Source organism: Grampus griseus (assembly GCF_964374135.1).
Source record: "Grampus griseus genome assembly, chromosome: 19".
Taxonomy (NCBI): domain Eukaryota; kingdom Metazoa; phylum Chordata; class Mammalia; order Artiodactyla; family Delphinidae; genus Grampus; species Grampus griseus.
This window is the reverse complement of record NC_139013.1, coordinates 7,626,921-7,765,213: the sequence shown is the minus strand read 5'-3', so window position 1 is coordinate 7,765,213 and position 138,293 is coordinate 7,626,921. Positions and strand designations below refer to the sequence as shown.

General features: G+C 52.5%; 10 protein-coding genes across 16 annotated transcripts; 5 read left to right on the top strand and 5 right to left on the bottom strand.

The window, feature by feature from the left end:
• Positions 1-29,227: 29,227 nt before the first annotated feature.
• SULT2B1 (sulfotransferase family 2B member 1) lies at positions 29,228-37,437 on the top strand (the record flags this gene model as incomplete). The annotated part of the gene is made up of 5 exons (XM_082676676.1): positions 29,228-29,436; positions 31,710-31,836; positions 32,055-32,149; positions 34,814-34,994; positions 37,244-37,437. The coding sequence occupies exons 1-5, from the start codon at positions 29,239-29,241 to the stop codon at positions 37,435-37,437; spliced, it is 795 nt and encodes a 264-aa protein (XP_082532802.1). The 5' UTR covers positions 29,228-29,238.
• A 986-nt stretch (positions 37,438-38,423) lies between these two features.
• On the bottom strand, positions 38,424-47,108 carry FAM83E (family with sequence similarity 83 member E; the record flags this gene model as incomplete). The annotated part of the gene is made up of 5 exons (XM_082677857.1): positions 38,424-38,779; positions 40,228-40,675; positions 44,548-44,672; positions 45,024-45,191; positions 46,635-47,108. The coding sequence occupies 5 exons, from the start codon at positions 47,106-47,108 to the stop codon at positions 38,504-38,506; spliced, it is 1,491 nt and encodes a 496-aa protein (XP_082533983.1). The 3' UTR covers positions 38,424-38,503.
• On the top strand, positions 41,932-42,312 carry SPACA4 (sperm acrosome associated 4; the record flags this gene model as incomplete). The annotated part of the gene is made up of 1 exon (XM_082676609.1): positions 41,932-42,312. One exon carries the CDS (start codon positions 41,932-41,934, stop codon positions 42,310-42,312), a length of 381 nt encoding a protein of 126 aa, XP_082532735.1.
• A 2,029-nt stretch (positions 47,109-49,137) lies between the features above and the next one.
• RPL18 (ribosomal protein L18) lies at positions 49,138-53,128 on the bottom strand. The gene is made up of 7 exons (XM_082676206.1): positions 53,058-53,128; positions 51,759-51,845; positions 51,283-51,390; positions 50,656-50,754; positions 49,995-50,118; positions 49,783-49,852; positions 49,138-49,255 (listed from the first exon to the last, which is right to left on the bottom strand). Exons 1-7 carry the CDS (start codon positions 53,058-53,060, stop codon positions 49,180-49,182), a joined length of 567 nt encoding a protein of 188 aa, XP_082532332.1. The 5' UTR covers positions 53,061-53,128; the 3' UTR covers positions 49,138-49,179.
• A 113-nt stretch (positions 53,129-53,241) lies between these two features.
• SPHK2 (sphingosine kinase 2) lies at positions 53,242-61,434 on the top strand. Of its 3 annotated transcripts, none has more exons than XM_082676200.1 (7): positions 53,242-53,475; positions 54,352-54,498; positions 57,459-57,933; positions 58,788-58,937; positions 59,054-59,148; positions 59,240-59,355; positions 59,764-61,434. In XM_082676200.1, exons 2-7 carry the CDS (start codon positions 54,460-54,462, stop codon positions 60,854-60,856), a joined length of 1,968 nt encoding a protein of 655 aa, XP_082532326.1. In that variant the 5' UTR covers positions 53,242-53,475; positions 54,352-54,459; the 3' UTR covers positions 60,857-61,434. The 3 variants fall into 3 exon arrangements, with proteins under 3 accessions (XP_082532326.1, XP_082532325.1, XP_082532327.1); XM_082676199.1 differs by lacking the exon at positions 53,242-53,475 and adding an exon at positions 53,599-53,812; XM_082676201.1 differs by lacking the exons at positions 53,242-53,475; positions 54,352-54,498 and adding an exon at positions 55,915-56,069.
• Positions 61,435-61,621: 187 nt separating this feature from the next.
• On the bottom strand, positions 61,622-67,668 carry DBP (D-box binding PAR bZIP transcription factor). 3 transcript variants are annotated; one of them, XM_082676203.1, is made up of 4 exons: positions 66,844-67,668; positions 65,539-65,949; positions 63,708-63,919; positions 61,622-62,119 (listed from the first exon to the last, which is right to left on the bottom strand). In XM_082676203.1, the coding sequence occupies exons 1-4, from the start codon at positions 66,980-66,982 to the stop codon at positions 61,904-61,906; spliced, it is 978 nt and encodes a 325-aa protein (XP_082532329.1). In that variant the 5' UTR covers positions 66,983-67,668; the 3' UTR covers positions 61,622-61,903. The 3 variants fall into 3 exon arrangements, with proteins under 3 accessions (XP_082532329.1, XP_082532330.1, XP_082532331.1); XM_082676204.1 differs by lacking the exons at positions 65,539-65,949; positions 66,844-67,668 and adding an exon at positions 65,291-65,459; XM_082676205.1 differs by lacking the exons at positions 65,539-65,949; positions 66,844-67,668 and adding an exon at positions 64,441-64,478.
• Positions 67,669-67,941: 273 nt separating this feature from the next.
• Positions 67,942-73,885, bottom strand: CA11 (carbonic anhydrase 11). Its single transcript, XM_082676202.1, has 9 exons — positions 73,123-73,885; positions 72,962-73,036; positions 72,065-72,207; positions 70,112-70,297; positions 69,785-69,880; positions 69,558-69,630; positions 69,299-69,453; positions 68,876-69,041; positions 67,942-68,118 (listed from the first exon to the last, which is right to left on the bottom strand). Exons 1-9 carry the CDS (start codon positions 73,187-73,189, stop codon positions 68,093-68,095), a joined length of 987 nt encoding a protein of 328 aa, XP_082532328.1. The 5' UTR covers positions 73,190-73,885; the 3' UTR covers positions 67,942-68,092.
• A 9,663-nt stretch (positions 73,886-83,548) lies between these two features.
• On the bottom strand, positions 83,549-90,288 carry NTN5 (netrin 5; the record flags this gene model as incomplete). The annotated part of the gene is made up of 6 exons (XM_082677690.1): positions 83,549-83,913; positions 85,243-85,323; positions 85,538-85,591; positions 86,016-86,165; positions 86,529-86,717; positions 89,658-90,288. 6 exons carry the CDS (start codon positions 90,286-90,288, stop codon positions 83,549-83,551), a joined length of 1,470 nt encoding a protein of 489 aa, XP_082533816.1.
• Positions 90,289-98,009: 7,721 nt separating this feature from the next.
• On the top strand, positions 98,010-98,870 carry LOC309836676 (galactoside 2-alpha-L-fucosyltransferase SEC1-like; the record flags this gene model as incomplete). The annotated part of the gene is made up of 1 exon (XM_082676777.1): positions 98,010-98,870. One exon carries the CDS (start codon positions 98,010-98,012, stop codon positions 98,868-98,870), a length of 861 nt encoding a protein of 286 aa, XP_082532903.1.
• Positions 98,871-114,644: 15,774 nt separating this feature from the next.
• Positions 114,645-122,596, top strand: LOC309837260 (galactoside alpha-(1,2)-fucosyltransferase 2). 3 transcript variants are annotated; one of them, XM_082677692.1, is made up of 3 exons: positions 114,645-114,786; positions 117,243-117,491; positions 121,002-122,596. In XM_082677692.1, the coding sequence occupies exons 2-3, from the start codon at positions 117,455-117,457 to the stop codon at positions 122,036-122,038; spliced, it is 1,074 nt and encodes a 357-aa protein (XP_082533818.1). In that variant the 5' UTR covers positions 114,645-114,786; positions 117,243-117,454; the 3' UTR covers positions 122,039-122,596. The 3 variants fall into 3 exon arrangements, with proteins under 3 accessions (XP_082533818.1, XP_082533819.1, XP_082533817.1); XM_082677693.1 differs by having other exon boundaries at positions 114,657-114,786; positions 117,346-117,491; XM_082677691.1 differs by lacking the exon at positions 114,645-114,786 and adding an exon at positions 115,283-115,309.
• Positions 122,597-138,293: the final 15,697 nt, after the last annotated feature.

Genomic DNA, 138,293 nt, shown 5'->3' with positions numbered 1-138,293 from the left:
ACAGTTGGATGGATGGATGGGTGGATGAGTGGATTGATAGGTGGACAGCTGGATAGATGGATGGATAGATAGACAGAGGAATGGATGATTATACAATCCCTGCTCCTCCCAGAACCTACCCACCCCCGTGGCGGCTGGCACTGGGTTTCCCACTCTCTCCTTCCCAACCCTTCCAATTCTCTTCCCTGTCCCCAGATGCCTAGGTTCCCCCCGCCAGATCCGTTTCTGTGGGGTTAGTGGTCTCCATTACTGTCCCTCCCCTCCTGTCTCTGGGTAAGATGGTAAGATGCTCCTCTGGTACCTTCTGGTTCCTCTTGCCACCTCCTTAGGAGTCTGGGCCCCTCTCCATCTATAATCAGGCTTTTCATCTCCCCATGCCCACGCCCATGTTCCGAAGAGACTCAGCCAACTGCTCCATCACCGATGCAACCCGTCACTCATTCCCCATCACCTGTGACAATTCACGCATTCCGTCAGCAGTGTTTATGGAACATCTGCCACATTCCAGGAGCTCCGCCAGGCACTTCCCTTGGGATACAATGGGAGACAAACAGATAACAAGCCCTGTCTTCATGGGGTTGACAGTCTGATGAGGAGACAGTCAACAAGACCAAAGATTAAAACATCGAGAATGTCAGATGTTGATGTGCGCTCCTGGAAAAAACAAAACAGGAAAGGTGGGAGGAGAGGTTGGTGGGCAAGCTCGGAGGAGGTGAGACAGGGCAGACTTGGATAAAGGGAGACAGTGAAGCTCGCAGGTGTCTGGGGAACAGCATGTCAGACAGGGGAGCAGCAAGTGCAAAGGCCCTGGGGCGGGAGCATTGTGTATCTGGGCCCCCTTATTTTCTGGTCCCTTGCCCACTCTGGCACAGCCTCCAGGCCTGCCTTCTCCCTTAAACATCTTCCTTGAAATTCTCATTGGGTCTCCCTGGATCTCCTTGTTCCCCAGGGCTGCGCCCCCAAGTTCCCCCCACCCAGTCTCCCTCAAGGATCTAGGCATTCTGTACCCCCTAGACTCTCCCTCTCCTCTGGAACTTGAGACTTCTGGCTGGCACACGTGCTCTTCCCTTCTGGTTCTGTGGGGCCCCTGGAGACGGGGTTCAGGAGAGGTTCCCACAGGAGGGACAGGGCAAGGTTGTCACCGCCTCAGAGCTAGGAACAAAGGATCACTGAAGGCAGAACAAAGGTCAGGCAGTCCAGGACGGAAGGCCAGGCGGGATGTCTCGCTCAAACTCCCACAACCCCAACGTGGGAAACCCACTCAGCCCCAGACAGAGAGAGCTGGCACTCTTGATTTTCCCCTCTCCCTGTGAGGGAGACCTTTTCACAGATGGGAACATCAAGGCTAATTCTGTAAGTGGCTGAGGCATGGGAACTCCCTGGCGGTCCAGCGGTTAGGACTCTGCGCTTTCACTGCCAAGGGCACGGGTTCCGTACCTGGTGGAGAACTAGGATCGCACAAGTCATGCAGTGTGGCTTGCCCCCAACCCCGCCAAAAAAAGTGGACAAGGCAGAATTCGAACTCAGTTGTGGTGGTGTGAGGTAGGGGGAGGCTCCTCATATCACAACATCCTAGAGACGGGCCTTTGGGCAGATAAACTGAGGGAGCGTGACGCCCCAGGACATTTGTCTTCTGCCTGTTTTCGGAGTGAGGATGGGCAATGCTCTGTGACCTTGGGCAAGTCACTCTACGTCTCTGAGCCCCCTTCTACATTGATTACATGAGTCTGACATGCCCCACCCCCCTCACCTGCACAACATGGCAAACTGTTAATTGGTCAGTAAATAAGAGTTGTTTTTTTTTCTTTTTAAACAAACTTTTAATTTTAGAGTAGTTTTGTTTGTTTGTTTGTTTTTGTTTAAGCCCATTTATATGAAGATCAAAAGCCGGCAAAACTAATTTGTGGTTATAAAGGTCAGGATAGTATTAGCTTTGGGGAAATATTGATTAGAAGGGCATAACGGAACCTCCTAAATAGAGGTGTTTTTTTAAATTTTATTTATTGTTTATACAGCAGGTTCTTATTAGCTATCTATTTTATACATATTAGTGTACACATGTCAATCCCAATCTCCCAATTCACACCACCACCACCCCCCCCCGCCACTTCCCCTCCCTTTTGGTGTCCATACGTTTGTCCTCTACATCTGTGTCTCTACTAAATAGAGTTTTAAATGATGATATTTTTGTATTTATTTATCCAACTGAAATTTCTCTGGCACATAGTAGAAAGATGAGAAGTTTCTAGAAAGAGTCTGTCAAAACGTTGTTTATCTCTGTGGGTAGAAGGTGGGTCCCAGGTATGCTTATTTTCTTTCTGGACTTATCGGCTCAGATAATTTTTTTTTTTAAAACAAGGTACCCACATTCTTTGTCCTATAAAAAGCAGTCATGGTTGAGAGTGGTTGAGAGTCTGCCTAACGATGCAGGGGACACGGGTTCGTGCCCCAGTCCGGGAAGATCCCACATGCCGCAGAGCAGCTGGGCCCATGAGCCGTGGCCGCTGAGCCTGTGCGTCCGGAGCCTGTGCTCCGCAACGGGAGAGGCCAGAACAGTGAGAGGCCCGCGTACCGCAAAAAAAAAAAAAAGCAGTCATTTCTGGTGAGATTAGGTTTGGGGCGCAGATGCCAAGTGTCTGAAGGGTCAGGAGACCAGCAGGTGGAGAGGAGCTGGGTTTGGGTGGGGGACAGAGCAGAAGGGGACGTGGGCTTTGCGGAGCCTCCTGTGTGTCAGATTCTCCGCAAAGCATCTGAGAAACGTCTCATCCGGTCCTCACAACAGCCCGATGACGTGGGTACCATTTACGGGAGGAACTGAGGCCCGGGGGCTGATGGGACTAGTTTCAGGCCGCACAGCTGGGAGGCGCTGGAGCTGGGACTCAGACCAGGCACTGTGAGTTTCAAAGTCCCACACCAACCAGCTCTGGTCCTTATCTGTTGCATCTCTGTATCTCTTTGTGTCTCTCAATGTCTCTCACTATCTCTGACCCTCAGTGTTTCTCGCATTCCCTCAGCTTCTCCCTGTCTCTGTCGCTCTGCCTGTTTCTCTGTCTCTTCCTCGTTCTCTCTGTGTATCTTGCTGTCTCTGACCCTCTCTCAGTGGCCCCCTCTCTCCTGTTTGTGCCCCTGTGATCCTGGCTGTGTCTGTCCCCGTCTTTCAATCTGTTTTGACATGTGCCCCTTACAAGTGTCAGCCCGCCAGGGCAGTTTCTGTCGGTCTGGTTCCCAGCAGTGTTCCAACCCTTAGAACAGCGCCTGGCAGACAGGAGGCGCTCAATCAGTATTTCTTGAATGGATAAAGGCATGAATGAATGAATGAACTCTCTGAGATGAGACTAGCTCTTTGATCAGATGAGCAAACTGAGGCTCCAGATGGGCACAGACATGCCCACAGCCACCAGCACGGAATGTTCCGGTGTGGGATTGTCTCTGACCCCCTGGACTCTGTCCCCAGCCACTGGCAAGATGCCCAGGAGGTGCCCATCACCCCTCCTCTACACCCTCAGAGAAGGGTGGCTCCCTCCTGGCCTCTCCCCACTGTCGGAGGCGTGGGTAGCAGCTGGGAGAACCGGCTGGATGCTGCCCCTCCCCTTGGGCGTGGAGGTAGGCACCTGGCGGGCTCCCTGCGTGGTAGACGCCACCGCCACACACACCTGCTCCCTGTGCCATCTGCTCCCAGCGCGTCCTCCTCTCCCCACCCTTGCCCTCCTGCCATGGAAGAGCCTGCCGAGCCCGGGAACCAGGCTGCGTGGGACCCCTATGAGAAAAACATCTCGGAGATCAGGTGAGGCCCAGACCTGGGCACGTGCCGGCAGCGCCCCTGGAGGAGGTGGCCTGGGGGAAGAGCCAGGGGCCTCTGCAAAGGTGGCCCCCGGCCTCCTGGAGCCTCAGAAGCGTCTGGGCTGGGCTGGCTCGTCCACCCTGGAGTGCGGATCCTTCCTGCGAAGGGATTCGAGGACCCGGGCTGTGCTGAGTCACCAGTTGGGATTCTTGGGGTGTCTTGTCCGTCTCAGGGCCTTAGTCTCTCTGTCTGTCAAAGGGGTCCAGAAGCAGTTTGTCTGCCTGAGGTAGGACTGGATGAGAGAAGGGGCTTGGTGCGTGGCAGTTGCCCGGGAAACAGGAGGGCATTTTGTACACGCTTTCCTCACAGACACGACCAAAAGCCCTTCAGATGGGGGTGCTTGCCCTCAAGGGGCTTCTGTTCTGTTTGGGGGGGGAGGATGGGAGAACAGAGGTGGACTGGGTTTGGGATACAGCTGAGTCTCAGAGTCAGAGTCTGTGGCCCTGGAGGACTTGGGGACCCAAAGGATGGGTCTCCAAGACAGAGCTTTCCCTACCTCAGAAGTGTGACTCCTTTGTTCCTAGGAATGAGTCAGACACTTTTATTGTACCCATTTTCCAGATGGGGAAACTGAGGCTGAGAGGGAAAGTGATGGGACCATGATTACACAGCCAGAAGCAAATCTGAACCCTGTCCACCTGACCCCAAAGTCTGTGTTTTCCCCTCTCTTCAAGAGCCTCAGTGATACCCCCTCCCCACGGCTCCATTTCTCAGAGGAGAAAGTGGAGGCTCAGGGAGGGCAGGCAGCCTGCCCAAGGTCACACAGTGAGCTGTTTAGATGATCCCAGCCCTCCATATCTTGCATTCTGCCAGGCAAGTCTCTCCTGGCCTCCTGAGCTCCTCCAACCTCCCCTGACTGTACCGTTCCAGGCTCGCCACTCCCCTCCCTCACCCTCATGCCCCAGACTCCAGAGACGAGCAGTTAAATTCTGAGTGTTGTGTGACCTAGACAAGCCTCCTGGGTCTCTGGGCCTCTCAGGATGAGAGTGGCTACCAGGCTGGTCCCAGCTCTGTTTGAAGAAACTCCCAGCATTCTCTCTTCAGCATTCTTTTCTTTGGGCCTTTGGGTTCTGCCATTTCTCCCTCCTGAGATAAACTGGTTCCCTTCCTGGGTTCCCACATCTAGGAAGCCTTTTCTTCCCACCAGGCCCTGGGAGCCTCCCTCTTCTCTGCTCCTGCACAGTCAGTTGGCCATAAAATCCCCAGCCCTTGCTCAGTGTGTGACCTTGATTCAGTCATTTGGCCTCTCCCAGCCTCAGTTTCCTCATCTGAAAAATGGGAGTAAGTAACCCTCACCTATAAGACACTTCTGGACCGAAATTCTGCAGCCCCCTGGGAGGTGGCTTAAAATCTTCTTTTCCATGAGCTTCTGGAATCCCCTGGACCCAGAAGGATGCCTCTCATGAGGGCCCTTATCATCCCTTTTGGACTCTCTGCTGCAGGCCCCTCAGACACATAACGTCCCCAGCATTGTGTGGGAACTCAGTGGCTCCCCAGAATTATTCCTCCTCCCAGGTTGCCATCTCAGGGATGGCCCCATCGGTCACCAGGTCAGAACCGCCCCCCCCCAACTGTCTTTGTCCCTTCCTTCCTCTCCCTCCCACGGCCTGTCACTCCCCAACCCCACTCTCCTGACCCCTGACTCTCTCCATTCTCATGGTCTCTGCTCAGGCTTCATCTTTGCCCTTGGAGCCTCTCCCTGGCCTCCACGCCTCCAGTCTTTCCCAGAGCTGCCCCTCCCCTCCTCCCAGTCCAGAGGCCCTCCAGGCCCTGGCACCCTGGCTTCTCCAGGTCAATCCCCTCCCTCACCTGCATTCCATCTACCCCAGCACTTCAAATTCCCTGGTTATACCTCACTATTCCCTGCCCCAGTGCCTTTGCATACATGGTTTCCTCTGAAGGGATTCCCAGAGAAGTCTTTTCTAAATCTTTAAATCTATCCTTGGCCACCCCCCTGCTCAAGTCCCTTCCATGGCTCCACAGCGATGGTTTCCAAAACCTTTTTAAGATACAGTTCATTTGTCCAGGAGAAATCTTACATCCAAACAGAAATACATAATAGAGATCAAAACAGAGCTGCTCTGGCTTAAAATGGGGGAGTGGGGCTAGGGTCCTGCTGCTGGCCTTTCTCCCTCTGTGGGAGCGCCTCTCTGCCCCCCAAGCCCCCTCCCCACCTTCCTTGCTCCATGGGCCCCACCTGGCTGCTTCCGCATCCCCTCCAGCCCAGATCTCACACCTTGAAGACTTTGCACCTGGAATGACCTCTCTCCTTCACCTGGCGAACTCCTTCTCACATGATTTAAGATTCTTGGCCACCACAGGTAGGTCCCTGATCACACTTCTGGCTTCAAACCTGTGCCGTGGTACCAAAAGGCGGAACCGTTCACAGACAGGGACAGAGTCGGGACCACCTCTGCAGTCCTCTGCTCGGGGGCCCTGTGAAGGCTCTGAGAATGATGTCAAGGAATGAATGGAGGAGAGATTAGGCAAGCTTTGAGCTGGAACTTGCAGGATGAGTCAGGGCTGGAAGACAAGTGAGGAGGGGCAGGGCATGCAGAGGAGGAGACAATAGAGGAAAAGGACAGCGGCTGCTGGAAGTGACATGAATGAGTCCTAATGTCAAGGGCAAGAAGCGATTCCCAGGACACTAACTGCAGCCCGACTCCATTTTTAAGCTCCCTGCCTCCCCCAAAACAAGAAAAGCTAAGCAATATATCATTTTTAAAATACAAGCATAGGGACCTCCCTGGCAGTCCAGTGGTTAAGACTTCGCCTTCCAATGCAGGGGGTGCAGGTGAGCTAAGATCCCACACGCCTCAGGGCCAAAAAAACAAACAAAAAAATGCAATGTTGTAACAAGTTCAATAAAGACTTTAAAAATGGTCCACATCAAAAAAAAAAAATCTTTTAAAAAATTAATAAAAAAACAAACTGTCTTTTAAAAAAACAAGTGACCGACAGGGATTTAATTCGGATGGTGGGGAGGGGGAGAGGCCAGTGGGACAAGAAGGAGCTCAGAGGCACCTGAGAGACATATCACTTGGAACGTTCTAGTTCATTAGTTCATAATTTGTTACAAATTATGGTTTCGATATGTTAACTGTGTTCCATGGAGACTTGTATGTATCCAAAGGACTAAAAAGGGATCTTAAGGGCAAAACCAAAAATTTAAGAGGAAAAAGTTAGAAGCAGGAGGTAAGCAGGACCCAGGCAGTTATACTAAGTTTCAGGAGGCAGAGGTGACACAGAGACAAACCCAGAAGATGTTAATCCCTAGAGAATCTTTTTAATGCTCACCTTGCTTAGTGTCTTCCACCTATTACCTCATTTAATCCTCACAACAACTGTTCGAGATTAAGCCACAAGAATGATTAACTATTATCATTCTATTTATGACGAAAGCCACTGAGGCCCAGAGAGGTTGAGTGACTTGTCCAAAGTCACACAGCTGTCAAGTGAGCTGTAGTCAGGATGTGAACCAGGACAGCCTGACTCTATCACAGCCTGGAAAGGGTGGGCAGATGTGGAAGGAATTTGGGGATAAGCAAGATGAGGGGGTAGGAGGGTTGGGAGGGAACCCTGCGCAGACAGGAGGCTTAGTAGGTATCTTGTGCTCTGCTGCATTTCCTGGAATACCCCGTACACTGGGCTGCACCTTGACCAGCTCTTTCTGGAGAAGGTCAAGGCCAGGAGAAGCCGAGCCAGCATTTGGACCTGTGGTTGCTGCTCCTCCCCTACCTCTGATCTTGGAGAACCCCAAACAAGGTCTTTTCAAATCTCACTGTTTTTCTGGCTGAAGTCACCAACACTGGTTTTACAGCCCTGGCTCCTCCTTCCCTGGGGAGGCCAAGCTACTTGGATGATTTTATGGCTATAGTCCTTCCAGTCACAGAGCTGCTTTTCCCAAGGGGAAGGATGCCGCTAATAAAAAGGCAATAAACAAATAATTCCACCTGCGTGGAATTTGGGCAGGCAGAGAGGAAGTGGGGTTCTGGACCTCCACTAATAAATCAGGCGCCCTGGAGAGGATTAGAAAAAGATGCTCACAGCCCCACCTTCCCTTCTCCCCACCACTGGTCTCCCTGCAAGGGACCCAGGCTTGGAGAGTGAAGGGAAGGATGTGTTTCGGTTCCCTTGCTCTCTAGAGGCCGGGGAGGGGGCGGTAGGATGTGCGTCCACATCCCACTTATGCCTGCGGTCCTGCATAGGGATCAGGAAGTGGGAATATCCAGGACACACTTGGAAAGAACCAGAGCAGCCCAGTTTGCCGAAGGCAGGCTCTGGGGGATGCAGAGCGGGACCCAGTGGGCCATCAGTGGCATCGAATGCTGAGGCAAGAAGGGAGACTGGGAGGCCTGGTCTCACTGGGAGGCCTGAATCAGACACCCCAAGAGTGGCGTGGCCGGCTACTCACAGGGGGACCTGGACCAGGGACCCCGAGGTCTCTGCCACTGCAGACAAGAATGCCCGCGTCACGAGTCAAGCTACCCACAGGAAGTCAACCCTGTGTTCAAATCCCGTCCATGTCACCTGCCGGCTGGGACCCGCCGGGCAGACAGGGTCCGGCAGATAGCTGTGCATCAGTGAAATGGGTGTGGTGGGTGATGCCCCGGGACATGTCAGACTTGCCATTCTCTGCTGAGTCAGGGATCACACGGTTTTCCTTCCTCCTTCTCTAATTCCCATTCCTGAGCCAGGAACCCAGGTGCCAGGAAGGGTGGGGACAGGGTGAAAGATGGTAATAATTACAACTTTCCTGAGCGTTGGCCACACACCAGGCTTGTGCTCAGAACTTTGTGTGGCTGAACCCCTTCCGTTTCCACAACAGTCCTGTGAGGGTGATGATGTTAGGATTCCCACTTTACAGATGGGAAAGCTGAGGCCCAGAGAGGACTCGTACATCTGGGATTTGCTCCGGAGACCCCTCTCTTTACCTCCATGCTAGAGAAAGGGATCAGACAGGGGCCTGGAACTACAGGGAGGGGCTGCCCCTCTGTGGCCCCGTCACCTTCACGGGGTGGGGGTAGACGCTGGCCACCCCAGATGGGATCAATGAGTCTGTGGTCTGTCCACCCTCCAGACCAACACTGCCCCATAGATACATAACCCGAGCCCCCTAGGTAAACATTTTCTTAGTCCCATTAAACAAAAAGTAAAAGAAACGTTGAAATTAATTTTAATTAGAAGTTTTATTTAACCTGTTATATCTGAAATATTCTTTCAACCTATAATCGATAGAAAAAAATATGAATAAGATACTTTAGTCTTTTCATAGTAAGCCTCTGAACACAGTGTGCACTTTCTCAAATCAGGTGCTAACCTTACGTCAGAAAGATCTGATTTGCATTCAGTTCTCATCACCATTACAGCTGACAAAAGTCGATTCTCAGGCCTGAGCTTTTCCAAACCTGCATAAAAAAGTATTCTAATAATTGGGCTTCCCTGGTGGCGTAGTGGTTGGGAGTCCGCCTGCCTATGCAGGGGACGCGGGTTCGTGCCCCGGTCCGGGAAGATCCCACGTGCCGCGGAGCGGCTGGGCCCGTGAGCCATGGTCGCTGAGGCTGCGCGTCCGGAGTCTGTGCGCCGCAACGGGAGAGGACGCAACAGTGAGAGGCCCACGTACCACACACACACACACACACACACAAAAGTATTCTAATAATTGAATTGAGTGTCAGTGTTTCAGTTGAAATCAATAATAATTCAATAAAATTAAAAGTTGTGCCCCCCTCCGGGTTGCATGGGCCACATTTCAAGGGCTCAGTAGCTACACGAGGCCAGCGGCTGCCATGGTACAGAACAGTACGTTTCCATCGTCAGAGGAAGTTCTATTGGATGGCATGGCTCCAGGCTGCAAAGGCCTCAAGGGTGGGAGAGGTACATAGTAGGGGCTTAATAAATATACGTTGGAAGGGAGAGAGAGAGAGAGAGCATAAGGGAAGAGAGAAAAGTCGAGAAGAGCCTTCAGGCTAAAGGCACAGCACATGCAGAGTTCCAACGGTGTGGTGGAGCATGGCGTATGCAGGGAACAAGTTGAACTTGACAGTGGGAACAGAACAACACTGGCTGTGCTAGCGTGGGGATCGAGGGGAGGTGGGGCAGTGCAAGCTACCGGGCCCACAAAGAATCTGCTGGGCTTTGAGGGACAGAGCCAGGGATGCAGGACAAAGAACCCTGAGAATTTGAAGAAAGTGATTCATTTCTTTAGCTAGATTGTTCTCTATCACCATCATCATCATCATCATCAAAGTAATAAATCAAAAAATCATTTAAAAGTGTGTATAGATTTTAAATGTGCAGGAATAGCCAGGGAAGAAAAAAAAAAAAGAATGGGGAGGGAGAATTGACCCTATCAGAACTTAAAATCTATAAAGTTACTCTAATCCAAACAGTATGACATCCCACCCTATGACCCTGCAATTCCAATGCTACTTATTTGCCCGAGAGAAATGAGCATGTAGTTTCCACACGAAGACAAGTATGGTCACAGGGGGTTTATGCATATTAACGGCACCCGGAAACAGCCATGAACAGGAGAATGGGTCAGCACACCGTAATCTATTGATACAGTCGAACTCTACTCAGCCATGAAAAGGAACAAACTCTATAATGCACACACAAACATGGGTGCATGTCAAGAGTATTATGCTAAGCAAACGAAGCCAGATGCCAAGAGTACTTTCTATAAGTTGACAGCCCTAGAAGGCCCGAGACCAGCCAAGTCAATTTATGTGGAAAAACTCAGAAGAGTGGTAGCCTCAGGGTGGAGGTGTGAGCTAATTGGGAAGAAGCACCAGGAAGTGTTCTGGGGTGATCGACTATTTTATATTATGAGAGGGGTTTGGATTGCATGGAGGGATTATGCATTGGTCAAAATTCACTTAAAAGTAGGAGGCTTTGCGAGACAAAGTTCTAGCTGGCTGTCCACCCATCTCTACATCATGGTCATTTCTATGTGGGGGAATTGCAGGCGATATTCATTTTCTTCTCTATTATTTTTTGTATCTTCCAAATGTTCTATATGTAATTTTCATAAGCAGAAAAATAATGATTCCAAAACTTTAGGTGATAATAATTTCCATCTGTTATTAAAATAATTGAAAACACGAAAAAAAAAATAGGACGTTTCCTCAACAGGAAAGTAATGTTCAAGATGGAAATGGGATATCTCGCAGCTATTAAAAACATTTTTTTAATTGAATGAAAGATTCTTTAAATTCTATAGTGCTTTAAAATTTTCAAAAGTTTCACACACATGATTTCATATAATCCCATAATAATAACCCTTTTTAAAAAATCCCCTACCCCTATGTTGTTCCTCCCCCCTTCCCTCTCCCCCATGGTAACCACTGGTTTGTTCTCTATATCTGTGAGTCTGCTTCGTTTTTGTTTTATTCACTAGTTTGTTGTGTTTTGGGGATTACACATATAAGAGATATCATGCAGTATTGGTCTTTCTCTGTCTGACTTATTTCACTTAGCATAATGCCCTCCAAGTCCATCCATGTTGCTGCAAATGGAAAAATTTCCTTCCTTTTTATGACTGAGTAATATTATATTATATATATATGTATATACATATCACTTTTTTTTTTTTTAAGTTGCGGCATGCGGGATCTTTTAGTTGCAGCATGCGGACTTCTTAGTTGCGGCATGCAGGCGGGATCTAGTTCCCCGAGCAGGGATCGAACCCCAGCCCCCTGCATTGCGAGTGCAGAGTTTTACCCGCTGGACCACCACGGAAGTCCTTATCACATCTCCTTTAGCCATTCATCTGTTAATGGACACTTAGGTTTCTTCCATACCACGGCAATTGTCAATAATGCTCTGGAAGCTATTTTTAAAAACAAGGATTGTAGATCAGCTATACCCCAATAAAAATTAATTTAAAAAATAAATAAGATAAAAACAAGGAGATAGCTGCGGAGAGATAGCTGCAGATTTGAAAAGACTGCCATAGTAGAGTAACTAAAAAATAAGCAAGATGCAGAGTAAGGTCTGATATCAATATTGCTTAGAAGGAGGACGGGGACTTCCCTGGTGGTCCAGTGGGTAAGACTCCCTGCTCCCAATGCAGGGGGCCCGGGCTCCATTCCTGGTCGGGGAACTAGATCCCACATGCCTGTCACAACTAACCTGGAGCAGCCTAAATAAATAAATAATTAATAATTAAAAAAAAAAAAAGTCGGACAAGCAGGAACAGAGAAGGAAGCTGAGTGTCCACACTGTGCTCGCATGTACTTCTACAAGTGCGGTTAAGGTACGCACCAAGCTGGTGGTATGGGCATCCCCAGAGGCTGGTATGGCCGTGCTGGGGGAGACCATTAACTTGTTAACAAGCCCAGATGATAATAAATACATATAACTTATTAATAAACCCAGATGATCAATAGATACAGAGAGACAATCCAATAATTTGTGATTTTCCTTTTTTTTTTTTTTTTAATTTTTTTTTTTTTGGTCCTGCCGTGCAGCTTGTGGGATCTTAGTTCCCCAACCAGGGATTGAACCCGGGCCACGGCAGTGAAAGCACTGAGTCCTAACCACTGGACCTCCAGGGAATTCCTGTTATTTTCCTAATTAGATCTTCTAAAAAGAAGGAAAGGTACACATGTGCCGTATTAAGGCAGTCTAGCAGGTGTTAAAAACATCCCCCCACTTCTGGATCTTAAGTCGGTAGAAGTTCATTTCAAACTCACATCCCAGCCCCACGTGGGCTCTCCTGGTGATGTGATGCCAGGCCCGGCTCTGCCATCCTCCACCCGTGACTCCCAAGTCCCCGGAGAAACCTCTCTGGTCCCATCAGCAACGGAGGCAGAGGGCTAGCACGTGGCAGTCACTGCCATTGTGTTCACCATTCAGAATTCAAGATGTGCAGAAGGGCATAAAATGGAAAATTCTGGTTCTCACAAACACCCCAGACCCATCCCCAGAGTAACCACTTCTAAGGCTTGCCTGCCAAAAAATTTTTCTCTATGTGTGTATCTTGTTTTTACTTGCTTTTTTGTTTGTTTGTTTTTGTTTTTGTTTCTTGCGGTACGCGGGCCTCTCACTGTTGTGGCCTACTCCCGTTGCGGAGCACAGGCTCCGGACGCGCAGGCTCAGCGGCCATGGCCCATAGGCCCAGCCGCTCCACGGCATGTGGGATCTTCCCGGACCGGGGCACGAACCCGTGTCCCCTGCATCGGCAGGCGGACTCTCAACCGCTGCGCCGCCAGGGAAGCCCTACTTACTTATTTTTTAAGCATAAGTAAGATATTACTTTATATCTGGCTCTGCCCCTTGTCTTTTCACTCTCTGTAATATCTCAGACATCTTCCCAAATAAATGCTACCTCCTTACCCCTCCGATCTTTTGGAATTTTCATAATGAAAATTCCAAGACATAGAAAAACGTTGGAGGAATTATTCAGCACGCACCCTCTCTATACCCACTACTCCTAAAATTTTATTATACTTGTTTTATCATATATCTGTACATCTTTCTATCCATCCAGCAATCTGTACTGGTGATGCATTTCAAAGGAGTGATTTGCAACCATCAGAACATTTCACCTTAAACATTCCAGGCTGCATATTATGAAATAGACTTCAATACTTGTTTATGGGCTTTTTTTTTTAATAGATGATGTTTATGTACAGGGCACTGCACAAACTTATGAAGTGTGCCATTTTGAGAAATACATGTGTAACCCCAATCCCTATCAAAACATAAATGCCTCCTTTTGAATGGCTGGATTCCAAGGTTTGCAGGCGGTGATTTATTCATCCAGTCCTGATTTATTTATCCAGTTCTCTGTTGTTCAGGTCCCTCTTACAATGTTGCAATTAGCTTGGTGGTCCATATATCACCGGGCACTTCCTCAAGGTCACCCATCCCATAAATTTCTGGAGGTCACGTTCATTTGTGCATCCAACAGATATAATGGAGCGCTGCCTGCCTGTCTGATGCTGGTTCTTGGAGGTGGGACATGGGAGAAGCAGAATTTCTGTTCCCTTGTAGCTACTACTAGTGGGGAAGATTGATTTCAAGAAGTCAATAGACAAAGAAAATAGTTACTAAGTATTAAAAGGGCTATGAAAGAAAAGAACAGAGTGCTGAGAGGGGTAAAAATGCGCATGGACCGGGTGTGCTCTGCTTGAGTGGAGGTGGCCTGTATAACTTAAAATGTTGCCAAGTGATCTCCCAAAGAGGTTATTCTAATGTCTCCTCAGCGGCCGCAGATGAGAGCAGGAGAGTGAAAGAGCCCGGTTCTCTGCGCTCTGGCCAAGGCGTGAGTCATTCCACTGAGGTGGAGGTGGCCAGAGGAGATGGGGACGCTTGAGGAGATGGGGACGCTCGCCCAGATGGGCTCCAGGCAGCGGAATTTCGGGGGGTGAGGGAAGGCACTCCTGCAGGCGAGAGCAGCTCAGGCAAAGGAGGGCGGCCGCCACTGCACAAGGTGCCCTGGGAATAAGGCGCACTGAACCCAGCTCAGGCTTGAGGAGCCTTGAAAACGCTCTCCCGAGAAAGGCAGGCCAGTTGACCACAGGCACCTGCTGTGAGTCAGCAGGACAGCGGGGCTGCGGAAAACCTCCTCATGCGGCCGGATCGCATGCATGGACGGGCGGGGCCCTCTCAGAGGAGTGGGGGTCAGTTTCAGTCCCACAAGACCCCTGAATGCCAGCAGCCTGCCCTCTCCCCGCCTTTGTCCACACTATTCCCTCTGGTACACACACTCACAGCTCTTCCCTCACCTCCTTCGGGTCTGCTCAAATGTCACCTCCTCGGAGGGCCCTCCCCTGATTCCATCGATCTCAAATTGCAAACCCTCCCAACCCCAGACGCTTCCTGTCCCCCACCAGCTTCATTTTTTCCATCACCATCCGATACACTACATTTTGAACATTCTGTGTTCATTTTATTGTTCATTCAAACATAAACTGCAATAGGGATTTTTGTTTTGTTCTGATGTTTTTTGGTTTTGTTGTGTGTTTTGTCAGTTGTACTCACTTTCCTATCCCCCAGGGCCTGGCACATAGTAGGTGCTCAATAAATATCTGTGGGCCAAATGAATGAATTTGCCCCATCTTAGGCAAGATGGCCTAAAGCTCCTGGATGGGGAGCTCTCTTTGAACATCAGACTGGGAGGTCCCTGGAAAAGAGGTCCCTGGTCCCTGCCCACCCATCACTGCTCGTTCATCAAATGAGACCAGAGAGGTTTTGAGAGTGACCTCGGGTTACACGGCAAATCGAAGGCAGGTCTGTAATACAGGCAAGGGTTGCTTCTCTGCACAACCCTGGGTAGCCAAGAGGGACGCTGGCCAACAGGATGTCTTGTTATAATAATGGTTAATGGGTGTTAAGTATTGACATTTATATGAACGAGGTTTTTTTTAAAAAAAAATCAATCAGTAAAATTGATTTGTGTGTGGGGGTGTGTGTATAGCTTTATGAATTCTAACACATGTATAGATTTGTGTAACCATCACCACAATCAGAATACAAAACTGCACCATCAGCCCTTTGTAGTCACACCCTCCCCCATCCCTAGCTGCCCTCTCCCCTCCCACCCCTCATCCCCACAGCTACTGATCTATTCCCCGTCCATATACTTTTGTCTTTTGTCAGAAATGACATATTAGTTTCCTATTGCTGCTGCAGTAAATGACCACAAATGCAATACAAATCTGTGCTCATACATTTCTGGAGGTCAGAAGTCTGAAATCAGCGTTGCTGGGCTAAAATCAAAGTGTTATCAGGGTGGCACTCCTCCCGTTCCCTTCTGTGCCTTTTCCAGCTCCTAGAGGCCCTGCATCCTTTGGCCCGTGGCCCCTTCCTCTGCCTCTTCAAAGCCAGCTGCGTAGCCTCTTCCGATCTCTCTCCTCTCTGACGTCTGCTTCCATTATTATATCTTCTCTCTCTGATTCTAACCCTCCTGTCTCCCTTTTACAAGGACCCTTGTGATTACATTTAGGGCCCACTGAATTCTCTCCCCATCTCAAAACCTGAACATAATCACAGCAGGAAAATCCCTTTCCTGGTGCAATGGATCATGTTCGCAGTTTCTGGAGACTGAGACATGGACCTCTTTGGGGGGTGGTCATCATTCCACCCACCACAGACATTAAATGGAATTGTACAGATGGCGATCTCCTGAGTCTGTTTTCCTTCACTCCACCCAATGCCTTTGGGACCCATCTGTGCGGTGGTGAGTATCAAAGGTTTGCTTCTTGTCCTTGCTGAGTAGTACTGTGTGGTGTACATGTACCACTGTTTATCCACTCACCTGCTGACGGACGTTTGCGCTGCTCCCAGTTTCTGGCGATTATGAATAGGGCAGCTATAAACATGCGAGTACAGACGTTGGTGTGAAAAAGAGTTTTTGTTTCTCTTGGGTGAACTCCCAGGAGAAGGAGAAACTCTGCTTTAAAATCTGTGCTTATCTTAAGAGATTTCATTGGGGGCTATTGATATACAATATCGAATATAATACAATATAATGATAATAATTATAACATACACCTAGGAGTTAAATATTCCTGTGACCAAGGGGAAGGAGGTGGACACTGAGACTCAGAGAGGTCATGTAAGCTGCCTGAGGTCAAACCTAGGTCTTCCTGACCGCCCCCCACCCCCAAGACCCCAGAGCCCCTGCCCAGAATGAGCACACCTGAGGACAACTGTATGACGATTGGCGAGGCGCTACCCCATGGCACTGGGTGGGTTCAAAGCCCAGCTCTGCCGTCTGCCGCTGTGTGATGTTAGCCAAGTTACTTTGCCTCTCTGTGCCTCTACTTCCTCATTTGTAACGCGGGGATAGAAATACTATAGCGGGTAGCCTCCTAGAGTTGTTGAGGAAATAAACGAACTAAGGCACATAATGTAGTGAGGAGTGTCGGGCCAGGGGGCACTGTGAGTGTTATTTGTATCTCTTCATAAATATTGAGGGAGGCCCTCCGTGTTTTGATATGTTGGCAATCCAGACAGAACGGCCCCCCGCCCAGGCTACGGAGGGCCTTGAGCTCTGGGCCACGTGGGGAATGAACAGGAAGGAGAAACTGGAGGCCAAGAGACTCTGGAGGAGGCTGCGTTGAGGGTCCAGGGGGGCGAGGAGGAGACCTGAGCTGGACAGGGGTAGTGGGGACAGAGGAGAAGAGCTAAGGCCTGGTGGACTGGGGGGCGGGGGGATGGGAGGAAGGAGGATCGCCAGGTTGGGCCATTCTTAGCGTTTCATGTCCTGGGGTCTCCCTAGCAGAGCAGGCCAGGCCCCTTCGAGGAGGCTAAGTACGTCCTTGGCCCATTGCCCGTCATGTGGGCTGTAGCTCTGTCCGCTGTTCCTCCTGCGGCTGGTCTCTGCCCCAGCCCAGCTGTCACCTTCATTCCTCGGCTCCAGCCAAGCAATAGCTGCATGCCAGGCCCTGGACCTGGCATGGGAAAAGAATGGGCTCGGAGCCCAAGGAGAGGAAAGGTCACCCCAGGGCCAGACTTAATTTACAAGGTGGGGAGAGAAGACACACAGCACCTGTTTGGGGACACACCGTGAGATTCAGCCCAGCAGGAATGCAGGTGGGGTCCCCCCTCTCCAGCCTCCTGGCAGGAGGAACAGCTGATGCAAGGCCAGAGGCTGGAATAGTGCTCGGTGCACTGGGGGGCTTTGACTGGAGTAGGGGGATGTGGGGAAGGAGGGCCTGGAACAGAACTGTCTATGGGGCTGAGGTTCAAATCTCAGCTCTGCTCGGTACTTGCCGCATGGCCTTGGCCAAATCGCTTCCCCTCCCTCAACCTCCATTTTCTCACCTGTCGCCTCAGAACATGCAGGGAGATCCCAGCTCTCCCCCAGTCACGTCTTGATTATTTATTAAACGTTGATGCTCAGTCATTTACTGAGCAATAGTTGTTCTCGGCCCAGAGGGCGCATGGTAAGGTCTGGACACTGTTGACCTGGAATGAGGCCAGGCTTTGGAAGTTTCTGAAGTCCCCAGAGGGGATTCTAAAATGCCCAGAGCTGAGAACCACAGAGGCAGGTGTTTGGAGGTAACAAGTGCTCTTTGAGTTTCCTTAACTTTTTTCCTGGTAAGCCCCTTCATTCATTCACCCATTTATTCATTCAAACGTTCATTCATCACACATTCATTTATTCACACATTCGTTCAATCACACATTCATTCATTCGCACATTCATTCAACCACACATTCATTCATTCACACGTTCATTCATTCAGTCAAATACTGGTTGGACACCAACAATGTGCCGGCACTGTGGATTCCACCCTGGCCTCCACCCTGGCCCCGCAATTTGGAGATTGTAAGTGCTGAGGGGGATGGCGGGACACCCTCATATTTATTCATGTATGCATTCAGTGACTATTTCAAGGACTCCTGAAGGGCACAGTATCTTCTCCTGGTTGGCAACCCCATTTTCCTTTCCGGTAAGCTGGGGAGAACACTTCTCCTTCAAGGAGCTGTTGGTGAGATCAAAGACAAAAATAGCGCTGCACGCTAAAGGGCGCTTCAGTGTCCTGAGCATTTATTAGGAGCCAGGGGCTTAATGTATATTATCCCTTTTAATCTTTAGGTAGGATTAAAACCTTGAGGTTGAGATTACTGTTATCTTCATGTGTCAGAAGAGGAAACTGAGGCTCAGAGAGGTGAGATCTGCTGCCCAGGGCACAGAGAGAGCACATGTGACCCACCAGAGCCAAGACCCAGGCACTTAGCAGCTAATCTGCCTAGTGACGGATGGCCTCACAGCCCCGCCCACTGGCCTAAATCCGCCTGGCAACTAGTGACATCACTAATTCTGCTGCCTGCGCTCAACCTGTGACATCACTGAACCATAAAGTAATTACAATAAGCTGAGGGCCTACTGTGTGCCAAAGGCGGTGCCAAGCAGCCCCTCCTCTGGGCTCACACGATGCCCGGTGTTGCCTCTATTACTAAGTATAATCATAACGATAATTTTAGCCTGGATTTATCGAATGCAGACCACAAGCCAGGCTCTATTTTAATCATTTTTATTTCTTTGGGTGCATTAAACCCTCCCACTATCTCTATTTTTTAAAAATTAATAAACATTTATATAGTGTATATTCCTATGTCAGGCCCCGTTCTAAGCACTTTTTACATGCTCACGACCATCCTATGAGGTAATGTTTACTTATTATCCCCATTTTATGGATGGAAGGACTGAAGCGCAGAGAGGATGAATGACTTGCCCACAGCCACATGACTGGAGAGAGGTAGGATTCAGACTCAGGTATTCCGGCTCCAGGGTTTATGCCGTTAACCAAGACACCATGCTACTTCTCCTATCTCCTATTTTACAGTTGAGGAAACTGAGGCCTAGGGAGATTAAGCCCCAGGCCTCAGCTCTGCTAGAGAGTGCCAAAGCCAGACTCTGAGCCTGCAATGTCCAGCTCCAGAAACACAATATTTCTCACATCTGTCTTACTTAGGTTACTTAGAAACAGGGCCTGCAAAGCCCCTGCCACCGCCCCTCTGAGGTGACCAGCGCTTCCTTCCTGGTCCCCTGGGGAACATCCCCCAGCCAGGAACAAAGCCTTTTCCAACAGACCCTAGACCACATGCCAGCTTCCTCCGTAGCCTCCCCACGGCCCCGCCTTGGGACACTGCCCTTTGGAAACTCTGGCTGGGCTGAGCCTTACCTGGGCTCCCCAGAGCCCTCCTTTGACCCCAGGCAGAGGAAACAATTCTCTAGCTTTTGTCCTTCTCCTGCAAGCCTGAGCCTGGTGCCAAGCCTTGGAGAAATTCCCCATCCCTCAAATCTCTGAAGCTGGTGGAGGCCTTCAGGAAAGACACTGGGAGATCCCTGGGCAAGTCACAGCCTTCAATGGGCCTCAGTTTCCTCATCTGTCAACTGGGCGCACAAGGGAAAACTAACAGAAAAGGCCTGTGCAAGACAGCTGGGGTTTCACCTTCACTGGGCCCAGCACCTCGTCTCCATTTTTTTTTTCCCTTGCCTCATTTTTATTAAAAACAGTTGTTTTAGTGGGAAGCATAATTTTTTCCCTTTAATGTTTTATTCATTCATTGCAAGTTTTTTTTTTAACATCTTTCCTGGAGTATAATTGCTTTACAATGGTGTTTTAGTTTATGCTTTATAACAAAGTGAATCAGCTATACATATACATATATCCCCATATCTCTTCCCTCTTGCGTCTCTCTCCCTCCCACCCTCCCTATCCCACCCCTCTAGGTGGTCACAAAGCACTGAGCCGATCTCCCTGTGCTATGCGGCTGCTTCCCACTAGCTATCTATTTTACGTTTGGTAGTGTATATATGTCCATGCCACTCTCTCACTTTGTCCCAGCTTACCCTTCCCCCTCCCTGTGTCCTCAAGTCCATTCTCTAGTAGGTCTGCGTCTTTATTCCCTTCCTGCCCCTAGGTTCTTCATGACCTTTTTTTCTTTTTTTTTTTTAGATTCCATATATATGTGTTAGCATACAGTATTTGTTTTTCTCTTTCTGACTTACTTCACTCTGTATGACAGACTCTAGGTCCATCCACCTCACTACAAATAACTCAATTTCGTTTCTTTTTATGGCTGAGTAATATTCCATTGTATATATGTGCCACATCTTCTTTATCCATTCATCTGTCGATGGACACTTAGGTTGCTTCCATATCCTGGCTATTGTAAATAGAGCTGCAGTGAACACTGTGGTACATGACTCTTTTTGAATTATGGTTTTCTCAGGGTGTATGCCCAGTAGTGGGATTGCTGGGACCTATGGTAGTTCTATTTTTAGTTTTTTAAGGAACCTCCATACTGTTCTCCATAATGGCTGTATCAATTTACATTCCCACCAACAGTGCAAGAGTGTTCCCTTTTCTCCACACCCTCTCCAGCATTTATTGTTTGTAGATTTTTTGATGATGGCCATTCTGACTGGTGTGAGGTGATACCTCATTGTAGTTTTGATTTGCATTTCTCTAACGATTAATGATGTTGAGCATCCTTTCATGTGTTTGTTGGCAGTCTGTATGTCTTCTCTGGAGAAATGTCTATTTAGGTCTTCTGCCCATCTTTGGATTGGGTTGTTTGTTTTTCTGATATTAAGCTGCATGAGCTGCTTGTAAATTTTGGAGATTAATCCTTCGTCAGTTGCTTCATTTGCAAATATTTTCTCCCATTCTGAGGGCTGTCTTTTCGTCTTGTTTCTGGTTTCCTTTGCTGTGCAAAAGCTTTGAAGTTTCATTAGGTGCCATTTGTTTATTTTTGTTTTTATTTCCATTCCTCTAGGAGGAGGGTCAAAAAGAATCTCGCTGTGATTTATGTCATAGAGTGTTCTTCCTATGTTTTCCTCTAAGAGCTTTATAGTGTCCAGTCTTACATTTAGGTCTCTAATCCATTTAGAGTTTATTTTTGTGTATGGTGTTAGGGAGTGTTCTAATTTCATTCTTTTACGTGTAGCTAGCTGTCCAGTTTTCCCAGCAAGACTTATTGAAGAGGCTGTCTTTTCTCCATTGTATATTCTTGCCTCCTTTGTCAAAGATAAGGTGACCATAGGTGCCTTGCAAGTTTTATTAAAGTAAAACACAAGTGCTGTGAACAGAGCTTCAGTCAATTGCCCAAGGAATTTTGCAGAGGGCGCGCCTTGTAACCAGCTCCGCCCCCATCTGCCCCCACTTCCCAGGGGTAAGCATCTTCCTGCCTTCTAACATCTTAGGTGATTTGTCCCTGTGTTTGAACTTCCCCTAATTCGAATCATATCATCTAGACTCTCTTGTGTCCTTCATCCCCCGTTCAACATTTTGTTTCTGAGTTTTACCTGTGTGGTCGGACCCTAGCCCTCTTTATAGATCCTCACAATATCTATAAATCCTCTTCACTACCCCGAAATGAAATCCACAGACAGTATAATCCACTTACACGCATAATTTTTCCCCCAGTTCGATGTATTGTCCTAAGTGTACCAGAAAGGACCGCAAATGGAAATTAGCACCGAGTAACGGCTAAGAATGGGCAAATCCGTGTTTCATGGGGCCTGAAGCTTATACTGTTTTGAGGGGATTCCCCTTAAGAAAAAGAATCAGGGGCATTCCTTGGCGGTCCAGTGGTTAGGACTCTGCGCTTCCACTGCAGGGGGCCCGTGTTCAATCCCTGGTCTGGGAAATAGGATTCCACAAGCCACCTGGCGCGGCCAGAAAAATAAATAAATAATTTTTTTCAAAAAAGAAAGAAAGAATCAGTACGTGTGACTGCAACATTAGGAAGAAGGAATGTTTGTTTAGAACGAGCAAAGAAATTACAGTGACTTGTCTCATTCTGAAAGCTGGCAAACACTCCAAATATTCCAGAAAAATAACACACCGGCTTCTGGCTTCAAACCTGAGTCTCCTCCTCCACCCCATACTTTTGGTGCCAAGCGCCCCTGGGCATGTGATAGCGTGATCCGACTTCCGTGTCCCCAGCCTTCCTGTCATTACTTGCGCCCAACTAGTGTCCCGGAAGCAAATCCTGCACCCAGCCAGCTCGCCATCCCATAACTACACACAGACATGACCGCAAACCTTGTAAATATCCCAGGAAAGTCCAATGAAATGTATCCCCAACTCAGCTTTACCTTAGCCAGGTCCCCAAAACACCTATCGCTCTCCCACGCCAGGGTCAGGAGATCTCGAGGGAGGCTGCAAAGGCAAGAGTGATCGAATTAAACGGATTGTTCTCAATACATCTCACTTTGGAAAACTGTACTTCCTTGTATGGTTATATGAACACATTGCAGGGTTTTGGGAAAAGCAGCTTGAGTGAGGGGTTTGACGCTTAAGACTGCCCCAGCTTCCCAGGGACTCCACATCTGGTTTTCGCAGGTGGCCCTGCCGCTCTGTGGCCGCTTAGGAATGGGCAGGGCACCTGACTCTTTGGCCTATGTTTGTAAAATGGGGGGTGCTGCCTTTCTGGAGGGTTGGGGTGAAGAGTAAACATGTGGAAAGCGCTTAGTCCCACTTTGCAGAGGTGAAGCGCTGCTTGTCCCGCCAGCTGTGTGGCTTTGGGCAAGTCACTCAACCTCTCTGTGCCTCGCTTCCTTCATCCAGAAAATGGGGATAATAATCATTGTCACCTCATAGGATTGTTATGGGGTGTTAGTAAACCATCCTCACTTTGCAGATGAGGAAAAGGGCGCAGAGAAAATTCCTTGCCAGTGTTCCACCAGCGAGCGGGGTGCACCTCGCCCATCTCCTTGCTTGCCCTTCGTCACCTGCCCCGAGATCCCTCCGCCACTTTCCGCCGCCATCTGTCCTGGAGGCCTCAGCTGTAAAGCTGGACCCTTGTGTAGGCTCCTGGGACCTCGAAGGACACTCAAATGCAGGCCCCGTGGGACTTCCCTGGCGGTCCAGTGGTTAAGACTCCGCGCTTCCACTGCAGGAGGCACGGGATCGATCCCTGGTCGGAGAACTAAGATCCCGCCTGCAGCCGACCTTAAAAAAAAAAAAAAAGCAGGCCCCTGGCCCCCCACTCTCCCAGGGGTGACACCTGTCCTCACCTCCTTCCCGGTCCTTACGGTGTCTCTCCCCCACCCTCCTACAGCCAGAATTTGTCAGGCGAATACTTCAGGTATAAAGGCATCCTCTTCCCCGTCGGCATCTACTCACCTGAGAGCATTAGCATCGCAGAGAACTCGGAAGTGCAGGACGATGACATCTTCATCATCACCTACCCCAAGTCAGGTACCCGCTGGGCCGGGGCAGGGGTGCTACGGAGAGTGCTGTGGGTGATGAGAAGGGTACACTAAGGAGAATGGAAGAGGAAAGAGGGAGGGGGTGGGGCGGATGGGGGACGCCTTGGTCCGTTCAGAACCGAGGTGAGCTTGGCCTTTGCACTGGCAGGTCCCTCCGCCAGGGGGCACCCTTCCCACCAGATCCCTGTGTGCCTCGCTCCCTCCCTTCCACCGGGCTGGCTCTCACACCCACTGGGAGGCCTTCCCGGACCTCCCTGGCTAAAATAGCGTCCCCATCCTGTCCCTCTCTATCCCTTAACGCCCCTCATATTTTTCTTCACTGACGGCCACTATATCGTATTTTCATTTGTTGATTTAGTCTGGCTTCCTCACTAGAACACGGCTCAGTGAGTACAGATATTCCGGTTTGTCTTGATCGCGGCTGTGTTCTTTGAACCTAAAACAGTGCCTGGAACTTATTCAATAAATATTTCAGGAAGGAAGGAAGGAAGGAGGGAAGGAAGGAAGGATAGAAAGATCTTAATTTTCTCCATTCGGTTACTGAAATGCTACTTACTGTTTGTCTACCACGTGCAGAGACACAGCTCTGAACAAAGGAGACATTTGTTGGGAGATACAGGCTTCATTGAAACATGCAGTCGCCTATATTACTATCTAATTAGGGTTAGGGTGGGTCCCCTCCCCCCCAAGTAAAGGTGAAGAGAGCATTAAGTGTAGGTAATAAGAAGGTCTGCGGGATAAGGGCAGGCTTCCTGGGGAGAAGATGTTCATGCAGAGAGTTGGAATCTGCAGAGCAGTTTGAGTGGGAAAGGGTATCCTAGACAGAGGGACAGCATGTGCAAAGGCCCTGAGGTGGGAGGTGGCTCGGTGGGTTTGAGGAAGCAAGAGAAGGTCAGTGGGACTGCGGTGGAGGGAGTGACAGGAGAGGCCCCGTGGCAGGGGGTGGGGGAGTTCTTCTCTAAAATGTTGGAGCTGCCTTCTTAATGTTTTTCAAAATATTTTTGAAATTTTTCAAAATATTATATTCACCCTTTCCAGCATAGAGTTCGATGAGGCTTTTTTTGCTTTTTGGTAACATTAAAAAAAATAATTCACATACCATACAATTCACCCATTTGAAAGTGTAAAAATCTATGGCTATAGTATATTTACCAAGTTGTGCAACCATCACTACAGTCAACTTTAGAACATTTTCATCACCCCTAACAAGAAACTCCGTACCCATTAGCCATCACCTCCCAATCCCCACATCCACATCCCTAAGCCTTAGGTATCTGCTTTCTCACTATACGGATCTGCCCGTTCTGGACGTTTCAGGTAAATGGAATGATACAATATACGGTCTTCTGTGTCTGGTATCTTTCACTTAGAGTAATGTTTTTGAGGTTCTTCCAAGTTGTTGTCAGTGCTTCCTTCCTTTTTATGGCCGAATAATATTCCATGATATGGTTATACTCTATCCTGCTTATTCATTTATCAGTTGATAAACAATCAGTTGGTTTGTATTCACTCTTTGACTCTTAAGAATAATGCTTGTGGGAACATTGATATACAAATCTGTCTGTGGATGTGTTTTCATTCCTCTTGGAGTTCTATGAGTTTTGAGAGACATATACAAGATACACCACAATCAAGACATAGAGCAGTTCAGGGACTTCCCTGGCGGTCCAGTGGTTAGGACTTGGCACTTCCACTTCAGGAGGCCTGGGTTCAATTCCTGGTGGGGGAACTAGGATCCTCCAAGCCATGTGGCATGGCCAAAAAAAAAAGATATAGAACATTTCCATCACCCACCTAAAACAAACAAAAAAACCCTTCACAGCCTTTTGTGGTCAGCTCCTTCCTCAACCCAGCCCCGGGCAACCATTGAACTGTTTGCGGCCCCAATAGTTTTGGCTTTTCCAAAATGTCATATACATGGAATTGTACCCTATGTAGCTTTTGAGACTGACTTCTTTCACTCAGCATAATGCATTTTAGATCCATCCAAGTTGTATTTTTTTGTTGCTGAGGAGTATTCCATCAGCTGGATGGACCACGGTGGGTTTATCTATTCATCTGTTGAAGGACACTTGGGTATTTTTCCAGTTTGGGTGAGTATGAATACAGCTGCTATGAAGCTTTGTGTACAAGTCTCTGCATGGAAATACGTTTTCGTTTATCTTGGGTAAATACTTAGAAGTGGGATTGCTGAGTTTATGGGAATTATGTATGCTTAACTTTATGAGAAACTGTCAACTGCACTTTTTGGCAAGCTGGTTTACCATCTTGCATTCTCTCCAGCAACATAGGTGGGCTCCAGATGCTCTGCTTCCTTGTCAGCACTTGATATTGTCAAGTTTTTAAAAAAGTCATTCTAACAGATGTGTTCTAGTATCTCATTGTGGTTCGAATTTGCATGTCTCTAGTGGCTAATGATGTTGAGCATCTTTTCAGGGGCTTACTAGCCATCATTATCTTTCTTGGTAATGTGTCTGTTCCACTTTTTTTTTTTTTTTTTTGCTCTTTTTAACTGGGTTGTTTGTTTTCTAATTATTGAGTTTTGAGAGTTCTTTATATAATCTGAGTACACATCCTTTATCAGATATGCCTTTTGCAAATATTTTCTCTGAGTCTGTGGCTTGTCTTTTCATTTTCTTTTCAGTGTCTTCTCAGAGCAGAAGTTTAAATTTTGATGAGCTCCAACTGTCAATTTTTTCTTTAATGGATCAGACTTTTGATGTCACAGCTATGAAATCTTTTCCTAAACCAAAGGCATAAAGGTGGCCTTTATATTTTCTTCTAGAAGCTTTACAGTTTTAGATTTTACACTAAAGTCTATGATCTATTTTAAGATAATTTTTATGTGTGTTATGAGGTATAGATCAAGGTTCTTTGTTTGCATATGGTTGTCCAGTTATTCTAGCTATTTTTTAAAGTTTAAAATGTCTTAAATTTCTCTCTTAGAAAGTAATGCATTCATAGTTCAAAATTCAAGAGGTACAAAAAGGTTTACACTGTAATATCTCTCTTCTCCCACAGTCACCAGTAGTCTCTGTGTATCTTTCCAGAATTTGCATGTACAAAAAAAAGTGTACATAATTTTTTTTAACTTTTTTCCCACAAAAGTTAACACGATACACGCCATTTTGCCTCATGTTTTTGTTTCGTTTTGTTTTGTTTTATGGTTGTGCCTTCTTTTTCCTTGTATTTTGATATCATCCTATCTTAGAACCGTAAACAAAGAGCTTCCTGGTTTTTGTTTTTTCTTACAGTTCCATAGTATTGCATAACATTAGATGTACAAGAATTCTTGTTTAATTAGTTCCTTACTGATTAGCTTTTCCTGGTTTCCAATCTTTTGCATTTATTTATTTTTTTAAATTTATTTATTTATTTTTGGCTGCGTTGGGGTCTTCCTTGCTGCAGGTGGGCTGGGCTTTCTCTAGTTGGGGTGAGCGGGGGCTACTCTTCACTGCAGTGCACGTGCTTCTCATTGTGGTGGCTTCTCTTGTTGCAGAGCAGGGGCTCTAGGCACACGGGTTTCAGTAGCTGTGGGGGCTTAGTCGCTCCGCGGCATGTGGGATCTTCCCGGACCAGGGCTCGAACTCATGTCCCCTGCATTGGCACGCGGATTCTTAACCACTGCACTACCAGGGAAGTCCCCAGTCTTTTGCATTTATACACCATATAAACTTTACACACAATGCCACATCTTGTGCAAGTGTCATTTGCACACGTATGCGTTTATCTGTAGAACAAATTCCTAGATATGGATTGCTTGGTCAGAGCCTCTGTGCGTTTGCAATTTTGATGAATATAGCCAAATTTCCCTCCACAGAAGTTGTGGAAATCTGTTCCCCAAACAGCAGGCTTTGTTTGAAATAGCTTTGGTGATAGACGGTAGTAGTGATGTTTGCACAACAATGTGAATGTACTTAATGCCTCAGAACCGTACTCTTAAAAATGGTTAAATTGGTAAATTTCATGTTAGGTATCTTTTGCCACATACCCACAAAAAAAGAATTATTAAGTGGTAACAGGGGATTAAAACACCAAGGGGTAAAGAGAACCCTAAACAATACAGGAAGAGCCAATACGGGGCGAAGCCCCTCCCTCTAGGACTGAAGCAGAGAGCACCCAAGGAAATTTGCTTTGGGATGCGGGGCGGGGTGAGGGGGAGTAAGTGTCACTGGGGTCTACTGCACTGCTGGCCGCTGTCCATCACAAGAGCTGGCTGGGGGAAGCCCAGGAGAACCAGGAGGAGAAATCCCATCCTTCTGCAGGGCTCCTCTGCGCCCTCTACTGACACAGCTTCACATTGTGCTAGGTGGCAAAGGAGATCCGTTTACACAGCTCCAAGGGCACAAAGCAGGGCAACCAAGAGTGGATTTGGAGCTGAGAGGCGATACACTGGGAACTGGCACGGGGTAGTTCTTAGAATCCAGGACAATATAATACTAATGCCAGGTGATTGTTCACATTACGATGATTTCTCATCTGACCTACCTGTAATCTCCTGGAATCCAGACCTGTGAACTGGGTCATGGATGAGATCCCTTCCTACTATGTGACGTTTATGGCTCCCTCAAGAAATCAAGGGCTTACCCCCATGAAAGGGCAGTGAAAAGAGCTGAGATTTCAAGTCCAGCCACCTGAATTCAGTTCCAGCTTCCTCTATGTATTAATGGAGTGCTTCAGAATCTCAGAAGCTGGACCCAATAGCAATTTATTTCTTGGGAATTCCCTGGCAGTCCAGTGGTTAGGACTCCGTGCTTTCACTGCCGAGGGCCCGGGCTCAATACCTGGTCGGGGAATTAAGATCCCACAAGCTGCGTGGCGCCGCCAAAAAAAAAAAAAGAAATTTATTTCTCATTCCTGTAAATTCCAGCTAGTGCTGGATAGATGGGGGGAAGTGGGGGGGAAATCCATGCAGTGTCCAGCATCCTGGCTCCTTCCATCTTCTGGCTCTGCCATCCCCAGGAGCCCCAGTTTCCACTGGCATCTCTGCACTCAGCCAGCAGGGGGCGGGGGTGGGGGTGGGGGTGGAGAGGAGGGGTCACGTGGCCGGTGTTTATGGGCCGAGTCTGGAAATGGCTGCACGTGGCTGCCACTGCACTTCCTTGGCCAGAACTCAGTCCCACGGTCCCACATGTAGCTTCAGGGGAGGCTGGAAAAATGTCGTCCTGTTATATTCCCGGTAGAGAAACGAAATGGGGTTGGGTGGACAGTTGCCACTTCCAAGCTTTGCCGCCTTAGTTAGCAACTTTGTTTCTTTGAGCTTCAATTTCCTGCTTTGGAAATAAAGATAACCAATCCTAAGCGGGAAGAGGGAGGGATAAATTAGGAGTTTGGGATTAACAGATACACACTACTATATATAAAAGAGATAAACAACAAGGATCTACTATATAGCACAGGGAACTATATTCAATATCTTGTAATAACCTACAATGGAAAATAATCTGAAAAAGATATATATATATATATATATAATATCTGAATCACTTTGTTGTACACCTGAAACTAACACAAGATTGTAAATCAACTATACTTCAACTTTAAAAAAACATAACCAATCCTAACTTCTGTGCTGTGTGAGGAATCCATGCATTAAACATATGTAGCAAATTGTACAATAATGCAGCCATTATGAATTTGATTGTATCCCCCCTTCACCCCTCCCCACCTCTGATTAATTTGCCCAATTCTTCCAACAGGCACAAACTGGATGATTGAGATCCTCAGCTTAATCCTAAAGGACGGGGACCCCTCCTGGATCCGCTCAGTGCCCATTTGGAAGCGGTCGCCCTGGTGTGAGGCCATCATGGGTGCCTTCAGCCTCCCCGACCAGCCCAGCCCTCGCCTCATGAGTTCTCACCTCCCCATCCAGCTCTTCACCAAGGCCTTCTTCAACTCCAAGGCCAAGGTGTGGGAGGATGGAGGGGAGTGTGTGTTGGTGGGGCAAAGTATAACTAACTGATGAACTCAACACCTATTTATTGAGGACCTACTGTGTGCCCGGCCCTGATCTAGAACAGCAGCAAATACACACACAAGGAACACCTGCCTTATGAGCCCACATTCTAAAGGGGACAGACAAAGAATAGATGGAGTAAATAAGGAAAAGATTGAATACATCCAAGGTGATCAGTTCACATCGAGAAGGAGGGGAACATGGGGGTTAGAGTTAGGGGTACGGGTTGCAATTATAAATAGGGTGGTCAAAGGAGGCCTCAGTAAGAAGGCGTGGTTTGAGTAAAGACCTGGGAGGTGAGGGAAGGAAGCCAAAGGGGGTGTCTGGGGGAAGAACATTCCCGGCAGAGGCACGAACAGGTGCAAAGGCCCTGGGGTCTATGTGGCATGCCTGAGGTCCAGCAAGGAGGACTGTGTTGTTGCATCTAAGTGAGCAAGGGAGAGAGGAAGAGAGATGAGGTCAGAGAGGTAACAGGGACCAAAATGTGCAGGGCTGTGTGGACTTCGGTGGGGAGTTTTCTTGTCGCTGATTGAGACAGGAGCCAGGGGAGGGCTCAGAGCCAAGGAGAAACAGGATCCAACTTAGGTTTTCACAGGCGCCCTCTGGCTGCAAGTCAGGGAACAGACCATCAGGGTGAGGGCAGAAGCCAGGTGCCAGGGAGGAGGTGACAATGGAGGCAAACAGGATGGTGGCCACAGGGAGGTGAAGAAAAGGGGCTGGGTTTGGAGTGTATTTGGAAGATGGAACCAGGAAGAGTGGCTGGCAGGTTGGATGTGGGTGTGAGAGAAACAGATGAGTCAAGGGTGACTGCAGGGGGTTTGGTTTAAGCAGCTGGGAGGATGGAGCTGCCATGAACTGAGACAGAGAGGTTGTGGAGGAGAGGTTTGGGAGGAAGATGGTTCTGCTGTGACCCATCGACACCCAGGTGGAGGATGCCAATGGGCAGTGAGATAGACAAATCTGGATTTGACAGGAGAGATGTGGGCTGGACACATCTATTTGCAACCTATTGAGATGTGTATATATATATATATGGAGAGAGACAGAGACAGAGAGAAACAGAGACAGACAGAGAGACAGAGACAGAGAAATTAAAGCCAGGAGACTGGTGGGATCACCAAGGAAGGAAGTGAGTATAGACAGAGAAGAGATCAGATTGCAATCTAGGGGTCCCCAAGACCACCTTCAGTCTCAGTGATTCACTAGAAGGACTCCAGAACTCAGCAAAGCTGTTATACTCACGATTATAGCTTATCACGGAGGAAGGATAGAGATTAAGGTCAATGAAAGGAAGAGGTGGGAATTCCCTGGCGGTCCAGTGGTTAGGACTTTGTGCTCACACTGCCGAGGGCCCGGGTTCAATCCCCAGTCCAGGAACTAAAGTCCCACAAGCCGTGTGGCGAGGCAAAAAAAAAAAAAAAAAAGATGAAGGGAAGAGGTGCCTGGGGGAGGGTGAGACCAGCCACCAGCTTCAAGTTATCTCTCTCCCAGTGGAGCTGCATGGACAGTGCTCAGTCCTCCAGCAATGACATGTGACAACATACACGGAGTATCACCAAGGAAGCTCACCCGAACCTCGGCATGCAGGGTTTTTGTTGGAGGTTGGCCACATAGCCATGGCTGACCACCTGGGTGGCTGACCTTGGTCCTGGGGAAGGACAGATCTGATGCGGCTGGAGTGGGGTTAGTTGTGGACTATCAAGCCGGTAAACAGATTGGAACCAGGTGATCAGGGCCTTGAATGCCAGACCCAGGGTCTGGGACTCCACTCTGGGGCGCTGGAGAGCCGAGGAGGGCACGGTCAGCTCTGGGTACAGAAAGACCTTCTGGGGCTGTGTGGAGGCTGGGAGGCAGGGGAGGAGGCTGGGGCCTCCTCTGCAGGAATGGGAAGGAAGGGTGGCTGTCCTTCTCTTGGTCAACACCCCTCACCATGATCTCCCCTACCCTGAACCCCAGGTCTTCCTCTTCCACTCTTTATTTCCTGAAGCCAAATTGTCCCTCCACCTGGTCTTGAAACAGTCCCTCTCTTTTCCTAGAATGTGGTTGGAGGGAGCTCTCCCCTCCTGTGGATTGAGGTGAACTGATCTGAACTCCCATTAGCTAGGAAGTCCCTGGAGAAGTCTACCCTGAGTCCGTCCTGCTGCAGGATCAGAAGAGAGAGGTCTCGAGGGCACGAAACCTCGGGGTCTGACATCTTCTCCCCTCTTCCCAACACCCACACACAGGTGATCTACATGGGCCGGAACCCCCGGGACGTGGTGGTCTCGCTCTATCACTACTCCAAGATCGCCAGGCAGTTAAAGGACCCTGGCACGCCTGACCAGTTCCTGAAGAACTTCCTCAAAGGCGAAGGTGAGGACTGGGGCAGAGTGAGGTGGGGGGAGCCCCTAGTGGACAGAGGAGGGATAAGAAGGAGCTGGGGAGAGGCAGGGATGGGGAGCTTGGAGGGAGGCCTCCAGCTCTAAAGGGCCAAAGCCTGGGGCCATGTGGGGCTAGTTGGGCCCCTCTGAGCCCCAGCGGGGGGTGGCCCAGCTGCCCATCCCTCACCCTGCTTGTCTCTCTGCCCTCAGTGCAGTTCGGCTCCTGGTTCGACCACATTAAGGGCTGGATTCGGATGCAGGGCAAAGAGAACTTCTTGTTTATCACCTACGAGGAGCTGCAGCAGGTGATTCCCCCTCCCGCACCTCTACCCAGCGCCCCCTCACTCCTCCCTTCTTCACGCCCTCCAGCTCCCCTTCCCAGATGGCAGAGAGCTAAGGAGAAAAGGCAAGTGGGGAAGGAGGATTCGGAATGTGTGTGGGCATGATTTTCAGAACGGTGGTCAGGGGAGAGCCATGGAGCTATCTGGGGGAAAATGTTTCGGGCAGAGGGAAGAGCCAGTGCAAAGGCCCTGAGGTGAGAGTGTGATTGATGTGTTCCAAGGAGAGCAAAGAGGCTGGAGTGGCCAGAGCTCAGAGGGGGTAGGGTGGGAAATGAAGGCACAGAGGGGATGGGACCCACAGTGAGGATTTTGGCTTTTCTCTGAGTAGGTGGGAGCTACAGGTGGCCTCTGAGCAGGGGACGTGATAGGTTAAATGAGACGATACAAAACTGTGACCCATGGGAAGTGATGATGGTTTCACTATGGTTGTGACCTGAAAGGCAGAGGGAAGCAGTGGAAGGAGACAGCTTTTGGAGGCAGACGGGGAGCCTGTCTGGACCCCGTCAAACATCCCTGGGGCAGGCACCTGGGAGAGAGAGAGGCCTTCTGGCTGGGGCAATCAGGAGGTGCTGCCTGGAAGAAGGGACCATGCAGAATGACTACGACTTTGCCCGGCTGTAAGGAGGACGCTGGGCTTCCAGATGGACCAATCCACAGTGAACGTGTCCAACTCTTCTGTGTTCTTAACAAAGATCTGTTCTGAGAGGCTGGGAATCTAAGCGGTTCCCAATACAGGTTCCTTCACCAACGGCCCCAGACACGTTCTCTTCCTGTGTGTGCGTTTCATGTATTTTTCGTATCCTCCTTTTTGTTGGTACTTTGTGTAGCAGAAAGAGCCTGGATTTTGGTGTTCAAACAGCCGTTAAAACCCTCTTTAAAATCTCAGAGCCTCAGAGGTCTCATCCTTAAAATGGGTGGAAAATGCTGGCTCAGAGGGTTGTTAAGGACCACAGTACCTGGCTTTGGTATATTGTAACCGTCTGACAAGGTACAGCGAAGTGTGAGTATAGTGTGGCAAAGTAAGAGTAATTAGGTTCTGAGCAAGGGCCTATCTGATTAATAATAACCATAATAGCCAATGTTTCTGCCTCTCAAACTGCAAAATATGGTAATTTTCAAATGGTTCACCCCAATATTATTATCGCCCCCATTTTATAGAGGAGGAAAGTGGGGGCTTATAACCTCGAGAGAGTTGAGAAGCTGCCTGAGGCGCACAGCTCTTCACTGCAGACCCCATGGGTTTGGTTTTTTTTTTTTTCCACCCTGGTAAATCTCTTTTGATGGAAAGATCTAGAAAAGATTTCGGCATCACCCCTCCCCTCTGTTTTCCATCAAGCTTTGTTCTCTGAACCAAAAACTGGGCCACGCAGCCTGACTGAGCTTCTGGGCTGCCCCTGAGTGTGAGGAGCTGCCAACATGTTAGAATTTCTGGGACACGTCAGTGGTTCAAGAGGATAAAGGGATGGAGGCTTATGAAACCAAGAATGACCTGGAAAATCTGGGCCGTGGGGTTGGTGGAACTGACCAGAAGGCTGACTGTGCCGGGCGCTGCGTATCAGGGAAGTCAGGGAGATAGAAGAGAGGATTGTGGGCTTTGGAGACTCAAATCTGAGCTCCTCCTTGGCTGTGTGACCCTGGAAAGTGTCTTCCCCTCTCTGGGCCTCCAGTTACTGATGGGGGTAATGACAGCCCTCTGCCAGGCTATTGGGAGGATTGGCAAAATACACATGAGGGGCTTGGACTAGAGATCGGTACACAGTAGGTGCTTAATCCACAGTGACTGGAACCATCAGTCATGAGGGAGGTGATACTTGAGCTGCATCTGGATGGGTAAGTTCGTCAGGTGGAGAAGGGTGGTGCAGGGCATTCCTGGCAGCCCCATGCCAAGGCCTGCAGGGAGGAAAGCACAGGGAAGGAGAGGAAAGACCAGGCCATGCCTGTCCTTAAAAGCGAGGCCTGGGGACTGGGGCCCTGGGAAGCCACAGGAGGGCTGGGAACAGGGGAGGGGCAGGGTGAGCTCTGGGTGTGAGGGACTGGAGGCAGGGAGGCCGGGGAGGAGGGTGAGGCAAGGGTCCAGAGGGAGAGGACAAGGCCTGGACAGTGCTAGGGGCTGTGGGGACACAGAGCAGGGGATATGGCAGAGAGCTGAAGCAGGAGAGACCGGGCTGTTGACTGACAGGGGCAAGAGGGGGAGGGGGCAAGGGGAGGTGAGGCCAGGCCAGGAGTCTGGCTCTGGGTGAATGACGGGCTGTTCTGGGATGGGGACCTGGGGTGGGGGGCAGTTTGGGGCACAGACCAGTTGACACCCGTTTCAAACCTGAAAGAGGGTGACTCTCCATAAGATGCTGGACTGACCTCTGCCCCCTGCTGTGACCTCTGACCCAGGCCCACCCCTTCCCTCCCACCCACAGAACCCTCCAAAACCCCACACTGTCAAAAACCTTCAGAGGCCATAGCCCAACCCTTCGGCTTGGAGGTGAGGAAACTGAGGCAAAGAGGCAAAATCACCCAGATTCCAGGTCTGGGTTGGGAGTCAGGCAAATGAACTCTGGGACTGATGCTCCTTCCTGGTCTGGGCTCCCCTCACCTCCGCTGACTCATCCCCTGACCCCTCTCTCCTGCCCCCAGGATCTCCACAGTTCCGTGCAGCGCATCTGTCAGTTCCTGGGCCGGCCGCTGGGCGAGGAAGCGCTGGAGTCCGTCGTGGCGCACTCGGCCTTCAAAGCCATGAAAGCCAACACCATGTCCAACTTCTCCCTGCTGCCCCCCAGCCTGCTGGACCAGAGCCACGGTGCCTTCCTCCGGAAAGGTGAGGGGACTCTGGGGTTCCAAGCCCCATTAGGCCACTGCCCGGCTGTGTGTCTTGGGCCAGTTATTTAACCTCTCTGGGCCTGTTTCCCCAGCTGTTACATGGGGATGCTCCAACAGGGCTGCCTTCATGGGGTCACTGTGGACCCATGAATCCACACAGAGGGCTTAGCACGGGGCCTGGCACACAGCTGGTGCTGCGGATGTGCCTGCCGTCTCAGACCCACCACTCCCAGAGAGCTCCCCGTGGGAAGAAGACGCATCAGGGCGTTGCCATAGCCAGCTCTGAACGCTGTGAGGCTATCTGGAGTCCTTGGGAATCCTTCTTAGCGTTAAAGTTCCCCCCAGAAATATTCAAGTGTTGGATTACAGGCTGAGGGTGGGAGTGTATTAGTTTTCTATTCCTGCTGGAACCAAATACCACAAACTTTGTGCCTTAAAAAACCACACACGGGGGCTTCCCTGGTGGCGCAGTGGTTGAGAGTCTGCCTGCCGATGCAGGGGACATGGGTTCGTGCCCCGGTCCGGGAGGATCCCACATGCCGCGGAGCGGCCAGGCCCGTAAGCCATGGCCGCTGAGCCTGCGCGTTTGGAGCCTGTGCTCCGCAACGGGAGAGGCCACAACAGTGAGAGGCCCGCATACCGCAAAAAAAAAAAAAAAAAAAAAAAAAAACACACACATTCAGGGCATTTCCTGGCAGTCCAGTGGTTAGGACTCACTGCCGTGGCCCTGGGGTTGGGGAACTAAGATCTCACACGGTGCAGCCAAAAAAAGAAAAAAAAAAAAAGAAAAGATTAAAAAGAAAACCACACACACACACACATTCACTCCCTTACCATTCTGGATGTCAGAGGTCCAAAATCAGCCTCACTGGGCTAAAATTAAAGTGTCAGTACCGTGTTCTTTCTGGAGACTCTAGGGGAGAATTGGTTCCCGGCCTTTACAGTTTCCAGACCCGCCTGCATCCCTTGGCTCGTGGCCCCTTCCTCCACCTTCAGAAACATCTTCTACTCTCTGACGCTGACCCTCCTGCATCCTCTTATAAGGATGTTTGCCATTAAGCGTCAAGATCTTTAACTTAATCACATCTGCGAAGTCCCTTTTGCCGTGTCAGGTCACATATTCATAGGTTCTAAGGGTTAGGTCGTGGACATCTTGGTGGGAGCTCATTATTCAGCCCACCACAGGGAGCCCCCCAGACCTCACTAGGGGTGTCATGTAATGTGGTATATTTGTTAAAATTCAAAATACTGTGATCCACAGGGAGGGGGAAGGGTAAGCTGGGATGAAGTGAGAGAGTGGCATGGACATATATACACTACCAAATGTAAAATAGCTAGTGGGAAGCAGCTGTGTCGCACAGGGAGATCAGTTCCCTGCTTAGTGACCACCTAGAGGGGTGGGATAGGGAGGGTGAGAGGGAGGGGATATGGGGATACATGTATACATATAGCTGATTCACTTTGTTATACAGCAGAAACCAACACAACATTGTAAAGCATTTATACTCCAATAAAGATGTTAAAAAAAAAAATACTGTGATCCAAATGACTTTGGCCCCAGGATTCCAGGTAAAGGCTAGTGGCCCTGGTTATCCCATGCGATGAGAAACTTGAGGGATCTGAGTGCTCACCTCGGGGCACAGAGAACTAGCAAAGTCATGCCCCTTACCTTCTCGGTTGCTGTGAGGGGCTAAGGAGTGAATCCTGGCAAAGGGTCGGCATGCACTTTCCCCACTAAGTGCAGGGAAAGCACTGGTTCCCAGTGTCAGAGCAATACTGAAGGTAGTGGAGGCGTTGGAACACTGGAGCGAGGAAGCCCTGTTCTAGCAAGGGAGGTGAGGGACAGGGCACAGGGGAGGTGATACAGGGGCTGGGAAGGATGTGCAGGAATGCTAGGTGAGGAGGCGGATGTTCTGGGTAGAGATTTAAGAGGTCGGTGGAGGAAGGTAGGAGGTCTGCTGGAGGGAGGAGTAGGGCAGGAGGAAGCTGAGGGAGGGAGGGGGCAAGAATGGCGCCCAGGGGTCTGGCCAGGCGACTGGTTGCCAGTGTAAGTAAGTGTCAGCCATCATCGCAGGAGGGAAAGGGGCAAACATGGAGATGGAGGGGGCCGGGGGAAGGCCAGCGCTTCTTGCAAAGGGAACGCCATAGGCAAAGGCCAGGAGGTGGGAAAGAAGGTGCTGGGATCTTGGGGGCGGGGGACGATGCTCTGGATACCCCTCACCTCGGCCGTCCCTCCCTTCCCTCCAGGGATCTGCGGTGACTGGAAGAACCACTTCACGGTGGCGCAGAGCGAAGCCTTCGACCGAGTCTACCGCGAGCGGATGCGGGGGCTGCCGACCTTCCCCTGGGACGTGGACCCCGAGGACGCCGGTCCGGACCCCGACCCCAGTCCCGACCCGAGTCCCAGCCCAGACCAGGCCTCCGAGCCACCCCACCCGTGACCCTGAGAATAAACGCATCGCTACTGCCCCGGCTCCTCGATGCGCCTTGGAGGTGGCGTGCCGCAGGCGGGCGGCAGGGGCGCGCGAGGGCGGACGGGGCGCCTCTGCCGGCCACCGAGGCCGGGGTGGGGACCCGAGCAGGGCACCCAAGGCCTGGGGAGGGCGAGGTCCGCTAACCCACCTGGCACGCCAGTGGGGTCGGTGATTCAGAAGCCTCTCCCAGAGGCAAAGGTGGGGGAAGGGAGGCCAGCACTGGGCACCTGACCCCCCTAGGGTCAGGGTGCTGCAGCCCAGACCCCTGGATCCTTGGGAAGCAGAGTGATGCCGACCAGGGCCCCTGGCTCCTTGGGGAGGAGGGTGTTGGGGCCCCGGACTCCTGGGTCTGAGGGAGTAGGGGGGTCAGGTCTGGACTCCTGGGTCTCCCATGAGACTGTGGAAATGCAAGTTTCTGGCACGAAGCAGCTTTATTCTGAGCAGGGGTAAAAGGCAGCCCTAACAGCTCCCCCCTTAGCGCCCACAAAACAGTTCCAGCACCTGCTGGGTCCCTCTCCATGGCCCTGACCTGTTCCCCAACAGGCATGTCCTCACCAATTTCCGGTCCCTCATGATTCAGCTCGGCTCCCCTGGTCGGGTTCTCTCCTCTCCTCGGCCAAGCTCAGTTTACCCACAGCTCCCGAGCATGGCAGGCGCAGGAAGCCCCCCCTCAGCCCCAGGGACGCCCCATCTTCACTCCACACAATTCCAGCATGGGGGCCACTCAGCCAGGCCTCTCCTCAGAGAAGTTCTGACCCGGCCGGAACACGATGTGTGCTGTTCTAGGATGCCAGCTAGTGGAGACCTTATGCCCATTTTCTAGGCTGTGACAATGAGGTCTAGAGTGAGCACCGGGCTTGCCCAAGTTCTAGAACAAGTGAAAAGAAAAGAAAAGAAAAAAAAATCCCTTCCACTTCCCAGACACTGAGGTCAGAAGCCTTGTTCAAGGTACAACAGTGAGGCAGGGGGGCTTTGAGCAACAGTTGTCCGACTGTCCTGGGACGGGGCCAGCCCCATTTGGCTTCGGCTCCTGTCAGCGCCGCCCCCTGAGTCCTGGCTGGGCGGCCCGGTCTGGCTGCCGGATGCCTCTGGGTTCTGGGAGTTTGGAGGCAGCATCTTCACCAAACCGCCTTCGGGTCGGGGACGGATAGTGGAGGCGGCGGGCAGGGATGAGAGGCAAGGGGCCACCCCAGGGCTGGGACGGGGCCAGGGGACCGGAGTCCGCCTCACCACCGGGGGCCCCTCCAGCGCCCCGCTGCCTCATCAGAGCCTTGGCTGGGGTGTCCTTGGAGCCCCAGAACTTCTTGAGCTGTGGAGGGAAAGAGAGGGAGGTGAGAGGAGGCACTTGGGGGCCCAGAGGAGGAAGGAGGTGAGACCGGAGGGAGGTGATGACGGAGGGGAGGGTGTGAAACTCCGAGGGGTCTCCAGAACCAGGAAGGAAGTGAGTGGGGAGGCCAGGGACGCCCAGACCTACAGAAGGGGCAAGGAGCTGCATCCCCACGCGCAGCTTTGCAGTGGGGAGGAACAGGAAGCAGCCGGTAGCTTCATGGGGGGAGCAAATATTTGCCAAGGGAGTTGATGCTGGGTGAGGGCGGCTCAGGACGGGGGAGAAGTGAGGACCTGGCCCTTGCCCATCCCTCTTCTCCCCTTGACCCGGGTGGAGGGAGATGATTCCTGGGACTTTCTCCCTCACTCTCCAGAGAGTCCTTGAGCTCCCACTTAGCAGATGGGGAAACTGAGGCTCAGAGGGGGCACAGCTCACAGAGGAACTGACCCCAGGTCTGTCTGGATCCAAGGAGAATCCACCGGTTTCTCCCACGTGGCTCTGCTCTTACCCTCTCCATAGCCCACTTCACAGCTGAGGACACTGAGGGCCTGCCCAGGGTTCCCCAGAGAACTGGGGCAGGCTCTGCCGGAACCCCAGTGTCTAAGCAGCTGGGGGAAGGGAGGGGAGACCCCCCTGACCTTCCCTAATCCCCTCCCCAATACCCCTAGCACACTCGAATCTAGGAAGCCAGCAAGCAGAGCATTTAAAAGTCTTGCCTGGGAGGCAACCAGGGCTAAGGTCCAATTCCTCCCTGGTGCCTCAGTTTCCCCATCTGTGAAATGGGTGGGTGGAGAGCTGTAATCACATCCACCTCATAGGGTTACATTTAACCACCTCTGCGAAAGCGCTTGGCACGGGGCCTGGCACGTGGCAAGGTGCCCGCAAAAGATCGTTGCTTTGACTTGGGCAAGTTAAACACAACCTCTCTGAGCCTCAGCTTTCCCATCCATAAAAGTGAGTGTAATAAGAGTATCGCTTCATTGCCCTGGGAAGATATCAGGAAATCAAAATAAATTCCACTTTGGGAATTTATTGTAATGATGGTGATTATTCTATTTCTTTCGATTTCATTGACTCCTCCTCCCAAGCAAACTGAGGATGGGGACACTAGCTCAGCCCATTTCCTTGATGAGAACACTGAGGTTCAGAGAAGGCATTTCTTCCCCTCCCACGCCCGGAGCTCTCACAGTTGGTGTACCTTGCCAGGTTTCACACCCAGGGCTCTCGGGGTCTCTGCCCAGTGTTACCAGGCACTCCCCTGCCCAGCACACAGTAGGGATACAGGAAGTGGACGATGCGATTATGAACGCAGGGGAGCAGTTTTGTTTTTCCCCGCCCCACCCCACCCCCAGGGCCAGGCACATCGCAGGCGCTCACATGCCTCTATCCTCTTCCAGCTATTCTCTCTCAGGCCAGCCACCAGGTCTCACCTCATTGTCACCGTCACTAGAGCCTGACAGCTGGGACAGGCGGCTCAGGTCCCATAGGGAGCGGCTGTGCTGGGCCAGGGGGCCACTGGGGGTCCGGGCTCGCTGTACACTCCTCAGGATGTCGCTAAGAGCTGGCCCTGGCTTGGCCAGGGTCTCCTGCCTGTCCCCCTCGAAGACTCGGCAGGCGGCCAGGCGTTGGGCCAGCGAGCCATCAGGCAGTGGTGGCGGCGACAGGGGGGCCACGGAGCAGCGGCGGACCACGTGATGCGGGCTGTAGGCCAGCTGCAACCCCCCCAGGGCTCTGACAAAGGGACCTGGGGTGGGCGCGGGCGGGAGCGGCCAGGAGGCCGCATAGAGTGTCCGGAACTCTCGGCTGAAGGCATCGGCGATCTCACCGGTCAGCAGGGTCACCAGACCACGGTGCAGGCGTGAGTCACTCCATGTGAAGCTGGGGGGCACAGAGGTGGGGGTCAGGATCTCCAAGCATCCCCAGAAGCCTGGTCTGGCCCCCATCACCAGGCCCCAACCTGGTCCCAGGGCGGGCTCTGTGACCTCCGCCAAGTCCTGCCATCCCTCTGGCCTCAACATGCACCTCTGTAGAATGGGAACAATGAAGTACCTACCCCAGAGGGTTGATGTGAAGACAACATCAGTTAACATACTTAAATGATCATCTGGAATCAGACTCGAGTTTAAACCTGGCCTCTGCCTTGTCCCCATGGAGGGATGCCTCAGTTTCCCCCTCTGGAGAGAGATGGGATTCTGACACCCTCAGGGACTGAAGACTCAGCTGCTTCCTACAGTGATTGCCATTTATTAAGTGCTTGCTGTGTGCCAGGCTCTAGGTGTGCCTGCTCCCTGCCTCAGTTTGTTCATCTGTAATATGGAGCTAAAACGTAGGAAGATTAGAATCAGAGAGCATGGGTCAGGCCTCCGGCCCGGGGCCTGGTAGGTGCCCAGCATTAAAAGCCTGCGAGCCGTGGTGAGCTGTGCCCTTACTATCGCTGTGACCACAGTGGCTGTGATTTAAAGCATTGAGCACAGGGCTTGGTACACAGCAGGTGCTCAGTAAATGCTCTCTTGAATTAAGTGAACCTGGACTCTTGTCCTGGCTCAGGGGACCTTGGACGTATCAGTTTTCCTTCCTGAGCTTCATTGGTTTGCCCATCGGAAAAACAGGCTCGCCCCGGGCTGTGTATCTTGCACGTGGTGGGACAGCACCCAGCGCCCAGCAGAGCGGATGAGTTCGCAGCCGAGATGATGAAAGTTGGTCTGAGCTCCCTTACCTAGGTGGAGCGGCAGTGTCCTTGCTCCCGGGCAGGTCGGCCGGCCAGCCTGCCCCTCAGATTGTGACACCCCTCCCCCACCTATGACCTCACCCCCAGAGCAGTCAGTGGGAACCCTGGGTGGGGTCTGTGAGGTCACCCCATTCCGCTGCACAAAGTCTCTTGTCAGGCAGCGGCCACTGGCTCATCTCCATCCCGGTGGAGTTTCTGAGACCCAAGGACCGGAGAGCCGTGGTCACAACAGAGCTTCCGAGAGGGATGCGGAGCATTGGGAACCGAGGACACGCCAGGTGCTGATCCTGGGAGACCAGAACCAGGGGTACAAGCCTTGCGGGCGTGAGGAGTGCCATTCAGCAGTTCCGGGAGGCCCAGGAAGCCTACTGCCTGGCTTGGGCACCGTCACCGCCGCCAGGCCACCATGGTCCTCGGCTGGCTGCTGCTTCTGGTGATGGCTCTGCCCCCAGGCATGATGGGCACCAAGGACTGCGTCTTCTGTGAGCTGACCGACTCCACGATCTGTCCTGGCATGCACATGCGCTGTGGCGATGACGAGGACTGCTTCACGGGCCATGGGGTGGCCCCCGGCGTCAGCCCCATCACCAACAAAGGCTGCGTGCCAGCCACCTCGTGTGGCCGCGAGGAGCCCGTCAGCTACATGGGCGTCACCTACAGCCTCACCACCAACTGCTGCACCGGCCACCTGTGTAACGGGGTGCCCCACCCCACAGGCGGCCGGATGGCAGGGGCCACCACCAGCCTGGCGCTGGGCGCGCTGCAATTGCTCCGACATTTGCTGTGACCAACCTGGAGGGCAGGGCCCAGGACTGGTCTCCCGCCTGCGCTGCCCCCCCCATGCCCCCTGCCTCCATCCCCTTCCCCTGTCAAATGGCCAGAGACCCTGGACAACCCCTTGTGGCCCTGGCCTCATCGTTCTAGGGCTGTCACCAGAGCCCAGCGCCCGACGAAGCATCAGGCCTGATTTAGTGGTGGGGAACCAGGCCTTATGGGTTTGACTGTGCTGTTGTATTTCATTGGTTCTAAGACGCGTATCATTTCACATTCTGATCAGGATGTTTCTTTGCTTTGGTGGTACCTTACAGTCTATGAAATATGGTAAAAAATAAATAATAAACGACAGCTGATGTTTATGGAGCACTTCTTATGTTCCGTGCCAGGCATCGTTATCTCATTGAATCCCCAAGTGAAGCTGGGAACGTGGGTTCTCTTCAAAACCTCCCAGTCTCGGGAATTCCCTGGCGGTCCAGCGGTTGGGGCTCTGCGCTTTCATTGCCAAGGGCCCGGGGTTCAATCCCTGGTTGGGGAACTAAGATCCCGCAAGCTGCGTGTTGCAGACAAAAAAAAAGAAAAAAAGGGCTTCCCTGGTGGCGCACTGGTTGAGAATCTGCCTGCTGATGCAGGGGACACGGGTTCGAGCCCTGGTCTGGGAAGGTCCCACATGCCGCGGAGCAACTAGGCCCGTGAGCCACAACTACTGAGCCTGCGCGTCTGGAGCCTGTGCTCCGCAACAAGAGAGGCCGCGATGAAGAGGGGCCCCCACTCGCCGCAACTAGAGAAAGCCCTCGCACAGCAACGAAGACCCAACACAGCCAAAAATAAATAAATAAATAGATAGATAGATAGATAAAAGAGCCAAGCATTTGAAGCCCTTAAAAAAAAAAAAAAAAACAACCCCCCAGTCTCGATGCTAGCGGTTCTCAAAGTGTGGTCCCTGGACTAGCAGCATCAGTATCATCGACCGGGAACTTGCTAGAAATGCCAATTCTCGGGCCCCATCCCAGCCCGGCTGAAAAGGAGCAGGGCTCAGAAATCTGTTTGCTTTTTTTTTTTAACAAGTCGTCCAGGTGATTCTGATGCCTGCTCAAGGTTCAAAGCCAGCAGCCTAGAGCAAAGGTCATCAAGTGGGCACTTCCGCCCCTCAGGGGGCACCGGGCAAAGTCTGGAGACGGTTTGCGTAGTTGTACTTGGGGAAGGGGGAACGCTACCAGCATCTCCTGGGTAGAGGGCAGTTCAGCCCAGGAAAGCCCCCCCACAGCACAGAGTCCTCCGGTTCCGAATGTGAGTAGTGCCTCAGTTGAGAAACCTTGCTGTAGACGCACTCACTGAACCATCCCATTGTCTAGAGGGCGAAACTGGGGCACAAAGAGCGGAAGTCAGTTATGCAAAGTCACACAGCCAGTAACTGTCCGAGCTAGGATTTGACCCCAGGCCATCTGACCCGGAGTCCACGTGCCCCCTGACATGCTGTTCCCAGGAAGTAAATGCTGCTATTTTCACACTTTCCAGATGGGAAAACTGAGGTTCAGAGTGGGGAAGGCCCAATGTCACAGAACTAAGAAGTCACGGAGCCAGGTTCCAGGGTCAATCAGACCCCAAAGGGAGCAGAGGAGGGACATGAGATGGTCTGAGGGCTGGGCCATTTGCATACCAGCTCTGATTTTTTTTTTTTTTTTTGAGGTATGCGGGCCTCTCACTGTCGTGGCCTCTCCCGTCGCGGAGCACAGGCTCCGGACGTGCAGGCTCAGCGGCCATGGCTCACGGGCCCAGCCGCTCCGCGGCATGTGGGATCTTCCCGGACCGGGGCACAAACCTGTGTCCCCTGCATTGGCAGGCGGACGCTCAACCACTGCACCACCAGGGAAGCCCCAGCTCTGATTTTTGTACAGATGCTCAGAGAGGTGGAGTTACTCACCCAAGGCAGAGCTCAGACTTCAATCCAGGTCCCCCTGGCTTGGAAACTCCCACACACCAAGTGAGAGCCCAGTTTTCCAGATGAGGAAACACAGGGGTCACAGAGATGAAGACTTACCCCCAAGCCACTAAACAGCCCAGCAGCAGGGCCAGTGCCAGCCTATTCTGCTACAGGACGCCTCCTCTCCCGAGCAGGGGGTTAGACCCATTTTACAGATGAGGAAAGAGAGTCTGGGAAAGGGGCTGCCAACTGCTGTCTGAAACCACTGAGGGACAGTTGGGGACAGGAGACCGGGCAGTGTGGTGGTGGTGGGGGTAGCCGCACCTGTAGGATCCTGAGATGACCCTCTCGCCGTCCAGCAGCACAAACTTTTCCCGGACGTTGCCGCTCACCTGCCGACACCAACGGCTCTGGAAACTGCAGCCCCGCACGACTCGGATGTCCAGGTTCTGGGGTGGGGGAGGCACGCCTTTGCTCAGGCTGACCCCCCAGACCTCCACCCAGTGCCGAGGGCTCAGGATCCCTACAGGCTGGTCTTAGCTAAGTGGCCCATGACTCTCTGGAAGGTTCTGTCCCAGCTTCCCCAGGGCCTCAGGGGTCTGTTGCAGATATTCCTGACTCAGAGGGACCCCATGAGAAGGCTGACCCCAGTTTCACCCCTGTCATGGGCATCACATCTCAGGGGACCCTCTCAGCTGGCATCCACCTCGATGACCCAGGGTCCCATGGAAGGGTCTTCGTCTGATGCTCCCAGTGCCAGGGCACTGGGGACTCAGGGGTCCCTCCTGCCAGGCCCCTACCTCAGTGGTCCAGGGGTTCACCCCCAGTTGCTGGGCCAGAATCAGGAAGGCAGGCAGCTGCTGGTGGTCTAGGAGCAGGTAGACGGGCACCCAGCGGCGTGTGGCAGCATCCACCAGGTCCGAAAGCAGGTCTGGGTCAGTGAAGACATCCATGACCACGGCCACCAGCTGAGGGTGGGGAGAGGGGCTGTGGGTGGAGCCTAGGGCTTAGGGGGACATGCAGAGGGTGACGTGCTCTGGAGGGTTTAAGGGCCCAGTCTCCATGGGATGTTCAGGGAGCCTGAGGGGGAGGCCCCCCAGACATGCACTATGTTCATGCAGTGCCTACGTGTGAATGAGAAGAAAACAGCCCTTCCTCGAGACCCACACCTCTAACTGCTTGAAAACTGTTATCATAAATCACACGTCTGCAACCGTATCCCTTGAGCTGTGACACTAATACATGGCTGCCCTGCTCCAGAGGTCAGTGGGCTGGAGGCCCTCGCAGGGCACTGTGGGCAGTTGCCCACCTGGGTCCTTGGGAGGGATGACCTGCCAGGCCACCACGGCGAGCTCTGGGGACTGGGGGGTGCTGAAGGCCTGGATCTTGCAGGCGGAAAAAGGTAGTGGTGATGAACCCTGACTCACGGGCCAGACAGCCTTGGTTCAGATCCCCACTCGGCCACGTACAGGCAAGAGACAATCTGCCGTGCCTCAGTTTCCCTATCTCCTCAATGGGCACATTAAGTCTCAACCTCACAGGGTCCTCCTGAGGATTAGGCAGGTTAACTCATATAAAGCACTTAGCATGGGAGCAGTAACAGGAAAATTGTTAAAGAATCGGGGGGACTTCCCTGGTGGCGCAGTGGTTAAGAATCGCCTGCCAATGCAGGGGACATGGGTTCGAGCCCCGGTCTGGGAAGAGCCCACATGCCGCAGAACAACTAAGCCCGTGCACCACAACTACTGAGCCTGTGCTCTAGAGCCCGCGAGCCACAACTGCTGAGCTCACGTGCTGCAACTACTGAAGCCCGCGCGCCTAGAGCCCGTGCGCCACAACAAGAGAAGCCACCGCAATGAGAAGCCCGCGCACCACAACAAAGAGAAGCCCCTGCTCACTGCAACTAGAGAAAGCCCGCGCGCAGCAACGAAGACCCAACGCAGTTGAAAATAAAATTAAATAAATAAATAAAATATGTAACTAAATAAACTGTTAAAAAAAAAAGTGCTGTCCAGGGGGTGCTGCAGGGGAGACATCTGGGCCCTCCCCGAAAGGAGGATGGAGACCTCCACCCTGGTGGTGGAAGTGGTAGAGGAGATGACTGAGACCAGGGGGGTCATAAGTAGGTCCAAGGGCCATGGATGCCTAAGGCACCCAGGTCCTGGGGAGAAGATGGGACCCCCCCATATGTAAGAGGGAGAGGATGAGATCTGGGGGGTGTGGATGCCCAAGTCCTGGGGGCTGGGAGGTGTGGATTCCTGGGTTCCAGGGATGTGGACACACAAGTTCCAGGAGGGCACAGCTCAGAATGCCTGGCTCCCAAGTGATGTGTACTCACTCCCACATCTGGGGGCTGGCATGTGAGGATGACCAGGTCTGAGGAAGGGACACTAGGCCCTTGAGGCCCCCACCTTGTGGGCGGCCTGGATTTCCTGGTGCACCAGCTCCTTGAGGGACGGTTGGCCCTCGCCAGGTGGCTGCGTGTACAGCTGTGCCCGGGTGATACCCTTCCAGGCTGAGTCCTCCGGCCAGCCCAGCCGCAGCATGGGCACCGGCTCCTCTGACTGTCCAGGCCAGTAGGTCAGGCTGCCCAAGTCCCCATCGGTGGCGGTGGCTCCCTCTGCTGCCCTGCTAGGCTCCTGCTTCGCTGCCGTCCAGTCCTCAGCCGTCGCCACCAGGCCCCGGAGCTCATCTCCACTCAGGAAGGGCCGCAGCCCCTCGCGCTGCACACAGGCCTCAAACGCCTCCGCACCCTGGCTCAGCAGAGCCTCCAGCGCCAGCCTCTGGCCCTCAGAATACAGGAAGCTGGGAGTGGCCTCGGTCAGGGGCAGCTGCCCGGCCCCTGACTCTATTCCTCCCAGTGCTGCCAGCTGGGAGGCTGCCATCAGGCTGTTCAGGTGGGAGGACGGAGAGGCTGGATGTCCAAGGGCTTGGCCGTCTCTGGGCACTGAGCATCTGGGGGTCTCCCGACAGGGTCTGTGTGGCCGTGCAAGGCAGGACAGCCCTAAGTCCAAATGGCTCCCTGCACTGTCCCTGGCTTGCCGTCCTGATAATCAGACTGCCCAAGTGACTAACCACCGGGTGCGTGGCTCTGCTCAGACCAACAGCCCACCGGCCATCTGAGCTTCCTGCCAGCCTCTGATGGTCTGGCTGAGCCTATGACTGGCCCTGCGTGTTGGTCAGGCTGACCACCTGACACTGTCTCCAACTGTGCGATCCATCAGCTGCCCATCTCTGCTCCGCGACACACCAGCCACCTCCAGCCCGCTGGCTACATGATGCCCCAACTGACCCTTCGGCTGGCTCAGGCTGACTTCCCCATCTTCAGGCAACAGGCTGTCTGCCCGTCTCTGAGCACCCAAATGTCCCTAACTAAAGGCAGGGCGAGATGCCTGTTTCTCCCTGGCAGTCAGCACATCTAACCGACCCTCTCTGGCTGTCTCTGTCTGGAAGACACCGATTGCTTCCAACTGACACTCTCAGTATCTGACCGCCGAGTGGGGCACCCAGCTGGCTCCGTTAGAACCGGTTTCTCCCGACAACCAGCTGGCTGGCTCACCAGCGCTCACGGGCTGACCATCCCGGAAGACTTCTCTTTGAATCTCCCCTCTCAGCCTCGGAAGAATGCACTGCAGCCCTAAACCTCGGTATCACCTTCCCCAGCTGGGGAACTAGGTCTGTCTCCTCTGCCGGTTGAGGACTCTGCTCCCTGAGCGTTCACACCCACTCAGGCTGCTGCAGTGGCGGATGCCCTCTACAGGGGGTTTGATTATCATGGAACCAGCCCATCTAGATTGAGGGGCCGACTAACTAGCCACAGTTCCTCAGACGGCTGCCCCTGCCTGTCTCCTGGGCCACCGGGTTGTTTCTGGCTGTCCTCTAATCAATGCTGACTCCAGCCTGGATTTCTGCCTTAATCCCACTATCTCCTGCTATCGGACCATCCACTTATTCCTAAACAAGGAACACCCTGCGTCTCTCCCTCCCAAGACGCCCCTTTGAGGATCCTGACCCTGCCTCTGGTGGGTGGACCCCTGATCCCTGCCAACAAGCAGCCCTCCTTCCAATCCCAGCACCCAGTCTGCTCCCTTCCTCCAGACCGCAGCGACCAGCCCTGCAAAGAGAAGGAAGGGGAATAAAGCCAGGCCACTCCCTCTCCCTCCTGCCCTCCCCAGACGCCCCCATTGCGTCCAGGTCTCCAACCCCTACCCCTCCTTCTCTTGCCTTTTCAGAGAACAGTCCGATCAAGGGCCTGGAGACCTCCTTTCATTTCTGCGGCTCTTCCGGCCGCCTCGCCTTATTCACCGGGTTTCTTCCCGGAATCCGGGGACCACGGCCCCTTGTGCAAACACAGGGGTAGGGCTGACACAGGCCCCTGGAGACAGAGGACAGTAAGGTCCCAGCTCCAGGAACACACTCAACAGGCTTCGCCCAGAGACTGACGGCCCGCCTGACTCAAGCTTCGGGGGAGGGGGAGCGCATCACCTATTCTTACGTGCCCCCTCCGCCACGGCGGCCCGCCCCATTTATACTTCCTGGTCCAAGCCCCGCCAGCCATCCCGAGCAGAGATCCGGGAGAGGAGTGCGGTTCCTTTAAGAGTAGGCGCGGCTAACTGGAGAAAACAGCAGGTGCTTCACCACACACCTGGGAAAGAGGTGGGGCTTCGGCCTTAGATGGCTGCCAGGTCCCAACGGTGCAGCGAGGTCCAAGGGAGCCAACAGGCTTAGGGCAGTGACCACACACACCTGGGACGGTAGGCTCCGTCCCCCAGCACAGCGGAAGGGGTTCACCCCAAAGGCTGGTCTCCCCAGAAAGGGGCGTGGCAATCATTCCCCCAAACAAAGGCGTTCTCACCGCCGGTTCTGATCCTCTCCCTCCCCCAACCCCGTTCCCCAATAATACACAAAAGGCCATTAGCATCCAAAATCTTTTTAATAACAAGGTAGGATCTGGGGTTAGTTCTTGTAGCCACGGCTGGCCCGTCGGCCTCTGGCGCGCTCGAACTTCCGGCCCTTGGAGCGTACATAGGGTCTGCAGAGAGAGAAGGGAGGGTGAGAAGAGGCACACGTTACAGACAAGTGAGGGACGCCCCCGCCACCTGTCTGGCTGGGAGCTCAGAAGAGAGCTGCTTGCTCTAACAAAGAAGCACAGGGACACCAGAAGGGGGCTTCGCTCAACCCAAGCAGCGTCAGTGGTGACACCAAGTCCGCTGCTGGAAGAGCCTGGCAGCGCAGGAAGCAAAACTGGCAGGAGTGGCTGCTGAAGCGCCTGCACTAGGCCCTGGGGCCATCCACCTGGGCGCCCCAGCGCTGGACAGAATGCAGGCCCCACCACAAAGACGGGGACAGGCCCTGGGAAGCCTGCATCTGTGATGCTGGCTGTGCAGGGAGCTCAACACCCGAGGAACAGAACTTTAGGCAGTCTTGAAGGAAAAGCGGGTAAGAGGGTGGGGGAATTTTAGAGAGACCTGAGGCTGGACTAGTGGGAGAAACAGAAGCAGCTGGAAGCATGGCAACGCCTAGACCTGCAGGCTGGGGTCCAGGACTAGGTATACTCACTTGGTGTGGCTATGCGGGGTTCCTGGGGCTTTGCCGAAATGCCGGTACACCTCTCGGCCCTTGCGAGGACCTGGGGAAGGGAAGGAAGCGGTGGCTCAGGCTGATCTGGGGGGGGTGGGAGTGTCACTGACCGCCCAGGCCTGGCAAGGTAAAGGCTGCTAGCAGTCCCACAGCTCTTTACAGACCCCCTCAAGCCACTAAGCAGCACTCACCAGACAGGAGGACAGTGCCACAGCCCTTGGGCGAGTCCAGCGCCAACTGGTCGAAGGTGAGGATCTTGCCTCCCGCCTTGAGGATGCGGCTCCGGGCGCGGCTGCTCACTCGAAGAGCACACACCTGGGGACACAGAGGACAGGTGTGGCCAGAGCCCCCTGGAGGGTGACCCAGGGGCTGCTGGGACTTCCTGTCCACTGCCCAGGCCCAGCAGGAGTCCCAGCTGCTTCCTCGGCCCAATCACCACACCACCAACTACTGGAGGCAGCTTCCTGAGCTCACGACAGCCATTCTTACCACTTTACTCCTAGAAACCCCTTTAACACCGCAACCTGAAGCTATTATGTATAAGGAAACTGAGGCACAAAGAAATCCAGGACTTTGTCCAGAGATTACAAAGTGGCAGAGAAATCCAGGTCTGAACTCTGGCTGTCTGGGTCCAGAGCGAGTACCATCAGCTGGGCCCCAGAAGGGGCTTGTCCAGGGATACCTGCTATCAACAATGTGAGGGACAACCCCCCCCCCACCCTTCAACCCAGGCACGACGCCTGCCTTACCCAGAGGTGAGATGAGCCTGCCGGCGGCACGAGAAATTGAGCCGGGTCCACAGGAGCTCACCGTGACCCACCCAACACGCTCCTGAGCCCCCTCCCCGCTCACCTTCAGTTTGGGCACCTCCTGGACACGCACGTCGTCCGTTATAGTCCCCACCACCACAGCCGTTTTGCCTTCCCGGCCAGGAAGCTTCATCTTCCGAATCTGGGGCGGTGGGGATGAAATGCACATTAAACAAGTCCCTTGTGGTGGTTAAATCCAATCCCACCCATTCAGGCATCCCAAGGACCAACAGTTGTGTCCCGTTTGGGCTAAACCTACCCATGCCACACCTCTCAAGCTAGCACAAGCCTAATCTCAGGTCCAGTCTGGGAAAATCTCCAAAGAAAATACAAACAGATTCCTCCACAGTTCTCTCCTACAGAAAGCTTCTGACTTGAAACTCTGTAACTTGAAACCTCAGGAAGATCTCATAAAGCCACTGTAACCCACCCCCAGACACACACAATGAGAAGGAAAATGAGACCAAGAGGCCAAGCCAGTCCCATGCCCCCACTATTCAGCTACAATCAGAGGGTCAGAGCTCTGCACCCACCACTGGATGAGGTTAAGCCAGCTGATAGCCAAGCCGCTACCAGAGAGCTCCAAGCCCGCCCTTCCACCCGAAGTCCAGCTCCAGACACGATCCAGTCGCTCCCCAGGCTGGCTATGCCCTCCGCCTCAGCCCCTCACCATCCGGGAAAGGGACAGAGGTGGCCGGTTGCTGCGACTCATGAACAACCTCTTCAGCACAACTTGATTGAAGGTGGAGTTGGTTCGCCTGGCCAGAAACCTGTACAGCTGGAGGAGAAGGAAAACGAGCATTAAACCCGGGGCAGCCCACCCGCCCCCCTCCCTCCCTCTCAGCTTTCTAACGAAGGGGCAAAGAAGTGACTTAGGGCTTTGCCCCATCCCGTTAAGCCCACGGGAAAGAGCTGGCCTAGGTCCCTCCTGGCCAGGGACCCAGAAAATCCCCCTCCCCACTGGTAAACCAGCCCAGAGGCTGAAAACACTGGAATCTCCAGAAGCTAAGGGAAAGCAGCAGAGACCTGAGCCTGCCCTGAAGGCCCCTGCAAGGAGCCCGGGACCAATACCTGCACGGAGGCTCTAGAACTTGTATTGATATCTCCAGGGTGGCCTTGCCTAGAGGGCTTAGGCCCCAACCTCACCTTGACCAACAGCCTCAAGTAGATGTCCTGGCTCTTGGGCTCCTTGCGTCGAACCTTTCGGTCCTTGTTGTGGCGGATGTCAACTCCCTGCAGGGGTGAAGGGAAGACCATGAACCCAACTCTGATCCAGCAGATTCCTCACCCCATCAACAGTTATTCCTCACCTCTAAGAAACAGCTAAAGCCCCAGTCTCTGGAGACAACAAATCCCAGATCACCACTGGGAGCCCTCTGGGAAAATACTTAAAACTCCCGGGCCTCAAGTGACTTTGTTTAAAAAAAAAAGGAGGGGGACGCCTAATTCTACACAAAAAGCCTTCAACACACGGCACACAGCACCGTGAAAGACCTTAACACAGCAGCCGCGTTAACCAAGTTTTCACTTCTTTAGAAACTATATTTTTCAACAATGTAAGTATTATTTAAGCTCCCAAACCTTGCTCCCATGCGTGGAGCGTTATCAAAAACATTTAAACCAAGGGCAGACTCCAAGTTCTTATAAAGGAAACGACCCTTTTTTCTAGAACTTACTCTGCATAGACCAACCCTAGAACGACCTCCTTGTGAAGTATCGTTTCCCACAGTAGTGCTAAAACTGAAGGGAGCCCACGATTTCCACTACACCCCCTGCCTGCTTTCCTCCAAGTTTTTCAGGCTGTGTCATGAGTTATAAAGAACTACCTAATCATTAATTGTTCTCATTTATCCAGCACTTAATGTATGCAGGGACCCGTGGTGAGCACTTCCTTTGACTTATTTCTTCTCAAACTCACATCTTTGAGGCATAATTACTGGGTCTCCAATTAACAGATGCTTTCTGCGCACAGGAATGATGATACGGTGGGTAGGGAACTGAGACTCGAATGGAAGCCTGCCTGGCCCCCACACTAGGGCACCGGACGCTTGACACCCCCCCACCCCGCCCCAGAACCCAGCTTTTCAGGCTGGGGAGTGACGGATCCAGGGACAGCACAGGCAAGAGTGGCTGTGGGAGCAGCGCCTGGGTCCGAATCCTGGCTCCGCCACTTACTGGCACTGTGACCCCGGTCATATTACTTAACCTCCTTGCCCCTCGATTTGATCATCTATTCGATAGGACTTATAATACAGAATTATGGGAGGGGCGGGAGGTTGAGAACGCCCATTCCTGGTCTTCGGGCTCCCAAAATAGCTCCCCACAGCGGGAGTCGCCTCCTTCGAACACCCCGGAACCCCTGCCTCACTCTGGAACGTCCCCAGCGCGAGACCGCGGCGGATGGCAGCGGATGATCAAGCCCCGAACGCCGCAAAACGCGCTCACCATGATGGCGCCTCCTCCTTAGCCAGGTCCGGAAAGAGAGAACAGAACTAGGATGGGCGGGGAAAGCCTTCAGCGAGTGGCGCCTACGTGACGTCACACGGGCGCGACGCGGCGCTCTACCTTGACTCATGTCTCTCTATGGTGAATCGGAGGACCAGCTAGATGGGCGATTCCGGAATTGGGTGGAGGAACATCTAAAGGGGAACAAGCGCTACGCCAAGGAGGGAAGGGCCAGCACGTCGGAGGCCTCTCTGGCCCTATCCAGTCCCTGTTCTTGATAGTCTTCCGGCAGAAGGGGATCTCGGAGCCAGAGAGATGTCGCGCGGAGCTAGGAAGACGTGTCGTGCGGTGACGCTCTGGCCCGACGCCGAAGGCCTCTCTGTGGCTCCCGGAGGACCTAGAGGGCCGAGTATTGGAGGTGAGGAGGCGGGGCTGGCGGGGCTAGTCGGGACCTCGGGAAACCTCTGACCTCAGGCTTTGGGCGTTTCCTTATCAGGCTCACATCTGCCTTATCTCGTGCTGCGCTTCCCAGCTTCGGCCGCAGCTCTGGAAGTCTTACTTGAGGTCTAATCCGAGATCTTCTTGCTGCAGCCCAGTCTATGGCATTCTGTATTTCCACCTTTTAGGTTCAGCTTCTCCCTCTGCCCCCAGATGGCCCTTCCCTGAACCCTACTCAGCCCCTGCTACCTGGAGGCTGCTTTTCCCAGCCGAGAGATTCAAGTGGCCCAGCGGGTTCGGTTTGAGGGACGTGCAAGGTACTGGAGCACAGAGGAGGCAAACTGAGGCCCCCGGGGCTTGGGGGATGGGGTGGAGAGAGGGATGAGTAAAAAACTCCTGAAAGAGAGGGGAGGAGAGACTCAGAGGGAGACAGAGATTCAAAGAGGAGGAGGAATGGAGACCCAGAAGGGGAGTGGAAAGAGACCAAGGGTGGCGAAATGGTGACCCGGGGAGTTAGAAGACCTAGAAAGAGAGGGAAGGTAGAGATCCAAGGAGGAGAAGAGACAGAAAGATGGTGATACCATCTGTAACCGAATTCAATTCTTGGCTTTGCTACTTACTAATGGTGTGACCTTGGGCAACCTCTCTGTGATTTGGGGCAAGTCGTGTAACTTCTCTGTGCCTTACTTTCCTTATCTGCAAAAAGGGGCGTCTATTGCTGTTATTAGCCTTTACTGGATGGGACCAGATGGACTGGTTGGGGCAGTGATGAAGCTGACTTGTCCACTTGTTCTCGTGGAAGCCCTGCAGCACTGCTAGCTTGGCCTCCTTTCCTCTGCCCTTCATGCTCCTACAGGCCAGGCCTGCACCATGAGACCTGACTCCTTGTCCATACCACCTTCCCATGGCCTCCGACCCAGGGCCAGGGTCTTACTGATGTGATAACACAGCAGAGGGCCTGCAGATGAATGGACACCTTGAAGCAGAGGAGCAGCAGGACCAGGTAAGTGTCCATCTGAAAGTCCAGATCACCATACAATGGAACACAGTTTCCTTCTCTCCTCCTTGACCCTGTTCCTTGGTCTTTGAGTCCCGGCCTCTTTGATTACTGTATCTGTCTTTCTTTCCCCTGGAGCCCTAAGCACACGCACTGTGTTTCCCTGTCTCTCCATCTTTCTGGGTTTCTGTCCCTCTCTCCGGGTTACTTTTTGGCACATGTTATCTGGTGCTGTTGTTGTTCTCAGTTGAACACTAGGTACATTGATTGGTCACCTGATATTATTCTTGCCATGATTTCTTTCAATTTCATCGTGTCTTTGCCTCTCTGTATCTCTGTCAACATCTTTGCTTTCTGTCTCTTGGCTTCAGTTCCTCTCAGCCTCTAATATTCTCTCTGTCCTTCACCCCTGACCTAGAGGTCTCTCTCAGATACTCCCAGTCTCTCTCCTGAGTCTCCGTCTTACCGTGTAACTGGGTCATTCACTGGGCAGATATTTATGTCATGCTGCCCCCACGCTAGCTTGTGCCCAAGGTAAATAGTTTGTGAATTAATGAGCCTCTCTTCCCTGGTTTTCATTCTGAAAGTGTCTGTCCCCATGTCTCGCTGTGTCCATCATTTTCTGGGTTTTCTTATGTCCTTACCTTGCACATTTTTTAAAATCTATTATTTATTTTATTTATTTATTATTTTTGGCTGCGTTGGGTCTTCGTTCCGTGGGCTTTCTCTAGTTGCCGCGAGGCATGTAGAACCCATGGCTCGAACCCATGTCCCCTGCATTGGCAGGCGGATTCTTAACCACTGCGCCACCAGGGAAGCCCACCTTGCACATTCTTAATTCCATTGTCTTTGTCTCTTTGTTTGTATCTCTGCTTTTCTTTATGTCTATCTCTCTGACTCTCTGTAACTGTCTGAAAAAGAGACAACACTCTCTCTTCAAGTCTCTTATTGCCTCTGACTCTGGTTCACTGTTCCCTTTTACTGTTTTTGCATATCTCTGGGTCTTTGTTAACTGTGTTAGGGTCATTCTCTATCTGCAGTTAAAGACCTTCTCCCCCTTGCCCCTTCTCTTTATAAAGTCAAAGGATGGGAGAGGCCCACTTGCCCTCAAGAAAGATGGCGACAGGGGCTCTGGCCATGCTTCCGTGAAGCCGCCTCTGCTGCGCGTATGCCCTCACCTACAATGACGGCTGATCTCGCGAAGCGCGCTACCCCGCCCAGTTCTCCCGCTCTCCCGCGGCAGGCCCCTGCGCCAAGCTCGCGAGTCTGCTGGCCCCGCCCCCGCACGCTCTTATTGGTGCAACTTAGGCCGGCCGCGCGGCCATTGGCTGAGCGGATGCACACCCTCCCCCCCACCCCTGGGTCTGATGGGGGGCAGTTGGTGCTGACTTGAGTGGCCGCCTGGAGGAGGATCCGGCGTGTGAGGAGGGTCTGGGGTGTCGGGACAGGGACCCGAGTCAGGACGACTGAGGGAGCAAGAGGAACAGATACGCAGGCCCGGGACTTGGGTACTAGGGGTGTGGGATGGAGATGGAGAGCCAGAACCAGGACTGAGGGATCCAGGAATGAAAACCCAGGTCTGGAACTGGGGTGGGGATGGAGGGCCGGGACCCGGGGAACCGGAGACAGAGACTCAGGCTTATGGATTGGGGGGACCTATGGATGGAGACCCAGGCCCTGGTCTGGGGTACATGGAGGGTGGAGAGAATGGAGACCAGGCCAGAGACCTGGGGACCTAGGGACCAAGGCGCAGGCCCCAGAACTGGGGGAGATCTAGGGCTCTAAGTGGGGGGGGGAGTCAATGCAAGTTTAGGGGTGGGGCTTGAAGAGCTGCCCAGGGTAGGGGGCAGAGGTGGCTCCTGAGAGTGAGTCCACAGATGGGGGTGTGTCTGGGGCAGTTCTGCGCCTGGGGAAGGTGAGGGGCAGAACTGATAGGTGACTGGGTGGGCGGGGCAGTGGGGAACAAAGGTGAGCTGGAAGGAGGAGGCAGAAACTGGGCAGAGGGCAGGGGGAGGGGACCTCAGGCCCAGCTCCCACTCTCTCCCTGGAGAGCAGGCGGCCAGACACCCAGGTCAGTGCTTGAGGTCCAGCTCTTGGCTCCTGTCCCTTGCAGGTGCCTGCGTGTGGCTCCTCTACCTCTCTGACCCCTTAGTTGCTCCATGTCACACCCCTTTCTCAGTTTCTCCAGCTACTACATCCCCTACCTCTTGCCTCTCCTGTCTGCTCTTTCTCTCCTAACTCTGTTGTCTGACTCTCAGAGGGCCTCTGGAGCCCCTAAACTCTCACTCTGCTCCCTAAGTATCTTTCATTATATTAGGTTTCATCTCACTGAAGCTGTTTGTCTCCTCTCAGTGTTTCTCTGGCTCTCAGATCTTTTTCTTTGTGTCTCAGTGCCTCTTCCTTGTTACTTTCTCCATCTGGAGTTGACTGTGTGTAGGTGTGTGGGGGTGTTTGTGTGTGTGTGTGTTCTGTTGTGTTTTTCTCTACCTTTGTATGTCTATTTATATGTCTCCACCATCCTGATCTCTCTCCTTTGCATTATTTTTCTCCAAAGTCCTTAATTGTCATCCAACACGATATGTATTTTATGTCTATCTTGTTTTCCTGTCTTCCGATTGGAATATAAACTCCACGAAGGCAGGGATTTTTGTCTGTTTTATTCCCTGCTGTGTTTGCTGGGCCTGGCACCATGATTGGCACATACTACTGAATAAATATTTGGGGAATAAAGGAATGAATATTTGCATGCCTGGGTGTGGACCCTCCAGGATGCTGGCCTTCCTGGCCAGCTGACCTCTGCCCTGCGTCCTCAGTCTTCCCACACTTTGTCTGGGCCTGTCTGGTGCTCCCATCTTGCCTGTCAGCACCCCTCATTGTCTCCTCTTATCCACAGGCCCTGCCCCTGCTTCCCTCTGCCCACCATGGGGGTCCTGGACTCTGACTCCTACCCTCCTTCCTCCCCACAGAGGCCAGAGCAGGAGCTGACCTGGAGCTGGGGCCACAGGCCTAGGAGCGCCCTGGACAGGGTCAAGGCCATGGCCCCCCCACCGCCACTGCCATTGACCCCCAGCACCCCACTCCTGCATGGCGAGTTTGGCTCCTACCCAGCCCGAGGCCCACGCTTCGCCCTCACTCTCACACCACAAGCCCTGCACATACAACGGCTGCGGCCAAAGCCTGAAGCCCGGCCCCGGGGTGGCCTGGTCCTGCTGGCTGAGGTCTCAGGCTGCTGCACCCTGCGGAGCCGAAGCCCCTCGGACTCAGCAGCCTACTTCTGCATCTACACCTACCCGAGGGGCCGGCGGGGGGGCCGGCGCAGAGCTGCACGCACCTTCCGGGCCGACGGGGCGGCCACCTACGAGGAGAACCGTGCTGAGGCCCAGCGCTGGGCCACTGCCCTCACGTGTCTGCTCCGCGGACTGCCACTACCTGGGGACGGGGGTGAGGCACTGGGCGGCCTCTCTGTCCTAAGGCCACCTTGGTGTCTCCGCAGATTTCCCTCTGCGGCATCTCTGTGGGCATCTCTGTCTCTACTTTTCTGTGTGTCTGTCTGTGTGATGTGTCTCTCTGGGTTCATACTGAAAGAGTGATGCACAGACAGGGATGGGCACAGAAGGCAAAATCCCAGGCAGAGAAGGATTTGGGTCTGCTGCTCTCATGAGATTTCTGTCTCTGTCCCCTCCCCCCTTTCATGGGTCCTGACCACAGATGAGTCAGAGGCTCCCGGGCTGGTGAGAGCAGCCAAGTGAGATATGCTCAGTCACCACCCTGGATGACAGGCACTCGCAGAGGTCCCCTGGGGCGTCTCAGGAGCCCAGAGGTGGCATCTAATCCAGCTGTGGGGATTCAGAGGAGGCTTTCAGGCAGAGGCCCCCACCTAGGGTACTCAGTTGGCACAGGAAGGTAAAGGTTCCAGGGTCCCCAGCCGGCGGGCCTTCCTTGGTCCTGGCTGGCTGGGGGTGAGGCCCTCACAGTGGAGTAACCTGTTCCTGGGTTCCAGGTGTTTGGGGGTGTGGAAGGTGGAAACCACAGCTCCCCCCCCACCCCCCCCCGTGAGTCCAAAGGGCTCTGGGATTAGACACCGGATCCCTGCCTTTGTCTCAGCACCTGGGAGGGGGGCGGGCTGTACACCTGGGCCTGAGCTGGTGAGGCCGGGGAGAAAATAACTTTCAACTCCCAGCAGGTTTTGATGCCAGCCCTCCACCACCTCCACTGGAGGCTATTTGCAGTTACTGGTTCTGAGGTGAGGGGCTTGGTGCCCTGACCTCTGTAGACTCCTTCTCCTCTCTCTGCAGAAATCACCCCCGACCTTCTGCCAAGGCCTCCCCGATTGCTCCTATTGGTCAATCCCTTTGGGGGGCGGGGCCTGGCCTGGCAGTGGTGTAAGAACCATGTGCTGCCCATGATCTCTGAAGCGGGGCTGTCCTTCAACCTCATCCAGACAGGTAAGGGCCGTGTCATGATAGAGGCGGGAGCTGGGGGCTAGGACTCCTGAGTCCTGGGGAGTGGTGGTTGGTCAGGGGTGGAACAGCCTGCCTCACTTCCTGGTTCCCCACCTTAGAACGACATAACCATGCCCGGGAGCTGGTCCAGGGGTTGAGCCTGAGCGAGTGGGATGGCATCGTCACCGTCTCCGGAGATGGGCTGCTGTATGAGGTAGGGTAGGACCACCCTGCCCCAAGCCTGAGCCCTGCGGGACTGCGGAGGCCAGGGCCAACACGCAGGTGTCTGGTCTCCCACCCTCCAGGTACTGAATGGACTCCTAGAACGCCCCGACTGGGAAGAGGCCGTGAAGACCCCCGTGGGCATCCTCCCCTGTGGCTCGGGCAACGCACTGGCAGGAGCCGTGAACCAGCATGGGGGGTAGGTGGGAGGAGCCCTCCTGGGATAACAGGGACCTGGTACATCTGCACCACATCTTCCCCTCAGCCAGGTCAGTCTGGCTGAGGGATGCTCCCCACACCCCCCAGACATTTTTGCCTGTCTTGTTCTTAGCTGTCTCCCTAGTGCCTAGAACTGTGCCTGGCACACAGGAGGCACTCAGTGAATGCTTATGGAATGAAAGAACTGACAGGGAACCTGGCTCAGTAAGAAGAGTCCGTCTGGAGGTGGCCAAATGGCTGCGGGCAGGCCCCAGGACATGCCCGGCCTCCTCTCCCCATTGTCTGCTGCCCCACCCGTCTGTGTGTTTCTCCTCCCCGCCTGGCACTGTGTATCTCACCCAGCCTGTTTGCTCTTTCCCACCGTATCCGTCCATGTCTGACTGTGAAGGTTTGAGCCGGCCCTGGGCATTGACCTGCTGCTCAACTGCTCCTTGCTGCTCTGCCGGGGTGGCAGCCACCCGCTGGACCTGCTCTCCATCACTCTGGCCTCCGGCTCCCGCTGTTTCTCCTTCCTGTCTGTGGCCTGGGGCTTTGTGTCAGATGTGGACATCCAGAGCGAGCGTTTCAGGGCCCTGGGCAGTGCTCGCTTCACGCTGGGCACAGTCCTGGGCCTCGCCACACTGCACACCTACCGCGGCCGCCTCTCCTACCTCCCTGCCACGGTGGAGCCCGCCTCACCCGCCCCTGCCCATGGCCTGCCACGTGCCAAGTCAGAGCTGACCCTAGCCCCCGGCCCAGCTCCACCCGTGGCCCACTCACCCCTGCACCGCTCAGTGTCTGACCTGCCCCTGCCCCTGCCTCAGCCTGCCCTGACCTCCCCTGGCTCACCTGAACCCCTGCCCATCCTGTCCCTCAACGGTGGGGGCCCAGAGCTGGCTGGGGACTGGGGTGGGGCCGGGGATGCTCCACTGTCCCCAGACCCACTGCTGCCCTCGCCGCCTGGCTCCCCCAAGGCAGCTCAACTCTCACCCATCACCGAGGGGGCCTCAGAAATGCCAGCATCCTCTGGGCTCCCACCTCCCACCCCTGATGCCCGGGTAGCCATCTCTGCTGGGGGCCCACCTGACCACCTGCTCCCTCCTCTAGGCGCTCCACTACCCCCAGGCTGGGTGACAATGGAGGGGGACTTTGTGCTTATTTTGGCCATCTCACCCAGTCACCTGGGGGCTGACCTAGTGGCAGCGCCCCACGCGCGCTTTGACGACGGCCTGGTGCACCTGTGCTGGGTGCGCGGTGGCATCTCACGGGCGGCGCTCCTGCGCCTGTTTCTGGCCATGGAGCGCGGTAGCCACTTCAGCCTGGGCTGTCCGCAGCTGGGCTACGCTGCGGCTCGTGCCTTCCGCCTTGAGCCGCTCACGCCCCGCGGCGTGCTCACGGTGGACGGGGAGCAGGTGGAGTATGGGCCATTGCAGGCGCAGGTGCATCCCGGCCTCGGTACTCTGCTCACGGGTCCTTCAGGCTGCCCTGGGCGGAAGCCTTAACTCCAACCAAGCTTGGAACTCGCCCGGAGCGGGGCTTACATTCCTGAGGGGGCGGAGCCTGAGCTAGGGGTCGTGGTGTGGCTGCTAGAGTCAGGGCGGAGGCTACAGTGGTCCTGCCTGGTCTCAGGATTGCGCCCTACCCTAGGGGACCAGAGGTGATGTTGGAGGATGTCCCGAATTCCGGGGGTTGGGGTCCTGACGGTCACGGAGAAATGGGCTCGCCCCAAGGGTAGTGCCTGATCAACGAGGGTGGGTTCTCCAGACCCTCGAGAACGGCTCGTAGAAAGCCAGGTCGGCTGAGGGCGGAGCCTGTCTTAACGCGTAGTCCAGTGACGTGACCTGGAATGTACGGGCTGGGGAGGCCTTAGATAACCGGCCCCGTCTACTCCGGTGTCTCCACCAAGCTGGCCAATCAGCCCAGGAGGGGCAAGTTCCCCGGGCGGCGCTCCGATTTGCACTAATGTCCCTCCCCCCGTGGGTGGGGGCGGGGAAGTTCGTTTCCTCCGTCTTCTGTGCGTCCCCCAGCCCCAATCTTCAAAGCAATTGAAAAGGTCTATGCAATAAAGGTAGTGGCTTCATTCCTCTCAGGCCCTCGCCCCTTCCTCCATCCAGCAACCCGTGGGAGGGAACAGACTCTAGGCACTTCCAGCAGCTCCTGCCTTTTATGGACCGAAGCCCAGACCTGCCCATGGACTGCGGCCAGCGTGACCCGCTGGCCTTGAACTGGGGCCAGGGAGCTGCCTCCTCCCCCACGACAGCTGGCTCTGGGGTTCTCAAGATTTATTCAGGATCGTGTTAACGGAGGCGGTGGGAGGATGGGGTCCCCGACGTGCCGGGGGGCACACACTGAGGACCTTCCCCGCCCCCGCGAGGGAGCGGGGAGGCTCACTTTTTCTTAAAAATATAAATGTATTTATCTGCATCATCACATCCCTGGGGCACCCAGCTGGCCGGCCCGTGGGCCACAGGGCGGGGAGGGAAGAGGGCGTCAGGGCGCAAGTCTGAGTGAGGCGGAGGAGAGCTCCACCTGTTGGGGTGGGGGCGGCCTCACAGGGCTCCGTGCTGGGCCTGGTAGCGGGACAGCACGGCGCGGTAGTGGGACAGCTCCTGGCGCACGGCCACCACCTCCTGCCGTAGCAGGGCGTTCTCCTTCTCCAGGAAGGCCGCCCGCACCGATATCTGGTTCTCCTTGAGCCTCCGGGCGTCGCGGGACCGCTTGGCTGCCTCGTTATTCTTGTACCGCCGGCTCCAATACTTCTCATCCTGGATGGGTGGGAAAGCACTGAGGTCCAGAGGGGCCCCGGCCCAGCGAGAGAAGGGAGGAGCAGCTTTGCTTCTGACTTCAAGGACCAGAGTGCACCTAAGAAACCTACCCCCCACCCCCACCCTGGGCTGCTGCTCACCCAGCAGTGGGGCCTAGAGGATACCCGATCTCCCCTGAATGGGTACCCAAGATCTGGCCTTCTAGGGCCCCGGCTGCTATGGACAGCAGGCCCCTAGCAACAGCTAAGGCGTGAGATAGCCTCCCACCCCAAGCAACTGAGCTTCAAGTCTCCACTGTGCCGAGGAGGCCCAGCTCTTCTCACTTGACAAAAGGCCTGCAGTTAGCTCCTGGTTTGCTAAGGATTCTTGTTCCCTAGCAATAAGACCTTCAGGGTCTGAAGACTTCTCCCATTGAAAAGCACTGCCCTATACATCACCTTTCCAGATCCTGGTTGCTAAGGAAAGCCTAGGTTCCCTAGTGATGGGGTTTGGTGTCCCATAAAATCCTCTCAGAGCTGGGCCCTTCTGACCTTGCTGCCAAGGCAACCTCACCCCTCATTAGCAAACAAAAGTGAGGTGTAAGTGGTCCCAGTGACCACAGCCAGTCTCTGACCCACTGGCTTTGAATAGAGGCCAGGGAGCTGCCTCCTCCCCAACAGTCCCTGGTTGCAAATGGGCCTATCCTGAGACCTCCTCCCCACACCATTATGTTTAGAGTTCTCCAGTCCTGGAATTGGGCTGTGGAGGAGGACCACTCCTTAGTACAAGGACGACCCAGAGCTCTGAAAGATGCCCCTCCATCCCCATTTCATTAAAGCCTAGTCCCTGCTAGCTAGGGTAAACCCACTCCCTAGCAACAAGGCCTCATGGCAAGAGAAACCACTGGTCTAGATTTGGTTTACAGGCCAGTACTCACTGCTTCAAGTAGTTGTGTCTTACACAAGGACACGCCAAAGTCTGTGAGACAAGCCCAAGTACTTCTTGTTAGGGAAGAACCCAGGACTGACAAAGACAGAATGCTAGAGAGATGCAGTCACTGCCCAAAGCACCCCAAATCAGAATGTGGCCCTGGCCACTAATGAGAACCTGAGGCCTCTTAACAGTGAGTCCAGAAAACAAGGCCTAGAGGGGCTGGCAAAGCTTCATCCTAGGCAGATGCAGTTGCCCTGAAGGATGCCCCAGCTCAGAGATTCAAGGACCAACCCCTGCCTAGCTGGCTGCTCAGAAGAAACAAGCTGATATCACATTCCTAAAGGATGCTATCCTTAGCAACTGGGCCTGGTAGAGCCCGAAGCCTGCCCCAATGAGGGTGTTGGGTCCAACCGACAGGAGAAGCTCCAAGCCTGTAAAACTGTCCCAGCAGTGCTGGCTGAGTCCGAATCCCACAACGATACGGTTTGCACAAATCTCAAGCCCAAACCTCTGTCCCTGTGCAGCCCCTGGCCAAGGAGGACTGGTCCTTAGCTGTAGGTTAGGAGAATGTGAGCTAATCCCAAGTGAGAAACCCAGGTCTGACTAAAGAAAGGGCCACCGCTGGCTCTGGAGCCAGCACCCACGAAGCCTGCGTCCTACACCCAGCAATGCTCACCTTCTGCTCCTCTGGCACCTGGATCTTCCGTGCCTTCTTCATGATTGGCTGGGGCTTAAGTTCCTCCTCTGAGAAGCGATGTCTCCGAGGGTCAAAGGTCTCATGGCCGGGAATACTTGACAGGGCTAAATCAGCTGGGTCAGGTTCAAAGGTCATCAGCACCTCCACCGTGTCTGGGTCCACAGGGCTGGGTGTGTCCCGAGAGGTCAGGCCTTGGGGAAATAGAATGTGCCACCTGAGTGTGTATTTATTTTGGGGAGGGGGTTCCCAGAGGCTACCCCCTGCTCAGGTATCATATCCACCACAAGGAAGGCCCTTATGGGGTTTAACATAAAGCCTGCCAGGGATCAACCTCCCTAATATAAAATATGAAGGTTCCTTAAGCCACAAAGATGCTTAGAAATCATGAAACCAGCTCCACTTTTACACACAGGAACACTGAGGCCCAATCATATGTGACTTGCCCTAAGTAACACAGGAACCTCAATTATTGCTTCTAAAACCTCAGGACTTCAGAGTTACAGCGTTAGCTTCCTTCCCTATAGTCCTACCCTTCTTAACTGAATCCCCAAACAAAGCCTAGACCCCCCGCTGTTCAGAGAAAAGGAATTTAATGCACCGAAAAGACCTCAGGTTAGCTCTTTAAAGAGCTGCTAAGTCCAAAGAGTTAGGGACAAGAAGCATAAAGGGCTCTGAGGTTCCAGGTTGGTTCAAGCGTAAGAGAGGCCTGTACCTTTAAGAGAGAGCCAGCTGGGGCCAACCGAGGACACAGGTTCAGGGCCGAGTCACGTGCTGGCGCCTGCTTTCCCGCCCCGCCCCCCTGCCGCCACGGGCGCCCTCCTGTTCCCCAGTCCCGCCCCCTCCCGCGTGACCGCGCGTGCGCGAAGCACGAAGCACGGAGGAGGGAGGAGAGGACTCACGTGGCGCGGGAATGTGCGACTGGGAAGGGGAGGGCCCTGGTCCTGCCCGGAGGTCGGACCAGGAGCAGGTGTGTCCAGGAATCCCCAACCTGCAGTCCGCCCCTGGCTACCCCAAGGTGCCAGATGGAGCACACCTTTCCTCTTGCTCCCTGGGGTCTCCCAGCTCGAACCTTTCAACCGCCAAGGATCCAGACCCCTCTGCTCTCTAGGGAACACTCGAGAACCGACCCCCTCGATATTCTCAGGCCCCAAACGTCCTCGCCACTAGGATATACACGATTCTGGGACCCCAAGCCCCTACCCCAGGAATATAGAAAGCTCGGTCCTTGCCCCAATGGAAGACCCAGGATGAAGGTCCCTTCTGAAGGACTCCGGGACCCGGGGCGCCAGCCCCTCTCCACTGGGATGGGGGGGCCGAGGAGGCAGGGCTGTCAGTCCCTTTTGTCCTGGGGAAACAGAAGTCTGTGTCCGGCCCTCGTCTTCCTCCCTCGTAGAGGCCTAGGATTTCCGGTCCTACCCCAGTTCCACCGCTTCCGGGTCCAGATTCTGGGGTGCAGTCCACTCCCCAGTAAATAACTCCATTGTCCTGGGACCCCAATTCCTACTCCTCGAGTATCCAGAGCCTTTGTCCTCATGTCCCACGTAAAATTCACACGACCTCACCACTGGGCAGGCTTCCTGGAACTTGGGGTCCCAAGTCCCTCATCTCCTATAGGTCCAGGATACGCAGTTCCTGATCCATTAGGGGACACAGAATCCGGACTCCTCTCCCGACATCTCCCAATTAGGGGACGCGGAATTCGGGCATGCAGCCCCAGTCCCACCTTCCTGACCCCCAGATTCTCACACCCCCGCCCTCTGGAGTCCAAGCCCCGCCCAACCAGGGCCCTGCCCCGCCCTAGCCGTTGCACCTGCGCGGTGGCCGCCGGCGGCCCCGAGGGCAGCCCGGGCGGGGGCGTGCCCGGGCGAGGAGCGAGGGGAAGCCGAGCCGCAGGAGCCGGGCCCTGGGGAGGGTGCAGGTGTGCGCACGGGCGAGGGCGCTGGCGACGGGCCGCCGGGGGGCGGCGGGCTGGGAGGGAGCCCATGCTCCAGCAGGAAGGCGTCCAGGTCCACGTACTCCACGTCGCCGAACGGCAGCGTCCGCTCCCACAGTAGCGGCGCCAACAGACCCGGGCCGGGCGCAGCCCCAGGGCGTCCCCGTGGGGACCCGCCGCCCACTACCGCCCCAGCTGAGGCATCCGCAGGTCCCGCTGGCTCCAGGCCCGGCCCGGGGACCGTGGCTGCCGGCGGGGCCGCTTTGCGCTCCTTTTCCTTCAGCAGACCTGCGGGCCAGGGAAAGCGGGCAGGGTGGGGAGGAGGAGAAAGACGGAGATGAAGAAGCGACTCCGAGAGGAGAGAGACACGAGGAACGAGGAGATGGAGCCCCACACCGCAGAGATCCAGAGAGAGGGGGGGGGCAGGAGGGAAGTGGGGGAGAGACCCGGGAGGGAGGGCAAAGACCCAGAGAGAGGAGGGGACAGAGGCTCAGAGAGGGAGAGAGACCCAGAGAGAAAAGACAAGAGACGGGGGTGGCGGACCGAGAAAGGGATAGAGAGGAAGGGAGACTCAAAAAGAGGGGAGGACAGGGACGCAAAGAGAGAGATGGGGACAGAGACCCAGGAAGGGACAGACACACAGAAGGGGGATGGAAGTTCAGACAGAGGTAGGTGGAGGGTTGGGCAGGAGAGATTTTAAAAATGACAGCTCTGTTAATTCCTCTGTAATCTACAACCCCCCCACTCTCTGCGCACTGTACCCCCTCTTCCCTGCCCCCACACTCTAAGGGGCAGGAAGGGGCTCTATTCCTGGGGCACATTCCTCATCCCTAGACTCCATGTGACCCCAGGAGGCCCCGCCCAAGCCCGTGTAACAACCGTGTGAGCATCCGACACACCCCCCTCCCTTCTCCCTGGACCCCAGGGGTCCAGACTCTCGGAACCAAAAGGAAGAGAGGGCTGGGGCCTAGAGTCTTGAATCCTGGGAGTGGACAGGCATGAGAACCGGTACTTTTGGGTCCTGGGTGCTGAGGGATCTAGGGGCCTAAACACCTAAGTATAATATTTGGGTAGATAACGGTTGGGAGGATGGACTCTTGGCACGTAGGAGGTAGCTGTGGACCCTCCCGGCACTAAGGGAGTAGGGTGTCTGAGTTGGGCGAGATGGGGGCTAGAACTCACAGCTGGCTGGCTCTTTGGGCTTGCTGGTCCCCTGCAGAAGGCTCCGCAGCCCAAGCAGCGCTCCCCCGCCAGGGGGGGCCCCGGTCGGGCTGCCCAGCAGCAGGGGGGCCGGAGTCCTGTCGCTCACGGGCCGCGCCATCGCCCGGCACCTGCCCGCAGGCTCACGGGTTCATGGAGAGGCGAACAGCTGGCTTGCCAGTCAGCAGCACACTCCTGTGGTTCGGGCGAGTGTCTGCCCAGGGGCGGGCGAGCGTAGCTTGCAAGCCTCCAGTATCCAGAACACTGCAAATCCTAGGAGCGACGGGGATTTGCAGTCCTCGGTGCAGAAACGTGCAACTCAAGAGGGTCCCAGGAGACCATACAGTCTGGGTGAGGGGCTGATCAAATCAGGCGGCCGGCTCTTTGCAACCGAGGGTTCAAGGGGACACAAGGCGCTCCTTCTACAAGGTGGGTGAGCCTGGCTCTTGCAAAATCTGCAGCCCTCTCCTAGGAAGGAGGTTTGCAATCTGCACCAAGAGGTGTGCGCGGAGGGCCGGGGAGAGGGCAGGAGGAGGCGGCTGCCTTGAGGCGTGGCCAAAGCAAACTTCTTTCGCGGAAAAAAAAAAAAAAAAAGCCAAACCAAAACACCCGACGCCACAGAGCGCACCCCTCCTCTCGGCCCCCGCCAGACTCCGGCCTTGCACCCCAGCCGCGTGCCTCCCTCCGGCTGAAAGCGCGGGCCAATGGCGTCTTGACCCCTCTAGACGCACAGCCAATGGGACCCCTGGATCCGCCAAGTCCTGGGAGTGCGAGAGAGGGTCTCAGTGCGTGAAGTTACCTTGCCTTTTGGAGGGAGGCGGGACCCTGACCTACATTCACCCAATGGGAGACGGCGTTGGGGGCGGGACCGTGACCCAGTTTGGGCCAATGAGGCAGACGGGAGGGGGAAGCACATGGCTTTGCGCGTGCTGCCTGACGGGGAGGGTGGGTAAAGGGGTGGGAGGGGAGAAGAGCCGCTTAAAGGAGCCGCGAATCCAAATGACGGGAAACGGGAAGCCAAAAAACCGAGTAGTGGGGTTTAGGAAGACGGAGATTGGTTTCTGGAAGAAGGCTGCTATTCTTTAATACCCAAATATTTCCCCGCCGCCCCTAGAATCAGACCACTGAGATACAGGAAGTATTCTGTCCCTTTAATAGCTTTGTTTTGGGGGTGACTCCCCCCCTTGTGGGGAGGCTTGGGAAAGGCAGGCGCAATCCTCGATGGGGAGTCTCAGCGACCATGGGGGGTACCATCCACTGTAAGATGACACGGGTGGGGGGCGTTAGTTTAGGGCACGATAGGATGGACCCTGAAGGGAGCATGCAGGGGGCGGGGATGGGGGTGGGTGGGTGGGCCGCCCGGGGCTCTACCACAGGGAGGGCTGCGAAGGGGGAACCGGAATGTACCAGGTTGAGAAGCTGGGGGAAATGGTTATACTGCACTGGGCTGAACCATAGGGAGGCAGCAGGAGGGTGGAATAGGGACATCCGGTTTCAGCATTAGTGGAACTACGTGAAGGTATTCATGGGTGGGGGGTATGGGCTGTACCATGTTGAGAAGCCAGAGAGGTAGACGTTAGATCACTGGGCTGAACCACGAGGAAGCAGTGGGGGGGGAAGGGGATTGTACCATGCTGTTTCTCAGTAAGGGAGGTGGGTTGTACCACATGAAAACAGGGAAAAGGATTCGGGCTGTACCATTTCGGAAAGCCATAGTAATAGGCACCACGGACCAGTACTTGATCGTACCATAAGGAAACCAGGGGGCTCGGGTTATACCCCAAGTTGCAAGCAGCGAAGAAGACAAATCATGGACCAGCAATGGTCTATGACCGGGAGGTGGGTTGTACCACTTTGACACAAAGGGGGAAGGGAGAAAGAGCGAGTGAGAGCTCAAGAGGCTGGATCATACAGAGCAGCAGAGGGGGGTAGGACTGTATCATATTGAGACACCAAGGGGAGACACATAGGCGGGTTAGACCAAGACGTGGAGGGGGTGCAGACTGGATCATACCATGCAGACGGTAGTTGGGGCCTCGGCAGCGCCTCTCGGGGTGCCGGGGGTCCCTGTTGCCCCTCAAGGCCCTGTGGGCCAAGGGCTGCAGGGGCCGGCCGTTACCGCTGAGGCTCTGGAAGATCTGGGACGGAGGATTCTGGCTCAGGAGTCTCAGGGAGTGCATCTGCCGTGGAAGCGGGGTGGGAAACTGGGAGTGAATAATGAATGGTTCTGGTGACGTCACGCAGGAAGCCCTGCCCCCGAGAGCGGGTGGGCGGGGTCTTGCGCAGCCCCCACCAGATGCTCCAGGGTTGTCAGACTCTCGAATCCCCTCCAGTTCCCTCTCAACCGGGGGTAGGAGGGTAGGTGAGGCAAGGGGACACCCAGGCCAAGGAACGGGTTGGGGGTGGCAGGGAGGGCGCAATGGGCTGCCAGGGTCACCTGGAGGGAGGTGATATTTAGGGCCCTGTCAATGAGGATCCAGGTAACAGTCTCCGAGCAGGGTGGGGTGCTGAGAGAGCCCTGATAGGTGATGAAGCCAAAGGATTCGGGGAACAGGAGCTCCAGGCTCAGGTCTTGAAGAAAGTAGGCATCATCTGCGGGAATATCAGGTCAGAGTGAAGAGGGGTGCCCCTGCTGAACTCCCCTTTGTGCACACCCCAGCCCCACCCTCTCCACCCTCCAATGCCCAGGGACTTACTCTTGTAGGAGATGCGGGTGATGGTGTCCCGGTTAAGGAGGCGGCTAAGGAATGGGTTTGAGCTACCAGCCACCTGTGGGGAAGTATGAGGTGAGGAGATAGGAACCCGGAAGTCCAAGCCCCCAACTCCTTCCTCCCCTAGGACCCCGGAGTCTGGGGCCTTCCAGCCTCCCTCTTCTCAGACCCCAGGTTCCAGCCCCTCCCTCCCGAATCTTGCCTGGGCTTACATTGACAAAGAGGCTGAGAATGGCCAGGCCATTGGGGCCCCGGGAGGCGGCGCTGAGGTTCCCGTAGAGTTCTTGGTTGAAGTGGATGAGCTGCACCTGCGAGGGGAGCACAGAGAGTGGGGTCCCCTGGCAGACAGGGGGGACAGAATGGGCAATGGGTGCAGCTCTGGGCCTTTGGGGTCCCAAGTCAGGTTAAGGATTAGTGTTCAGGGTTGCGGGGGTAGTTCTGTGGAGGAGGATGGGATGAGGCATTAAGAGGAGGGTGAGGTGGGAGGAATTGGGTCGACTCAGGGTGAAGGTCGAGGGTCAGAGGTTATCAGGCATCACCTCAGCAGAGAAACCCTGGTGGTTGATCTGGTGTTCAGAGCCAGCTCCATCACGCGCTCCAAATAGCAGCCGCAGTTCACTGAGTCGGTGGCTATAAAGGAGGGGCCCCCCAGACACATTGACCACAGGCCGGGGTGCAGGCAGGAAGGAGACATGGCGACCGGTGTTGTACAGGGTTCCCCGGAGCTGTGGGAGAGGTGGAGGCCTTCACAGGGATGCAGAGAGAAGACCTTTTCCCTACTGTTTTCCATTCGTACATTTCCCTCTGCCAACAAACATTTAATCATTCAGCATAGTCTGAACACTAATGTCTTTCCAGACTCTGGGCTGGTCCATGGTAGGTGCTCAATACTGGTGAATTTAATTAACAAATATTTATTGAGCTGCTACTATGTGCCATGGATGCCAGGAAGAGAGCAATGAGCAAGTAGACAAAAATTCTGGGCCTCATGGAGCTTCTGCTCCAGTGGAGGAGAGACAGACAATAAATTCTGAATCATATAAGTAAATGCTTAGTTAATTACATCCTATGCTCACACTGGGGAGAACTGGGAGTTCTGATAAAGTATAATAGGACACCCAGGGAATTCCTTGGCAGTCTAGTGGTTAGGACTCTGCGCTTTCACTGCCAGGGTTTGGGTTCAATCCCTGCTCGGGGAACTGAGATCCTGTAAGCAGCACAGCCAAAAAAAGGGGGGGACGACCCATAGATTGGGATGGGGGTGGGGTGTCAAGAAAGGCTTCCATGAGGAAGTGACATTTGAATGGAGACCTGAAGGATAAGGAGGGGTTAGTTGCAAGGAGCAGGGAGAAGGGCATTCCAGAAGGGAGAACAGTCAGTGCAAAGCCCTGAGATGGCCTATTTTAGTGACAGTGAAGAAGCCAGTGGGACCAGAGCCCAGTGAGCAAAGGAGAGAGTGGTGATGGGAGCCAGATGGTGCACAGCCTTGTGGGCAATGATGGGGTATTTTGTATTTTTATTTAAATAATTGAATGTATGTAACACACTTGGCACAGTGCCAGGCACATGCTACGTACTGTGTAAGTGTGTGCTGTTATTACTTGTCCTAATAGAAGGATTTTGAGTAGGAGAGAGTGGTATGATCTGGTTTGTGTTTTTAAACATCTCTCTAGCTGTGGGATGGAGAATGGATTGCAGGAGGCAGAGAAGCAGGCCAGCAAGGAGGCAATGGCACCAGTCCAGGTGCAAGATGATGGTGGGAGCAGTGGAGGGACAAGAAGTGAAATGCTGTTTAGCAAGAAGTCTAGAAAGGACATGGATGGGAAATGGGAGTGAGGGAGGAAATGAGATGGGGAATAGCTCTGAGACTTTTGGCTGAGTGAACGGTAGTGCCACCTCTTATGAGAAATGGTATTGCGGGACTTCCCTGGTGGTCCAGTGGTTAAGACTCTGCGCTTCCAGTGCAGGGGGTGCAGGTTCGATCCCTGGTGGGGGAAGCAAGATCCCACATGCCGCGGGGCGCGGCCAAAAAAAACCACCACAAATGGTATTGCAAAGCGGGCAAACGCATGGATTCTGGGACCACACTGCCTAGCTTTGAATCCCAGCCCTGGCACTCTCTAGGTGTTTGACCTCGGGTAAGTAACTTAACCTCTCTATGCCTCAGTTTCTGCATCCATAAAATAAGGATAATAATTGTACCTATTTCATGGGGTTGTTGTGAAAATTAGAGGATTTATCAAGTTTGAAAACAGCGCCTGGCACACTGAGTTTGTTTTACCACTGATTCTAAGAGATGGGAAGACTAGGAGCCATGTTTGAGGAGGGAACAATTGGTGGTCCGCTGTGGAGTGTAAGTAGCCTCCTCTCCACCCCTTGTGTTGTAGGCCTCCTTCCCCAAGGCTAGCCTCCCAACTGAAAGCCCTGCCCCCCCACCTCCACTCAGGCCCAGCCCCAGTGGATTCGGTAACCCCGCCCTCCAGGCCCCTTACCTTCTCTCCCCCTGTGCTGAGTCTCAGCGGGGGCAGAAAGGGGTCATAAAGGACCCTCTTCAGCTCCACATCCACGGGGCTCTGTCGCTTCCCCACAGCACACAGACTCCAGGCTGCGTTCACCAGGCCCCAGAAGGGAGGCCCTGGGAGCAGGTGTGGGGCAGGGAGGAAAGGGAGTCAGAAATATGGACTGGATCCCAAGGCTGGGATCTGCTGGGAAGGCTGTGGTCTGGACTCCTTGGATCCCAGGAGACGAAGGGCTGGGAATCTGGACTCCTGGCTTTGAGGGAGGAGGGGGCTGGGATCCAGAATCCTAGGTCCTAGAAGAATCTTGGAGGAGTTTCCTAAGGACCGCCCCGCCCCCCCCAACACCTCCAAGTCTCTTTGATCAAACCTATCTTAAATTGTCATTGGGGAAGGAACTACAACTCCCAGCAGCCCCTAGACTGCCAGCCTACCCATCCAGTGCCTGCCTGCCCCAGAGCCCATGGGAGTTGTAGTTCTTTTCATCTCACTTGTACCACAGCCGGATAATGAATGTAGTGGGGAGAAGGAATTGCAAGAGAGGGCTGGACGAGGTGGGCAACGGGGCCACTGAACCTCTGGTTCTCAGTAGGAGCCAGGACCTACCTGCCTCTTTCCCAGGAAACACACACACACTTTTCCAGCCCCACACTCCCTTACCTTCCACTCCCTCCCACTCACTACTTGAAATGCTAATGTATAATGTCCCATGCTGAGCCCCTCGGGTTCAGAAGCTGGGCCTCCTGAGGGAGGAAGGAAGGGGATGGGACTCCTGCGTCCTGCGGGGGTCGGGGGCGGGAAGGAGAGAACTCCTGGGTCTCAGGAAGAAAGCGCCCGGCAGCCCAGACTCCTGGGTCCCCGCCCTGGCTGCACCTGGCACGAAGTTTCCCTGGAGATTATCCTTGTAGCTCCACCAGTCCTCGGGGTCAGGTGCGGGTCCGATGTGAGCTGGGGAGAGAGCAGCCTGAACCCCTCTCCTTGGCACCCTTCCCCCACCCCAGTCAGGGGCTCCTGCCCCAACCCCCAGGCCTTACCTGCCGCCCCCAGTGCGGCCCAGAGTAGCAGCGCTCGAGGGGCGTTCAGACGAGCTGCACACCCCATCCCCGGGAGGCCTCGGGGCGACCCCTTCCCAATGCCCTGGCCCGCCCTCTCTCAGCTTCTTCCTCTCTTTGTGGAACCCCGACCCCTCCGGACTTCCAGCCTTCCTCTCCTACCCACAGGGAGTCCCAGTTCCCCAGTTACTGAGGCAGCCGGGGACTGAGACGCCCCCACGCCCCTACTCCGCTCTCCTCTCCTCCCTCTCTATGCTTCCCCTTCCTCTCCTCTTTTCCCGAACCCTCCTTCTCCCTCTACCTCCCGATCTTCCTACTCTCTCTGCCTTATGCTTCTCCCTCGGGTTACCTCTGGGTCTCTAATCCACACCTCCCTCTTCGTTCTCTTTTCATTACGCTCTCGCAAGCCACCTAACTCCATACCTCCATCCCGCTTCTCTCCCCTTCTCCTCCTCCTCCCTCGCTCCCGCTCGGCCTCCAGCTCCTCTCCCTCTCCCCACCTCCTCCTCTCCTGCCTCCTCGGTTTCTCCGTCTCTCTCTTCTCTCTCCTCCCTTCCTCCCTCTTCCCCCTCCCTCTCTTTTCTCTCTTGCTGTTATTTAATTTTTCTATCGTTGTTTGGGGGTGGGGGGAGCTCTCACAGCAGAAAACCCTCCTCCTTGGGCTGGCGTGGGTGTGTGTGTGGGATGCCCCAGGGGCAGGATGGAGGGGTCGTTGGGGGGATGGTCCCCAGCTCCCAGCCGCGCTGGGGCCATGGGGGCGGGGGTGGCCCGGACACCTGGGGCCCAAGAGCTGGCAGTTTCCATCCTCCGCAGAAGGGGGAAGGGGGGCGCTTAAGGTGGAGCTGGAAGAGTCCTCGGATGTCTTCCCTCTCAGGGCCGCTGGCCCCGGAGGATCCGGCGTCTCCCAGCTCGCGGGGACCCAGGTTGGAGCCTGCATCAGTGCCTGCAGCCCCCCCGCCCAATGCATCACTCGGGCCTCCGCCAGGGGCTCCCTTAACCCGGCGGCGGGATCCCCTGGGAGACTGGCGCGCGATGTGGGCGGCTGACCAGGAGGGGGAGGCAGAGACTTGGAGAGGGAGAGAGAGAGGCTGGAGGAGCCGGGAAGGCAGAGAAGAGAGAGCAGAGGTGAGGTCAGGGAACAGTGGAGGCTTGGGAAGGGAAGGGGAGCCTGAGATGGATACGGAGAGCCGTGGTGGAGGGAGATGCAGGGTAGAGATGAGAGGGCAGGCTGGGGCGGTTGGGGGGCTGCTGGGGGAGGTGGTGGCGGCAGGAGAGAGAGAGACAGAGAGACTTACATACATTGAATGAAGGAGATACAGAAACAAATACACACCGAGAAGAGAGAGAGATACAGAGAGAGGGAGACACCCCAGGATGACAGGGAAAAAATACAAAAGGAGACAGATGCAGATGGAGGCAGAGAAAGAGATACAGAGACCCACAGAGAGACAGATGTAGACACAAAAACTTGGAGATAGAAGCAGAGAGACCTAGACAGAGAGAGAGAGAGGAGAGAGAGAGTCCCACATACCAGGTTAAAGATGGAAGAGCAAGATGCCAGGCAGGAGGTGTGTGGGGAGAGACAGAAACAGAAAAAGAGATCTAAAGACAGAGCGACAGAGAAACACTCACCCAGAGCAAGGGGCAGAGAGAGCAGGAGACAGAGAACGAGGCAGACACACGTGCACATCTATAAAGAGACGCACTCATGCAGAGAAAGAGGTATGAACAGAGACCAACAGATGGACAGAGACAGAGAGACCCAGATAGGGGGAGAGAGTCCCAGAAACAGGTCAGCTGACATGAAGGATGAGACTAAAGAGAATTCAGAAACACAGAGTGATTCAGGGATAGAGAATTGGAGATGGACATTCGAGGACCTGTGATGGAGGGAGATGGAGACACCCAGGAGAGTCAGAAATGGAGAGACAGAGAAAACACGAGAAAGAAAGGTATATTCATTATCCCTTGTCACATAACAAATTATCTTAAAACTCAGTGGCTTAAAGCTACAAATATTTATTATGTCATGGTTTCTGAGGGGTAGGAATTTTGGAGCAGTTTAGTTGGGTGGCTCTGGCTCAGATAACAACAGAGAACTCAGAGTCTCTCATGAAGGTGCAGTAAGCTGTTGGCCAGGGCTGCAGTCATCTGAAGGCTTGACTGGGGCTGGAAGGTTACTTCCAAGCTCACCTACATGGTGCTTGGCAAGAGGCCTCAGCTGCTCACTAGGTGAGCCCCTCCATAGGGCTGCTTGAGTGTCCTCACAACATGGCCGCTGACTTCCCCCTCAGAGCGAGTGATTGGAGAGAGAGAGAGAGGGAGGGAAAGAGAGAGAGAGAGAGAGAGAGAGAGAGAGCAGTATCTTATATGACCTCTGTCCAAAGTCACACATCATCCCCTTTTTTTTTTTTGGCTGCATTGCATAGCCTGCAGGATCCCAGTTCCCTGACCAGGGATTGAACCCAGGCCCCAGCAGAAAGCACCGAGTCCTAACCACTGGACCGCCAGGGAATTCCTGACACCACCACTTCTTTATTCTATTCATTGGAGGTGAAACAGTAAGTCTAGCCCACATTCAAAGGGAAAGAGATTAAGCTCCTCCTCTTGAACAGAGGGGTATCAAAGAATGTGGGCTTATTTTAAAACCATCACAGGTGGGGAGAGGAAGAGAGAGAGGAATGGAGACGGACTCTTAAAGGCCCGTGAGGCTTAGAGGTTGGTGAGACACTTATTCAGAAAGGCAGGAATGTGTCAAGAGAGACTCTTGAAGACAGAGGGAGCTGCGGAGACAGGGAAAAGAGTCAAGACAAAGGAAACCAAAGCAGTAGTAGTAATAATAATAATTACAGTAATAGCAGCCAGGACATGAAGTACCTACTACATACCAGGCAAAGTTCTGAGCACTTTCTATGAACTGACTCATGTAATCATCACAGCCTCTCTATGAAAGAGAAGATGTTATTATCCCATTTTACAGATGAGTAAGCCAAGTCTCAAAGGGCTTGCCCAGAGTTATACAGGAAGGAAGCAAAGAAGGATGGAGAAAATATGATGGAGACATATGTGCAGAGACTACGGGGAAGTGGCAGGAAAAGACTGGCAGAAGAACCCAGCTCTGACAGACACATAAATCAATAAGAAATGGAAGCCAGGGACTTCCCTGGTGGTGCAGCGGTTAAGACTCGCGCTCCCAATACAGGGGGCCTGGGTTCAATCCCTGGTCAGGGAACTAGATCCACATGCATGCCACAACTAAAGAGCCTGCGAGCTGCAACTAAGGAGCCTGCCTGCCGCAACTAAGACCCGGTGCAACCAAATAAATAAATGGAAGCCACTCTGATTGAGAGTTTTCTAGACACTGGGGCTGTACCACGCACTCTTTAGGTTTTGTTAACCCTCAAAGTTGCCCCATCTGGTGGGGGTTAGTATTAGCCCCATTATACAGATAGAACCCCGAGGCTCAGAGAAGGAAGTAACTCACTACATGTCATGGGTTGACTGATGCCTCCCTCCCCCCAAAAAGAGACATGCCCACTCAGAACCTGTCAATAGGACCTTATTTGGCAAAAGGGTCTTTGGAGATGTAATTAAGATAATGATCTTGACATCAGATCATCCCACATTGTCTGGGTGAACCCTAAATCCAGTGATAAGTTCTTATAAAATAAAGGCATAGATAAACAACGGGGATTTACTGTATAGCACAGGGAACTACATTCAATATCTTCTAATAAACTGTAATGAAAAAGAATCAGGAGAAAAGAATATAGACATATATCTACGTAGATATATACATATGTATATATATAACCGAATCATTTTGTGCACATCTGAAACTAACAGAATATTGTAAATCAACTATACTTCAACTTAAAAAAAAGAAAAAGGGAAAAGAAAGGCGGGGGAGATTTGAGACAGAGGAGAAGGTGATGTGAAGACAGAGCAGAGATTGGGGTGATGCAACCACAAGCCAAGGAACACGAGGAGCCACCAGAAGCTGGAAGAGGCAAGGATGGATCCTCCCCTAGAGCCTTCGGAGGGACTGTGGCCCTGCCCACACCTTGATGTCAGACTTCTGGCCTCCAGAACCGTGGGAGAATAAATTTCTCTTATTTTTAGCTGTGCAGTTTGTGTAATTTTTTATAGCCGCCTACCCCAGGGGTTGGGAGACATCATGAGAAAGACATGGAACTCATCACAGGGAGAGCCAATGAAGGAACCAGAGATACACGGAGGGAGAGAAGACAGACTGACATGACAGGAAGAGTAGGCTCTCCCCACACTTTGACTCTCCTCCTCCAGGAAGCCCTCCCTGACCTTCAGGCTAGGTCTGTGTCTTCTGTGGACCTTCTCAATGTCCTGGGTACCTCCATTAGAGCACAGATCTCATTAGGAGAGGGACTGTGTCCCTGTGTGCCCTTCCTCCAGGGCCCAGGCCTGACCCATCTCTGGGTCCCCGGCATCACCCTACATAAAGGACATGGGCGTCCTCAGGAGAGAAGTCGGGCGTGATTGAATGAGACGATGCTCCTGATGTCTCTCCCTAGAGATTCTCACCCCTCCTATCAGCCTGGGAGACACTTGGGTTTCCTTCAAGGCCCAGGGAGGGCCTCACCTCCTCCAAGAAGTCTTCCCTGACCTCTCAGCCTGGGCCCTGTGCTGCCCCCATTATTACACATCACACCAATGTGACTGTACCCAGGTCTCTCTCCTACCTCACCCTCCCAGACTGGGAGCTCCTCCAGGGCAAATCCGGGGACTGACTCAGGTCCTGGTCCCAGCATTTCCCAGGGAGAATTTGGGAGAATATGTTGAATGAATGAATAAGTGAGTGAATGAAATGAAATATAGGAACTGTGGCATTGCATTCAGAAATGGCTAAGAAAAAGATTTTCTTACATGGGGGTAAGAGGAAGTCTTCCAGTGTAGGTAACATTTTCCTGACCCTCTTTCTGTCCCCATAACATCCCAGCCCTGGCTCAGAACTCATCTTCTCCCACCAGGATCCTCCCTCCAGCCCCTCCCCCACCGCAGTCTCCCTCCCCCTCCAGTCTACCCTCCAGGGACCCCGGAGGGGTCTTCTACATTCAGAGTTGACCTCACTTCTCCCCTAGTTATAGCCTTCCCATAGCTCCCCAGCACCTCTGGACAAAGTCCCCACCTCTCCTCTTCTTGTCATGTCCAAATCCTTCCTCTGTCCTTCAAGACCTACCTCAGACGTCACATCCTCTGAGAGTAGTTTCCTGACTTGCAGGCTGTATTCAAGGCCTTCTTGGGGCTGGCCCAGTGAACGGAGCCACCTCTGTGATGGTCCATATCACGTTTGTTTCTCATACAGGGCTGATCCTCTGGTCATAGACCACCTAGGGTTCCCCAGAGGCACTGGGGAAAAACTCAGGCCCTCAGCCTGGTCTTAGAGGCCCCACATGCCCTGACTACCCCCTATCCCCAGCCTCATTTCTCCTCTCTTACCACACCGGGCCCTCTGGCCTCTGGACCTTTGCACAAACTGTAACTTCTAACTTGGCCTTTCTTTCTGCCTCCTCTGCTGGGCAAATTCGTGCTCAGCTCATATGCATTTCAGGAGTCTGCTCTTTCAGGAAGCCATCAGTGATGCTGCGGTGGGCAGGGGCCTCTTCTGAATTCTGGAAGCCACCTGTGCTGCTTCCATTATAGCAGCAAGACAGACTGGGCTCAATGCCCAGAGGCGGGAGGGAATGGCCAGGCCGGAGGTGGGTCCCAGATGTGAATTTCACGCCTATTCGTCTCAGGCACTGGGAACAAAGTTTGGGTCAAAAAGAACATATGCGGCTTGCCCCGCTCCTCACTTTTGTCTCCTATGTCCCCAACCCCTGCGTAGGAGGCAGCAAGGCCAGGACTCTCCGGGCCCGGGTGGTTCCCACAGCCCCGCTTGGCCTCCTCGCCCCTCCTTCCCTGCTCTTAACTCTCTGGGGGAGCCTGGGAAAAATCCTCCCGATCTGTGTTCTCACCTCCTGGGTTCGCCTCTCCTGGGGGATGTGTGGCCACCAGTGTTTAAATAATAAAAACAAACTCCAATGGCTCTTACTCTGTGCCAGACACTGTTCTAAGCCCATTACCTACACATGTTAATTCATTTAATCCTCATAATATGCCCTGTGGGTTACTTCCCATTATCATCATCATCACCACCCCCATTTCACAGATGAGAAAACTGAGGAATAGAGAGGGATTTGAACCCAGGCGGTCTGGCTCCAGAGGCCACACACTTCATGAAAATCGTCTCTAGAGCAGTGCCGTCCAATAGAAGTTTCTGCGATGATGGAAATATTCTTTATCTGCTCTGTCGGATATGTTATCCACCCACCACCAATGTGGCAGTGGCTACTGATTGGATAAGCTCAGCTCTGGAGAACTAAGTTTGAAGGCCGGCTACTTGCCAGCTACTTGTGTGATGGATGCTAAGTCTCCTTGCCTCTATCCTTGCTTCTTTCTTTCTTTCTTTCTTTTTTTTTTAAGATTTAGATTTGTGGGCTTCCCTGGTGGCGCAGTGGTTGAGAGTCCGCCTGCCGATGCAGGGGACACAGGTTCGTGCCCCAGTCCGGAAAGATCCCACGTGCCGAGGAGCGGCTGGGCCCGTGAGCCATGGCCGCTGAGCCTGCGTGTCCGGAGCCTGTGCTCCGCAGCAGGAGAGGCCACAACAGTGAGAGGCCCGCGTACCGCAAAACAATAAAAAATAAAAAAAGAGAGGAAAAAGAAGGAGGAAGAGGAGGAGGAGAAAGAGAAGAAAAGGCAGGAGAAATCTTAAGTGTGAAAGGGACTCGACTTACCATTATTGGCTTTGAAGATAGAGGAAGGGGCCATGAGCCAACGAATGCAGGTGGCATCTAGGCGCAGGGAATGGAAAGGAAACATTCTTCCCTAGAGGTTCCAGAAGGAATGCAGCTTTGTTGACACCTTGATTTCAGCCCAGTAAAATCCATGTTGGGCTTTGGACCTCTAGAACTGTCAGAGAATAACTCTGTGTTGTTTTAGCAGCTGAATTTGTGTTACTTTGTTATGGCAGCAATAGAAAACTAATACACTGGTTCTTCTCTCTTTCTGGGCACATAGGAGAATTCTGCTTTCCTGCCTTTGTGCAACTGTAATCCTGACTAATGAGCTGTGAGTAGAAGGGCTAGAGTTGTTCCTGGGCTAAAGCATCTATTTCTTTTTAATTTTTTTAATTAATTAATTTATTTATTTATTTTTGGCTGTGTTGGGTCTTCGTTTCTGTGCGAGGGCTTTCTCTAGTTGCGGCGAGCGGGGGCCACTCTTCATCACGGTGTGCGGGCCTCTCACTGTTGCGGCCTCTCTTGTTGCGGAGCACAGGCTCCAGACGCGCAGGCTCAGTAATTGTGGCTCACGGGCCCAGTTGCTCCGCGGCATGTGGGATCTTCCCAGACCAGGGCTCGAACCCGTGTCCCCCACATTGTCAGGCAGATTCTCAACCACTGCGCTACCAGGGAAGCCCAAAAGCATCTATTTCTTGTGTGGGACCATTCAATACCCTCTGTCTGTCTGTCTATCTCTCTCTCCCCCCTCCTCAGTGATCAAGGATACCATGGGTTGCAGCTGGTGCAGTGACAAGACGGTGGATGCCTCTCAGCCTGGGTGCTTCAATGATTCTGTGGAAAATCGCCCCTTGCTGACTTGCATGGGACAGGTACATGAGAAAGAAATCAACTCTCGTTGTGTCAAGCCAACAGGGCTAGCCTAACCTGACTAATGGAAGTCCTTAATGAAGTACGGGAACTAGCTTGCTGCTATACAAGGCAGTGTGTTCCAGGAAGAGAGAAGGGCAAGTGCAAAGGCCCTGAAGCAGAGTGTTCTTGGTTTTTAAAGGAACAGGAAGGAGACCAGTGTAGCTGCAGAGGGGTGAGTGAGGGAAAGTTGTAAGAGGTGAGGTCAGGTATGGGGTGGGAGTGGACCAAGTAAGGTTTTGTAGAGCAGGGCAAGGACTTTGGATCTTATTCTGAGAAAGATGGGAAGACAAGAGTTTTGAGCATAGTAACAGCACGGTCCACTGGGGCCTAGGTCAGGGGTCTGACTTAGGTTTTAAATCATTATCCTAGCTTCTGTGTGAAGAAGACTCTAAGAGGGTAGTGGGGAGACCAGTATGGGGACTACCTGTAATCCAGGCAAAGAGTGGTGATGGCTTGGATCAAGGTGGTAGCAGTGGACATGATAAAAAAAAAAGAAAAAAGGCTGAATTATGAACATATTTACTATGTGTAACTGAAGAAACCTCAGGTAGAGTTGGAGTTGGGACAGGCCTGTAGGGGGCGCTCTCAGATCCCACCAGGAGACCTCAATTAACAGGAGAGAAGTAAACCTACATCTGTGATAGGAAGGTACCTCTAGGTTACTATCAGAAGGAAGAAGAAAACTTCTCTCCATCCAGGGCAGCTCAGCCAGTCAGGCTGTAGCAGGCCAACCAATGTGAAGCCTCCATACTTTGGACTCCCAGTTTCCTCCAATGGACTCTTTGGTTATTACAGCCCCTCCCAACTCTCCTCTTTTCCCTATAAAAGCATGCTCCCCTTGCTTGTTCTCTGTATTTGCTTATGGTCACCCATTTTTGCATATCGCTGATTGTGATTTCTCTGCTAGTCCCTAATAAACTCAGTTTTGTTGGTAAAATAGCTGGCCAATATATTTTTTAAATTTTATTTATTTATTTTTGGCAGCATTGGGTCTTCATCGTGTGCAGGCTTTCTCTAGTTGCAGCGAGAGGGGGCTACTCTTCGTTGCGGTGCGTGTGCTTCTCATTGCGTTGGCTTCTCTTGTTGCAGAGCACAGGCTCTGGGCACGCGTGGGCTTCAGTAGTTGTGGCACGAGGGCTCAGTAGTTGTGGCTCACGGGCTCTAGAGCACAGGCTCAGTAGTTGTGGCGCACGGGCTCTGCGGCATGTGGGATCTTCCCGGACCAGGGCTCGAACCCTTGTCCCCTGCATTGGCAGGCGAATTCTTAACCACTGCACCACCAGGGAAGTCCCTGGCCAATATATTATTAAAGTTGTAAGTAGATGTGAGGGTTAAGTAGTGGGGTAGGTGCCCGACTGAACTGATTTTGAGAAAGGATGGAAAGAGCAAGATAAAGAAATCTAGAACTTTTCTGAAACACAGAACTCTTCTTAGAAAAACCCTTAAAGACTCCTAACTCCTGCTTCAGATATGCCCGCACCCAGGGCCCAGTTGGAAGCCAAAGGCAAGCCTCCCTATATATAGGATAGTATTGGTAGCTTGGGGGTCAGCCACCTCCTGAAGGCTATTTCCTGCCTTTCTTAGTCTCCTCAGGAGCATACCCAGAACATTGGCGGGAGGGTCTGTTCTCTCTGCCTAGCACCCAATGACATCATGGCCCAGCCTGACTCCCCATTGGCTAAGAGGCCTGCTTTTCTCTCAGGGAAAGAATAGGTTGCTCTCTAGGCACCAGTGGACCTTAAGTCATATCACTTTGTCTGAGATTCCTTCAAAGTACTAGCTCACTTTCTCTCCTACCAAGGTCACCCAAATTTGAAATTTTTTTTGTTGATTGTGGGGGCAGAGGCCAGGGTGACAAGGAAGATCATAGGCCCTGACGGCCTTCCATTCCATAGTACTTAAGCTTCCTGCCTTTTTAACCCCATCCCTCTGGCCTGTAGGTACCCAGCTGTTGGGTGGAATCGAATTCTGCTTAGCACCAAGTGACGTCACACCACTCTGTGGCTCCCAAATGGCTATTCCCTCAGGAAAGGGTTTAGGCTGTGCTTCAAGACCAGGTGAACCCAAGAGAACCCTCTTCAGATAGTCACTCAAAGTTCCATTATTCTTTTCTCAGAGACCATCCTGGGGCCATCAGAAACCAAGTGTTTCACAATCTGGAACTTTCTGGAAATCTGACACTGCTGTGCTTTCCTCAGGTGTATTTCCCGCCTTTTCTAGCCACCCTCCCCTCCCACCAGCTTTAACTAATCGTCAGGCAATATAAATCTGACTAGCACCCAGTGACGTCATACCAGCTTTTTCATTGGATTGGCTATTCTGTCAGAGAGCTGTAGCCATATTCGGCTCCACAGATTTCCTCGTGGCCTTCTTCATTTGCCCCTCAGATACCCTCCCAGCACAGGTCAGGGGTCTGTAGCCGACTTTCCCCAAGAGTTGAGACTTTATTGAGGGGACTAGCTGCGTAGGTCACAGGTCGAGTGTCCTAGCCAGAGACCAAGAGGTTTGCCGCCTTTATTTAAAAGTCCCTCATGCCTCCTCGGTGCTGGCACATGCAAGTGACGTCAGGGGCTCTGCGGCGTCTGATTGGCTTGCTGGGGGACGCACCGTCGAGGTAGAAGACTCCTCTGGCGGTTGCTTCCAGTCCCTCCCTTGGAGTTTGAGGCCGCCTGGCTCCGGCTCTAGATCCTGGGTTCGGGGCTCGGGGTCGAAGGCCGCAGGCCGTGGCAGCCCCCAGCGTGCTCCTCCTGCTGCAGCCGCCGCAGCGGCCGGGCCCAGCGCGGCCTCCAGGGCAGCGCGAGGCCATGGCGGTCGAGGACGAGGCGCGCGGGGTCGGGGCCGGCGGCCGCGCTGCCCAGCAGCAGGTAGTGGGTGGCGGGCCGCAGGCGCAAGCAGCCACAGGCCAGGTCGGCGCGGGGCACCCAGGCGTCCTGGCCGCCGCGGCGCACAGGCCACGCCGGCTGCTTGTATACAGCCAGGACGCGCACGGCCAGCCGCTGCCACGCCGGGCCCGCCGCCTCGGACGCCAGCACCTGCGCACGGAGCACTGCGGGGAGGGGAGATGTCAGGCCTGGGCGGTGGGGAGGCTCCGGGTCCCGTGGGGTCAGTCCTGGTGGGGAGGGGCCCGGGGCCCGGGACCCGAGAGTGGGCTTCCGGGATCGCATCAGTAGGGAGAGACCTTGAACCTTTGAGGGTGAGAGGTCTGGGGGTCTGGCTGTGTGCTGTGAGGAGTGAGATCTTTCTGGGGAGATGGGTCAAAGCAAGGAGAGTGGGGCTTATGGAGCGATAGGTTGGGTCACAGGATTGTGATTGGGAAGGCGGGGGAGGTGGGGGTTACTCTGGAGAGGGAGGCCAGACAGGGCGAGGAACCCAGGGGCCTACCAGGAATATGCCAGATGGGGTGCTTTGGGGGTCATATTAGAAGCAGTGGGTACAGGGATTACTTAAAGGGTTAGAGGTCCCAGGAGGACCCTGCAGTGGGTGGGGCTGGGAACAAGGCCCAAGAGGCAAGTCCAGATCTCTAATGCCAAGGGGTCAGAAGGTATTAGGAGCAGACAGAGCCCTTGGAAAACAGGGGTATTGCCATGGGAGGGATCTGCATTTAGGATTAATTTGGGGGCCAGAAGGAGATCAGTCCTTGGAAGCTGAGGGTCGAGGTCATACTAGTGGTGATTCAGAGACGTGTCCTCTCTGAGGGGGTGAGGTGAGACGTGTTGGGAGCAGGACTCTGGCAGACAAGCTGGGTCTTTGGGGCAGAAGATCCCTGTGGGAGGTGGGGGGAGAAGCCTCCACCTTTGAAGTTCAAGGACACTAGTGGGCAGATGCTGAGCCTCAGGGAGGAGAGGTCTGGGATCCTATACCATTGAGGGAAGTAACTGGGACTGGGCTGAACTCATTGTCCAAGAGAGCCTGCAGCCACAGGCCCTGGGGTCGGGGGCTGGTGTGGACTGGTGGATTAGGGAACTGTGGGGTGAGTCTGTGGGAGTGGGGCTCCGATATCTCAGACCCTGATAGGAGGCAGGGGGTCTGAGACAGACAAGACGGTGCAAGGATCCCTTCCATTCAACCAGTTGCCCTTTCTCCTTCCATCCTCAGGAGGCCACCTCCCTCCCTCAGAGACGTCAGGCTGAAGGAGATCGTGAAACTCTGCAAGGCCAATAACATGGGGAGAGAGGAGACCTAGGACGGTAGGGAGCGCCCCTCCCCACCGCCCCTTCTGCCCATTGTCTGCTGTCCTGTTAGGTTCTAGATCAGGAAGGGCCCTGTAGAGTCCAACACCCCTTCCCATTTAAGCTGAGGAAACTGAAGGCCAGAGAAGGGGGCGGCTTGCAGCAGATCAGAGCCCCTGCTGGCCCTTTTCCTCCCCAGCACTCACCGTACTCCTGCTGGCAGTACCTCCGAAGGCTCATGTGTACCCTGGTGTCCGAGATATTGCAGTAGTTTTGACACTGAGGGTCTGGGGAGGGTCAGGCTGCAGTGGGCTCCTGAGGCCTGGACTACAGCGTTCTGCCCCTGCCCATCCCCTGCATTTCATCTTGACGGACAGCTGGGGTGCCTGAACCCTTGGGGACTGGGCTCGGTGGAACACCCCTGGATCCCCACCTGGAGGCCCAGTCAGCCCATCCCTGATCCCTCTTGCTGCCAGGGGTTTCTAGGCCAGCCAGTCTTACCCGAGCTGTAAGCATGAGGGGTTGTAGCAAGGGTGGTGGTTGCCTCTGGAATTCCTGTGAAAGAGCAGAGGAGAGACAGGGCCTTAGTGCCTCCCATGCGCAGCCCGCTCCCCCCGAGGAAGTAGGCTTCCAGACCCCAAATGTCTATTCCTCTGAGGCCCAAGAGTGGAAGCACACTTCGCCTTTCTCCCCCAGGACCTGGAGTCCTGGTCCCTGGCCACTTTCTTAAGACTCAGAAGCCCAGGTCCCCAGCCCCTTCCTCCCTCAGACCCAGGTATCCAGGCTCCCACCCTCTTCGTCCCCAAGATGGAGGAGACTGGACTTTCAGTCTTCACCTCCCTAAGGACTCAGAGTCCGGCCTCCACTCTCTAGCTTCCGTCTCCTACGAAGCAGGTCCTCACAACACCTGCCCCCTGGAGATCTGGGATGTCTCCTTCCCACCCCCCTTCAGACTTGGGCCCTGTCCCTCAGGACTCACGCTGGCAGGGCATCCTTGGGGAGCGGCTCTGCTGGTAGCCAGGACCGCAGCGGCTGCATGTCAGGCCAGTGACCCCTAACTTGCAGGAGCACTGCCCACTGGTCTGGTTGCAGGTACCACCTGTCGCCCCGATAGGATGGCACTGGCAGGCTACATGAGGAGAGGAGCTGGGGATGTGCAGTGCAGGCTCCCAGCCTCTTCCTCCCCAAGGACTGAGGAGACTGGAATTCCCTGGCCACTCCTCCTCAGACCCAGGATCCAGGCCCCCAGCCCCTCCCCCCTCAGACCCAGGATCCAGGCCCCCGGCCCCTCCCCCCTCAGACCCAGGATCCAGGCCCCCGGCCCCTCCCCCCCCCAGACCCAGGATCCAGGCCCCTGGCCCCTCCCCCCCAGACCCAGGATCCAGGCCCCCGGCCCCTCCCCCCTCAGACCCAGGATCCAGGCCCCCGGCCCCTCCCCCCTCAGACCTGCCTGCCTCCTTTCCCTCTAGGCTGGGCTTCAGGCTGCACTCACCCCTGCAGGCCTTGCGGCTGTTGATAGGCTGGCTAGGGTCCCTCCAGAACCCCGGCTGGCAGTAGTGGCAGTGCCGCCCGGCTGTGTGGTGGCGGCACCGCTCACAAACACCCCCACTCCGGCCGCCCGACAGCCTGAACAGCTCAGAGTTGAACCTACAGCGTCGGGCGTGCTGGTTGCAGGAACAGGCTAGGAACAGGATGGAGTAAGGGCACATCAGGCCCGGCTCTCTGTTCCCCTTTCCCAGCTTTCTCCCCACTGCCCTCAGGAAAGAGACTGCCTGGGGGTCCCTAGGTAAGTGTGGGTCCTAGATGCTCTTCGTTGTCATCCTTAAAATGGGTGCACTGGACTGGAGCTGCATGAGCCCGAGAGGAGTGGTGAATGTGCTGGATGTCTGTGTAAAACCAGGGGGTGTAAAGAAGAGTGGCGGCTCTGGGCCTAGGCTGTGGAATCAGACCCCCGCGTGTAAGTGTCTCACTGTTTCCGTGGGCAAGTGACGACTCCTTTCTGTAGCTCAGTCTCCTTTGCTGTAAAATGGCATTTATAGTGTCTACTTCATGATCTTGAAATGCAACCACCTACGTAAACGGTGCTTACTTAACTCCGTACCCGACACAGAGCATGCCCTTGCCCGTTTAGCACATCCACGTGCCAGGCACCATGTGCTGAGTGCTTGGCATGTTTCCTTCTCACAGCAGCTCTGTGAGACTGGGGCTGTCATCATCCCTATTTTATGGATGTGAGCACTGAGGCAGAGAGGCGAGGTCATCTGCCCAAAGAAACTCAGCTGAGGGGTGGTCAGAGGCAGGATTGCAACCCAGGCGCCCTCCAGTGCTTCTCATACAGCTCACATGAGGCCCACTTACCATGTACATCTTGCTGGGGAGTGTTGATCGGATTTTCAAAAGCAGTGGCTCTCAAACCTTACCGCTTATCCAGATTACGGGGGAAATGTTTCAAAAGAGCAACACAGATGCCAGGGCCCATCCCAGGGCTTCTGTGGGTCCAGGGGCCTGTATGTCTAGCAAGCATCCCAAAGTGAGATGCCGATGCAGGGAGTTCATGGACCACTCTTTGGAGAGATGAAAGGAGTTTTTGACTCCAAGAGGTTTGAGAGGCCTGTGAGATGCCGATGCGGGGAGTTCATGGACCACTCTTTGGAGATATGTAAGGAGTTTTTGACCCCAAGAGGTTTGAGAGGCCTGGACTGGCAGGGCCCCAAGGAGTAGCGGGAAGGTCAGGGAGCTGGGACAGCTGTGTGTTCTTGGGAAAATGACTCCCCCTCTCTGAGCCTCAGTGTCCTCCCATCCAGTGGGGATCTCAGTTCCTCTCTCAAGGGATTTTGTAGGCATTAGGGATGGCAGCACTCTTGAGATTATCAATCAGTAGAGTTGGGCTTTGGATTCTATAAAGCCCACAGCTCCGCCACAGGAGTTAGTCTCATCCTGTCTGCCCAGACCCTTCTCCATCACAACACTGTTGGTCTGTTACCCAGGTTCGGAGGGTCGGCTGCCCAGCTCAGCCTGAGGGGATGTGGTGATCCACAGAGGGACAGCCTCCCCAGCTCCCAGGCCCTGTCCTCCCCCAGGATGGACCCCACCCCACCCTTAGGCCACGTGATTCTCCCCTCCCTCACTCCCCTGTAGGGGCATCAGATCTTACTGATAGGAATGGGCCAACTGGACAGAGGCCTGGGATGATGAGAACAGCGGGTCAAAGGGGACCCAAGTGTGATGAGAACAGAGTGGGGAGCAGAGGATAGCTGGGATGGTCTGTAAGTTAGTCCACTCGACATTGCAGGAAGACGTAGAGGGGGAGAGGGGCAAAGGATGTGTGAGGTGGAGAGAGAGGGAGGTCCAGGAGCGAGAGAATGGAGGGTGTGTGTGTGTGTGTGTGTGTGTGTGTGTGTGTGTGTGGTGTGTATCTATCCATGGAGTGGAGTTAGCAAGGCCATGTAACACACTCAGACTCTAGCAAGGCTGCAGGCTGGAGGTGGGATGAGGAGGGCTGTCTCTGAGGAGAGCCGCTGGAGGGATGGGGAAGGGCCCAGACTCAGGCCCAGTCTGGAAGCCCTGAGGATGGGGGAGGGCATTGAGTGGGGCCTGGGGAGCTCTGGTCCAGCTGGAAGGCTGGTGGATGGCCCAGCCTCTCGGAAGACTTCTCTGAGTCCAGTCCCAGCACTGCCCCTTGCTGACAGTGAGACGTAGAGCAAGTGACACGTCCCCTTGGGCCTCACCCTCCTCGTCTGGGCAATGGTAACATTGGCGGAATCAGATAACTCTTCCTCCGTGCCAGGTCCTGTATCAGGCTTTATTCTAAGGACTTTATTTTAATGTATTGAATTTTCACTACAGCCTGTAAAGGAAGGGCTGTTACTATCCTCACATTACAGGTGAGCCAATGGAGGCAAAGAGAGGTTTGGTCATTTGTTGGGGGTCACACAGCCAGGAAGCAGAGAAGCTGGGATTTGAGCCCAGGCAGTCTGGCTGGCTGCTGAGGCCATGCCCGTGTCTGCTGCCCGAGAACATCTAGTGTGACAGCACATAAAGGTGGCTGGCAAGGACAAGCTAAGACCCTTGGGCTTCTGCTCCTGAGCTCAGATCCCAGCCATGTCATTGCGCAAGGGACTTCCCAGCTCTAGCCTCAGTCTCCTCATCTGTAAAATGGGCCTGATGCAATACCTGCCCTGCACATAGTAGTTGCTGGATAAATATGTGTCTAATGAATAAATCCTTACCCCCTGTGGTTGATTTGATGATTCCGAAAATGTCCAGTTGCCCTGTTTTCCTACAGCCACTCAGTAAATACCACCTGAGCACCTGCGCCAAGCCAGGCCCTGGGCTGGGAGCTCAGGAAATGTTATCCATATCACCATCACCGTGATCAAGTGTCGGGGAGACGCTGGAGCCCCCTAATGGGCATGTAAGCAGCTGGAAGTCTGGGGACAGCACAGGTGGTGGAGAGGGAGTGGGCGGAAGCGAAGAGGGGGACTGGCTGGAGGACAGTATGGGGAGAAGCAAGGGGCATGCAGCTCTGGGGAGGGGGAGAACATCCTGCCCCTCAGGGAGAAGGGCCCAGCTGCTGGAGCCCTGTGGCCAGCTGGCGGGTCAGGGTGGGCCCAGGACTCACGCAGGCAAGGGTGAGGGTGCCGGGGCGTGGCAGGCCGCCAGGGCCAGTCGCGGTGGGATGGGCGGCAGCTCTCACACCCTGGGCCGGTGGTGTGGTGGCGGCAGCGGCAGCGGGGCGGCCGGTCACGGGCAGCACAGCGGGCTGCGTGGCCATGGCACTGGCAGCGGCCTCTCACTCCTGCTGCTGCCAGCCCTGCCTGGCCCCCGAGCTCCACACGGAGGTGACTGGCCACCACCCTGGCCTTAGGGCCCAGTGGGGCTTGGAAGGTCACCATCTCGGGGCCTCCCAAGGCCCCCGGCCAGGCGGGTCTGCGCCACAGTGATCTCCAGGGCCCTCCGGTGGCCCAGGCGGCAGACAGGACCAGGGCTGGGGGTCCTGGGGTGCAGAAGCGCAGGCTGACGGACGTCAGGAGGAAGGGGCCACCCAAAGCCAGGGTCAGACTGCCATTGCAGGTGGCCCGGGGGCCGAGATCCGCCCCCGGGGAGGGGATGCAAGCCTGGGGACAGGAGGCAGCCATGCTGGCCAGCTGGGTCACTGGTGGGAGACAGAAGCGGGGGCGGCCCCCTGGATGGTAGCATGGGTCTGCGCTGGCCTGGCTCAGGAGGAGCAAGAGGGCAAAGGTCACTGGCATGGTTCTGGCGGAGGCAAGTACCTGGAGAGGAGACGAGTGTCTGGGCAGGGGGCCTCAGGCCGCCCTCGGGGGTCAGCCTCCAGCCCGCTCCCCAGGCTCCCTGAGGAACCCCAGCATTCCACCCCTAGCCCTGCCCCAGACCCCTCCCGGCTGCTTCTGAGCGAGGAAAATAGTTCCATCTGGGGAGAATTACTGTTTACATAACCCAAAGGGGAAAGAACGCAAGCAAAATCGAGAATTTTGCCTGAACTAATCCGTAGCTTAACACCCCAGAGCTATCCGTCAGTGTCGAGGGGCAGGGGGCCCTGGGGAGAGGGCAGGGAGGGGGGACAGATGGGGAAACCCAAAGAGGGGGCAAGGGGGAGAAAGGAGGAGCCGGGTGGGCAGGGGAGGGGGAGTTAGAGAAAGATGAAGACTTAGTGGCAAAGAAATGGAGAAAGGGGCCGACAGAGGCACAGACGGCAAAGACAGAGTCGCGGGGGCAGAGGTGAGTGAAGGGCAAGGGCCAGGCAGGGAGAAGGAACTGCGAGGAGAGAGGACGGACACAAGGGGAGACCAGGAGGCAACCAGAGTCCACAGGGTGGGGGGCAACGGGTCCCAGGGAGCCTGGGGGCTGAGACAGACAGGTGGGCAGGGGGCTCAGAGACACCTGTGAAGCAGGAGGAGCACAGGCAGGCCCGCAGGCCTGACCGGGGAGGCGGAAGGGGGCGGGGAGCAGAAGCAGGAGGCCAGGCCCATGGGGATTGGGATCAGAGTGGAGGCCCTTTCCCACGTGGGGCCCTAACCGTGTTCTCCACGCCCAGGGCACGGAGGGGGATTATCACCAAACAACCCAAACAACCAGGCCTCCCTGCCACCCAGCCCTAGCCTCCACCGCTCTTAACCCTTTCTCACCCAGGTTCAAAGCCCCAAGAGCTGTGCTGAGGGACCCGATGGGGACGGGGATGCCTGGGGGCTGGAAGCCTGGGCTGGGAGGGCAGACCCCTGGTTTCCCCTTGGGGCTCGCGATGGGAGGACCCTGTGCTTGCATTTCTGATAACCTCTGCCCTCCCCACCCTCCACTGCCATCCTAGGCCTCAGGGTCCGGCAATCAGAGCCCCCGCATTCCCCTCCAGTCCTAAGGTCCCCAGAGCAGAAGGGGGAACAGATGTCGGGGGTGGCGGGTACTAAAGGAGGAGAGGAGACAGGGCAGGGCCAGATGCTAGGGCGTCCGCAGGGACCAGCAGTCCAGAGCCGGGGGTGGCAGGATCGAGGATGGACCCGGCGCGGAAATGCGCGCCCACCCACCCCACCGCCCCCCCCCCCGGGCTGGCAGCCCCTGATGAGGAGCCCACTCGGGTCTGGGGGCCTTGGAGCCCTTCTGGGCCCCACTGTCCAGGCCCCTGGCTCTGAATCTGGACCCGGGTTTGTGCCCCAGCTGGGAGTCGAAGAGGTAGCAGTGGGTGCGGGTGGGTCCCGTTCTCCCAGCCTGATTTCACAGCCCGCAGCGTTCCCACCGCAGTCGCCTGGTGCGGAGGCCGCCTCCCCCGCCCCAGACGACGGGCGCGGCCCTCCGCACCTCCCGAGGAGGAGCCTGGCGCCATTTTGAGCTCTTGTGGCGGGCATTTGCCCCCGATCCCCGGCACCGGCCTTGTTAAGGGGCTCGCCCCATCTCCCACCTCCTCTCTTGCCTGGGCGGTTCACGGGGTACCGCTTTCTGGCCCCTAGTACCCCGGGCAACCGGCTGCGTCCCACGGTGTTCCTGGGGGATCCAGACGCCACCGCCTGCCACTGGGGAGCCCAGATGTCCGGCCCCCAGTCCCTGCCCCTCTGGAGACTGTAGCCCACCCTGGCCCCCACTTTAAGGGGCAGAATCTAGCCGTGTACCCACCAGGTCCAGGGTCAGGCCTCTTGCCTGGGCAGTGTGGGGTTCCACCTGGGACCCAGGCCCTTTCCCCGGCTTCTTTTGCACACACCCCACCCTTCACCCCTGTCGTTGTCCAAACCTGTGCCCTGGAAGAGACTGTCCTCTGCAGTCAGCCGCTCACGGCCCTTCCCTCCCGCAGGAGCTTGGCGGCCAGCGTGGGCTCTCGGGAGTGAGTGCAGAGTGGCTGTTCTCAGCCCCCGGGCTAGTAGGGGTTCTGGGCGGGAGCTCAGAGCAGAGCCTAAGAATCCAACACCACCCCGCCCCAGTCCCCTCGCCAAGGCAGCCACGCTCTCCCCGCAGGGACCCCGGGCAGCCACGCCACCCAGCGCTGTGTGGGACATGAGCGCCGTTGTCCCCCAGAGGCCCGCAGCTGGACAGCCCCGAGCAGGCTGGCCCAGAGGGCTCAAGGCAGGTAGGAGGGGACGGCGGCCAGAGGCCTTCCGGGGCCTGGGGTGCGTGCTCCCCGCACACCCCGCCCCTGCCCCGCGGCTCCTGACTCCTCGGTGCAGGCAGGCTGGGGCTCAGCCCCAGCACGTGGCGGCTGTGATCAGGAAGGGGCTGGCCTGCTGGGGAGCGCGCTGCCGTCAGGGCCGCTGACGCTGAGGCGGGACGTGGGCCTCTGGCTGTGTGACCCCAAGCCAGCCCCTCCTGCCCTCTGGAACCTTCTGTCCGCTGTGGGTCAACTGAGCATGAAGGTCAGTCGCTTTCAAGCCTTAAAAAGTCAGTGCTCTTTGAAGGGTCGCACCACTCACCTGGAAACCCAAAGACTTGGGCTGCTTTCTAAGGTGGTGGGGAAGGAGGAGGGGGAGATATGAATGCCTGGGACCTTGGTGGTTCTAGCGGCTGGAGGGAGAAGTCAGGGACCCCCGGGGGGGACTGAGCTCAAAGCGGATCCCTCCATGGCCAGTTTACTGTGAGGCCTCAACACTTCACTCATGACCCTTTCATGCAAATGTTGCCCTCAACTCCATTACATATCCGAATGGTGTTTTTTTTTTTTTTTTATCCGAATGGTTTTGACTAGAAAAATAACATTTTTCTTCACTTCCCCCTGAGGAAAGCAAGGGCCTCAGGAGGATGGGGCGCCACATTAGCTGCTGTGGCCTAGAGTGCATTGATTGTGGCATAGCGTGGGCCCGACCCCGACAGGGATTTGGGGACCCAGTGTCTGGGGCGGGAGGGCACAGCCAAGGCTCCCCTTGATTCTGGTTCTGGGTGACCCTCACAGCCGGCAGTGGAGAGGCAGCCCCGGGGGCAGGAGGCAGGGTGGGGACATGGGTAAGCCTCGGCGAGGAGGAGGAGTTAGCTGCAGGAGAAGGAGACGCCACCAAGTCAGAGGGGGACATGTGAGATCGCGGGCGGGCGGCCTGATGGACAGAGTAACTAGTGCAGTACTCGCCGCGCTGATCCATTCAGCTGGTGCTCACTGACTTCCTACTGTGTGTCTGACGCTCTGCTGACCGCACGAACACGCGCAGCAGCCCGTCCTTGCCAGACTCACAGTCCAGAAAGCAAGATTGCGACAAAAAAGTAGGAAGTCATTATGTTCTAGAGAAAGATGGAAGGTGACAAATGCTTTGGAGCAAAAGCAAGTAGGGAAGTAGTTTGGGGGGCGGGGGTCAGGGGGACATTTGGGCTGAGACCTGGAGGAGGTGAGGGCAAGATGCCCACGTGGGCATCAGGGCAGGAGGACCCAGGCACAGGGAGTGGCCAGTGCAAAGGCTAATTTTGCTGTCAGAGAAAACTCAGGAAGAAGGTTTAGGTCTCACTTTATCCACCACCATCCCCTCCCCCCCGCCCCAGGGACTAGAAGTTTCTTAAGCTAATATTCCCTGGAGGGAAGCTTGCTGTCTCACTTTTGCTTTTAATAGTCTGAGCTGCCTGAGGCGATTATCACCCCTGAAGGGGCCTGGGGTGGGGGGTAGAAGCAGAGAGCAGAGAGGAAACAACTCCCCGAGTTGGGGAGGAGACTTTGGGGGGAAGGGGCAGTTCCTCAAGTATGGGGCACCTTTACCCTCACAGCGCCCCAGAGGCAGAACCTCCCAGGGCCACAGCTCTGAGGTGGGCTCAGCAGGGCGGGACCCACACCTCTGGGCTTCCAGAGACATCTTTCATCCCTATCTCGGTGACTGGTGACGCAGCAATCACAGAGGCCCCAGGAGGCAGGGCATGTCAGAGCCCCTGAATAACTGCACTGGGAGTGTGCAGCTGAGTATCCCTTCCTCAGGACATAGTGGAAAAATCCAGGATCGTAATTATGAGCACAGATTCCCGAACCACACCGGTTTCAAATCCAGACTCCACGTCTTTCCTAGCTGCGTGACCCAAACCAAGTTTCTTAACCTGTCTGTGTCATAGTTTCCTCTTCTGTTAAATTGGCATAAAAAAGTACCTTCCTCATGGGAGATCACAAAGACCAAATGAGTGAAGATAGGCCTACAGTCTAATATCTGAAACTCTGTGGACCAGACATGCCGCAGAACCGGTGTTTTGACACCATCATGGGGCGCACAGGTTACATTTTATATTTTACAGCTCCCCCGGCGGGGTCTGGGCAGCATCCCATAATCAAACATTATTGTTTCTGCAAGCAGAACACATGGGTGTTTGCTCCAAAATAAATGAAGTCTATGAATAGCGGCACGTCGGTTCAGATTTTGTCCCCGAGTGAATTCAACTCAGGTTGGGGTTTGCCAGCAATCTTCATGAAAATGGTCAGTAAGGAATCGTGGACCAGGATATAAGCGCTGAAACCAGTGCCTGGCTTGAGTCGGGAACCACAGAAGCACCAGCTTTGGTTCATTACTTCCTGTGGCTTTTCAGTTGTGTAGGCTCATGAGAGGCCAGGAGAGGGAGCTCTTGAGGCTGGAGGACAGAGGTGGCAGCCAGACTGGGCTACCTGATGTGCAGAGCCCAGTGCAAAATGAAAACCCGGGCTGCGTTGCTCTCGCTTATGGAGACTTTCTAGACGGCTAGAGCAGAGCAGGGACCCTGTGCAACTGCACGAGTCGCACACCGTGGAGGTGACCCTGGGTGGGTACCTCTGTCCTCAGCTGGTTTCTCCTCCCCAGTAGCCCTGGCTCCAATCCCTGCTCAGCTTGCCTGCGGGCTTTGAGAGCGGCCTGGGGCTCTGGCTGAGCTGACCAGAGGCGGAAGCTTGAGTCCTCCTCTGCGCCGGACCCCAGGCAGGGCCTGAGCTGGACAGGCTGTGTGATAAGGATTGGCTCAGAGTTGTCACCAGCCCAGCGAGAAGAGGGGCTCAGGGGCAGATTTAGTTTGCTTTTTAGAGACTAAAGCAGCGAGCAAGGCATTTCTTGTACATCTCAGGGGAGGGAGCGTAATATATGCTTCATGTGGTAAGAGTCAGCTGACCTCACTGGGAACCCACGTTGAATGTGAGACCTTTGAGGAGGGCCCAAGAGTGTTCAGATTTCCCACAGGGGTCAGATTAATAAAGTGAGGAGCCCTGGAACATAGGAGGAAGAGGAGGTGGAGAGTGGAGGTGAGGCCCACAGAGCCCTGACATTTAAGGGGGCCAGTGGAGGGAGAGATGGGGAGCCTGAGGGGGTGAGATGGAAGCCAGATGAGGAAGAGCGGGGGCCACACAATCCAGGGCTTCTGTAGGGGCCTTGGGGGTCTCCTGAGCTGCAGGCATTGGGACAGCCACAGGGAAACCACAGCTGCCTGGTCAGGGGAACAGAGGAGGGGAGAGGACACAGCGGGTCAGGACACACTGGAGACCCAGCGTGAAAAGACCATTTCTGGGAGCCCAGGGGAGAGCTGGAGGAGAGATGGACTGAAAAAGAAGCAACCCCTGAAGAAGGGATTCTCCACCCCATTACAAGGATGGGGAAACTGAGGTTCATGGAGCCCAGGCAGAGGCAGGAGCTGGAGGGAGTCTGGGTAGGTTCAAAAGTGTAGGCTTCACTGAGCTAGTATGGCACGCCCACTGCGATCAACAAGACAGACAGTAGTGAGTGTTGGCGAGGATGTGGAGAAATCAGAGCCCTCATACGCTGCTGGTGGGAATGGAAAATGAGGCAGCTGCTTGGCAGCCAGTCTGCAGTTCCTGAAAGTGTTAAACACAGTTAGTTATCACATGACGCAGCTATTCCACTCCTAGGTAAGTACCAGAAGGAAATGAAAACTTAGGTCCACACAGGGATTTGGACATGCGTGTTCACAGCAGCATGATTCATAATTCCCCAAAGTGGAAACAACCCAAATGTCTAACAACTGATGAACTGATAAATAAAACGAGGGCTATCCCTGCCGTGGAATATTAGTCGGCGGTAAAAAGAAATCAGTGACGTACTAACACACGCTGCAACGTGGATGAGCCTTGAAGATATGACACTGAGTGAAAGAAGCCAGTCACAAAGCTACTTACTATGTGATTCATTTATATGCAGCACGCAGAGTAGGTAAATCCACTGAGACAGAAAGTAGGTTAGCTGGAGGGAGGTGGCGGGGAGAATGGGAAGACTGGGGGTGGGGATGGCTAAGGGGCGCAGGGTTTCTTCTGGGGGTGATAAAACTTTTCTAAAATTAATTGTGATGGTTGCCCAACTCTGTGAATATACGAAAAGCTGTCGTACACTTTAAATGGGAGAATTGTATGCTATTTGAATATTATCTCAATAAAGTGGTTACCAACAAGAAAGAAGAAGAAGGGCTCATCGGAGACCTAACTATAAAAAAAGCTAAATCTAGGCAGCTAGAGGTGGCAACGCAGAGAGCATGTTACAGAGGCAGGAGGTGGGAACTGGCGGACCCTTAAGTCCTGGTCCGGGAAATGGCACAGTGTCACTTCTGCCATATGTGATTGGCCAAGGCAGTCACAGGCCCACCCAGAGTCAGGGAAGGAGCGTCAAAGACTCTGCAGCAGCTTGAATCCACCACATCCACTGACGGTAGCGGGAGGCACTTAGCGCTTGCCATGGCAGGGGCCCTTCCGGGAGCCCGGCATGCAGGGGCTATGGTTAGCCCCATTTTCTGGAGAAGACTGAGCCCCAGGGAGTTAACTAACGTGCTCCGGATTGGCCAGCAGGAGGCAGAGTCTGCACGTGAACCTGGGCTTGTCTAGCCTCACAGTCTAGGTTCTGAACCTGTGTATATGCAGCCTTAATAGATTCGTGAGCTCCCAGGGATGCGTGTAGTAAACACTCTAGAAGTCTTTATTTTCCAAGGCTTACACAGAGTGCCTCCTGTATGCTAGGCACTGTTCTAAAAATGTTACAGATGAGCTAGTTCTGTTAGGTTGGACCATATGAAACGGCTGTTTGTGTAGGAAAAAATATGGTTGAATATTGGCACTCTCAAATGGTTCAACTCTGTCATCGCTTTTTTTTTCTTTTGCGGTACGCGGGCCTCTCACTGTTGTGGCCTCTCCCGTTGCAGAGCACAGGCTCCGGACGTGCAGGCTCAGTGGCTATGGCTCACCGGCCCAGCCGCTCTACAGCATATGGGATCTTCCCGGACCGGGGCACGAACCCGTGTCCCCTGCATCGGCAGGAGGACTCTCAACCACTGCGCCACCAGGGAAGCCCTCAGTCATTGTTTTTTAATGGGCAAGGAAACTGCGATTCAGGAGTAACTTGACTAAAGTCACACAGCTGGTAAGGGGTGGAGCTGGGATTTAAACCCGGGCCAGAGGGGTCCAGGGTCTGTGCTCTAAGACCTCCACGGTGGAGGCCATTAGACACGCCTGGATGGGCTGAGTGAGCCAATGAACAAGTGGTTTGGGGTGGGGTGAGCGAATGAACTCACGCCCCATCCCTCCTGAATCAAGTCATCTCTCCTCCCCGCAGCCACCATGAGATTCTGGGCTACTTGCCCTTCCTTGTCCACCATCTACTTCCTCTTTGTCATCTTTGCCGGGTCCACCATTTTCCACTGCCTCCAGCGCCTGGCCCGGGTGCCCACCCCCAGGCCTTACCGGGGTCACGTGGTCCTGTTCCCCAGACACCTGCCCTGGGGGGCCATGTCCACCATCAACTCCAAAGGCCGTCTGGGGAACCAGATGGGGGAGTACGCTACCCTATTTGCCCTGGCCAAGATGAATGGGCGGCCGGCCTTCATCCCGCCCCAGATGCACAGCACGCTGGCCCCCATCTTCAGAATCACCCTCCCCGTCCTGCACGACACCACGGCCAGCAGGATCCCCTGGCAGAACTACCCCCTGAACAACTGGATGGAAGAGCGGTACCGACACATCCCGGGAGAGTACGTGCGCCTCACCGGCTACCCCTGCTCGTGGACCTTCTACCACCACCTCCGCGCCGAGATCCTCCAGGAGTTCACCCTGCACGACCACGTGCGTGAGGAGGCCCAGAATTTTCTGCGGGGTCTGCAGGTGAATGGGAGCCGGCCAAGCACCTACGTAGGGGTCCACGTGCGCTGGGGGGACTACGTCCACGTTATGCCCAACGTGTGGAAGGGCGTGGTGGCCGACCGGGGCTACCTGCAGCAGGCCATGGACTGGTTCCGGGCTCGCTACCGCAGCCCACTCTTCGTGGGCACCTCTGGGCTCTGGGCCACCTGCCTCACGGGTGGGAACACCGTCTACCTGCCCAACTCCCCCTTCCACGTGGTCTTTAAGCGCCAGGTGGCCTTCCTGCCGAAGTGGGTAGGTACCGCAGCCAACCTGGGGCAGGCTAGAGAGAATGGCCCCTAGCCCTGCTGTCCCCGCCTCACCCTTGGGCCCAACAGCAGTGTGTGGGGTGCAGCGCATGGGCTTTCACGCCTGAGTTTAAATCCAGGCTGCTCTGCTTCCTAGCTGGGTGACTTTGGATAAGTGACTTAACCTCTCTGTGCCTTAGTGTGCCACCTGAAAAAACGGACATAATGCAGCTCCTCGTGAGAATGCAACGAATTCATGTAGTGTCTTGGAAACAGGTGGTAAGTGTGGACCACTAACATTTATGTGGTTGGCATGCCCTGGACATTTGGACTGCTTTGAAATGGAAACGTATTTTTGCCCTCTGCTTCTTTATAGATCCGGGAGCATGGAGTCCAAATACTTGGTACTTGCCTCCTTGGAGGGTTTGGCGATGAAACTCTTCTTGCCTTCAAGTAAAGAGGAGCTGGGTATTTTTGGCAGCTAAGAATTCAGGCTTGGGTTTCCCTGGTGGCGCAGTGGCTGAGAGTCCGCCTGCCGATGCAGGGGACGCGGGTTCGTGCCCCGGTCCGGGAAGATCCCACATGCTGCGGAGCGGCTGGGCCCGTGAGCCATGGCCGCTGAGCCTGCGTGTTCGGAGCCTGTGCTCCAAAACGGAAGAGGCCACAACAGTGAGAGGCCCGCGTACCGCAAAAACAACAACAACAAAAAAAAAGAATTCAGGCTTTGGGTTTAATGGGGCCTTATCATGAAAGAATGTGAGGGAAAAGAGGACTTGAGAGCATGAATCTCAGGGAGATACTTTGGCGGGGAGGGGGCGTCCCCAGAACTGAGGATGGGGCATGGGAGGGCCTCACAGTGAGGGCAGGACTCCGCACCGGGCCTTGGTCCGCAGCAGCAAAGATGCCCAGAGCCCACATGTCATCGAAGCAGCAGGCTGACCACAGAGGGGCAGGGGCCTCAGAGACCGTGCCGTGGCCATGTCAGCAGTCACGCGTGTGGACAGGTGCCCTCAGGACCCAATGCCGCTGTGAGAAACCCCAATATGGAGAAAAGATTAAGTGATTACAATACTCGTTTTCTTGTGTTTGGTATATTTTAAAGTATGGAGGTAACCAATATTTTTATTGACATACTACTCCTTTTTGTAAATTAAAAAAATTTTTAACACACAATTATTTATGTTCATTTAAATTTTACACCAAACATAGGTGCACTGGTTTAGAAAACATTTCAGTCACATCTCTTTCCTGTTTGCAAACCCTCTCCAAGTATCTTGTTTATTTGAATTCCCATTTCTTGGCATACTTGTGAGGTTGAACACCTTTCCTTTCACATGTTAGTAATATTGTACCTCCCCAGAGCCATTTTGGGCCCCAGTTTACTTCTTAAGTCCTTGATGGTGTCATCATGGTGTGGGGTTAAGGGTAGGGGGATGTTAAAGCAGGAGATTGGGACTTCCTTGGTGGTCCAGTGGTTAAGACTCCGCACTCCCAATGCAGGGGGCCCGGGGCCGATCCCCGGTCAGGGAACTAGATCCCACATGCATGCCGCAACTAAGAGTTCACATGCCACAACTAAAAGATCCTGCATGCCACAATGAAGATCCCGCACACAGCAACAAAGATCCTGTGTGCCACAGCTAAGACCTGGTGCAACCAGATAAAATAAATATAAATAAATATTAGAAATAAATATTATAATAAAATAATAAATTATAAAATATTATAATTAAATAAATATTAGAAAAATAAAATAGAATGAAAAAACAAAGAAACCAAGCAGGAGCAGGGTCTGAAGGGGAGGGGAGCTGGGGAGGGAGGTTCTGTGTTAGCTGTCTATTGCTGTGAAACAAATTACCCCAAAACTTATTAGCTTAAAGCAACAACAGGAATTTATCATCACGTAGAGTTTCTGTGGGTTAGGAATTCAGGAGTGGCTTACCTGAGTGGTTCTGTTTGGGATCTCCAGTGAGGTTGCTGTCAGGTGTCGGGTGAGGCCACAGTCGTCTGAAAGCTTTACTAGGGCTGGGGAGCCACTTCCACGGCTGGCAAATTGTTGCTGGCTCTTGACTCTTGGTCACATCCTCTTGATGTGGATCTCTTTGGGGCTGCTTGAGTGTCCTTACAGCATGGCGGCTGGACTCCTCCAGAGAGAGAAACCCAAGAGACCAAGGTAGAAACTGCAATGCCCTTTACAACGGAGCCTTACCTTGTCACACAATGTCGCTTCTGTCATATCCTGTCCATCACACAGAGCAGCTTGATTGAATGTGGGAGGGGACTACACAAGGGTATGATACCAGGAGGTGAAGATTATTTCAGGCCGTGTTGGAAGCTGCCGTATTAGTTTGCTAGAGCTGCTGTAGCAAAGTGCCACAGATGGGGTGGCTTAAACCACAGACATTTATTATCTCATAGTTCTAGAGGCTTGAAGTTTGAGATCAAGGTGTCGGCAGGGCTGGTTCCTTCTGAGTACTCTTAGGGGATGATCTGCTCCGAGCCTCTCTCCTTGGCTTGCAGATGACCACTTCTCTCTATGACTTTACGTCCTCCCTCTGTACGTGTATGTGTCCAGAATTCCTCTTCTTGTAAGGACACGAGTCATAATGAATTAGGGCCCACCTAATGATCTCATTTTAATTTAATTACATCTGTAAACATCCTGTCTCCAAATACAATCACATTCTGAGGTTCTGGGGGTTAGGACCTCAACATAGGAATTTTTGTGGAGACACAGTTCAGCCCATAACAGCTCCCAGCCTCCATTCCCAGCCCTACCCCCTAGAGTCAGACAGGTTTTACTCCCTTTCCCTTTTTTCCTCCATTCTCTCAGGACCAGCCCCTTCTCAGGATAATTTACCTTAGCCAAGATCTTTTCGCAAATTAACTCTTTGGGAGAGATTCAAGCCAGAAGGATAGAGGAACCTCAGACCTGACCCCTGGCTGTCTGTCGAGTGTAACAACACCATCCGGGACTTCCTTGGTGGTCCAGTGGTTAAGACTCTGCGCTTCCAATGCAGCAGGTGCATTGGAACCAGGTTCAATCCCTGGTTGGGGAACTAAGATACCACATGCCACAGAGCATGGCCAAAAAAAAAAAAAAGAAAAAGTGTAACAACATCAGAGTATAGAAGTGGATGGCAACTGTATCTGACATTTCAATAAAATACTCATGTGCTAGGTCTCTTCCTGTTGCCCCTCCAAATCTCATCTCCAATGTTCTCCCCCTGTTCTGTGCCCTGGGAGGCTGTCTGATGTTATCTGCTGTGGCCTGAATATTTGTGTCCCCCACAAATTCATATGTTGAAGCCTTAATCTTCAATGTGTTGGTATTTGGAGGTGGGGCCTTTGGGAGGGATTAGGTTGTAACAGTGGGGCCTTAGTAAATGGGATTGGTGCCCTTATAAGAGACATGAAAGAGATGTCTTCTCTCTGCCAACGTTTTATTTTTACAAAGGCAAATGTGCAAGTTGACCAGCCACCAAAATAAATTGCACTAATTCATTTAACAAATATTTATTGATCTGCAAACCAGGAAGTGGGTTCTCATCAGGAACTGAATCAGCAGGTCTTGGGCTTCTCAGCCTTCAGAACTGGGAGGAAGAAATTTCTGTTGTTTAAGCCACCCAGGTGGGGGTATTTTTGTTACGGCAGCCACTCTGACCAACACAGTATCTGTGAGCTCCCCTGCCCTATGCCTTCCTGTTGGCTTGGGTCAGTGGGATCACAGACCAGAAATCGGAAGAGGAAGGAGAGTGAAGCTGGGACATTTATTGTCCCAGATCCATCCCGGCTGATCTAGAGGTGGTAACAGCTCCCCACAGTTGCTAGCCCCTGGGAGCTGTATTGTCTCTCATTGTTTTCCCTACACCCTACCCACATCTTGGTAAATTATCCTATCTAACTCCTCTCATGTCACCTCTTGTGAGTGTTCCATCTCCTGCTGGGAGTCTGAGGGAGTCCAGGATTTTGGTACTACACACAGAAATTCCCACGTTGAATCTGAAATGTCCACATTGCTCTGACGTTGAAACCACTAGCTGAATTTCTGGCCAGCTTAGTGGAATGAGGACTTGTTCTCAGTCAAAATCAAACTGACTCACAGAAAATAAGGAAGAGAGGTGACATTTCTCACAGACCTGACTTGGAGGATGAAGATGAAATCTGTGGAGCTGTCACAGCACCCACGGGTGGGAAGCTGGGCGCTAGTTTCTTGCACATCTTTTCGTGCACATCCTGGGGACCTTTAGGTGCTGGGGGAAGATTCAGAAGACCCGTGCTCACAGCCACCCTCTCTTGTTACCTCCCAGGAGGTCTGCACCCAGAAAGGGCCCTGCCGGTGGGCAGAACAGGCGCCAGCTGCCTCCAGGAGCTGAATGGAGTAGCTCAATATACTCTATTGAGCTCTGTTTAATATAGAAGCTTGGGTGACCCAGCTCTGTTCCCTGTGTTTGAAGAGCCTTGGTGGACAAGGAAGTTTATATCTTTTATTTTATCAGGGCCAAAGCAGGAACTGGCCAGCCGCCAACAATAAATTACACTAATTCATTCAAGAAATATTTACTAAGCTCCTTCCTGGATTTGCAAGCCCAAACCAGAAGGTAGCAAGCCCTTTGACACCTTCCCCTTGTTCCTCACCAGAGGGGATACAAGGACGCCCAGAAGGACAGGGACTACTTAAGGTCTCTGAAGACAGAGCTCTCATGGCCCAGCGCTCCAGAGAGCATCAGCACATTGTGTGTGTTTGTTATGAGTTGAATTGTGAATTGTGTCCCCCTAAAAGAGATGTTGAAATCCTAATTCCCAGTACCTCAGGATGTGACATCTGGGAAAAGGGTCTTTACAGATGTAATTAGTTAAGATGAGGTCGCACTGGAATAGGGTGGGCCCTACTCCAGCACGACAGGTGGCACACAGAATGCCCATGATGACTGAGGCAGAGATTGGCGTCGGGCCTCCAGGAAGGTGAGAGAATAATCTCCTATTGTTTGAAGCCACCCAGTTTGCGGTACGTGGTTGTAGCAGCCCCACAAAACGAATACAGCGTTTAATGTGTACTTACTCAACGGACTGAACAATCTCCGGGTCAGTGCTTCTGGCTTAGCACGCAAACAGGTTACAGCCAGCGTGGGCACAGATGCCTTGGCCCAGGATTTGTGTTCCTGGTCCGAGCCTGGAACCCAGGGGCCATTAAGAGGACAGTGGGGCTGAGTCAAGCAGGGTGGGGCCTGGTTGAACCTGGGAAGCTGGCAGAAGCTACACAGATTTGGCACAGGAGTGACCTTACAGCGACATCCTTGCTTTGAATTTATAAGTCCCTGAAACGCTCAGAGCCCATTAAGATCGCATGAGCGTAATCTTTGCAGAAGAGACTCAGGCTTGTCCAACTATACGCCTGGACTGAACCAACCCAGATGGGGCTGGGTCCCTTGGGTCGCCTCCATGTGTTTATTTCAGCCCAGCCAGAAATAGACGCCTGGATGGGACAACCCTCTCGGGCCGGGGAGGCTGGGTTTGCTAAGTAAGGTTCATTTCGCAGCTCAGCTAGAGCGCAGGAGATCCACAGTTTTATTGCTCACAGGCTCCAGATAAGGCCCCTTCCTCATGGCCACTGAAAGAAAAGCCTCCGCATTCCCTCTTAAGTGCCGCAGCCCTTGGCAACCGCCAATCTGCTTTCTGTCTCTATGGACTTGCCTTTTCTGGACATTTCCTACAATATGTGGTTCTCTGGCCAGGCGTTGTTTTAACCCTCAGAGAGGTGAAGTCACTTGCCCAGGATCACACAGCTACTGAGTGTGGGAAGCTGACATCAGCAGCCCGTGGCCAGAGGGTGTGTGCACTTACCCACAGAGTCATGTGTCCTCTGAGTCAGCGCGTGAAGTACATTCCACCCAGGGCTGAGTGAATGGAGACCTTCTTTGCAGTGATCGCTTAACTGGGTGATGAACATGTTCTAAAATGAAAGTAGGGATGGGTGCAGAGCTCTGAATCCATTCCGATTTGGAAGTCACTGATCTCCAAGCCATTCAAAACCATTGAGCTGTGTACTTGATTTATTTTTCTTCCAGTTTTATTGGGAGATAATTGACCTACAGCCCTGTATAAATTGTAGATGTACACCAGAGTGATTGGATTTACATATATCATGAAGTGATTGTCACGATAAGCTTAGTGAACATCCAGCATCTCATAGGGATACAAAATTAAAGAAATAGAAAAAAAAATTTCTTTTTCCTATGATGAGAACTCTTAGGATTTACTCTCTTTGAACTGTATACTTTAAATGGGTGAATTTTATAGGATGCGAATTATAGCTCAGTAAAGCTGTTTTTAAAAAACCTAGCTCCTGGCACACATACACATGTAGTGAGTATTAGCCATCATCACACACAAAGCAAAAGGTGCTGGGAATTCCCTGGCGGTCCAGAGGTTAGCACTCTGAGCTTCCACTGCAGGGGACACGGGTTCAATCCCTGGTCGGGGAACTAAGATCCTGCGTGCCACGTGGTGTGTCCAAAAAAAAAAAAAAAAACCCAAAGCAAAGGGTGCTGTTATGTGTGGGCTCTGGGGCACAGACCAGTGGATTTTCACTTTTACATGAGGGTGTGTTGGTCGTGGTTCAAAGAAAAAACACAGCTTGAAGACTCTCCAGGAAATTATAATTTAGGCTGGGTATTATGTGATATTCGGAGATTACTGTTAATATTTAGATCTAGTAACAGCATGGGGTTTGTTATATATTTTTAAATATTCTCACCGGTCAGAGGAGCACCATGAAATGTTTACAGATTGAATGAGGAAGCCTGGGTGAGGTATAGATGCCCAAGACTGGTAGAGCATTGAAAACAACAATGGGTATGTGGGCCTTTATTGTACTAATCTGTCTACTTTTCTGCATGTTGTTAAATTTAAATTCCATAATACAGTTTTTAAAAATTTACCAAGGCTCCTTTTTTTGTGCCAGGGGACCAGCTTAAGAGTGGCCCAGCCTCAGTCCCCACCCCATAGGGCTCTCAGTCTGATGGCAGAGGCCACAGGTAACCTTGGTGATAGAGGCTGGAAGGATGTTGGAAGTGGTCCTTTAGTTTACGCTGAGTATCTCCTGCCCAATGCAGAGCCCGTGGATGGCGGGGCGTCCAGGGAGCTTCCAGCATTTCACCCTCAACTCTGGATACCCATGCACCTTCCCTGTGGTCACAAGGGAGCATCCTGTCCACATACCAATATGCAGCCTTGGGCTCCACGTGCAACCTCCAACTCCACGGTTAATAAGCAAAACGTGTCCTGGGCTCAGCTACCTATAAACAAGTTTTACAGCTACGTGCGTGTCTGGCAAAATGTTCAAAAGTCATGGGGCTGCGGGACAATCCTCCATCAAGAAACTTCTGGCATCCCAGGCCCCGGTTATGTAATGAGATAGTAGTATCTACAGGCAGACCTCGTTTTATTGTGCTTTGCTTTCTTGCGCTTCAGCAGTTACTGCGATTTTTGCACGTGTGGCAACTCTGCATCCAGCAAGTCCATCAGGGCCATTTTTCCAATCGCCTTTGCTCGCTTCATGTCTCTGTGTCACATTTTGGTAGTTCGCGCCACATTTCAAACTTTTTCATTATTATTATGTTTGTTATGGTGATCTGTGATCGCTGATCTTTGATGTTATTATTACAAAAAGATTATAACTCGCTGAAGGCTCAGATGATGGTTAACATCGTTTAGCGCTAACGTTTTTTCTTTCTTAATATTTATTTTATTTATTTATTTTGACTGCGCCAGGTCTCAGTTGCGGCACGCGGGATCTTCTTTGCGGCATGCGGGACCTTTTTTAGCTGCAGCATATGGATTTCTTAGTTGCAGCATGTGGACTCTTAGTTGCGGCATGCATGCGGGATCTAGTTCCCTGACCACAGATCAAACCTGGGCCCCCTGCATTAGGAGCATGGAGTCTTGCCCACTGGACCACCAGGAAAGCCCCAGCACTAAAGTATTTTTAATTGAGCTAGGTACATTTTTTAAGACATAATGCTATTGCACACTTAATAAATAGACTATACTATAGTATAGTGTAAACACGATTTTACATGCACTTGGAAACCAAAAAACTTGTGTGGCTCGACTTATTGCAATATTCGCTTTACTTCAGTGGTCTCGAACCAAACCCTCCATATTTCCGAGGGGTGTCTGTATACATATGTACAGCCGCCACCTAAACACACGCTATAGATACATACATAGAGGCTGGTGGGTAGTTGCTGGCTTCCCTTACATTTCATGGACATCAGTCCAGCTCCTTTCCTTCCTCCCTCCCTCCCTCCCTTCCTTCAACAAATGTGTATAGGGCACCTACTATCTACCAAGAAATGTCCTTGGCAGTGAGGACACAGTAGGGGGCAAAACAGACATGCTTCCACCTCTCAGGGAACTGCCACCTTAATGCTGTGTAACAAACCACCCTGAAACAGAATGGCTTCAACTGCAGAATGTATTGTTTCTAAGTTATGGGGATTGACTGGGTGGTCCTTCTCTCCATGAGAGGTCATTTGAGGTCTCTCATGCAGCTGCCTTCAATGGGGAGCTTGGTTGGGACACTTGGGTCCCCTCCCTGTGGCCTCTCTCCTGAAGGATAGGTGGGCTTCCTCACAGCATGGCAGCTGCATTTCAAGAGAACACGGATCAGTGTTTGAGGAAGTGCAGAAGGTGTCTGTGCAGGACCCTCTTTAGGGTCAGTACCATTGCAGAGGGGGTTAGACTCACAGTCACTGCTTACTAGTAATGGTCCACCCGCTGTAACCTCTCCCATGGGGCCTCACTGCTTATCCACAGCAATCTTCTGAAGCAGGTGCCAGGCTATTTTACAGGCCAGGGAAAGTTCGTCTCTCACCCAGAGTCCCCGAGCTTACATGTGGCACAGTCAGGATTCCAACCTGGGCCCGTGACACCCAGTGTGCCCCTCTTCTGTACTGCTTCCCACTTCTGTGCAGCTAGCCCCACGCAGGTGACGGCCACTTTCAGGTTTGTTAAGTAGGGGTTGGGCTGAAGGATGGCAAGGAGCCAGGGTCCCCGAACATCACGTCCTGGGTTCCAATCCCCCTCTGCCCACCTCAGCTGTGGGCTCCCAGGAAGGGCATGAATTCTCTACCTCGGTTTCTCCATCTCTAAGGGCAAGAGGTTCACAAGAGTACTTGCTGTGTAGGCGTTGGGCACCCCTGTATTTATTCAACACAAACTTTGTTTTTTGAGTTTTATTTTATTTTATTTTTTCACATCTTTATTGGAGTATAATTGCTTTACAATGTTGTGTTAGTTTCTACTGTATAACAAAGTGAATCAGCTATACATAAACATATATCCCCAGCAATAGGGCTCCTGCGTTCAGGGGCCTACAGCCACTGTAGATATTATGATTCCATTATTATTGTTTCATTATCATTCAAGGTGCAGTATGAATATAAAACAGAGGGTTATGGAGGTTCTTGATGGCTCAAGAAGTCAGACTAAGCATTTTTTAAAAATTTTTATTTATTTTTGGCTGTGTTCAGTCTTCTTTGCTGTGCACGGGCTTTCTCTAGTTGTAGCGAGCAGGGGCTACTCTTCGTTGTGGTGCGCGATGAGAACATGGCTTCTCTTACTGCAGAGCATGGGCTGTAGCGTGCGGGCTTCAGTAGTTGCAGCACGCGGGCTCAGTAGTCGTGGCGCACGGACTTAGTTGCTCCGTGGCATGTGGGATCTTCCCGGAGCAGGGCTTGAACCCATGTCCCCTGCATTGGCAGGCGGATTCTTAACCATTGCGCCACCAGGGAAGTCCCTTTCTTTGGCTTTTATTTGGCTTATTGTCTATCTCCCCAGTAGAATGTAAACTACATGAGAGCAGATTCCTGTCTGTTTTGTTCACTACTGTGTCTTCAACACCTAGAACAGCACCTGGCACTTAGTAGGCACTCAACAAATATTTGTTGAATGAATGACTATCACCAGACAACTACATCCTTTCTTGAGCTCATGAGGAACTTTACAGAGCTCTATTCAGAGGACCCCACCTGACCTGCAATTCTCCATAATCAAGTTTCTTAGGGCAAAGGAATCCATGGAGTCAAGATAATAAGATCATCCGGTTGGACCTGTCTCTGGTGAGTTCCCATGAAAGACTAAGGAAAGCCAGCTCCGGCAGCCAACGCACACTAAGCCACTGTACTACCATGAAACAGCCAAAATTTTGAGGTGTGTAAATCAGACAGAATTCAGCTTCCAAAAGGCAGCTCAGGGTGATATTGAGAGCTGAACAAACGGACTGATTGAAAGTCAAATGTAATAAAACTATAGAACATGTAGTAGACAGAAAAATGCCCCTCACCCTCCTGCCCAGACGTCCACATCCAAATCCCTGGAACTTGTGAATATGTCACTTAAAGTGGCAAAAAGGACTGTATCTGTGTGTTTATGAACTGTGTCACAATGAGTTGTGGTCCTAAAAACTGAAAAGAACACAGGCCTAGAAAAGTCACATTGTTGAGGTGTGTGGGCTTTTTTTTTTTTAAATAAATTTATTTATTTTATTTATTTTTGGCTGCATTGGGTCTTCGTTGCTGCACGCGGGCTTTCTCTAGATGCAGAGAGCGGGGTCTCCTCTTGTTGTGGAGCATGGGCTCTAAGCGCACGGGCTTCAGTAGTTGCAGCATGCAGGCTCAGTAGTTGTGGTTCGCGGGCTCTAGAGCGCAGGCTCAGTAGTTTTAGTGCACGGACTTAGTTGCTCTGCGGCATGTGGGAATCTTCCCAGACCTGGGCTCGAACCCGTGTCCCCTGCATTGGCAGGCAGATTCTCAACCACTGCACCACCAGGGAAGCCCCAAGAAGTCAGACTAACCTTGATACCCAAATTGCAAAGGCACTGGCCAGGCAAGGGCAAGTGAGGATTTGGGTATGAGTGACTTGGATTGAAACCTGCCTCTGTGTCACCTTCTCTGTGTGACCTTGGGCTTTCTCCTTGGCATTCTGAGCTGGGGTGTCTGAAAAGAGCAAAGCAGAAGTCGAAGCAAGACACCTGGCTGCTGAGGCTTGGGGAAGTGTGCGAGGAACTTACATCGAGGCCAGGCTGGGCAGAGGAGGGTTAGGGCCAGTGAGATTGATGCCGAAAACTCAGCTTCTGTGCACGGAATCGAATCAAATCTCAGAGACAGAGTTTTGGGTGAAGTATTAGAAAAGAATAGCTTTACTGCTTTGCCAGGCAAAGGGGGACACAGTGGGCTTGTGCATCTCAAAACGGTGTGTCCCAACCCGGGGGATTCGGGTGAGCAGTTTTATAGCAATGGTTCAAGGGCAGCGTTGTTGAGAAGGATTAGGGTGTGTGAAGGGCCTGCACTCCTTTGATCTGGTCTCAGGTGGTCTTCTCTGGAATGAAGAATGCTAACATCTTCCATTTTGGGTGGGTTTTAGTTCTGTAAACAGCTCAAAGATATTGTTATGTGTATCCCTTGAGGGGGAACCAGGACCCTGCCCCAAGGCTGCACTATTGTTTCTAGACTATTCCTCCCTTGTCTCTGCATCCCCTCCCTTCCCTGATTAGCATCTGTTTGAACCTGCCCTTTGGAACGGCAGGGAAGGGAACACAGAAAGGCTTTTGTGCCCAGGAGCCCCACAGGGTCCTGCTTGGTTTCAACATCACAACTGGTAATGGCCATAATCAATTTGCCACTTTAAAGTATATGATACAGTGATTTTTAGCACACTCATAGTCTTGTACAAGCATCAGCACTATCAAATTCCAGAACATTCCCATTCCCTCAAAAAGAAACCGGTGGGCTTCCCTGGTGGCGCAGTGGTTGAGAGTCCGCCTGCTGAAGCAGGGGACGCGGGTTCGTGCCCCGGTCCGGGAAGATTCCACATGCCGCGGAGCGGCTGTGCCCGTGAGCCATGGCCGCTGAGCCTGCGCGTCCGGAGCCGCAGTCATTCCCTATTCCCTGCCTTCCCCAGCCCCTGACAACCACTGACCTACTTTCTATCCCTCTTGATTTGCCCATTCTGGACATTTCATATAGATATTCATACACTATGAAGCCATTGGTCATGGTGGGAGCTGTTACACTGTGGAAATTGACAGTTGCTACCAAGAAGGGTTTTCTTCTGCAGAGAGCTGGTGCTGCTAAGACAGGAGAGCAGAAGGGTTAAAGACAACAGTTCTCAAATGAGGAGTACTGTCCCCCAGGGGGAATTTTGGGAATCCATGAGGACATTTTTTAGTTGTTACAATGGTTTTCCGACACTAGCACAGCACTTAGTGACTGAGGGCCAGGACTACTGAAAGTTACAAGGGGAAGAATCAACCTGCGTCCCCATGACTTTTGAACAACTGTTAGACATTCGTACAGCTGAAAAATCCGTTTACACGTTTCTGAGCCCTGAATCCGCTTTGCATGTATTATAGGTAATTCCACCCACCCCTGCTTCTTTTTTCCACGTCACTGAATCGTTGGGGAAACCGGGTCATTTGTCTTGTAGACTGTGTCCCACTTTCTGGACTTGGTCAATTCCATCCTCGTGGTGTTGATTCACTGGCAACTTTATCCTCCTTCCTCCTATTTTCTGAAAACTGGCCATTACAGTGAGAGGCTTGATAGGATTCAGGTTTTGTTTTGTTTTGGCAAGGGAAGGCTGAGGGGGGCATTTGTAGATGGTGCAGGGACCTCCTGTCACTTCACGGGGTAGAGGCGCTGCTTGTTCCTCTTTCAGTGTTAGGACTGCTGGGGGCTCTGCTGATGCCTGCCCCACCCCTCCCCAGTAAAATTCTTCATCCGTCTTGCGCCTGAGTGTGGCAGAAGCATTGCCTGGACCCATGATACACCATTAATGTTATCGAGTGAATCGGGTCCCGCTGCTCGCCACTTACAAAATCAATACAAACGTTGACAGCAAAGGAAAGGTGCCTTTAATCAGAGTGCTGGTAATCTGGGGAGATGGTGGACTCAGTGTCCCCCCGAAAACCACCTCTGAAGATTCTGCCATGAAACTTGTAAGGGAAAGAGGGAAGTAGTCCCAGTTAATCATTGAGATGGGGGTCAGAGTCATCACCATCATCCAGCTGTGTGCAGGCTTGTGGACTCTCGTAATCTTCCTCTAGATGTTATCTTGTTCACACAGTTTGGTCACACAGTTTGTTCAGGAGATTACTGAAGGGGAAGCTAGGGGAGAGATCTGGTCATCTGTTAATTCTTCATTTCTACTTCTTTGATCCACGGAAAGAACCAACAAGTTAGGCAGAGTATTATGCGATTAAAAGATGTGAAAGGTGTACTTGGGCTGGAGGTGAGTTGAGCATGAGGATGCCTGAGTTTAAAAATTAATTATAATATAGCTTTGCTAAAGTGACAGGGAAGGGCTTCGCTGGTGGCGCAGTGGTTAAGAATCCGCCTGCCAATGCAGGGGTCATGGGTTCGAGCCCTGGCCGGGGAAGATCCCACATGCCGCGGGGCTACTAAGCCCGTGTGCCACAACTACTGAGCCTGTGCTCTAGAACCCGCGAGCCACAACTACTGAAGCCCGTGCGCCACAATTAGAGAAGCCCGCGCGCCTAGAGCTGGTGCTCTGCAACAAGGGAAGCCACCACAATGAGAAGGCTTCGCACCGCAACGAAGAGTAGCCCCATGCTCGCTGCAAATAGAGAAAGCCCGCGCACAGCAACGAAGACCCAACACCACCAAAAATAAATAAATAAAATAGATAAATTAAAATAAATAAGTAAAGTGAGAGGGAAAGGGGCTGAGGGTAGTTTCCTGCAAAATGCTTGCTCACACCTGGACCCATAACATACCATTAAGAGATGCAAAACGGTCATTTCCTAAGGGAATCTTTGTTGAAATAAGGGAAACTGAGAAGCGTTGCTACTTGCCAAGTGTTTTCCAAGATTCCGTCCTGCCTGGTTTCATATTCCAGCGTCTCCAACTCTCTAGCCATGTGGCCTTGGGCAAGTTACTTCGCCTCTCTGTGTCTCGGTTTTCCTCTCTGTACCATGAGAGGGTGCCCCTCTCAAGGAATTGTGAAGATGGGATGAGTTTGGTTGGCCAGGTAAGTGCTAACAGCTGTTGGCCAAGCTAAATAAATGTAGGACGCTGAGACGACTGAGCTGGGAAGAGCCGGGCCCAGCAGAACTCTGTTTCCCCTCCTCCAGGCAGCCTTCTGGGCCAGCGTCCTGGCAGCGCCCAGGGAAGAGGGAGGGGCTCCGGGCTCACCTGGCTCCAGCTCCCGCCTCCCTCGGGCTCTGGGTAGATCCTGGGCGGGTTTCGGCCACAGGTGCTGGGAGGTTCGGGAGATTCTGAATGAGAAGTCAACCCGAGGGAACAGAATGCACTGAGCTGCTCGCGGAGCCACTTTGTCGTCCAGCCAGAACCAGGTGAGAGATGGCGACTGGGAGTTCTCCCTGCACCTGCAGCACACTTGTGTTCACACACACACACACACACACACACACACACACACACACACACACCACAGAGAGCTGAGAAGAGACTTGATCCCAGGGATTCAGCGGCAAGTGGAGACTCAGTTCGCCGGGGCGTCTCCGGAAGCAGAGGGTCCATCCCTCCCAGCCCAGGCGCCCACCGCCTCTGCCCCCCAGCACACTGGCCACCTGACCTCTCCGTCAGCCCCCAAGCCAGCCGCCCTCCTCGGCTCCCATCACCTTCCTTCCTGGCAAATCTATTACTTGACCTCACCCCCATCCCCTCTGTCACCACCCCTCTCCCCTGCCCCACCGAAGGCCACCAGCTCCCTCCCTCCCTCCCGTCACCCGGTTCCCCGGAACCGAGGCAAACTGAGAACGAAAGGCCAGGATGGGGCCCGCAGTAACTGGAATGTGCTGGTCCCACACGGTAGGCTGCTCGCCGACCCCCGAGAGACGGACGGCAGGACCCTGGTCAGAGAGTGCGGGCTGCAGGCTCCAGCCCCAGGCAAGCCCCCCGCCGGGGAGGTGAGCGGATCCCTGACTCCCTGGATTCTATCCTAAGTCACCGTTTCCTTTCTAGGCCGAGCAGAACGCTGGGGATTTCAAAGTGGTAGCCTCACGTTGTTGTCTTAAGCTCTTCCTCAGCGTTGTGATTATAGGGTGAATTTCGGTGACAGGAATGGACAGGGCAAAGCTGCCTGTGCCCGGCGGCGTGGGTGTGGAGGGGATCCTGCAGCTGGGCAGGGACTGAGCTCAAGGAATCGGACACGCAAATTACAGGGTGTGATGGGACTGGGTTTCAGGTTGGGGAGAGTCGGGGTTTTGAGCAGAGGAGCCGGTAGGGTGAGCTCTCACGTGGGGACAGATGGCGGGGGGGAGGGGAGGCACGGAGGCTCCGGCCAGACTCCAAGAGGGGAGGGGATGAGGCCAGGCCTGGGACAGAGGGAAGTGGACGAGAATGAGAAAGTCTAAAAGAAGCTATCAGCAGATTTGGGTGGCCCCACTTTTCTGAGGGACTTGGAGGCAGAATCCCCCTGCCAAGTTAGGGCAACCCCTCACGGGATGACTCCCAGGGGACCGGGATGGGGGAGGGGGGAGCGAGGGACCTTGACTCCTCCTCTCACCCCTCCCTGAAGGGTGTGATGCAGCTGGAAGGACTGAGGGCAGGTAAGGAGATGGACTTCCTGACCTCAGAGGACTGAAGGGAAAGGCAGACTCCTCCCCTTTGTCAGAAGCTGTGCAGCCTTAAATTCTGACTGCAGCTGTCGGCTTTCCCCAAGAGCTCACCTCCAATGACCCCGACGATGTCAGGAGGTGCCGATTTCCAGGTCTCCTCCCCCCCACCCCCCGCAGCCCTGGCCTTTCCCCAAACCTGCCACTCACCCGCTCTCTGACGGGTCTCTGAGCCCCAGTTTCCTTAGCTTTTAAATTGGTGTGTTTACGATCGCAAGATTGTTGTTAAAATTCATCAAGATAACTGAACTAGGAGGAAGGGGAGTACGACGACAGCAGACAGGACGTTTGGTTCGAGCCCGACATAAATGTGAGTTTGGGGTATTAACCCCGCTCCAGATGAAAGGAACAGCCCGTGTGGTCCAGCATTCACTCCACAGCCCTGCAGAGAGGTGCTGTTATTATTATCCCCACTTTTTGGATGACGACACTGAGAGGCCCTTGGTCAAGGTCACACAGCTAATCAGAGACTCTTGCCACACCCCACAGAGCTTCTCTCCAAACCTAAATCTTTCAAAACCTCGCAGCGTGGCCCCCTACTCCCAGACACTGGGTTTCACCCTGTGAGGCTCTCCCCACCTCTTCCTCTTCTCCCCGAAGCCTCGGCCAAGGTCATGGGGTCGAGTTCTGGAGGCCAGTGAGGCTCCTCAGCAGTGGCCAATCCCCCTTCCTGGGTGGGGAGGGGAGAAGCAACCAGGTAGACTGAGAGACATTGTTCTAGAACATTCTGCATTTCCTTTTACCTGGTCTTTCTGTCTGCTGTAAACAAATTTCGAAGGAACATTCAGGGGCACCCGCTGCCGGTCCAGAATTGAAGAGGTTTGATTGTGAAGGTCTGTGCTTTTAATATTCATTTTTTTTAACCTACTAGGTGCTGGGAAATGGAGACCAAAAAAAACAAGGGGGGGATATAGGAAAATGAATGAGGCAGGGAGATGCTGGCAGAGACTCACTGAGGAGGGAGAAAAAAAAAATTGGGCCAGACAGGGACTGCATTCTTACCGCGTGTATTTCCTGCTATGAGCTGAGCCCAGCTTCCGAGGGCTGTAGGGGACACACAGGGGACAAGATGGACACTGTCCCTTCCTTCACAGGAGGAAGTGTGTAATAAAGACACTGAGACTGAGAGATCTCAAAAGGGACTGACCTAGAGAGAGAGAGAGAGTTGGGGCAGAGCAGGGGCTGGAGGTGGGACCCCGTCGAGGAAGATCCATCCTGCCCGGTGGCCTTTTTCTCTCTCCCTCTCTGCCTCTCCCTCTGTCTCTTCTGTTGTCATTCTATTCCTGTCTCTGTTTCTTTCTGTGTTTCTCTTTCCCTGCCTCCATCTTTCTCTGTCTCAGTCTCTTTTTGTCTCTCTCTGTCTCTCTCTCTCTGTCCCTGTCTTTTTCTCCATTTCTTTCTACTTCCCTTTCTCTTTTCCTGTCTTTTCCCATCTCTCTCTCTCCCTTCCTTCCTTCTCTCTCTCCCTTCCTTCCCTCCATCCTTCTGCCTTCCTACAAGCATCCCCCTTGACCCCCGTTGTTCCATGTCCCGAGCTCGGCAAATCTGGAGCCAGACAGAGGCTCCAAGTCTTCTCCTTGCCCTTCAAGCTGGAGGAAGGAAGAGAAAACCGTGGTGGGGAGAAGGCAGAGGCCACTCTACAAGGAGCTTTCCTCCTCCTCCCTCGATGCTCTCTCTTCCTTCCTCCAGCTTTCCGGTCCTCAGAGGGTTCCTCTCCCCCGTCAGGGGCAGAGTCTGAGGAATCCTGTGGGGATCTGGACCCGCATGAAAGTGCTGTCCTCTCCAAGTCCCCGAGTCAAGTACATGCCACGCAGGGCTGAGTGAGTGGGGGCTTCACTTTCAGTGGCCTTGAGAAAGCGGCCTTACCTGGAGCTTGTGCTCAATAAGGCTGAGACTTTCGTGAGCCAAAACCGAGCTTTGAAATAAACCTTATTCACCAAACCCAGCCTCCCTGGCTCCTTCCTTTCAATGCGGAAGGGGCTAGAGGAGGTTGGACCACCCGGAAGTCTATTTCTGGTTGTGTCCAACACCTGGGGGCACCCAAAGGTCCCACACCCCCAGCTGAGTTGGTTCAATTCAAATCCAGGCATCTAGTTGTCAAGGCTGAGTCTCTTCTGGAAAGAGAACCCTCCTGTGATCTTAATGGACTCGGAGGGTTTCGGAGGCTTATAGATCAGAAGCAGCTACCTTAGGTCTCGTGCTAACTTTTCTCAACCATAATGAACCCTAAAGGACCACACCGGCATAGCTTCTGGAAGCTTCCCAGCTTCAATCAGGTCACAGCTAGCTTGATGTAGCCCCAGGGTTCCCTTCTTAATGGCCATTTGGTTCAACAGTTTGACCAGGAACACAAACTCTAGACCAAATCAAACAGAAACCTTTATCTCTAACCTACTTTGGTGCAGAGCTTCCAGGATATGCTGCGATTAAAGCCTGCTCAGGAGGAAGGGATTTTTTTTTAACCTGGGTGGGAACCTCATATTCACAGAGAAGGAGGAGGGAAGTCTTTGGAAGAGCTGAGAGAACAGAAAGCCATCTTTCCTGGGACTCCTCCCAGATATCGGCATTCCCATTCACTCAGAGTCCAAGCTTGCTGAGTCAGTGGCCAGACCTGGACTCTCCCTGCGGCGACATGTGTCGGTCCAGCCTAGACTGCAGAAGGACAAAGCCCCGCAATCATTTCTAGATGGGGTCTTGGCAACAGTAAGGTGTTAACTGTGATGACGTTAAGTAAGGATTCTTCTGCTTTTCCTTGCTGCCTTCTAGCCACGTAATGGGGAGTCAGAACCAATTCATTTCCTGCTTTTCGTTACTTGTGCTCTGCAACCTCATCCTTTCGGGGCCTTTGATTTGTTCTAAGCAATCTCAGCCAATAGCTTCATTAACTGCTTCACTCTACAAACCACCGCGTCAAGATTTATGACCCAAGATGGGGAATCCTCAATGCCCTGGACCTCCTATAATGATGTCGCAGGAGAATGTGGTGTGAGGGGACTGTCATGTCCCAGGTCTCGGGTGAGTCTCTGGGACGGGCCACCAAGTGAGGGTCCTTGGCCTTGCACAGGAAAGAATTCAAGAGCAGGCCATAGTAAAGTGAAAGCAAGTTTATTTAGAGAGACACACATTCCATAGGCAGGATGCAGACCATCTCAGAAGGTGAGAGTGGCCCCAAGATACGGGGTGGTTAGTTTTTATGGGCTGGGAAATTTCACAGGCTAAGAAGTGGGAGGATTATTCCACCTATTTTGGAGAAGGGACAGAGATTTCTAGGAACTGGACCATCGCCCTTTTTGGGCTTTTATGGTCAGCCTCGGAACTGTCGTGGCCCCTGTGGGTGTGTCATTTAGCATATGCTAATGTATTACAATGAGCATAGAATGAGGCTCAGGGTCTACTGGAAGTTGAATCTTCCGCCATCTTGGACCTAACTGGTTCTAACCAGTTTTTTTTTGGTTTTTTTTGCCATACGCGGGCCTCTCACTGCTGTGGCCTCTCCCGTTGCGGAGCACAGGTTCCAGACGCACAGGCTCAGCGATCACAGCTCACGGGCCCAGCCACTCCGCAGCATGTGGGATCTTCCCGGACCGGGGCACGAACCCGTGTCCCCTGCATCGGCAGGCGGACTCTCAACCACTGCGCCACCAGGGAAGCCCCTAACCAGTTTTTGTCACACCCTGTTTTTCTCAATGGCTGTGTCATTCTTTAAGGGTGTGCCCTGCCCCCTTCCCTCCTGTCTCAATACCATAGTGAGTCCCCTGTGTTTTCAGGAGGCCTGTTCTATGCAACCACCCTAACTCCTGGAACTAGCTTCTGTTGTAACCAGAGTTGAAAGGAACAGGTTGTATTGTTCAAATATAAGCAGATTTTCTGGGACTTCTTGATCAGTAGTTGAAGTTCCTTTGAGGTGTCTGCACATCTCTTCAGGTATCTTCTGGTTACTGGCTTCCTCTGCTTCAGCCTGCACTGATATGTCCCAGCCACACCTACCCCTACTCTCCCTTTCAAGATTACCTGCTGTGGTGTCACAGAATGATCTTTGGTCTTTGTCCCCAGTTCCTGGCACATAACACCTAATATCCTTGGCATGTTCTCATTGATAAGTGATAGGACTTGATGAGGCAACTGTTGCCAGGCCTCTAGATGGCTTCAGGATGGCAGCTGGTCAGCAGAAAGACCAAGCCTTCATTAGAGGATTGGCCCTTTTCAGCTCTGAGGAGGGGAGACGGACCAGAGATTGAGCAAATCACCAGTGGCCAAATGATTTAATCAATCGCACCTACATAATGATACCTCCACAAAACCCCTAAACAGTGGGTTTCAGGAAGCCTCTGAGTTAGCAAACGTGAGCTAGGAGGGTGTTCTACCCCAAATCCAAGGGGACAGAAGCCCTGTGCTCAGACCCTCTGGACCTCCTGTGGGCCTCTTCTGACTACTCATTTGTCTCCCTTATAATTAACTAGTAAACATAAGTAAAGTGTCTTCCTGAGTTCTGTGAGCCATTCTAGCAAATTATCAAGCCTGGTAGTTTCCTGGTCATGGGAATCCCCGATCTATGACTGGTCAGTCAGAGTATGAATGGCCCTGGACTTGTGACTGGTGTCTGAGGTTGGAGGCAGTCTTCTGGAGCTGAACTGTTTCACTTGTGGGATCTGATACCAAAGTCCAGGAAGACAGTGTCAGATTTGACTTGAATTGTTGGACACCCGAATGGCCTCAGGAGGAAAAAACTCTCACCTACCAACTGCCTTCTGAGCCTTTTAATAAAAGAGTGAATTGGCCAACTCGTAGGCTGTAGAGCCAGCCTACCAACCCGTAGGCTGTAGAGCCAGCCTACACTTGTCAAGACCTTAACCAAGGAAAGGAGAAGCCACTGTGGAGCCAGGCATCTATCTCAAGTTCAGTCATCTCTGGCCGGGAGGGTGGACAGGTCAAGCTCTTGATGAGCAGGGCAATTTCCCATCAAAGGGGATATAGATAGGCAGGGCATGCAGAGATGGACATCTCTAGAAACTGGATCCCGGGCTTCCCTGGTGGCGCAGTGGTGGAGAATCCGCCTGCCAATGCAGGGGACACGGGTTCAATCCCTGGTCTGGGAAGAGCCCATATGCCACAGAGCAACTAAGCCGGAGCGCCACAACTACTGAGCCCGTGTGCCACAACTACTGAAGCCCGCGAGCCTAGAGCCCGTGCTCCACAACAAGAGAAGCCACCGCAATGAGAAGCCCGCGCACCGCAAAGAGTAGCCCCCGCTCGCTGCAACTAGGGAAAGCCTGTGCACGGCAACGAAGACCCAACACAGCCAAAAAAATAAAAACAAATAAATAAATTTATAAAAAAAAAAGAAACTGGATCCCCAGTAAATAGTAGGTTCGTACACTTGAACTCATTATATATAGACAGCCACACATGTATACTTACAGTCTATAAACACCCACATTTCAACATACAATGTGTATACACGTAATGTATGCATAGCGTCACATATACACACATGCTATTTGTGCATCGTCACCTGCACACCATATATGTAGTACACACCCCTATATGTACACAATACAATTATCACTCAGAGATATTTTGAGTTTGGTTTCAGACCACCACAATACAGCGAATATTACAACAAAGTCACACAATTTTTTTTGGTTTCCCAGTGCATATAAAAGTTGTGTTTACCCTGTACTGTAGTCTATTAAATGTGCAATAGCTTTATATCTAAAAAAATCCAATGTACATACTTTAATTAAAAACACCTGATTTAAAAAAAAAGACCTGGTGAATGAAAAATAAATACTGTATTAGAGTTAAAAAAACAAAAACAACAACAAAATACCTGGATGCAGGACTTCCCTGATGGTCCAGTGGTTAAGACTGTGCTGCCACTGCAGGGGGCGCAGGTTCCATCCGTGGTGGGGGAAGTAAGATCCCACATGCCACGCGCTGTGGCCAAAAGAGAAAAAAAAAAAAAAAGAAGAAAAAAACTTCATCAGTCTAGACACTTAAGATCTGCATACTTTATGTGTGAAATAAAAATTTTAAAAAACGCCTGATTGCTAAAAAATGCTAACCATCATCTGAAAATGCAGGCTTCCCACAAACCTTCAATTTGTAAAGAATGCAGTATCTGCGAAGTGCAATAGAATCAGGTGTGCCTGTATATACACAACCGTGCAATACAATGTACACATGTCCATTCACCTGCACACAATTCCACACCTACATACGTACACAGCATATAAATACCCATATCTACTCATACAACGCACATGCCATGGGTGTCTATATACACATGTAAACATGCACATATGAGTCCAGTGGAGACACAGCCACATAACACACACTCCAGAGCTGTACCTGCATACATGTAACCCGAGTATTCACACTCATTTCCATGCACATGCAAAGCAGACCCACACGTACATACGTCCACGCAATGTCTGCCCGGACAACTGCGCCGCCAGCTTCATGCACTAGCCCAGGGCCTCCGTCCCCTGAGCTAACCGTTTCCTGCTCTCCCTCTCCTAACAGCCATGCTCAGCACACAGGCACCTTTCTTCTTCCCCACGGCCCCCTTCATCCTCTTTGTCTTCACGGCTTCCACCGTATTTCACCTTCAGCAGAGGCTAGTGAAGATTCAGCCCACGTGGGAGTTACAGACGCTGGAGCCAGCAACCGAGGAATCTCCCTCGAGCCCCCAGCGGAGCCCCCGGCCAAAGGGCATGTGGACGATCAATGCCATAGGCCGCCTGGGGAACCAGATGGGGGAGTACGCCACCCTGTACGCCCTGGCCAAGATGAATGGGCGGCCGGCCTTCATCCCGCCCCAGATGCACAGCACGCTGGCCCCCATCTTCAGAATCACCCTCCCCGTCCTGCACGACACCACGGCCAGCAGGATCCCCTGGCAGAACTACCCCCTGAACGACTGGATGGAAGAGCGGTACCGACACATCCCGGGAGAGTACGTGCGCCTCACCGGCTACCCCTGCTCGTGGACCTTCTACCACCACCTCCGCGCCGAGATCCTCCAGGAGTTCACCCTGCACGACCACGTGCGTGAGGAGGCCCAGAATTTTCTGCGGGGTCTGCAGGTGAATGGGAGCCGGCCGAGCACCTACGTAGGGGTCCACGTGCGCCGGGGGGACTACGTCCACGTTATGCCCAATGTGTGGAAGGGCGTGGTGGCCGACCGGGGCTACCTGCAGCAGGCCCTGGACTGGTTCCGGACTCGCTACCGCTCCCCCATCTTCGTGGTCACCAGCAACGGCATGGCCTGGTGTCGGGAAAACATTGAGGCCTCCCGTGGGGATGTGGTCTTTGCCGGCAATGGCATTGAGGGCTCACCCGCCAAGGACTTTGCATTGCTCACGCAATGTAATCACACCATCATGACCATTGGGACGTTCGGGATCTGGGCCGCCTACCTCGCAGGTGGAGAGACCATCTACCTGGCCAATTATACCCTCCCAGACTCTCCCTTCCTCAAAGTCTTTAAGCCAGAGGCAGCCTTCCTGCCAGATTGGATTGGGATCGCGGCAGACCTGTCCCCACTCCTCAAGCACTGATGTTAGCTGGTCCTCAGCACTCCATTCCCCTCTTCTGGATCCCCCAAGATCTGTTCCAAGGTATGAGAAGCACATTATTACATGTTCCAGAACACTGCCCTCTTGTACCATAATGCTTCAGGCTGCAAGTAACAGAAGTCCCAACTAACTTGTTTAAATAACATGTTCATGTGTCTCACACAACAGGACCAGAGGTGGCACATCTCCAGGGTTAATTTAGCAGCTCAACCAGACCCCAGTTCTGGGACTTCCCTGGTGGCGCAGTGGTTAGGGGTCTGCCTACCAATGCAGGGGACATGGGTTCGAGCCCTGGTCCAGGAAAATCCCACATGCTCCTGGAGCAGCTAAGCCAGTGCACCACAACTACTGAGCTTGTGCTCTAGAGCCCGCGAGCCACAACTACTGAGCCTGTGCACCACAACTACTGAAGCCTGCGCGCCTAGAGTCCGTGCTCCGCAACGAGAAGCCACCGCAATGAGAAGCCGACGCATGACAGCAAAGAGTAGCCCCTGCTCACCGCAACCACAGAAAGCCCGTGCACAGCAACGAAGACCTAAAGCAGCCAAAAATAAATAAATAAAATAAATATTTTTTTAAATAAAAATAAGTCAAAAAAAAAAAAAGACCCCAGTTCTATCCATCTTGTTGAGCTGCCATAATCTCTTAAATCAGCTCCCACGTGCTCCCCGTGGTCCCAAGAAAGCTGCCACCTACTCAGGTGTCACACAGCTATCCTTTTCCCAAGGCAGCAAAAAGAGGTTTGTTCTTATCTTAGGTCCCTTCTGAAGAGTGTGGGAAACCTTCCAAATCCTCCAGCAACTGGCCCCATGTCTCATTGACCAGAACTGTGTCACATGCCCCCTGACCCCTTGTAAGGCATGGTGAATGAGAGCCTGGGATTGACTTAGCTTCAGATCAATAAATCTTTGCCTCCTGCAGCTGGGGAGTTGATCAGCTTCCTCTGAAGGACATGGTGGCTTGCAGTAAGAAAATTGGGGTGCTCTTACCAAGGAAGAAGGGAGGAATGTCTGTAGGGTGCAAAACAGGGAAGCCCTGGATTATTGTGCAAGTTGGTCACTACACAAAGGTCCCTAGACAAGGAGGCAAGTGGGGCTTAACTAGAGCCTACAGTCTGCTCTCCAAGCCATGTGTCCCTGGGACTGTGTCCACCCAGAGGGCTCACTTTTTTCTAATTAGTCCATCCAGAGTGGGGACCTTTTGCCCAGTTTTTACAAGAGAGCCATATTGGCTAGTAGTTGGTGTGAATCCAAGACCTTGTGCCCCACCTCTGCAACCCTGGCTTCTGGGGACCACGACGATTATTGTTGAGAACTCAGAGACCAGCATGGCTCAATGAACTTGACGAGAGTCTATTCATTCTTTTAGTAAATACCTGTAGTGATGAACCTAACACGATCCCTGCTCTCAGGGACTGCGTTAACAAAACATAGTGGCTTCAAGTGACAGCAATTCATTCTTTCCCACCAGTCTGTGGACTGCTGGGTGATCCTCTGCTCCAGTGCAACGCTGGCTGGGTGCTGTTACGCAGCTGCACTTAGTGGCGCTCATTTGGAATATCCTGCAAGACAGGATAGCTTGGACTCCCTCACAACATGGCTTTCAAGCTGTTTGCTGAAACACTTACTCTTGGAGTCCTCAGTCGTCATCATCATGTAAGAAGTCCAGCCACCTGAAGCGACCATGCTGTGAGGAGGCCCAAACTCAGTGAGAGGCCACAGAGGAACAGTCTTAGCTGAGGCCAGCTTCAAGTCATCCCAGCCCACACATCAGACATGTGAGTGTAGAAGCCTCCAGATGATTCCACAGTTGTTCCAGTCAACCTCCAGCCGAGGTTCCCGACAACATGTTGCAGAGACAAGCCATATTCCTGATTCACAGATTCTGTGAGCACAGCACTCTGATTGTTTTGTGCCACTAAGTTTGGGGATAATCTGTTAGGCAGCCATAAATAACTGGATCACAAACTAAATAGATTAGTCTCTGCATTTGCAAAATCTTTTATGACTTTGGCATGAAGGAGGCCAACATGCATATCCTCACCTGACTTGAGATCCCACGTGCAAAGGTCCTGGGGCAGGGCGGGAAGGAGGGTAGTCTAGTTATACATGAGAGTGAAATGAGACCAGTGTGACTGGAGCACATGGAGACAGATATAGGTGGAGAAGTTAGCAGGGTGGGACCATGAAATGCCTTGTCGACCATGATGAGGACTTTGGGTTTTATTCTAAGACTGATGGGAAGCCATCAGAGGGCTTTAATTTAATTAGGGGAGTGATATGATTTGATTTGCTGTGTGGACATATCTGGCTGCTATGTGGAGATAGGGCTGTAAGGGCAAGGATGGAGACAAAGAGACCAGTGAGAAGGCTACTGTTACACTTCCAGCATGCAGAGATGGTGGACCACGGAGGTAATGGTGAAATAGAAGTCTCATTTCAAGGGCCCAACAGAAACTCCTAGTGTCTCTCTGCCACAGTTTGACATTCCTGAAAAAGATAATCTGATGGGCTCAATCGGATTGATATCCATTGACTCATCCACCATGAGTCAATTACCTGAGGTCATGGGGGTGGGTCACCTAATACAAGCACGGCCACCATATTTGTAAGGGAGCTGATTCAAGAAAAGGTAATGAAAGAATACCCTAAGAATTGGGAAGATGCTGGGACTTCCCTGGTGGTCCAGTGGTTAAGACTCCACGCTTCCACTGCAGGGGGCACGGGTTGCATCCCTGGTGGGGGAACTAAGATCCCACATGACGAACGGTGTGGCAAAAAAAAAAAAAAAATTGGGAGGAAGCTCCAAAAATGGGTACAGAGGAAAAAAAGGTTTGCCACTCACATTTCAGTGACTGAAGAAAGTCACGTGGTCATACCCAATTTCAAAGAGGTGTCGACGAAAACTTAATCAGTGGACCTAAGAAAATGGAAAATTTTATTTGGGCCAAATTTGAGGATTATAACCAGGGAAGAGCATCTCAGAAAGCTCTGAGAACTGTTCCACCGGTTAGAAATCAAGGCACAGTTATATAAGTTTTTTTGAGACAGAGAGCTGTACATCAAATGATGTGTTATTGACAGTTTCCATAATCCAGATCTAAGCGTCATCCTGGTGGGTCATGTGACGCCTTACGAGATCAAGAAGGAATGTTATCTTTTTTTTTTTTTTTTTTGCGGTACGCGGGCCTCTCACTGTTGTGGCCTCTCCCGTTGCGGAGCACAGGCTCCGGACGCGCAGGCTCAGCGGCCATGGCTCACGGGCCCAGCCGCTCCGCGGCATGTGGGATCTTCCCGGACCGGGGCACGAACCCATGTCCCCTGCATCGGCAGGCGGACTCTCAACCACTGCACCACCAGGGAAGCCCAGGAATGTTATCTTTTAAGGAGTTGTCTTGTTAGTGCTAGGAGAATGTTGCTCTTTATGACTCCTGCCCATGGGGGAGGGGGAGTTTGTCAATGGGTAATGCAGACACACAATGCACAGTGCGGGGAGAGGAGAGGCCAAAGGGCAGAGAAGAATCTTTATGTTTAAATTATTCTCATCTTGCCGTAATACATGAATTTTATTTCACAGAGGGCAAGCAAGAGCAACCTGCCCTCATGCCCCAGATTTATGCATGGCTCTAACGACTACCACACATCCCCTTGTAGGCCTCTTCAGTCTCTCTGGGTGGTTCTCTTAGGGCCTCTTTCTTGTGGCTTGGTACCCATGGAATGGGATGCCACAGTACTTACTAGGCTAATAGGTTTCTCGGTAACTCTATTTAAGGATTCCCCTTTCAAATTTCCAGCCTTTTTTTTTTTTTTTCTGCGGTACTCGGGCCTCTCACTGTTGTGGCCTCTCCCGTTGCGGAGCACAGGCTCCAGACGCGCAGGCTCAGCGGCCATGGCTCACGGGCCTAGCCGCTCTGCGGCATGTGGGATCCTCCCGGACCGGGGCACGAACCCGTGTCCCCTGCATCGGCAGGCGGACTCTCAACCACTGCGCCACCAGGGAAGCCCTCCAGCCTTATTTTATACAGCTTGAATGGGTGGTGGTCACTGGACCCGGTTTTGCTATTTAAAACAAAAGAAAAGAAATTCTATGTTCATTTATTAATTCAGCATTCTCTATTTTCTTCATGTACATTTAAAAATGTATTGGGGGGGGCACATTTTACATGCTTCTAAATTAAAACAACATCATGGTTAGTCATAGTTTCCCCAAATGTCTGTGACAACATCTCCCCTCATTTCAGCCAACCAAGCCTTCCCCTGCCCACCCCCATGTCAGTAAATGGCGCTGTCCATTTACTTCAACCAAACACTTAAACTTACCCTTGATTCTTTCTTTCACATTTTATCCACCAGCAAGTTGTCAGCTTTACCTAGAAAATATACCCTGAATCTGATCTTCTTCCCTTCCTTTACCATAACCATTCTGCCCAAGTCACAACCATCTCCACCTGGACAGGTGTAGAAGTCTCTTTAAAAACAAACTAAACATTTATACATAAAATAGAGAGTGTAGAAAATGCCCATCACGCAATTCAATAATTTCAAAACGTCCCCATTCTTCTTTCATCTATGCCCCTCATCTTCCCCCTTTTTACTTTATGCAAATCTCAGACAGCAAATTTTTCCATGCATGAATTCTGTATCTCTAATGGATGAGGAATTAAAAAAATATAACCACATAAATATCTAAGACAATTTTATAATAATATGTTAATATCGTCTATCAGAAGTCTGTGTTGAAACTTTTCTGACTGTCTCAAAAATGTCTTATTACTGTGTTTGGATCCAGATCTAAACAAACTTCACAGGAGCCGCGGAGGTGAGCGCAGCAACAGGGGTGCGGAGGGCAAAGCGGAGAGATTGTCGCAGAGGATCGGTGCCGACAGGCACTCACCAGCCCGAGAGGCTTGTCTGCTCACCCGCCGGGGCGGACGGGGCTGGGAGCTGAGGCTCGGGCTTCGGTCGGATCCCAGGGAGAGGACTGGGGTTGGCGGCGTGAACACAGCCTGAAGGGGTTAGTGCGCCATGGCTAGCCGGGAGGGAGTCCGGGAAAAGGTCTGGAGCTGCCGAAGAGGCAAGAGACTTTTTCTTCCCTCTTTGTTTCCTGGTGCGCGAGGAGAGGGGATTAAGAGCGCGGCTTAAAGGAGCTCCAGAGACGGCGCGAGCCGCTGCTAAAAGCGCAGACCCCAGAGACGGGCATGAGACGCTAAGGCTGCTGCTGCCGCCACCAAGAAGCCTGTGTGCGAGCACAGGTTACTATCCACACCCCCCTTCCGGGAAGCCTGTGCAGCCCGCCACTGCCAGGGTCCCGGGATCCAGGGACAACTTCCCCGGGAGAACGCAAGGCGCGCCTCAGGCTGGTGCAACGTCACGCAGGCCTCTGCCGCCGCAGGCTCGCCCGCACTCCGTGCCCCCCAACCCCCCGCCCGGCCTGAGTGAGCCAGAGACCCCGAGTCAGCGGCTCCTTTAACCCCGTCCTGTCTGAGCCAAGAACAGACGCCCTCCGGCGATTTACATGCAGAGGCGGGGCCAAATCCAAAGCTGAACCCCGGGAACTGTGCGAACAAAGAAGAGAAAGGGAAATCTCTCCCAGCAGCCTCAGGAGCAGCGGATTAAATCTCCACAATCAACTTGATGTACCTGCATCTGTGGAATACCTGAATAGACAACCAATCACCCCTAATTGAGGAGGTGGACTTTGAGAGCAAGATATATTATTTTTTCCCCTTTTCCTCCTTTTGTGAGTATGTGTATGCTTCTGTGTGAGATTTTGCCTGTATAGCTTTGCTTTCACCATTTGTCCTAGGGTTCTGTCCGTCCGGTTTGTTTGTTTGTTTTTACTTTAAAAATAAAAAAAAATTCTTAATAATTATTTTTTATTTTAATAACTTTATTTTATCTTTATTTTATTTTATCCTCTTTTTCTTTCTTTCTTTCTACTTTTTCTCCCTTTTATTCTGAGCAGTGTGGATGAAAGGCTCTTGGTGCTGTAGCCAGGAGTCAGTGCTGTGCCTCTGACGTGGGAGAGCCAACTTCAGGACACTGGTCCACAAGAGACCTCCCAGCTCCACGTAATATCAAACGGCGAATATCTCCCAGAGATCTCCATCTCAACACCAACACCCAGCTTCACTCAACAACCAGCAAGCTACAGTGCTGGACACCCTATGCCAAACAACTAGCAAGACAGGAACACAACCCCACCCATTAGCAGAGAGGCTGCCTAAAATCATAGTAAGTCCACAGACACCCCAAAACACACCACCAGACGTGGACCTGCCCAGCAGAAAGACAAGATCCAGCCTCATCCACCAGAACACAGGCACCAGTCCCCTCCACCAGGAAGCCTACGCAACCCACTAAACCAACCTCAGCCACTGGGGGCAGACACCAAAAACAACGGGAACTAAGAACCTACAGCCTGCGAAAGGGGACCCCAAACACAGTAAGATAAGCAAAATGAAAAGACAGAAAAACACACAGCAGATGAAGGAGCAAGATAAAAACCCATCAGACCTAACAAATAAAGAGGAAATAGGCAGTCTACCTGAAAAAGAATTCAGAATAATGATAGTAAAGATGATCCAAAATCTTGGAAACAGAATAGACAAAATGCAAGAAACATTTAACAAGGACCTAGAAGAACTAAAGATGAAACAAGCAACGATGAACAACACAGTAAATTAAATGAAAAATACTCTAGAAGGGATCAATAGCAGAATAACTGAGGCAGAAGAACGGATAAGTGACCTGGAAGATAAAATAGTGGAAATAACTACTGCAGAGCAGAATAAAGAAAAAAGAATAAACAAACTTCATCCATTGCCTTTGGTTGACAAGTGTCTTAAATATCTTTTAATCTATAATGATCCCCTTCCTTTTCTTTTAAAAAAAGCCATTAATTTGTAAACCAAGTCATTTGTCATTTTCATTTGGCTGGTTGAGTCCTCTTTCTGTCATTCAACATGTTCCTGTGTTCCCTGCATTTCCTGTGAACCAGAGTTAGAGCTAAAAAGTGTGTGTGTCAGGGACTTCCCTGGTGGTCCAGTGGTTGGGAGTCCACCTTCCAGTGCAGGGGACTCAGGTTTGATCCCTGGTCAGGGAACTAAGATCCCACATGCCGTGGGGCAACTAAGCCCACGTGCTGCAACTAAGATCTGACGCAGCCAAAAATAAAATAAATAAATAAATATTTTAAAAAGTGTGTGTGTGTGTGTGTGCATAATTCTGTATCACAATTATAAGAAAGTTATGCTGTAAAAAAAATATTAAAAATATACCTCGAGGAATGAATTTGATCTACATTAACCAGCAGTGACAATGGACCAGTGAGGTAATAGTGGAACTGAGGCTAGAGACCAGTGAGATTACCAGATTTCAAGATTTACCATAAAGGTAAACTTATGACAGAGTGGTACCGACATAAAAGATAGAGAAATGGAATCCAATAGTGAGTCCAGAAACAGACCACATATATATGATCACTTTATTTATGACAAAGATATTAACACAATTCAGTGGGGGAATGAAAGAGCTTTTCAATAAATGCAAGATAAAGGCCATATATGACAAACCCACAGCCAACATCATTCTCAATGGTGAAAAACTGAAACCATTTCCACTAAGATCAGGAACAAGACAAGGTTGCCCACTCTCACCACTATTATTCAACATAGTTTTGGAAGTTTTACCCACAGCAGTCAGAGAAGAAAAAGAAATAAAAGGAATCCAAATCAGAAAAGAAGAAGTAAAAGTGTCACTGTTTGAAGATGACATGATACTATACATAGAGGATCCTAAAGATGCTACCAGAAAACTACTAGAGCTAATCAATGAATTTGGTAAAGTAGCAGGATACAAAGTTAATGCATAGAAATCTCTTGCATTCCTATACACTAATGATGAAAAATCTGAAAGAGAAACTAAGGAAACACCCCCATTTACCAGTGCAAGAAAAAGAATAAAATACCTAGGAATAAATCTACTAAGGAAACAAAAGACCTGTATGCAGACAACTATAAGACACTGATGAAAGAAATTAAAGATGATACAAACAGTTGGAGAGATATACCATATTCTTGGATTGGAAGAATCAACATTGTGAAAATGTCTATACTGCCCAAAGCAATCTACAGATCAATGCAATCCCTATCAAATTAACAATGGCATTTTCCACAGAACTAGAACAAAAAATTTCACAGTTTGTATGGAAACACAAAAGACCCCAAAGAGCCAAAGCAATCTTTTTTTTTTAATTTATTTATTTGTTTTTGGCTGCATTGGGTCTTCGTTGCTGTGCAGGCTTTCTCTAGTCACGGCAAGTGGGGGCTACTCTTTGTTGAGGTGCACAGGCTTCTCACTGTGGTGGCTTCTCCTGTTGAGGAACACAGGTTCTAGGCACACAGGCTTCAGTAGCTGTGGCACGTGGGTTCAGTAGTTGTGGCTTGTGGGCTCTAGAGCACAGGCTCAGTAGTTGTGGCACACGGGCTTAGTTGCTCTGTGGCATATGGGATCTTCCTGGACCAGGGCTTGAACCCGTGTCCCCTGCATTGGCAGGTGGATTCTTAACCACTGTGCCACCAGGGAAGCCCCAAAGCAATCTTGACAAAGAAAAATGGAACTGGAGGAATCAGGTTCCCTGACTTCAGACTATACTACAAAGCTACAGTAATCAAGAGAGTATGGTACTGGTACAAAAACAGAAATATAGATCAATGGAACAGGATAGAAAGCCCAGAGATAAACCCATGCACATATGTGTTGTAGTTTATCTTATGACAGGGCCGAAAGCAAGCTCGTCACACGAGATGAATTGTGCCGCAGCACAGCAGTAGAGGGCTGCCGCTCGCTCAGGCAAAACAGCGCCGTCTGTCCTGCTGTGGTAGCTTTTATTAAAGCATTATCTATGTTTACATTTTAAGACTTGTTTTCTTAACATTTCAGAAATGTCCAAGCAGCAAGATATGCTTCTATTGATTATACAAGCAATAAAGGGCTTTCTTGAAAACATGCCGTGCTTCGTCCTTGAGCGCAAAAGCAGCACAAAGTTCCCACCATTATTTTGATTATACTGAAGTAGCACAAGGACATTTCCTTGCGTTCCCACCATTCTGATTATACTGAGGACATCTCATGGATCAGTGCCCAAAGAACCCAATGCTTATTCGCAGGCCCCTGGTTTGCTGTGGATGGGGGGGGGGAGCTCAAAGCATTCAGGACTGTTCACAGTTCTGGCTTATTCGCATGCCCCCAGTTTGCTGGGGGGGGGTGCTCATGGGTCACGTCTCCTTTCCATGTCCTCAGTTATTCCACTATACATATGGTCACCTTATCTTTGATAAAGGAGGTAAGAATATACAATGGAGAAAAGACAGCCTCTTCAATAAGTCGTGCTGGGAAAACTGGACAGCTACATGTAAAAGAATGAAATTAGAACACTCCCTAACACCATACACAAAAATAAACTCTAAATGGATTAAAGACCTAAATGTAAGGCCAGACACTATCAAACTCTTAGAGGAAAACATAGGCAGAACGCTCCATGACATAAATCACAGCAAGATCTTTTTTGACCCATCTCCCAGAGAAATGGAAATAGAACCAAAAATAAACAAACGGGACCTAATGAAACTTCAAAGCTTTTGCACAGCAAAGGAAACCATAAACAAGACGAAAAGACAACCGTCAGAATGGGAGAAAATATTTGAAAATGAAGCAACTGAGAAAGGATTAATCTCCAAAATATACAAGCAGCTCAATATCAAAACAACAAACAACCCAATCCAAAAATTGGCAGAAGACCTAAATAGACATTTCCCCAAAGAAGATATACAGACTGCCAACAAACACATGAAAGAATGCTCAACATCACTAATCATTACGGAAATGCACATCAAAACTACAATGAGGTATCACCTCACACTGGTCAGAATAGCCATCATCAAAAAACCTACAAACAATAAATGCTGGAGAGGGTGTGGAGAAAAGGGAACCCTCTTGCACTGTTGATGGGAATGTAAACTGATACAACCACTATGGAGTACAGTATGTGCGTTCCTTAAAAAACTAAAAATAGAACTACCATAGGTCTCAACAATCCCACTACTGGGCATATACCCTGAGAAAACCATAATTCAAAAAGAGTCATGTACCAAAATGTTCACTGCAGCTCTATTTACAGTAGCCAGGACATGGAAGCAACCCAATTGTCCATTGACAGATGAACAGATAAAGAAGATGTGGCACATATATACAATGGAATATTACTCAGCCATAAAAAGAAACGAAATTGAGTTATTTGTAGTGAGGTGGATGGACCTAGAGACTGTCATACAGAGTGAAGTTAAGTCAGAAAGAGAAAAACAAATACCATATGTTAACACATATATATGGAATCTAAAAAAAAAAAAAAAAACTGGTTCTGAAGAACCTAGGGGCAGGACAGGAATAAAGATGCAGACATAGAGAATGGACTTGAGGACACGGTGGAGGGAAAGGGCAAGCTGGGACAAAGTGAGAGAGTGGTATGGACATATATACACTGCCAAATGTAAAATAGATAACTAGTGAGAAGCAGCCGCATAGCACAGGGAGATCAGCTCAGTGCTTTGTGTCCACCTAGAGGGGTGGGATAGGGAGGGTGAGAGGGAGAGGATATGGGAATATACGTATGCATATAGCTGACTCACTTTGTTATACAGCAGAAACTAACACAACATTGTAAAGCAATTATACTCCAGTAACGATGTTAAAAAAACTAATATTAAAAAAAATAATAATAATTTTAAAATAATAAAATAAAATAAATGAATAAATGCAAGAAATCCTATACCCATAGGGAAAAAGTAAGCCTTGACCCCTACCTCACACCATGCACAAATGTTAATTCAAGATGGATCACAAACCAGAAGGTGAAAGCTAAAAGCATAAAGCTTCTAGAACAAAACACGGAAGAAAAGCTCATGACCTTGATGTGGGCAAAGGTTTCCTAACTAAGACACACACAAAAAAAACCCAGTAACCATAAAAAAATTGGTATGTTGGATTTCATTAAAATGAAAAACTTTGGGCTTCCCTGGTGGCGCAGTGGTTGAGAGTCCGCCTGCCGATGCAGGGGACACGGGTTCGTGCCCCGGTCCCGGAAGATCCCACATGCCGCGGAGCGGCTGGGCGCGTGAGCCATGGCCGCTGAGCCTGCGCGTCCGGAGCCTGTGCTCCGCAATGGGAGAGGCCACAACAGTGAGAGGCCCAGGTACCACAAAAAAAAAAAAAAAAAATGAAAAACTCTGATTCATGAAAAGACTCTTTTCAGACTTCCCAGGTGGTCCAGCGGTTAACACTCCATGCTTCCACGAGAGGGGGTGCAGGTTCAATTTATGATCTGGAAAGTTCTGCCTACCACAAGGTGTGGCAAAAAAATAAAAAGCTAAAGAAAAAAAAGACACTTTTCATGTTTGCAGTATCTACATTTAACAAGGCTCATATGCAGAAGATATAAAGAATATCTATAAGTCAATAAGAAAAAGACAAAAGCTTCATTAGAATACATGGGCAAAAAAAAATTGAACAGATGGGCTTCCCTGGTGGCGCAGCGGTTGAGCGTCCGCCTGCCGATGCAGGGGACGCGGATTCGTGCCCCGGTCCGGGAAGATCCCACATGCTGCGGAGTGGCTAGGCCCGTGAGCCATGGCCGCTGAGCCTGCGTGTCCAGAGCCTGTGCTCCGCACCGAGAGAAGGCACAACAGTGAGGGGCCCGCGTACCGCAAGAAAAAAGAAATTGAACAGATGGTTTGAAAGTGATGATAAGCAAATGTCAATTAGCACATGAAGATATGTGTTCATTTTCAGGTTGATTATTTTCCTTCCCCCTCCGTCACTGTCCCGAGATCTACTTCCAACTGCTTCTTTTTATAGCTCACCCTCTCTACCCCATAGCTGAGGGAAGGGGGTGGTTCTCAGGTCACTTTGGATTCTGGAGGCTGACTGTATGTGGTGGGATATTAGGATGGGAGGTATTTCCTCCTGGGATTCCTTACTACTGCATCTCCTGTCATTGCCTAGGGAATTATTCTGACCCCGCAACCCTACATTTCTGCTTTTTAAGCCACTCAGTTGGGGGTACTTTGCTACAGCAACCTTAGGAAACTAAAAGTACCTAAGGAAGTGGGGAGGGGAGAGGGTTGTTTCTGGTGATTTTATGGAGTTTCTTCAGTGAACCAAGCTTCAGTAAAAGGCTGGCTGTTGCCCTGTCCATTTTAATTTAATTAATTATGTTCATGGTCATGGGGTGTTCCTTCCAGGAATTAGTTTTCCTAGGGTTCTATCCATGGCCCATTGTTCTCCCTGGGTGATTTCATAGTTTCACATGCTGTATTTTGATGACTCTCACATTTCATTTTATTTTATTTTTTTTTTGCGGTACGCAGGCCTCTCACTGTTGTGGCCTCTCCCGTTGCGGAGCACAGGCTCTGGACACGCAAGCTCAGCGGCCATGGCTCACGGGCCCAGCCGCTCCGCGGCATGTGGGATCTTCCCGGACCGGGGCACGAACCCGTGTCCCCTGCACCAGCAGGCGGACTCTCAACCACTGCGCCACCAGGGAAGTCCTTGCTGTTCTTTTTAAATCTGCTTTGTGTAGTAAGCATCCTTCCACTCTCTTTCGGTAGTTGCAAAAGATTCTATTGTATTCCTCAACTATGGCACGTCCATACTCCACCTGAAGGTTTTTAGGGTGTTTGTTATTTGTTGCTATTACAAATAATGCTGGGGAGAATATCCTTGTCATTTGCCGTGTTTGGCTATAGTGTGGGAAATCTTTATGCATGCATACTAATATTTCTTTTAAAGGATATATTATTAGAATTGAAATTTCTGGGTCATGAAGTGTGCGTTTAAAATCAACTATGCTGTATAACTTGTGAAAAATTTATAGTCTGTCCAACCCCATTTATATTCTGTCCAAGCCCATTCTCCCACAGTCTTGCCAAAGTTGGATATTACCATCCTTTAAAATTTTCTCCGATTTCTTTGGGGGAAAACGGCACCATCTTCAATTACATTTCTCTTTGAATGAGGTCTCTTTTAGTCTTTTTATCACTTCTCCTGAGCTTTGAAGTCAGTCTGCTAAGCGAGATTCTCGGATTCTAAAACTCAGGAGGCCAAAGTGAATTGACTGATTCTTCACTTTGCTCGCCTTGAAGCTATTTCTCTTTTGCATGTTTTCTTAACAGCCACAGCAAGACTTCTGCAGCAACCCAGCCCTGAAACTTACTTTTACTTCTTCCCTTTTCTTTATTTGCCTTCTGTTCATTACGAAGTCCTGATTATTTCTTTAAATTCTAACATCATACATGTGAAACATTCATAAAATGCACAGTTTAAAGAATAACAGGGCTTCCCTGGTGGTGCAGCGGTTAAGAATCTGCCTGCTAACGCACGGGACATGGGTTCAAGCCCTGGTCCGGGAAGATCCCACATGCCGCGGAGCAACTAAGCCCATGCACCACAACTACTGAGCCCTGTGCTCTAGAGCCCACGAGCCACAACTACTGAAGTCGGCACGCCTAGAGCCCGTGCTCCGCAACAGGAGAAGCCACCGCAATGAGAAGCCCGCGCACCGCAACAGAGAGTAGCCCCCGCTTGCCGCAACTAGAGAAAGGCCAAATGCAGCCAAAAATAAATAAATAAATAAATAAATTTATTAAAAAAAAAAAAAAAAGAATAACAGGGCAGGGACTTCCCTGGTAGTCCAGTACGTAACACTCCGTGCTCCCAATGCAGGGGACCTGGGTTCGATCCCTGGTCGGGGAACTAGATCCCACGTGCATGCCGCAACTAAGAGTTCACATGCAGCAACGAATATCCTGCGTGCCACAACTAAGAGCCGGTGCAGCCTAAATACATAAATAAATAAATAAAAAGAATAACGGCAGAAACTCCCATCCAGATTAAGACCTGGTGTGTCGGTGGACCCCAAGACCACTCTCGGGTTCAATGATCTGCTGGAAGGACTCACAGGAAAGCCGTTATACTCATGTTTGTGTTTTATTACAGTGAAAAGATACAGATTAAAATCAGCAAAAGGTGCACAGGGTAGAGTTCAGGAGAGACCAGGTGGAAGCTTCCAGTTGTCCCTACCAGTGGAGTCATATGAACAGCACTTAAGTCTCCCGGCAACGATGTGGGACAACACATACTAAGTACTGCCAACCAGAGAAGCTCCCACGAGCCTTGGTGTCCAGAATTTTTACTGTGGGTTGGTCGTGTAGGAATGGCTGGATGCCCATGTGACTGACCTCAGCTACTCAGTCTCCAGTACCTCCAGAAGTTAAGCTGATACCATGTGGTCCAAGGCCCCAAGTAAACAAAGACACTCTTATCAGGTAGGACAAGCCAAGAGCTTAGAGGTTATGTCCCAGGAGCTGATCACTGGTCAGTCCTCTCTTTGGAATGTGCAGGGTTTAAGCACCGCAAGACTGTTGAGTTAACCCTTTACTGCACACCAGGGAGGCTGTCAGGATACGGAAACACCCAGAAAGCCTCTCTCCCTCCACTGCAGTTGATGGTGATCCTCACTTTTGTTGGCATATTTCTACCTTTCTTTATCCTTTTCCCATCTCTGGATGTGTCTGTAAACACAACCATTTTGTTCTGCTTGGTCTTTATTTCCCAGCTTTAGTGAATACAATTTATAACATAATATCCACCCGTTTGAGAGCAGCATTATTCATAACAGCCAAAAAGGGGAAACAACCCAAATGTCCATCACCTGCTGAAGGGATGAACAAAATACGGTGGATTCATAAAATGGCATATTATTCAGCCAGAAAAACGAGTGAAATACTGGAACCGAAAGTGGGGGTCTGGCTGCTCACCGCTCAAAAGCTAATAAAGAGGCAAAGTTGGTGGAAAAGAAAGTTTGCCTTATTTTCGATGCTGGCAACTGGGGTGGGGGTGAGGGTGGAATTCTGTCCAAAGGCCAACTCGCCCCCCTTGACAATCAGTGGGAAAGAGCTTTTATAGACAGAGGGAGGGGGCTACATGCAGAAATAGCAGTCAGCTCTGACCGTCGTCTTGAAATTGGTCATTGGTGGTCTGACCAGCATCATCTTGATTGTTTTAAGTATGGTTAGTCTTCAGTTCCAGGGTCAGTTTGTTCCCATTTCCTTGAGGACAACTCTCAGAATTATAGCAGCTTATGTCATGGCTACACTCTGGTCATCATGTAGTTAACTTCTTCCACCTGGTGGGGATTTCAGTATCTACAAGATGGATCACAGGACATGACTCAGAATATTATCTATAGCCCTTGAAGAGGAACTAAAGGTCCTTGACTTTGCTTAGTGACTAAGCTATTACTGTTTTGTCCTGTTTGACTGCTTTTTTTGCTTCTGCATCTTCTCACTTCTCTGATTAAATTTATTCTTTGGCTAAAGGTTTTCCACAGACAAAAGGCAGGCAGAGGACATGGCGGGGAAGGACCATAGGGTCCTGCTCCATTTTAATACTATACATGCTAAAACATGGGTGAACCTTGGAAACATTATGCTGAGTGAAAGAAGCTGAACACAATGGACCCCATGTGGTTCCATATGACATATCCAGAACAGGCAAATCCACAGAGACAAAAAGTAGATTAGTGTTTGCCTAGTGGGAGGAGCAGAGGTTTGGGAGGAAATGGGCAGTGACTGCTAATGGGTATGGATGGGGTCTCTTTTTGTGGTGATGAAAATGCTCTGATATTGATTGTACTGCTGGATGGGCCACTCTGTGAATATACTAAAAGGAACCACTGAGCTGCTTCTGTTACTGAACCTAGCTTGGGTCTGCCTGCCCACGTGGAGTAAAGACAATCTACTGACACCGGGTTGTGGTGAAGGAAAGTGCAGTGTTTATTGCAGGGTACCAAGCAAGGAGTCCAGGCAGCAAGTGCTTAAAAGACCCGATGGATTTCAGGGAAAGGTGTTTTGTTGTTGTTGCGGTACGCGGGCCTCTCACTGCTGTGGCCTCTCCCGTTGCGGAGCACAGGCTCCAGACGCACGGCCTCAGCGGCCATGGCTCATGGGCCCAGCCGCTCCGCAGCATGTGGGATCTTCCCGGACCGGGGCACGAACCCGTGTCCCCTGCATCGGCAGGCGGACTCTCAACCACTGTGCCACCAGGGAAGCCCAGGGAAAGGTTTTTAAAGACAGGGTAAGGGAGAGGGGCTGTGGGGTGCGTGATCAGCTCTTGGACATTCT

Bases quoted from the DNA above. Each gene is read 5' to 3' on its own strand.
- SPHK2 (XM_082676200.1), top strand. From the start codon at position 54,460: ATGAATGGACACCTTGAAGCAGAGGAGCAGCAGGACCAG. The intron at 58,938-59,053 runs GTAAGGGCCGTG...TCCCCACCTTAG, and splicing joins CTTCAACCTCATCCAGACAG to AACGACATAACCATGCCCGG. The intron at 59,149-59,239 runs GTAGGGTAGGAC...CCCACCCTCCAG, and splicing joins GAGATGGGCTGCTGTATGAG to GTACTGAATGGACTCCTAGA.
- DBP (XM_082676203.1), bottom strand. From the start codon at position 66,982: ATGGCGCGGCCCGTGAGCGACAGGACTCCGGCCCCCCTGCTGCTGGGC. The intron at 65,950-66,843 runs GTGAGTTCTAGC...CCTGGCCCGCAG, and splicing joins GCCCAAAGAGCCAGCCAGCT to GTCTGCTGAAGGAAAAGGAG. The intron at 62,120-63,707 runs GTGAGCATTGCT...CCACCCATCCAG, and splicing joins AGGTGCCAGAGGAGCAGAAG to GATGAGAAGTATTGGAGCCG.
- RPL18 (XM_082676206.1), bottom strand. The intron at 50,119-50,655 runs GTGAGCGGGGAG...CTGTGTCCCCAG, and splicing joins AGGAGGTGCCCAAACTGAAG to GTGTGTGCTCTTCGAGTGAG. The intron at 49,256-49,782 runs GTGAGTATACCT...CTCTCTCTGCAG, and splicing joins ACCCCGCATAGCCACACCAA to ACCCTATGTACGCTCCAAGG.
- LOC309837260 (XM_082677692.1), top strand. From the start codon at position 117,455: ATGTGGTGTGAGGGGACTGTCATGTCCCAGGTCTCGG. The intron at 117,492-121,001 runs GTGAGTCTCTGG...CTCTCCTAACAG, and splicing joins TGTCATGTCCCAGGTCTCGG to CCATGCTCAGCACACAGGCA.
- CA11 (XM_082676202.1), bottom strand. From the start codon at position 73,189: ATGGGGTGTGCAGCTCGTCTGAACGCCCCTCGAGCGCTGCTACTCTGG. The intron at 69,631-69,784 runs GTAAGCCCAGGC...ACTTCCCCACAG, and splicing joins TTCTCAGCCTCTTTGTCAAT to GTGGCTGGTAGCTCAAACCC. The intron at 69,042-69,298 runs GTGACCCTGGCA...CTTCCACGGCAG, and splicing joins TAAATATCACCTCCCTCCAG to ATGCACTCCCTGAGACTCCT.